The sequence below is a fragment of the Phalacrocorax aristotelis genome, chromosome 8 (assembly GCF_949628215.1).
Source record: "Phalacrocorax aristotelis chromosome 8, bGulAri2.1, whole genome shotgun sequence".
NCBI classification, from domain to species: Eukaryota; Metazoa; Chordata; class Aves; order Suliformes; family Phalacrocoracidae; genus Phalacrocorax; species Phalacrocorax aristotelis.
In genome coordinates this window covers 31,573,019-31,676,280 of record NC_134283.1, presented here as the reverse complement: position 1 = coordinate 31,676,280, position 103,262 = coordinate 31,573,019, and the positions used below count along the sequence as shown (strand labels likewise).

General features: G+C 42.0%; 1 protein-coding gene across 6 annotated transcripts; it reads left to right on the top strand.

The window, feature by feature from the left end:
* The first annotated feature begins 16,915 nt into the window (after positions 1 to 16,915).
* Positions 16,916 to 93,293, top strand: FBXW11 (F-box and WD repeat domain containing 11). 6 transcript variants are annotated; one of them, XM_075102219.1, is made up of 16 exons: positions 16,916 to 17,046; positions 25,706 to 25,785; positions 31,100 to 31,198; positions 34,011 to 34,112; positions 55,943 to 56,005; positions 57,113 to 57,338; positions 67,117 to 67,303; positions 68,131 to 68,221; positions 80,325 to 80,462; positions 81,066 to 81,184; positions 82,186 to 82,435; positions 83,580 to 83,698; positions 84,337 to 84,447; positions 85,458 to 85,536; positions 87,044 to 87,232; positions 90,795 to 93,293. In XM_075102219.1, the coding sequence occupies exons 4-15, from the start codon at positions 34,062 to 34,064 to the stop codon at positions 87,203 to 87,205; spliced, it is 1,596 nt and encodes a 531-aa protein (XP_074958320.1). In that variant the 5' UTR covers positions 16,916 to 17,046; positions 25,706 to 25,785; positions 31,100 to 31,198; positions 34,011 to 34,061; the 3' UTR covers positions 87,206 to 87,232; positions 90,795 to 93,293. The 6 variants fall into 6 exon arrangements, with proteins under 6 accessions (XP_074958320.1, XP_074958321.1, XP_074958323.1 ...); XM_075102220.1 differs by lacking the exon at positions 31,100 to 31,198; XM_075102222.1 differs by lacking the exon at positions 34,011 to 34,112.
* The last annotated feature ends 9,969 nt before the right edge of the window (positions 93,294 to 103,262 follow it).

Sequence of the window (103,262 nt, the reverse complement as noted above, 5' to 3'; positions counted from 1 at the left end):
ATGATGAGATGTTTCTGCTGGAACAGAAATAAAGAATGATACACAAAACCACTTTGCTGCATGTATCTCATGCTGTCTACAACCTCGGTATGCAAAACTGATCACCATTCAGTTTGTCGTGCAGACAAAAGCATCAAGCTGAGATCAGCAGAAAATATTAAAAAAAAAAAAAAATCCCATCTGTCAGAGCACATCACAGGAGAAACTATTGCTTGCAGAAGTCTACCCATGCAGTCTCAGCAGTTGGTGTAACCAGGCATGTGGATGTATATTGTCTTCAGAAAAATACAAATATTTCTCAGTTAACCCTGTACTGGCAGCAACAGCAAACCTGGTTTCTGCTTTTCAGTTTTGCATTCCAAGGGAAGATGGGGAGCAGTGAAGCCTGACTGCTGTGGAGGGATGCCCAAGAGCTGTCTAGTTCTGTGTCACAAACGCTCTGCACCAGACATGCTTGGAAGCTGTTTTTTCCTCACGTACTAATCATCTTGGCTGGTTCTCATGTCTCTTCCCCTTCACGTTCCAGTGAGAAAACACAAGGGTGTCTAGTCAGCAGAGCAGCCGCTGGAGCCGTGTGCTGGGGTCGCCTGTGTGCGCATCTGGCTCCCTCCAGCTGGCTGACTGCAAAGGTGCTTGCATCTGTAACTCCTTCACAGTTACAGAAAGAGGAGGCCACTGGAGAGAAACGTGGTGAAACTATTTTCTTCCTTATAGCTGCCAAAAAAAAGGTTGTTGGGTCCTTTTAACCCTTCAGAAAGCAGTTTCTGTCACAGGCTTGGTTTTGTCCTGCTTGCAGGGGTGCCATGTCAGCGTTTAGATTGTCTCATATTTCAAAGTGCTGATTCAGTTGTCCTTTTTCACATCAAATATTGCAGTGTGTTGAGTGGGTTCTGCCTAGTGTATAAGCACAATCATTGCCTTGCAGTGTTCTCATGCAGGAGACTTGACCACCTTTGGCTCTCTGAACTGCTACAACATGGAATTTGGGAGTTCAGTGGGGCCTAGTCCACGTGCTTTCAGACAGAAGTGATCAGAGGATGCAGGTTTGTATCTGAAAGCTAGGCAGGATGGTATTCCACTTGCCTGCTGTAGTGTGGGCTGAAAATAATTACTTCCTCAGAAGGGATATGATCTTGATTAGCTGGAATTAAGAGAATAAATAAAGTGTCGTTTCTAGTATGTCACATGGGTGTGCTTCTGTGCATCTCAGAGAGGTTTAAAGCATGCCCAGAGGGTCCTGTCCCTGTGCCGGTCCACACCTGGACTTGGAAGCTGCATGCTGCTGGGCATGCACCGCTGCAGCCGGCTGCGAGGAGGCTCGCAGGAGCGGTTGTAGCGGATGATCAGCTTCTGCTTGCTGTCTGAATGCGTTTATTTCTTGTGCCAAAGGGCTTCAGCTCTTCTAAATGTATCAACTGTGTGCCATATGCCCTTGGTAATTCCTGCTGAATTTTTATTTTATGTATAGTAAGTCCATACCACTCTTACTGCATTCCTGTTTGATTTTAAGTTGGCACCATATGCTCAGATACTCTGATAATGTTCTTTTTAAATACTACTTTTTGTATAGCTGTAATTAAAGACAGAATTTGCCCTTTATAACTTGTTATTTCGGGAGCTGGAGCCCGGCCTGCGCTGTTGTTGCTAGCAGGCTACAAATGCCATTGTCCTGGGAAGCCGAGCGCAGCCGGCGGCGCTGAAAGGCAGCTCTGGAATTTTACTTGGCTATTTTTAGTTGGTGGTGAAAAATTGCACTTCCAACACTTTTGAATCTTTGTCAGTGCTTAAATAAATCAAAGGGCAAATCCTGACTTCTTGCTAATGAGCAGGACGAGGAGGTGACCTTAAGAGGCTGTGGAGGCTGAGCTGGTGAAAAGGTGAGGTGTGGGTCGGCGGGAAGAGCTCCAGCTCTGCCCAGCTGGGTGCTGCCTTGCTTGGAAGGGGAAGGGGCTGCAAGGGCAGCCGTTACTATGCTGGGGTGGCTCCTGGTTCCTTTCTCTTCTCCCGGTGCCCCTTTCAGGGCAGGTTCCCCTCATTTCCCTCGGCTTCCCTGGGTCTCCTGTGTAGCTCCATGGTGGTGCTATTGGTGTAGGTCTGTTCTCTGTCGAGCCATGGTGGTGGCTACCCTGGACATGGCGGCTCTTCAAAAGCTGGGATCTGGAGGCAGGAGCTCCTGAAGGACGCTGTTTGTAAGTCTGGGGGGCTGAATATCAAGCTGGAATGTTTTCGATTATTCCCTTCAACCCCAACCACCTCCACAGCTGTAAGGCAAAACCAGCTTCTAACCTACAGTTTCTTCTTTCTAATGCTAGGGCAGGAGTTTCCTGAGAAGCTGCTTCATCTCTTTGGCCACCAAGTTTCCACGCTGGCACAAAGAACCTCATTCTCTGGCAATAGGATCCTCACAGCTGAATTTTCTTGTCTTGGTGTTCCCTGCCATGTGCTTGGAGAGCTCCAGGCTGCTGCTGCTTTGCTGCTTTCTTTCCCTGTGCTCTGACTCCAGGACTTGGTTTGAATGGGGAGACCTTTAACTAGGCTTCATTGTGGCTCCCATAGCCTCCAGTTACCCAAGAGCTGCTCTGCACATCGCTTAGGCTCCAACAGGTCCATGGAGGTAAGATGGTACTAAGGGCAATGGCTCCTGGAAGGAGAAGTGCAGTGACCCTGGCCATGTGCGGGCTGTGCAGCTGCCAGAAAATCACGGCCATCTCCAAGACACCCTGAAGTGTCCCCAGGGGAGGAGACCCACAGCTGGCTCCAGCCGGACTGACTGCCCATGCTGATGGGTGCTGCACAGCTGAGCACCCTGGGTGAGCCCGCAGCAGCGGGCTACCACAGCCAGTGTGCACTGCCTGTCTGCCAGCTCCTGCCCTGCCCTGCTCCTGGGGCTGGCAGCTGCTAGAGTTGGTGAGCTGGAGGGTGCTGCTGGATAGTAAAGCCCCAGCATCACAGTAGAGGATGCAGCACAGTGGGAGATGGTGTCGGGAGAAATCAGAGGTGGCGATGACTTGCTGTAGGACCACTGATCACCAACAGTGATCCCATTACACTCAGGATGCTGTGGTTCAGTCCGTCGTACCTGCTGTTGTCGGTGCTGAGGTTCCCCCACTCCCTTCAGCCCACCGAGCCTGGCTGCTCCTCTGGGGTTATCTGCCCCTTTTTGGGATTTGCCTGGGTTTGGAGTCAGGGCGCTGTTCTGAACATCTGTGTGTGGGGCCCTGTGCTGTGCTGGGAAGCAGCTGGGCCCCCGCAGCCCCACGGGAGGCTTGCCCTGCCCCTGGGCACAGTGCTGGGTAACCCCTGGGCACAGTGCCACAGACAGAGGAACTTCACCCACACTCACAAAATCCCTCTGGTTCTCTCTAGCTGATATCTTGGGAACTGCTTTCAGCCCAGTTTGCTGTAATTTAGTAGAAAAGTTCCTGAATGCTCCTGTGTTGCTGCTCGTGCTGCTCCTTGAAGCCCCCTGGGGAATGCTAAACACCGAATGATGTTTAACTATCTGATCTTGTAAAAGGAATTGCTCTTGCCAAATGTAACCTCATGCCTGCGCCTCTTGCTTGAGCATTTCTCCCCACGTGCAGCCACGTAAAAGCTCTGTCACATCTCCTCTCCATCTTTGTAGACTAAACAAGCCAGCTCCTTTGGTTCTTCCCTGGGGATCACGTTGCACCGCGAGTCTCTCCCCTGGCCGCACGCCTGCTCGAGCATTTCTCACTGCAAGGGGCTGGGCACAGGATCCAGCCAAGGCTGTGCAGGGCGCTCAGCTCACACACTTCTCAGCCACGGGTGGTTTTAGGATGGTGTTGGGGTTGCACAGGAGGACACTGACTCGGTGGACTGGTGTGCGGGAAGGACACGCAGAGTACAGACCTCGGGCCACAGACACTCCCAGTGCGGGGGATCCCGGTCATGGGGTCCCCAGCTGCTTTCTCGCTTCTGGTGCCTGGCTGAGATGGAGGAGCCTCCCTCCTGCACCTTCTTGCTTTTTTCCTGCTGATGTGGTGCCTCCAGCTGGGCACGGGGAGGCGATGCCACAGTCCTTATCGCTGGGTATTTTGTGGGTATCTGCCTTTCAGCGCAGCACATGGCTCCCACGGCTCCCAGGTTGCTCCTCCAGGCTGAGATCTGAGCTGTGCTCAGAGAAGCCGGAGCTGTTCAGATGCCTGGAAACATCCGTGGTTATGTTAGAAAAAGGCAATTTAGTAACCAAATGAGATCCTACAGGTCACAAACTAAATGCTGCCTCCAGAGAGCTGGGAGTATGCTCCCTGGCACTGTTGGAGGCTTTGGTGCCTTCCCAGGACCATTTGGCCCAAGACAGACCCAAACCCATGTATGCCAGCACCGAGCAGCCATCCCCCCAAGCCAGCCACGCTCTGGATATCGGCACCTACCATGAACTTTCAAATGCTGCTCCCTGAATTTGGAGCCCCTGCAAACCAGCTGCCTGGGCGGGGGGGCAGTCCATGTTCTGCAGCTTTCTCCACCACCCTCATCACCCCTTGTTCTGCAGGATGTGGGCATCCCTGTGGCTTTGGTGGACATCAATGGATTGAAGCCATTTGGGTCAGCAAGCAAGATGGGAAAAGTTTACTTAGAGATTGTCTCTGTTTAAAGAAAGGATTTTCGTATCTATTTAGTGATTTGCAAGGTTTGCTCAGTGCTTAGCTACACAGAGGTATCTGGAGTAGTCCATGGGACCCCCACCATGGGGGCAGGCAATGGGCACAGGCAGAGGGACCACTCCCGCTCCTGAGGCCAGTTTTCATTAAGAAAAAAACTCCAGTTCTACACTGCCCGCAAGGACCGCCCAAGGAAGCTCCCACTGACTCAGTGCCTGAGGAATGCGGCAGGTAGCCAGCTGAAAGGACAATGTTCATGCTTTGCATACAAGATAAAGCATGAGGACTTTGCTTGTGAAACACAAGCATCAGAGGTGTAGCAAGCAGTTGCCGTAAGCTGAAGTTGGCTGCCTTCACTCAAGCGCTGCTTGGGAGCCAAGAACATATTTCTGGAGGGTGGGGTGAGAAGGGAGGATGTTTTAAACCTGCATCACAGGTGGCAGCGGGCCCTCGGGACTGCGAGCTGCCAGGACACCTCATGTACCTCTGTGCTGGGGTTTTTGCTGTCATTCCCACTGTCTGTCACACAGCGAACGTGCCCTCTCTCTTCCTCACCCCTCTGCCTTTCTCCACGCTGACTTCTAGACTCCACTTAACCTGCTTATTTTGTATGCAGGGATGGATTTTGGGTGCATCTGTGGCCGAGTAAATCTTAAACGTCTCCTTCTGTGTCCTCTGTGCATCCTGGGTGTGACCGAGGTCTGTGCAGTTTTCCTGAGCACATTTAGGGATGGCAAAGACATGCTCTACAAATCCAGGGAGGACAGGGGACTGTCCTTCTGTAGGCACACCATTGCGTTTCTCTGTCGAGACAAGCCTTGCTGCACTTCAGCCTGGTTTGGTTTAATGCCTGGGTCATGCTTGTTTGCTAGAGCAGCTCCAGGAGGAGTGTCCCAAGGGCATAAGGAGGGCGCCGAGGCAGAACATGCGTGTGCCTATGGTGCAAGGAGTGTCAGAAGCCGCCCCCCAGTATTGGCTTGGAGCCACTCCAGCACATCGGGGGATGCTCCATGTGGAAAGGGCAGATCCCATGGGGCTGCTCTGATGGCTCATTAGTTTTCGTGTAACATCTTATTTATCTTGAGTATATCAGAGCTTATTCTTGGAGAATGCAGGGGGCTGGGTTCAAAAGACTGATACACGTGGGAGGTGAGTGGAGATGGTACCAGGGCCAGCTCTTCTGCTGTGAGCATAGCTGAGGGTAGTTTAAGTTAAATTAAACTTATTCTCCTGCCCTTTTCCGTGCTGAGGTGGAGATCCTCTCACTGCTGTGGTTTGAGAGGTGCCCATGTGCCACATCACCCACCATCTCATCCCCTGCAATACAAGCTACCAGGGATATCAAAGAGCTGCCGTAAGTATGTAAAAGTACACCTGAAACTCAGAACTGCTGTACCTAAGCCTCTGTCTGCAAAAAGCTGAATTTCCATTGGTTTCTGGCCAGAGGGAGGGTGTGGAGGTTTCCAGGGCTCTGCATTGCTGTAGCTCAGGGGGCTCCCAAGTGGGCTCCTGAAGCCCAGGCTGCACTGCCTGGGGCAGAAATCCAGTCTGCTGGGTGCCAACTGGGAAAGCAGGGTTTGGGGGGAACCCCAGGGCACTAAGTCCACACAGTTGCAACACATGATAAAAAATAACCTGAAAATAAATTCTGATTAAAACCAACAAAAGGGCTGGGGCTTTCCCTTTCACTTGCAAAACCAATGGGTGGTTTAATGCCTCACTGCCCCAGTACTGGGAATAAACAATTGCTTTTGTTCTCACTTTCTTGCTAACTGGTTAACTGAGCTGCTCGTAGTCTCTTGCTGTTTTGCTTAGGTAGGTGGATGTGCCTGAAGGGTGCTGCATTGTGAAGCAAGTCTGTTCATAGCTTTATTGTCATCTCCCAATTGATTATTGGCTCCATGAGGCTGTCTTACAGTTGGCAGGACACCAGCTTCCCAAATGTCACCTCCTCCTGTGCAGGACAGAGCCACCACTGCCTGCCTTCACCCACAGGAGCTACTTTCCTGCTCTTACAGTCAAAATTGTATTCTAAGTATGTTGTCTGCTCCCAGGCAGTCCATTGTCAACTCTTCTGTCTTGCTGATGGGTCTGTAAATTTAATTAAATACTGAGGACTGAGCTTTGCTGCATATTTGCCATATACAATCCACTTCTGGAGGGCAACAACCAGGTAACTGCGCAAACCTAAAGCAAAGCTGGGAGCACAGCGAGCTGCTGCTTGCCCTATGGTCTGGCACCTCTGCCGTTCCAGCAAGGAGAATTCATTACACTGGGGGTGAATATGGTCAAGTTCAAGCTGAGCCGAAACAAGCTGAAACCAAGAGAAGTCCTTTGGGTTTGTGGTCGGCTGATAGCAATGGCACTGCCGTATTTGGTGCGTGACAGGGCTGCATTGCAACCTGCCTCGGCACCAACAACTCCAGGCTGAGCTGCAGTAAAGAATGTTTGGTTCTGTTTTCAGATGTTGAAGTGACAGCAAAGTGGAGGGTGATGTGCCAGGCGAGGGATGAAGAAACCTTTTTGTCCCATCTGCAAACACAGGTGAGAGCCCTGGGAAGGCTGCAGAGCAAGGCTGGCTCGGAGGTTAAAGCAGGGATTTTGGTGCTGTTTTCTTTCTCTCCATCCAGCACAAGACGAAAATACATTTTAATTTCTTAAGCATCCAAAATATGCTGAAGGTGTCAAGAGAAAATAAAGACATTGCTGGAATAACCTGACAGCGTGTATACTGAGAGTGTTTGCGAGTACAGAAACAAATGTATTGCAGACATTCAAGGCAGGAAATAATTAATTAGAAGGGTGCATAGGGTTTGGGGTTGGTTTTGTTTTGTTTTTTTATATTGGGGCACCAGAGCTTTGAAACAGCATTTCAGTCACCCCAGGGTGTCTCTGAATGGTGCAGATAAGTCAGGAGAGAAGCTGGGCTGGGAGAAGATGGAGCAGGGGCCAAGGATCGCCATGGGGTGCCTGCCTGCCTGGGGCAGCCCCCCTGCCAAGGCCAATGGGGTTTCTGGCAGGGAAGGATGCATGCAGTGGGGCTGGGAGATGCTGAGCCACGTGATTCCCCATACCAAGCTCACACAAGGGGCTGCAGGTAACTCTGGCCTCGGAGGTGCTGTGCAGGGCAGCGCAGCTCCCACCCCAGAAGTGCAAGCAATTGTTTGAACAAAGTGAAATGTTGTCAAAAACCTCAGCTAAAGGGGTGCTACAGTATGTAATAGTCTCAGGACTGGGCAGCTCTGGTGAACCAGCTGGTTTCAAATACGGTTTATTAAAATTTGGGGTTGTATTCTTAATAATCAAAAACTGACAATGTCTAAACTACACCCAGTTTGCAAATATCCTTCTGAATTGTATGAGCTGACCTTTTTTTTTTTTGGTAGTTTTCATGTGACAGGAAATGTATTCCATTTTCAAGACCAGGTCCTGCCGTACAAGGCGGCTTTTATATTACTGGATTCACCTGCCTGTGTATGAAAAGAGCAATGATGTGCTGTTTTCTTACACCTGAGAATGGTTTCTGGGTTTTTTGGGAGACCTGAGGAGCGGTGCAACTTGTCTGACCTGGACGAGTAGAAGACAACAGGGTCTGTGGAGGAGTGTGAAGGAAAGCAGTGAACCTGCAGGATGCAGAGGGTCAGATGTTAAACCATGCTTTGGAATGGGATCTTCGGGCTTTCTGATCTTTGGACCACAAATCACGTCCAGCTTTATCATGTGGGATGTGTCAACTGAAGCAGCACAACGTGAGTGTTGCTGGAGAAGGTGAGCTGCAGCCATGAGTCTGTGCTGGTTTTGGCTGAGAAGGGGTTAATTCTCCTCACTGTGGGGGCCAGCTACCTTTCCAGCTTCCCGCGCTCTGCCGCGTGGCGGGGGGGGGGGGGGGCTGGGCGGGGCAGGGCCGTGGTGGGGGCGGCTGACCCCGACTGGCCAATGGCAGGTTCATTCCATACCATGTGACACCATGACCAGTATATTGAGGGGGGGCAGTGGCAGCGCGGGGGCGGCGCGGCGTCGGGTCGGCGGGCGGCGAGCGGCTGCGGCGCGTGCGGTTCGTTTCGGCGGTTCGTTCCCCCTCTCCCCTCCCTTCCCCCCTCCCCCGGGGCTTTGCGCCTCTCGTTGTTCCCCTTTACATTGCATTTCTACTGTTGTTTCTTTTAATTTTAATTATTAAACTGTTCTTATCCCAACCCACGAGCGTTACCCTTCTGATTCTCTCCCCCATCTACCGGTGGGGAGTGAGCGAGCGGCTGTGTGGGGCTGAGCTGCCGCTAAACCACGACAGTCTTTTTGGCGCCCAACGTGGGGCTCAAGGGTTGGAGATAACAACAGCTGCTGGTCACAGCACCATGTTGTCCTTTTTGCAGTTGGTGTTAAAAATCGGTGTTGGTTGTTTGAGTCTGCTGTGTTCTGCTGTGATTAGTAATGTTTTGCCTACAAGATTTGTTATACAAACACTCGTTTTCAGCTTTATCTGGTATTTGGGGTTTTTGCTGAAACCGTTACTGTACTTCGGATACCACCTTGTTGAGGCGATTAGCAATTATACCTCCTCCTCTGAGAGATTTTATATGGAGGAAATACAGAATAATACCTTTGCAACTTTGTTCTATGATGTCTGTGCCTTTGTTACAACAACGTTTTTGTATCTTGAACATCCTTGGGTGGTTAAGGTGCACTTATTGTTAGTTTTTGGGCATGTTGTTTTGGTTTTGACTAAGCAACTTAAGAATATCACCCAGAAATCTGCCCCGAGGCTTGATAGTTACGAGTGGCAGGGCATGTGGGATAGCATGGGCAAATACCTAGGGCAGTGGGCACCCCCAGTGTTTTGGAGTTTCACCCCCGAGCAAGTGCAGAATCCTAAAAAACTAGTAGAATATTTGGAGAAAGTATGTTGTTACGCTGGGAACTCCAGAGAGACACAGATAACTGCAACGTGCTGGGGTCTGGCCCATGCATACCGAGCCCTGCTCAACAGTATTCAGTGCCCCCAGGGGGAAGAGAATGTCTCTGGATTGAAATGCAAAGTGACTGGCACTGCAGACAATCCAGCCCTGACAACAGGCACTGCAGCCACTCAAACCCCCACAACAAGTACCGGAGCTAGCTCAGAAAATAAACCCGTACCAGTATCAGTTGCCCCCATACACAAGACGAAATATTGGAAGCGGACATCAACTCGTTTAGAACGGGATGATGGAGAACCAGGGCCATCGCGGGGAGAGGAGGGAGAAGTAATAAATGAAATAGAGGCCACCCGATCCCTGTCCTTAACTGAGTTGCGAGATATGCGAAAATATTATAGCCGTCGTTCAGGTGAGCACATTGTGACCTGGCTGCTCCGATGCTGGGATAATGGGGCCAGTAGCCTGGAACTAGAGGGAAAAGAAGCCAAACAATTGGGATCCCTTTCTGGGGAAGGGGGCGTTGACAAAGCAATTGGAAAAAAACCACAAGCCCTCAGCCTCTGGAGGCGACTCCTGTCTGGAGTGAAGGAAAGGTATCCCTTTAAAGAAGATGTTACATATCGCCCAGGAAAATGGACAACTATGGAGAAAGGCATCCAGTATCTAAGGGAATTAGCTGTGTTTGAGGTGATTTATGGTGACCTGGATGATCAACGGTCATCCAAAGATCCAGATGAAGCCGAGTGCACACGACCCATGTGGCGGAAGTTTGTACGGAGCGCACCATCTTCGCATGCAAACTCATTGGCAGTGATGTCCTGGAAAGATGACGAGACACCAACGGTGGCAGAGGTGATAGATAGACTCCGGGATTATGACACAAATATCTCTTCCTCGCTTGTCTCTGCTGTGGAGAAACTATCCCAAGAGGTCCAGCAACTCAAAGAAGATCTGTCCTACTCCCCACCTCGACAGAGCAGTGTCTCAGCTGTTAGGAATAAGCGTCCTTTGGCTCAAAGAAGGGGATACACCCCACGGGCCACCCTATGGTTCTACCTGCGTGACCACGGAGAGGACATGATGAGGTGGGATGGCAAGCCTACTTCAACCCTACAGGCACGAGTACATGAACTGCAAGGAAGAACAGTCACTCAGGGAGGCTCTTCCAGGAAAGCTGCTGCTCCAGTTTCCAGCGAGCAAGTCCCCAGACAGAGGAGTAGAAGCGCAGATTTTATTTCTAAGTGTAATAGAGGGACTCCTGATTCACATTTACAGGAAGTGAGTTGTGACTGCCATGATCAGGACTAGAGGAGCCCTGCCTCCAGCCGGGTGGAGGAAAGGGATAACCAGGCTTACTGGACTGTGTGGATCCGATGGCCTGGCTTTCTGATCTTTGGACCACAAATCACGTCCAGCTTTATCATGTGGGATGTGTCAACTGAAGCAGCACGTGAGTGTTGCTGGAGAAGGTGAGCTGCAGCCATGAGTCACAGAATCCAGGCACCGCAGCTGGCAGCCCTCTCACTGCCTGCACCTGCTTTTCCTCTTCCTTTCTCTCTTCCTTATCTCCAAATCTTTATCAAACGAACAAAGCCACAGGAAAGAAAAACTGGGGTGCTGGATTGGTCGGGAACGTGGGTCCCGACCAAGCCCTGTGCGCTCTGTGGGCATTGGGTGCCCCATCGCCCCACAGCAGCAGTGCTGCCTGTGCCATGAGCCCCATGTCCATGTCCTCGTGAGCCCCGTGGCCATGCGAGAAGCAGCCCTGGGACAGCCATGTGGGTTTTGCTGCTCCGTGTCCCGTGTAGTCCTATGGCAGGCGGCACCTCCTCCTTCACCCAAGGATGTGGGGGCTTTGCACTGATATTTTTTCTTCTTTATTTACAAATAGTGGTATTTTGAGCCCCACTCACTCCTAACCTTGTTATTTTCGGTGCCGTGGCAGAGCTGGATAAGGACTGGCTGCTTCCGTTTGGGTGGCGCCAGAGTTAGTGCATCTGTTACTGGGCAGGGGTAAGAATCCTTCTGAACCTGCTCAGGTTTTTTCCAGATCTTTAAAAAAATCATCAAACCTGGTGTCACCCAATTTTGGCTACAAAATATATCTCTGAAGGAAGAATAAATGTTTTCATACTTCAAGTGCAGTCATCCCTGCCTTAAGAAGAATGTTTATTTATATCTTATTCCTACCAGCTGTAAATTCAATAATTGTTTTTCCAGCAGGAGCATTTGAAATGTATCTGCCCTTGCTTTTCTTGGGCTGTAACTCGTTACTGGCCATTGAGTAACCTCTGATCCTTATCCAAACAGCCAAATAAATGATCATAAGATCCTAAGAGGAGGGTTTTAGTGAGTAGACTATGGTAGGCTGGGGATTTTGGGAAGGCATCTGAAGTTTGGGAAATGGATACACACGGAGCTGCCGGAGGATCTGAGCAGCGAGCTCCTGCCGGCTCCATAGCAAATCCCAGAGATTGTGTCGTTTTGCCACTGCCTGTCTCTCGTTTCTTTTTTTTTTTTTTTTTTCTTCACCTGTCTGCAGCCTTGCTGGATCCCAGTGGGACTGTCCTTGCCTGTGGGTACAGAGGAGCCTGTCTGCTAGGCACCCGGGCCGGTCACTTTTATCCTCGTCCTGTGGGTGTCTAACACCAAGGGGGGGCCCTGAAATAAGAGACAAGCTGACAGGATGACTGCCATCTGACTGGGCTATTTAAGGCCTAAAAAAATTGCAGAAGATTAAAACAGGCTTAGAAATAAATAACTTTATACAGAAAAGATTTGAGGAGAAAAAAATTGAGTTGTGTTCTAACTGGGAAATAGTTCTATGTTGTGTCAGTCCTAATATCCTCCCCAGGCACTTTGGGGTGCTGGTCCGTGCCAGCATGACCTGCAGACAGACCTGCCTGTATGGGAGGAGGGGTTGGAGGGGATTAGTGAGCAAATCCTCTGTGGGGCTGGGCAGGCTCTGGGGCCAGCCACATGGCTACCTGCTGGGCTCCCCCTGTGCCACCTGCCTGGTCCCGACGCAGTTTGCCCTCTCCATGTGTCTCTCCTGGAAAATATCTGTTGGAAGAGGAATCCGGTACATCACACAATGAATATAAGGAAATATGGCCTTAAAATGATTGCTGAGTTTCAGTATAGGTCCCAGCCCAGGGCTGATGGTTTGGGATGTGGCTGCCTCCCGGCACATCCCCAGCTCATTGGGGCAGCTTCTCGCCCTCTTGCAAAGCGGACATGGTGACTCGGATGCCTACAGCTTCTGGAGAAGTGCTGGTCTTGGGACCCACAGTACAAGCTTTCCAGGTTTTTTTTTAAACACACAATTACTTTTGCTTCATTATGGTGAGGATGAAATCAACCTCAATTAATTCTTGCCCCGTTGCACAATGTGGAGGTATCTCTGGTTTGTTGGTGCTGGTGCTTTCCCTCTTCCACTTCCCCCTTGTCCTCAGCCTCGCAGGAAAACTGGCAGAGCAAGTCCTCTTAGGCTGAAACTGCCCCACCACCCTGGTGTACTTCCACCTGAATAACATCATCGTGAGAGCTTAATGACCAGCTTTGTACCTACCTTGCTGCTGTGCAGATAGGTGACAGATCTGTCTGCAAAAGGTTGTGCTCACACGCACACAGAGGAGTTACTGATACAGCGTCAGTGTCAACCCGAATTCAGTGCACACACCCAGAGACGTGCTCCTCAAATTATTGCAGTCATGCAGTTCACATAGTCATGGGAATACAGTGCATGGCTTAATCAGAATCCAGTGGGTTTTTATCTCGGAATAAATTGATCAGAAACCTGATTTTTCATCCATCCCATTAGACCTTGCCTTAGACGCACCGCTCAGTCCTCACAAGTTCTTAAGTCATGAGTTGCTCAGAAACAATTTTACCTTAATTTACAGATATAAGGATCGATATCCCCTGCTCTTGCTCTTCTTGGTGTTCTGCACTAAAGCAAAAAATTTGATTTTTTTATAATGCTTAATTATTTTCAACACTCTTCTCTTTCATTTATATCTTAGAAATTGCTTTTTCCACACGATTAAAAGCAGATTACAGGAACTCAGGTTCCATCTGACAGCTTGTGCCAGTTTCAAAGACCGATGCCTGCTTCTGCAAATGTCTGTTGTTGCCATGCATTAATCATTCAGACTGTCAGAATGAGACCACAGATTTACTCTTTCTTCAAATAACTGGAGGAATTTTGCCCTTTTTTCTCTCTCTTCCCCACCCCCCTTTCCCCCTCCTTCCCTTTTTTTATCTTTTTCTATGTCCTGGGCACTCCTTTCCTTATTCATAAAACTAGCCTGACTGTACAGCTGTACTTTGGAAAGCGCCACATAAAATAGTATTGTGGTGGTTAGTGAATCTTTTCCCTGATTATATTTAGACTGACATGCTGATTTTTTACTTTGGTGTCACAAAGAATTATCTGCTGCCTTGTTTGATCTCTAGAGCAAACATCTGATTAGAGGGAGAGCAAAAGCAAGCTGGATTTTGTCCCACCTTGTTCTTGGTGACACCTTTGTGAGCTTGCTGAGGTCGGTGCCATTACACAACGTGAAGGACGGGGTATAATTTGACCTGTAAGTCCTTTGTTATAGGTCGTGATGTGAAGGAGGAGAGAATTCAGCTCAGCTGTCAGCCCGAGTGCCCAGGTTTGACGAGAAAAGTCATTGGATGTTTTTTCACATGGAAATGGAACATGTCTGACTAAGGGTCAGCAGGTGCTTGCACAGACCAAGCTGATATTAGCACTGGTGTGCGAGTTCAGGCTTTGTAGTCCCAGTTAGAGGGACTTTGGGGCAATGGCATGTTTGGCATTTGCTTTGTCCAGAACAAGGTAAATGTGGCAGCTTTCAGGATGCATCAAAGTTTTACCCCCAGACTCTGAGCAGCAGCAGTTGTTTGATGAGGAGGGAGACCTGCTACTCTTTCTTTACATTTTAAATGCTATGAAAAGAATGTAGACTTCACTATAAGTATTCTTTTAAGCATTTTCGAATGAATAAAATACATTCCTGCTGAGACAAATGTCCTGTAAAGCAGATGTGTTGTCAGTAAGAAAGGACTTTGTACCATCTCCATTTGTTCATATTCTGTTTCTTAACCATTTGGCAGAGATTTAAACAGGTAATGGGAAAAAATGCTTAGCGTGACGCTACCGAGTCCATTTTCTTTGCAAGCACAAGAGTCGCTAGTGCTGTGCTGTTACACCAGATTGCTGCTTATGACATTTTTGCTTCCAGTTGCCAATGCCTACAAATGCATTTGGTCCCTGCTGTGTCATCAGAGCACAGCCTGTGTGCCCTTGGTCACCCAAAGCACCTGAGCTTTCAGTGTTGCTGATGCTGTAATCCCACCTGATGCTCATTCCAGCTGGCTGCCGGCAGCCTAAGCCCACAGATGCTCTGTGCCTCTCCACGAGAGTGGTAGCAGAGTCTGGCGGCGTGCCACAGTCTGCCAGGAGGATACAGTCCCTGAAGGCTGAAAAAGCTGCTTGCTGTGAAGGGTTGAGATTAGCTAGATGGAAATGCCACCACCTTAGCCAAGTGTTTCCTCACAAGTATGGCACATTTCCTTTTCAAGCTTTTGTATTTGACCCTCTCTGTCTTCACCAAACAAGACCGAAAGTTTCCACTGGCAAGGACAATCTGTTTATTTTCCAACTGCTGTGCCTGCTGTTGGTCAGCATTCAGTAAATAACCCCATTTCAGTATAGCCCTGGTGGGTTGGATCTTCACATGGTATGGGGCTGGCCTGCTGAGCAGCTGGAGCAGCAAAGCAAGCAGAAATAGGTACTCCGCTTAAAAGCAGAGACTTCATTGCCTGACCAAGTGATGCCAGCAAGGCAAGTCCTGCGGCACCTGACTGGACAGAATGGGATTTGTTAAATAAAATTCTTTATTAAATAAACAGCGCAGCATGCAGAATCAGCACGTGATTCTGTGTATCGTAATGCTTTCCTAATTAAGCACGGTTTGCAGAAGCTGGCATTTTTCATGGGTTCTGTTTTCATTTCTTAATGCTACTTAAGGAGAAAAACACTAGGAAAAAAACATCACCTCTTGATAGTTTGGAAATTCTAAAAACCATCATGCTAACAAGTTTCTGTGTATTCACTGTTTTATGGGGAAAAAAGGTAAAACCAAAATAATGTTGGTGCTTTAGTTTGTTAAACAAATGAAGCCCCGTTCTCCCACTTCAGGTCCCTACAGACCAATTCAGACCACTGTCCCAGGCAGCGACGCCTCCTCCCGTTATGCGGTGGCCGTGCTGGAGCTCAGGCAGGGAGGTTTCCTATTTCCCAAGGTACCCAACTTGAGCTTCTCTTGGGTTTTTTAGCTGTCATTTGGGAGTCAGCAGGTAACACCCAGCTCTGCCACCAAGAAACTCAGTCAGAGGTGCTGTAACAGTTTGTGGCCAATAGCTACAAACCCAACCAAAGTACTGCTCTTCATGAAAACATTACCCTTTGTAGATCCTAATATAAATGTTACTGAGACATTGACTCGGTCGTGCAAATGTTGAGCTTCTCCTTCTTACCCAAGTGTTTCTAGTTTTTAATCAAGAAAACAGTCCTCAGCTGTGGCAGAACAACAAGCACCGATTTTCTCTCTGGGTGTGTCAGAAGGACGGTGAGATGCTTCGCAGCTGACTCAGGGGTTCTCCTAGGAGCTGGCCGCCCCAAGGTTTCGCCCTCCCTCGGTCTACGTACAAAAGTAGGAAAATGAAATAAAGCCAACTCTGGGTTCAGCACCAGGAAATTGAACCTGGCTGAGATAGCATGGATTCACTGCGAACGGGATGAAGTTGTGTATCGAAATCTGTGACTTGGCAGAGCCGGTCGGGATACCGGGAGGGCGGTGACGGACGTTGAGGTGGTGTGGCGGGAGCCGAGCGCGCGCTGGGCTCTCAGAGGCTCCGGCCCCCCGAGGTCCCGCACCGCACCCTGCGCCGCCCCCTCCTCCGCAAACAGGCGCCGCAAGAACGGGCCGACAGGCTCGCGTCAGTCGGCTCTGCGGCCGCGGAGAGCGCCCTCGCCCCCGGGGGCGCGCCAGGGGGTGACGCCGTCGTCCCCCGACCCCTTCCGCCCCCCCGCGGGGCCGGCCCTCCCCGTTCAGTCGGTCACCGCGGCCTCCCGGTGGCGGGAGACCTCCGCCGCTCCCAGCACACCCCGCGCAGAGCACCCCCGCAGCCGCCCCGCAGCCAATGGAGGCGCGGCGCCGCGGAGCACGCCGGCAGTTGTAGTCTGTTACTGAGAGATGGCGCGGCTGGAGGCGGGCGTTTCTCTTCTTCCGGGCGCCGTGACGTCCGGGAGGACGCAGCGTGCGTGCGTCGGCGCGTGCGTGTGCGCGGCGGGGGGCGGGCGAACGAGCGGCAGCGGCGGCGGCGGGGCCTGGCGGGCGCGGGGAGGCGGCGGGGGCGGGCGGGGCGCCGCGGCGGAGCTGCCCGCCGCTATGGAGCCCGACTCGGTCATCGAGGACAAGACCATCGAGCTGATGGTGAGTCACCCCCGCCTCCCGCCCAGCCCCCTCCCCGCCGACCCCCCGTCCGCCGGCAGGCCCCGCCGCCGCGCCCGGGCCTGCGGGGGCCGCCGCCACGCCGCGAAGGTGACTCTGGCGAAGCCGCCCTCGGCCCCGGGCCCGCCCCGCCGGCGGCGCCCCCGGCCCACGCCGCGCCCCGCTCCGCTCCTCCCGCCGCTCCCCCCCCCCCCCCCCCCCCCCCCAGCTGCCGGGCCTCCCCGCGCAGGCCGGGCCGCCGCGAGCCCTCTAGTTGCGTTAAAAAAAAAAAAGCCTCCCCCCCGCCCCGCCGCCGGCGGCCCCCCCTTTGCCCCCTACTGAAGGCAGAGCCGGTGCGGGAGGCATGGAAAATCGCGCTGGTGCGGGCACGCTGCATAAACCGAAACCGAAATGCCCCGCAGCACCCCGGCGGTGCGGGGCTTAGGCCCCGCCGCCTCCCCCCGGCTCCAGTCCCTTCTCTCCGGCCGGACCCCCCCGGTGGCCCCTGCGAGAGGCCGGCGGGCCGGGGCTCCCCGAGGCGGGGGGTTCTGCGTCCCAGCGTGAGGACGTGGGGCTCCTCCAGCAGCCCTGTCGCTCGGGTCGGTGCTGGGGGCAGCCCCCCTCCTCCCGCGGCAGCACCGGGCCGGAGCTGCGGTCCGGCAAACGCGGTGTTTCCTAACTAGACCTAATTGGCGTATTCGTTACACTCTCTAATTAATGCTTACGCCGCTAAATTCGCGTTAGTGGAGAGGCGGCTAGATGGAAGCAATAGAAAGGAGTTTGGGTTTTTTTTTTCAATACAAGCAAATCTTAGGTCTCTGTAGCCGTTAGGTCTCTGTATTAGGTGCCCCTAGTTTTAATTGCCTCTAGGGATGAATAAAATTTAGGAGCTGAGAGAGAACAATAATCAGTAAATATCTTCCCATTTATTTGTCATGGGTGTAACATGCTTTCACGTACAAAATTTCATGCAATACTGCAGAACTAAGTGGTAAAACACAAAAATTTGTTTTTAAGGCACTTCGAAGGTGAGCTGGGCTCAGTGGAGACATTAGATGGGAATTTTAGCCAGTAGAGTTCTTGCTAAGCTACCTGATCTGGAAAATACAAACTTTCTTTGAGTGTTTTCTGCTCTCAAGAAGCAGAAATTTAAAAAAAAAAAAACAAACCACACCAAAACCCAAAAAACCCCTTGCAATTCGTTCTGTATTTGTCTCTGATCACTGAGGCCAGGAGCTTAAAAGCTGTTCTTAGCAAGCCTCCTTCCCTGATCCCTATCGATTTGGTGATCTTGCACTGAAGCGTGGATGACATCAGAACTGTTTCCGTGTTAGTGGACTGCAGCATCGAGGATAAAGGCTGGGGGCAGCTGTGCGGGTATCCGTTTCAGGATGTATTTCCTACAGAAAAGATGTCTGCTAAATTTCTGAGGTCTAAAGTGAGTTCTAGTGGCTTTTTTTTTTCCTACCTGGAACAGAGAGTTACTAATACTCCTCAGCCTGGGGTTATGGGAGGTGCTAAAATAGCGTTTGAGGCTGGAAGGTATGCTTGCCTCGCTCAACTTTCCTGCTTGTCTTTTTGTAAATTCTTTCCCGTTTCAGAAGTCTCTTCTATTTGGGGCCAAATATGTTAGCAGGTGGGAGCAAATGTAGCCTTTGCTGATAACTGTTGTACCCTCTGTTTGCAGTCAGACCTGGGAAATGTGATAATCAGTGCAAACGTCGATGGGTTATTAAGATTTTTATTACGTAGTAGGAGGTTTAAGAAAGAATTTTCTCTTTCACAATAAATTAATAAATATAAAATTTTAATACGACAGGCAATTAATTCTGTAGCTTCCAGTACAAAATGGTACTCTAAAATGTAGTTGGTAGCTGAATTTAATTTCAACCTTAGGGAAAGCTTGCATAGAAACCCTTATGTTTGAGTGTAAATGTTTCACTAAAATCATTGAAAGTCATTCCTAAGTGAAGACATGGCTCGAAGGTTTTGCCTTCTTGTGTGTTGTGCAAGATAAGAATCTCTGGAAGGTTTGTTTAAATACACAAAGCAGAAGCTGTATTGACAGAGTCTTCAGTCAGTGATTTCAGTATTATATGCTAACTCTTGTATCGGCTGTTAATGCTGGTGGCAAACACCCCTAAGCCAGGGATCATCTTAGTGTGTCAGACTTAGTGGGGTGCTTTTCTTTTTAAGAATGTTATTGTTTACTAAAAGCAGGATGTTTTATGCCTCTCTTTGATACTGGAGATTGGTTTTGGTGTGCTTTGGGTACACGATCACTCCCCTCCAATGCCAAGGATGAATCTATAGTAAATACAGGAGCAAATGTATTATGCAAAGGTTCTGAGGAGCAAATACAGTATAATTCTGAGTGGCTGATAAACAGGAGATAATGTGTCAATGTGTTAATTGCATGGAAGTTTCAGAACATGATGTCCTAGCCCTCAACTGTGCCTTCACTGGATAGATCATTTGCATTTATTTAAAGAAAAATCAGTCACGGAAATAATACTGTTCTATTTTTAAAGCTGGAATCTAAGAAAAATATTTTAAGGTTTCAGAGTGACAACTTCCATTTGCTGTATAAAGTTTTAGCAAGTGTTCTGAAGTCGCTGTATCTTTTAGGGCAGCTTTAAGGCTTTACATGTCCTGTTCTAGTTTGTAAATTGTGTATCTAGTTGTTTTAATGGCGGTGAGCAATTGATTTTGTGATGACATTTCATGGCTTTCATTTGCAGATGGTATCTACCTCTACGGGCAAGATACCCACCCATTGCATAGAGGTGATTTCATGAGGCCTCAAAGTTTAACTTGGGTTGGCTGTGGGAGGTCCAGATTTGGGCTAACAATGGATCTGACGGCGTTGTTTTTGGTTTATATACCTTCGTACTTAGGCTGTCTCAGTTAAATGCTTTGCGTGAGTGGGCAAACTATTAGAAAATAAGTGGTAAGGAACTAATGCAGAACAGATGGAGGGCTAGCCAAAACGATTGAAAGGGCTCTTTCTTCCCCAGGTTTTGATTTTCTCTGTGAAATTAGATAACTGTAACCTCTTTGCTCTTTTAAAGAATCAAACTTTCCTCTTTTGTAAGGTGAAGGACCATCAACAATGCTTTGCGAAATAGGTTGGTGTTTTTTTACGAGCAGACTAAGTTCTGTGTACAATCTGTATTGTTCAGTTGAATCAAACCTGTATACGTATTTGTCTTCGATACCTGCTAAAAGCTTTGTCTTTCATTTTCTCAGAAATCTTAGCTGAACCATACTTTTGTTTTACCAGCAGACTTTCAGAGTTAGGGGGTAATTAGCTTCTCAATTTGTATTAAAATGTTTCTAAAAGGATACATAAGTGTGGCAAGTATGTTTTTCATACAGGTTAAAAAGTTGTGCGTTTATGGAGTGAACGACATGCAGCATAAGATGCAGATAGTATTAAAAAAAACAAAAAAAAAAAATCCCCCAAACCAGATCTATTACTCCCAGTCTGTTGTACCCACCAGACACCTATGGAACATGGTTACTGAAGCAGGAAGCTAACTGTGTGTAAATTCTCTCACTTACTGAGCTTTTATAATCATCTGCCTTTCCACTGTGTCCTTGATGCACGTGTTGTTCTCCAAACACAAATCCCCCTGCTGCAGAGTTGGCAGTTTAAATTCAATATAACACTGCTCCGTGGTAGTAACTGAAAGGGTTATGGAAAGACCATGCCTAGGAATAAAACCATCAAGCACTTGTTTACACTGAATTATCAATTCTATCTTAGTTATGTACATGGAAAAATATTCTTCCTGATATACTACCTTCACTGTCTAGAAAGTCTCTCGCTGTCTCTCATAAAAGTGTCCAGTGTTTAAGTGCCTCTGTAAATAATAAATGAAGAACTATAATTGAATATCTTGCCAAAAGTCTTTCAGTTTCTCCTGGCAGAACTTTGATTGTTCTTGTGAGCTGAAGGTCTTCAAATTCAAAAGGTAACAATCTCAGAATAAAGTATTTCACGTAGGCATGCCCTGCCAACAGCAACTTCTCTAAGTTGTGCCAGCAGTACCTGAAGTTCCTTGGGTTACTGCAACTGGAGATGGCTGTTCCCCCAGACTAACGCTTTACAGTGCAAAATAAATCTTAGCATTCTGTTTGGAAACTAAAATACAGCTGCTGTATGTATCTCAGGCTATAACGTTCTGGCTTTTTTCTTCCCTCTCTGTCTTAGTCATTGCAAGCGGAGCAGGCAGTTACATTTTTGTGATTTTTTTTTTTCCCATGTGTTCTTAGAGGACTCCTTCAAAAAGTCTACTTCTGTAGCAGTAGAGATACAGAGGGAATAGGCAATGATGATCTTTGCATCTGAAACAAAGGAGGTACTGTTCTAGCTAAAATGTGACTGGTTCTTCATCAAAGGCTGGGAGTAGATGGAGAGTTAGTAAGACATTTGTAAACCTGTGTGTAAACTAGTTGTGCTTTCTTCAGTAGGATAACAATCTACTTGCTTTGCAGTTATCTCTCTTTTCTATCTTCAGTAGCTAAATTAGAGAGCTGCATGTCAGATGTTTAAGCATGCAGTTGATGATGTGCTGGGTGGTTTCATGCATGGGGGGGAGGGAATGGCTAGAGCAGGTATGTAACAAGGTGGTGGTTAGGTGGTTGTTGGGAAGTCACAGATGATCCTTTGGGGCAGGGGAATGCAAGATCTGTGCTGCTGCTGCACAGGCTATCAGTGACAGTCACATTCTGGAGGGTGCCTGTAAGAGGCAGGATGCAAAAATAGAGAATAGATTGCTGTGACTTTGGCAGCAGTGCAGAAAATGGAAAGAAAGAGCTTAAGAAAATTAATTGGAGCAAGACAACCAAATTCAGAGCCAGCAGAGTGATGATGAAATGAGGGAAGTGGACAAAGAAGTGTGGAAAGCTGTATCTTTTCGGAAGGGTTTGATGGAACAATAGACTGAGAGGGGAAATGGGGTGGTGACGGGAAGAAGAATACAAAGATGCGGAAGAGGTTACAAAGTAAAAAAATTACCTGATCATTATGGCCACAGCCAACAGCTTATACAGGTAAAGGAAAACTGCAGGTGCTCCATTTGTAGGGAAAGTTCTGAAAATAAATTGCTTTTAGTTCTTAATAGAAAAATGTTAGTTTCTTGGGGAGACTAAATGCTGGTGTTTCACCAAAGGCTTTTTAAATCTCGTCCAAGATTCAGAGACTCTTTTTCGCCTCACAATGCAGTTAAATTTTCTAACGTTACTAAATTTTTCAACCTTTGCAGCAACGCTGAGAGAGTAAGATGCAGCAGAAAAGTTCCCTTTCTGCCTGAAACATGTGTACAGCTTCCTGTGCCTGCGAGCACTGCTGGGTAGTTTTCAGGGTGATGAGTTGCCTGTGAGCGCTGGCTTGGGACCGGGAGGTCCTGAATTGTGCTCATAAATCCAGTGTCCAGGTGTCGCTGTGGAATGAGATCCCATCTCTGTGGGCATGCTGGTATGTGCACCAGCTGTCCTCTCTGAAGTGTTATTGGGTTGCTCCTTTAAAAAGTTGTAAAGCATGTGTATGCCATTTCTGCATTTCAGACTGTGCTGACTGTATCCCTTAGGCAGAGTTGTTGAATGTTGCTAAAAATGTGGGTCACCCATAAGCATTGCAGTAGCATCTCAGCAAGACAAACTGCCTTGTTATGAATTGTAGCCTTAGAGAGACTTGGGAACGTTTCTTGAAGGATGGGTGTACCTTTTCATATCGTGTGTTTTCTAAAACACCTTCACTACCTGTTATATCAACTTGGATGGATGTCTTCTGATGCGTTACATTTTATTGCTGCGGAGTTGAGGTCACTGTTGCTTTGGCATTTTCAGTTTCATCTTCCTGTGCTGGTTTGACTGCTTGTGCAGCCGCGTGCAAAGTGAGATTGCTGATGGGTTTAAAATGAAATGGATGTTGCAGCAAATGTGCCAATGCGAGAAGAATGATGTGTGGGAGACAATAAGAGACCATGGTTATAAGAGGGCTGCTCTGTTACAAGTAATTCTTTTGTTGCAAGGGAGAAAATAAATTGAAGGCAAATGAGAATATTTAGAGTTGTTCAAACTAATGCTGATTAATAACAATACTTATGTTCTAGTTTTTTTTCTCTGGCACTGTCTTCTTTATACTAATGCCACTGTTTATGTTGTTCTATAATCTGATTTCTCGACTTGATTTTTTGTAGTATTGATAGTACTTAATTATTCACAGAAAATCCACTTTTTTTCTGGAAAATCCCTTCCTTCCCCAGTTTATCGGTGTGTTTATGACCTCAGTGGCGTGACATCTGACAGCCTACTCCATTTGCCTGTACTACTTCCACACATTTCCTGGTATGAGTAGTGCACAACCAAGACCAGATAATGAAAGATAACTCAATGCCTTTCGTATTTTAAGAACAAAAAACCACTGACTCTTTCTGGAAACTTAATTTGCTTATCATGCAGGCTGAATTTACAACGGGAGCGTTTGAAGGCGTGCTGTTTCTTTATGGCGTTGTTAATCCAGGTCCCCTCAGGACTTGCATCCCTCTACTTCTGCCCCAGGAAAAGAATGTTTTTATTGGGGATCAAAGAGTAGTTCAGCTTCCTGGACCCATTTTTTTGTAAAAATACAGGCAGAAATGTGTAAGATGTAGGTAGGTACCTGCTTGCCAGGAATAGGGACTGATATGCTTTCTGGTAAACTGGTAAAAAAAGCTTTTCAGATCAATCTTTAGTTGTGGCAATGCTACAAGATTTTGTTTTGTTCATTGACTTGGAGGAAAAACACAACTATATATTCAGTGTTACAAGTTGTGGGGCTGTGCTCTGAGTTTCATCCTGTTGAGGAGTTCATGAATACATTTTGTTCCAAAAGAAGTTCTGACAGCTGGCCTTCTTTGGCTTTTTGAGGCATTAGGATGCCTTGCATGATGATACCTTGCTGAAACCTTGTATCCTTTTCAGTCATGCCAATTTAAAGATTTCAGACAAAAATACATACAGCTTTTTGAAAACCTGTACTCAGAATCTGTTGCAAAATTTGAGGTACAATTACAGCTTGTATTTGATAGAGAATCTTTTAGGCTGTTTTATTTGGGCAGCAAAGGACTAGCCAGGGGAACTTTATATTCAGGCTGTCTCCATTCTACCAGTACTTCTCTAGACAAAAATCAGACCTGTGCTGTAACACTTGCAAAGACTTAAGGAATGCCTTCGTGGTGAAGTGCCTCTCCTTCCAACACCCTGCTGGCTCTGTTATGACTTAGCAAATCAGTACATTTATGTAATTTTGATAGCTGGCTTCTTACTGAGCTATGTTGTACTCTCAAAATTCTGAGTCATATGCCTTGACATCTTATCACTTTACTTGGCAGCCTTAAAAATCCTAGATTGGACACAATATCAGGCTCACAGAGCTGCTTTGTCCTTGAAATGTCATCATATAGTTGACTATTGCTTTACTAGTGGTAGAAAAGCAGAAAATCACCCCACGATGAAGGTGCTCCTTTCTTTGGGTAGCTCTGGGCAGTCAGGGACATGGCTGTCCTCATCAACAAAGCTTCTTGGCACAGCTGTGAACAGTGGCAGTTTCTCCCACCCTTCCCTGAGCTGCTGGTGCTTTGAGATGTGGGGCACAGTTGTGGAGGCTAAAGAATGCTTGGTTCAGAGCTCTGGACGGGTTGGAGAGCAGACGAAAGAGTGAGAGACAGCAGTAGCATACTCTTCTGTGGGTGTTGCAGCTTTATGTTCAAGAAGACATTGCTGTTGCTTCTGGCTGCTGTTAGGGGAAATTTTGTAGGCCATATCTCAAACTTTTTAAATATCTGACTGGAAGGTGCGCAGTCTGGGCCTTCTAGGGTACTCTTTCTGTTAGACATATAGTATAGGCTTTCTGCAGACTCAGTCTTCTCTTAAGTGTTATTGTTAAAGCTGCTTTAAATTAGTCACACTCTAAATGTACTGCTGAAAGTACTGGATGAAGGCCTTTTATCATCTTGCTCAGTAAGAGGTGACTTCTTGTCTTAGGAGTGGCATGTCTTGGCTTACTCTCTTCTAGTTTTAGATTGTTTTCCAGAGACACAGTGATACTGAAAATTCACTGAATTCTTTGCTGTCATTCAGATAAGTGTCTTGAAGAATCCATCTTTGTGCTGCAGATACGTAAGGCAAGTTGGATCATTCTGAGTCTGGAAACAGGGAAATAATCATTGCAATAAAATGCTTCAGAGCATGTATACGGCCAATTAGGAGAACTGTATTGGACTGTTTTGAGAACCTGTGTGTTACCATTCTGGCAGTTCACAGAGCAGGCGTGTGAGGTGTAAGCTGGTGGTTGAAGCCTTAGCATTGGCTTCGTTATTTGCCTTGTAGTTTCTTCTTCATCTTCCCTCATCTTTGCAAAGTGAGCTGTAGCCCCAAAACACTTGTGGATTGGGTGATTCAGGGCAGGGGAAAGAGCAGTTTCTTGTCTGTACAGCCATTTCTTTCTCTTAGATCCACCAATCCAATGACCCCACTAATGTAGTCATTACTGGACTGGTAAGGTGTCTAGGCTGCCTTGTCTCTCTAACAGCATTAGGAGTACGTAATTGGGATTTCGTTCAAGAAAGAAGTAGGTACACCAAGCTGAAGATGATTGGCTGCTCTCTTTTAACAGACAAGTCTGAGAAGGAAAACCCATTCGAATCCCCTTTCATTCTGGATTGGTGGATCTGAAGCCCAGAAACAAAGTTTCAGGTAAGAAGTCACCCTGTACTATATCTTGCTGCTTCTGCTTAGATGAGTTTGTCTGCAAATTCAGTATCTTGCTTTAACTGCTTAATGTCCCTCAAGTATTAGAACACACCAAGTTAGCTGCTGAGGTTAGAGTAAGAAATGGCATATTCAGTAAATCCATGTGCGCTTTATCAGGAAATCGCAGATCTAATCTGAAAAATGAACCTAGGAACATACAGTATGTACTTGCCTTCTGTGGAGCTGGAAAGCAGTATCTACAGGTACAGGGGCACTAAGCAAAACGTTTAAAAATCCTGTTTCTGACAGGGGAAAGCAGCCTTACCAATGACTTTGTTGAACTTCTCAGTTGAGTTTGGGAAAGTAATAGCTATCCACTCCGATTTCTAGCTACCTTCTCTGAGTTCATCAGAAATTTAGAGAACTCCTCTAGCTGTTTGTAGTACAAATTCCAGTAGCTTTATCCTCCTGAAGTGCCATTTAAAATTCTGTTGTGGGCAGCACTTGGAGTCAGCCTTTTAAATCCTTCATGAGATTTCAATGTTCTGTTCCTAGCTGTTTTCAAAGCATAGTTGATCCAGTTGTAAGGCATGGTTTTCAAGAGGAGCTTTAAAGTTATAGTGGGTTTATTTCAGAGTAGGGGAGTACGATTGTATTTTGAGTCACATTCATCTGAGATTTGGAAATGACTGCAAAAGGCTACAACATGCTATCTTAAAGATAGGTTTGGAAGGTGTTTGCATTACGAAGGAAAGCTGGGTCCCTGGCTGATAGGAAAATACAGTTGTGAGTTAAGTATCTGGTGTGAATGGGTGACCTGCACCTCTCCTAATACCCAGCTTTATTGTAAGTTAGTGCTTTAATGAACTTGGCAACTTATTTCTAAAGTTAGTATGAAGCAGTGTGCCTCACTTCTTTTTGATATTAATAGCAATAACACTAAGCTGCTTGAGTGTTCTCTTTTGTAGACACCTATTAAAGCGAATGTTAAGGCCTCAATATTTAATCTACTGTAGAAGAAACTCTTGTAGGTGCTGTTGATCTCATGTATTGTTCTAGCTCTGTGTTTGTTTTGCTGGTGTGATATTTTGTGCAAGAATTGTACTTGAATTTAATTGATTGATACATAATGAATTGTGCACAGGGTACTGTTGTTTTCTGGTTTGATTTATTGAGTACTTGAATTTTATTTGGTCAGGGTGGAGAAGTCTTGGGCATGCTTTTTAGTATAGTTGTTTAAAAAAAATCTGAGGGAAAATCTAAGGGAAATACTCATTAACCTTAGTCTGACACATTTCTTGCAGTCTCGTCTAATATCAAATTGAGTTTGTCCCACATGCCAGTCAGACTCACCTTGGAGTGAACACTGCAAAATAACATCTTCCTGTGGAATATTTGCTGTTCAGGGTGTGCCGCCTTCTAAAATGAGAGAATGGGGAGGCAGAAGTGAACTTGGCATCTTTAATGATGAAAACTGAAAAGAGGAAATAATTTAAAATACACTGAGGGGGCGAAAAAGAGGAAGCATAAATGTGTACTCCTGCTGATTAAGATCCCTGATGTTATGATATTTAATATTGCTTAGCCTTTTGAAACATGACAGTCCTATCAAAGGCAGTAGTAAAGCTAAGTTGAACTTGAGTGCAAGTATATGCAGATTGGAGGCTTAGTTCTTGCCCAGGTTTTAAATCTTATATTTCAAAAGTAAAATGTAAGTCAGCTATCAAAGGCTATGTAAATACTCCTCTGCAGCATTTGATGTACAAACCCTGACTGTGAAGCTAGCATTTCATTATGTACTGAGCCTAGATGTCATATGCATTTAAACTCTTCAAGTTCAAGTGCATGCTGCCTTGTGTATACTAGATTTTTAGATGGGGTTATTGTTTTCAGATTATGTTAGGCCTTGTCCTTGAAAACTTAACACAGAAAAGAGTCTAAGACAACTTTTAACATTTTAGACAAATTTCAGCCACATTTTTAAGTGTTTAACTTATTCACTCAAAGTTTCTACTATTGCAATTGGCAGTGCTAGCTCTCTTTTCACTGTTTCTCTTCTCTCCCCTCCCGTTATGATTTACTGTGAGCAGGTATGCTACTGTCTGTAGATGTCTAACACCTCTGTTCCTGCTGTGTAAGAGCATAGGAAAGCCATTTTTCTCCTGAAATGGCCATAGGATATGTTAATGCAGAAGGGAATATCACACTTCTGGAGTTTTGAAACCGCGGGAATTGGGATGCATGTACATGAAGGAAGCAAGGGTTAATTTAAATACTGTGTATTTTGGAAAATGTAGATGACTTCAGTTAACATTCAATGTGACTTAAGTAAACTTACTAGGATTTTCTTCCTAGTCTTTTATATCTTCCTGAAAATGAGATACTGCATCTCATGAGGCTTATTCTGATGAATAAATTATAATGGAGTAAGATTGTTGTTATATTCAAAGAAAGCGTTTAATCTTTTCTCCACTGAACCCATATTCCTTTTGTAGCATTCATTTTGTTGTAGCAAACACATACTTTGATCTTCAGGAGCAGAGTGGGACTGCGTTATCGATCACCCTTCTGTGAATTCATTGTCCTTTCTAGAAGAGCGGTGTGGTAATAAGGAGAATTTATCTGATAAATTATTTTCCCTTGTCTTGCTTTAAATTTCCTGATTCCTCACTTAGTATTTTTCCCCAAATGCAAGAAGCTTACGTGCAGATCCTGAACGGCTTTTGGAAGGTTGTAACATTGAATGGTTTTTATTTTGAATGGCAATCACGTAGCTGAACAGTTTTTTTTTCTAATGGAAGTGTGACTTTGCTACTGGTTACTTTTTTTTTTTAGAATGATCTGATAATAACAAAAGAATAATCAAAACCATTTCACAAGTCAAAATGAGTTTGCTACTCTGTGGACACTTACTTTTGAGAAATTAACTTTTGCATTTGTAGTTTGTCGAAGGGCAGAAATGCAAGAGTAAATTACATTTAAGACAACTTTCTTGACCTAAGAATGTAGCTGTTCTTAAATCAAAGCAGAATGCTTGAATACATATATAAAACTCCATGGATTTTGGAAATGTATGGTATGAATGGTACTCAAACAGCCTTCCAAATCAGACACTCAAGACTGGATGTGAGATTGCATTTTGGATGTGGAAAAGGTAGTGATGTGATGGCACCAATTCCAACAAACTTGTATGGAGCATGTGAATACACTGCATCTCTCAAGGGACAACTTGGTTTTGAAATGAAAATAGGAAGAGCACAAAGTACTACTGTTGGTCTGATGTAAATTGTTTCTTTGTTTTCAAATACCTCAGCAAAGATATTCAGTGTTGTGCCAAAATGTGCAGCGTAATGAATGTGCTATCATGCCAAGCCAGGCTGTCGCTTGTGGAACACGCGTATTTGTTACATGCATGCCCCCACACTTTATTTCCAATGAAGTATTCACACTTAAGACTATATTTTGACATTTTTACTTTTCCACCTCTTGCAAATATTCAGATGACTTGTACGGATACGTAGTTGGTTGAACACTGTTCTGCTTGTCACTGTTTTGAATATATCACTTAAGGTAAAAATACCAGGTAAGATCTGGATGATATCCCAGCTGGCAAAAAAGGTGATAGAGTTTGAGTAGTTGGCAACTATTCCCTGCCAAGTGTAAAATAATACTGAAGGCCTTTGAACAATGTTACAGCTTTATATATTTTTATATTTTATTGTGGTTAATGAAGGTTTTTGAGAAACTAAGACCTGAGCTTGATATTAAATTTGACTTGGGAACATACAGCTTTCATGAACAGTCATACTGTGTTTAAGTTTCCTTTTCAGAGTACCCCTTTTCGTAGCATTAAATCTGATCTACCAGGGGATGTGCCTGTCCTTCCCATCCATAGAGAGGGTTTTAAGTAACAGCAGTTACCCCATGGATTTATCAATATTAAGTGTTAATGGAAATAAAGATGTATCAGTTCTGTTGGTCCAGGCCTAGGTTAAAGTAAACTAAACAGTAAATTAGCAGTGTGGTATAGCATGTGAGTTTCTTGTAGCGAAAAACCTGAAGAGAATTCAGAATGAAGGTTGAAATTCTTTGGTTGTACCTTTTTTGCCAGTCTGAATCTCTGTTCGTAGCCCTGTGGACATCCAGAATATGAACTAACCATACTGAGGAGCTCGTTTGTTGTCATGAGAAAGTTGAAAAAAGCATTCCAGACCTTAGGATTTGCAAACTTGAAAGATGTGTTAGCTTCTTATGATGAATTTCATTTTGCAATAAACTGCATGAGAAAAAAGTTGTTGCAGGAGGAGTAAATTAATATAATTAGTCACGCTCCTTGAAAAAATGGAGTAAATTAGCTCCCTCATTTGTCTTACTGGATTTTTCTTTGAAATTCTGAAATACCTCCCCTTGCCAATCTTTTTTGGACTCTGTCTAGAAACTGATTTTCAAAGCCAAGGATATTTTTGCATTAAGAACAGTGTTTCCCAAACTGTAAACATACAAATAAATTTGATTCCTTAATTAACTTGTATAAATAAAATTCATGTGATGAAAAATTCTGAGGTCATAATTTTAATACTTTATAAAACTTCCAGCAGTAAGGCTTGGTTATGCATATGCTGTCATTTTTAGTTAGGACATTGCAGTATTTCCATCACTGGATATCAAAGGTATACTAGTTCCATCAGGAACACAGGCTATAGTCCGTATTCATTTCTTGAGCAATTTAGTGGGCTTTATAGGATAAATGGGGGAATTTTTTTTTTAAGGGGTAAGAAAGTGTGAGGATTTCTGTTTGAATGTAACTCTTAATTTCAAATGCATGGAAATGGAAGGTTTCTGGACAGTGCTTAAACAAAATAGCAACACTGTACACCAATGAGAAGTCCAAAGTGAATGAAAACTTTGGATTGTTCAGAGGCTGATAGACTTTTTTTTGGTGCCTCTACCCTAAATGTCATCACTTACAAAGTTGACTTATTGGAAGAACTCTGTGCATGCTTTACCATAAATATAAGAAGTTCTTAGCATCTGACCTGTAAAGATGTTGAAGCATATTCTTTTTTTTTACTGATATTACTGAGAATTTATAGTGTTGAATACAAATGCAAGCATTTGCACAGGCTTCTTAAATCTGAGATTTAAGATCAAAATCTAAATATTGAAATGTAATTCCTCAGGCTGGACCACCGAGGCAGCTCTTTGTGTGTAGCATTAAAACAAAGCATTAATAATAAAGCTAATGAATGAATTTTTTCAAACACAGGGCATCTAAAAGATCCAACGAGGGTTTCTCTATTTGTCTTTATTCTTTCAGCATCATTCACTCCTTGCCATGAAGCTGTAACCCCCTCTTTCATCTGCTAGCTCCTCCTCTGCAAGTAGTGCATTCAGATGAACACACAGCTATCTTAATGTGAGTTGCACTGCAAATTAGTTTGTTCCTTAAAATTTGAGTTTTGATTGGCCTTATCTTAACCTGTGTGGTTCTGGTCTTGATGCTGGTTTGTATGTACATTTAATATTATGACCAGTGTCATTTCCCCATTCCCAAACTGTATTAACTAGTGCTGCAGCTCCCTGGGAGCCTGATGAAAGGTGAGTGGAAAGTGGAGGCATAAGTTCAGGTTCTTGTTATGCAGAAATTAAATCTTTAGTCCACTATTATGTTTTTACTCATGACAGTTCCTATGCAAGCAGGGTCAAGAAATAACATGTCAATGAAACACACAAATATTTGCACATTACTGTTTTAGTGTGAAGTAGAATGCAATATTTAATTTGTAGTATTATGCAATGTCATTGCTACAGCTAAGTGTCCAGTGATTTTTATAAATCCTTTTATTCAGGGTTTTGTAATACTGAGAAACGTTTTTGTGTGCTTAAACTTGGCATGGAAATGGCCTCTGTGTCTAATGTATTTTGAAGTAAATTAAAAAATTCTTCCCAATTTACCCATGTTTCTCTTAAGTTCTTAATATTCAGCTTATTCAGCTAGAGTAGTTGCTAAAAGAAAACACAGTCTAATAACCTAAACCAGTGATTTTTAGCTTATAATTTGTGGATTCCTGTAGGTGTAGATTCATTATATGCAGAGTGTTGTAGATCTTATCTGAAAATCTTAGAGGAGAAATTTGTTGTGTTTCTTGATCAATGACTTCTGCTAAGTGATCTGAGCAGAACTAAAACTTTTACTGGGCTTGCATGTTAAAAATGCAAAAATTTATTTGGGCTTTAATAAACACCTGCAGTGGTGCACTGAATTTTAGTGTTTCAGAGCTGTGCCATTCAGGTATTGTGCCAAATAGGATTAAATAATGAAATAGATTAGAAAAGAAGTTTCTTGAATTATATATGCTTGTTTTGAAGCAGAGCTGTAAATGGTCTATATAAGATCCTGCATCTTTAATATCATGATCAGTGGGTTTGAACTGTACATCTTATCTTTAGAAATATAAAACAATCTTTTTTTTCGGTGTCTTGTTGAAATTAAGGTAGTTTCCCCAGCATCACTGGTTGACTATCTGAGAACTAAATTGGAAGTGTTTGTGTGAGGATCCGTCAAAGTAAATTATTGCAATGTAATTGTAGATATACAGGATTAATTACTTGATAGCTAAGTGAAAAATCACATTTCTCTAAATGGTAATAAGAAACTTTTAATAATAGAAAACTGATTTATTTTTATATTGCAGGAAGAATAATACAATAGTGCATAAATTTATTTTTACCTCTGTACGTAAGGTCTATGCACCCACTCATGACAGCTGTGTAATATAGGACATCCATATGGAACTGCAACCTTCCTGCTTGATAAGTGGAGAGAGAATTCCAGTGTATTTTGGTTATGCTAGTGTTGTTCTTCTGTTTTTGGTTTAATTTCTCTCCTTAGCATGGAGACGAAAATAGAGGCTTTCTTTTGTTTTATTAATAAGATATGAAATAAAAAAAAAAAGATTTTTTTAACCTCTTCAGGTGCTCTAGGCTCCCTGCTTCCCAGCACAGTAACCACTTTCCCTGAGCCTCCACCTCTGGTTATTCCACTTTAAACTTTGATCTGTGTGGGATTTTTGTTTTAAAGATTTAGTGTGTGTTATAACTAAATTGGAAGCCTGTGTGAGAAATAGTGAAAACTAAGTCTGTGCCAAATTTTAGAGCTGGGTTTGTGCACTCATTGATAGTGAGGAACTGAATCCTTTTCCCAACTTTATCTGATGGTAAAACAGTGTATGTACTATTATGTCCTTAAAAGGTATGGTGAAATAATACCATGGAGCTATAAAAGGTTTGGGGAGTCTGTCTCATTAAATTTCTCCAGCTTCAGAAAAGAAGCAAAAAGGATTTCCTACCTTTTCCTAACTACTAGTGTCAGCAATGTTGAGTCTGGTAGTTAAGCTTGGTTCTTTTTGGCTTGGGTGGTGGTATGAGTAATAAACATAGGGTATACTTTGGCTTTAGGATACCCTCAACTGATGATACAAATGTTTTTCCCCAATAACCCATTTAATCAGGGTACCATGCATATTGAGTAAGCAGAACTTGGTCTTGCAATTTGAACTTAGCTAGGTGTCATTCCTCTCTAAAAAGTACTTACATTTTTTGGTTGTCAGTGTCCCAGCACATAGACTGTAACCTCAGAAGTTAATGTCGGCTCTGCTGTTGGAATAAATAAGCACAAATTGTTTGAGAAAGTTGAGAAAGTACAGGGTGCCAAACCTTAATGACTGAAGCGCCTCCAGGTTGTATTCTAAAGACTTGTCACCCTAATGAAAAGCTCCTGTGCTTCTGTTCCCCAAGGGTGACTGCAGAGGCAAAAATCTCGCTAGCAACTATGTCCAGGCCGGTTTGCTGAGTAAAGCACCTTCCCCCACTGCAACAGAACTTCTGTCAGTAGCAACATGTGGATGCGTTGCTGAACTGATGGACCCAAACTGTAACAGCTCTGATACTGCTGGTAGTAAGTTGAAATGTTCAGCTGGGCACTAAAGGCAAGCGGTTGCAAATGAAGAAAATGAGCTCGTTATCCTTGATAGGACAGAGGGATGGATGGCTTATTTTCTGAAAAGGATCTTCAGTTGTTATTTTACCCTTGGCTGCTAACCTTGTGCTTAATGTAGAAATAACATAGATAAGTATCCACGTTAACATACTAATGAGTTGCCTGCCTTGAGTGATTTGTTGTGGCATCTAACTGCTTCTTCTCTTCCTTCCTTTTTGTCACCCTGCAGTGTTCTGTGCCAAGGTCTTTGTGGCTAGGCTGCTCCAACCTGGTAGAGAGCATGTGCGCACTGAGATGCCTGCAGAGCATGCCCAGTGTCAGATGTCTCCAGGTGCCTTTCTTCTTTCTTGTTGTAAATGTTATGCGTATGCTGTTGAGAGTTTTAACAAATGTTCAGGACTCTGTTTAATCAAATTGTTAAGTCTGCTAAATGTTTTTTGTGCATCCTTTTCTGAAATCTTCTACTTAACTGCATTGTAGGAGTGAATCTTAAGAGGGCTTTCTGTACAGTAGGCACTTGTGGGGGGGTGGTGAGCTTTTGTGTTTTATTGCCTGTTTACTGAAGTTGTGATATAAGTAGCATAGTTGTGCATGTTGCCTGCTACGTTTTGCTTTCTCATTGAATTAAAAAAATTAACATAATGAGCTTTGCCATTTCTTTTAAATTGCAGCGAACTGACTAGCCTGTAATATCTGTGTGATTTAATTTAGAAAGGATAAGCTTTTTATTTTCTAGTAAGTGTGATCCTGGTTATAGCCTTACATTACAGTCATTGCACATGTTTGAATGCAGAATAGTTAGCATGGAGTCTTGGAGCTCTTTAGGTTACTCTGTTAATTTAGCTTCTGAACTTTTAAAAAGTGAAGAACAAGGGATGGGGGCTTACTCTGCATAGAAGACCACTAAATCTCAAGTTCTCTGTTTTTCTTATAGTAAGCTGTTGAAGCTGAGCCTGCGTCATTTGTAGATGGGGGAATTGCTGCTGTTCCCTCACTGGTTTCGGAGGGATTGAAAACGATAAAAAGGGAGACTGATACCAGTTAACAATTTTGAGCTACCAGGATATTTACCTCGGAAAGAAAATTTAGAATATGTGGAGTAACTGTGTGGCAATTCCTGAAGTGTTTCTGAATGTAACATTTTTAGCAGAACATAACTATTATTTAATATTAGTATCTTTTATAACACAATAGCATTATTCAGTGTTTCAGTCTTTAATGTGCACAGAATGAATACTTAAAAGAAATTGTTTTTTGTGAATGAAAACTTTGAGGTCAGTCCATTTGAGTTCAGACACTGGAAAACATGAATGTCATGCCTTAGGGAGTAACCACGTGTTTTAAAACCTCTCCTCTTGCCTGCAAAACATGGCCACTTGAGTTCCAGCAAATTTGCATTTCAGAATTAAAAATTTATTCAAAACTTGTGTTAAAAGTACAAGAATGTTTTTCTGTTTGAATGCTTTGTTTCCAATTTTGAAATACTATTCAAGGGGGGGGAATCCCGTAACCAAGATAAATGTATAGATGGATAATACAATTTTATAGAAATGGGCACTGCATCATGGTCAAATAATAGTTACAGTAGATGCTTATTATCATGATAGTGCAAGTCACAGAGGCTTGGTGTGTGTCTTGGGAATATTTACAAGCTAGTTCTAATACAAGCTCTTCCTGCTCTTTCCCTGATCCTCAGCATTTACCCCCTCACTGGTAAAGTAAAATAAAACTCTTTTCAGTAGGAATTCTGATTTTTTTTTTCTCCTGAGACCTAACTTGTCAGTGGCCAAAGAGCATCTCAGAATTTTTCAGCAAGTGATCATAGTTGTTTTTAAGATAACAATGTTGGGAGTAGTTGCATGTAGCCTGGTGGGATGGCCCAGTAATCTTTTCAAGGTCTGTTAATGAGCCCTGGTGAGGGATATGAGCAGTGAGCTTGAAACAACTGCTGCTTTGTTGTTATGAGGCTGGTCTTTGGTGCAGACCTAGGGCTGCAATCCTACGCTTTCATGCTTAATTTTTTTTCCTCCTCTCTACCTGACTTCTGGATTTGTGACTATGCCTGATTGTATAAGAGAAATTTGAGAACTATTTCAGGATAGGAGCAGGTTTGCTGTTAACTTTTTTTTAAATGGTAGGTGTAGATCTTGGTTTCATGGACCTTGAGGCTTGGGGAGGGCTAGCTGCTGGACCCAGCATGAATTTCAAAAAGATGTGCATTTCTGCAAATAGCTGGTGTGGGAACTGCAGGGACTCCTTAATGATGAATCTGAGAACTTTGACTGCCCTGACCGAGGTTCTTATAAATCGGCTCTTTGGAAATTTCTTATCAGTTAGCACATTATAGCAAATGAACTGTTTCTTTCCCAACTGAACTTTCTGTTAACATTACAGAGAGAAAAATACATATATTTCATTGAAATAATAGTAAACCTGTTTATTGTGAACACTGTTTTTTCTGTCTGTTGCAGTATCTATCAGTAGGTTAGTTAACATAGTGGTTAACTATAAACTGAACAGGTGAAGGCTAAGGCCAGGTGGTAAACTAACTGATGTAGAATACATCGTATTACAAACTTCTATTGACAATATTGATTACATGACAAAATACAGAACAGTTTGTTCATGAACATACTGCTTTATACACAAGATTTTTTGCAAACCTGTTATCACACAGATGTGGTGTCATATATAATTAAGAACAACAGCTAATGCAGCTGTTATGTCAGGACATGCCACTTAGAAAAATTTCTCAAACCTGTCTTGTTTTCAGGAACTGCTACGGATCTGTCAGCTTTCATGAAATCCCCATTTGACGTACCAGTTAATTTGTGAAGGCTTTTTGCTCCATGTGCCTATAAGAATTTAACAATCCCAGAACATTTTTAACTATGTAATTGTAGCAGCTAATGGCAAACAAATTCTAGTAATAAAGTATATCACTGCAAGGACAACCACATTGTTCGAACTGGTGGGATTGCTTTGAAGCTGTCAGGATCTCAGTGTGTGGAAAGAAATAACTTTGTGTATCCAGCCTGTTGCTCTTCAGAAGCTGCTGAGGAGGGATTTCATCAGGGCGTTTGGCCCCTCGTGTGTTGCAGGGCTTGTGCTTTTCTGCTGCCTGCACCCTCCTGATGGGTTGTGTGGAGAATAAGAGGGATAGCTGTCCTATTTTTTTTTTAAAGTCTGCTTTTTGTAGAACTGCAACCAGGAATAAGAGGTTTTAAAACTTTCAGAAGCATCTGTGGGAGATATTTAAAACAAAAAACCCAAAAAGGTTCTCCTTTCAGGCGTGTGACTCAGTGATGCCTGAAGGGGAACTTGGAAGTGAAAGTGACACCAGCTGCTTTTCTCCATTTTTTTTTTTCACTTTTGCTACCATGACTTGCACTTCACTGTTTCCTGAGCTATAATCCCACATGTAAAGACAGGTAGGGCATGTAGATCAGGAGACCTTAGTTCTGTAGCACACATTCAGTTAGCATAATGATGATTAATAGGAAGTTTTAGAAGGGAAATATAGAAGCCCTTTGGTGATTCACAGAATTTGCCTGGGAGTTGTATCTGTTCTGTGTGTTGTATGTGTAATTAGTAAATAGACTGGGCAGTGGGGGGGAATCTAGTCTTAAATCTGGAGCCTTGTAGAATTTCTTCAGGAAGCTCTTATTCAGTCTTAGTACTTTTTCAAATGTTTAGGCTTCAAGAGTAATCTTCTGTCAGTCTGAAAGGAGAAAGCTGAGATTAGGTTTACTCTTGCCTTTGCATAATGTTGTTAGCAGTCATGAAACCGAAGTAGGCTTTTCTAAAATCAAGCTGTAACATTTAAGCAAATATCCTCTGATGCCAGTGGATTGGAGGTAGTGTTCCAATTCTCCGCACTTAGTCTGGTTTTGTATCCTGTGCATTTTCTTACACAATAAAATACCTTCATAGTTCCTGCAGTTTACTGGAGAAATATTTACTTTATGCATTCTGTGAGCTATTAGTGAATAGAGAAGAGAGATAACTCATATTAAAAAAAAATTTTACTCCCATTTGTGGTCCTTGAAGTTTGCTCTCATCTATTCTGATTTTCAGCATAATTAATATTATTTGGAAATAAAGTCCTTGGCAATTATTATCACTTGTTATTGTTGTATTGAAAAGCGTATATTAAATGCCAGTTCATAATACTTGAAACTAGTATAGATTATGAGGCATTATTTTTAACTAATATATTCAATAATGTTTTTGTACCAAGGAGCTTACCATTATAAACACACTTGAATTCAAATAGCTACTGTTTTCATCCTCTTTATGGATTTGACTGCAAGACTAAAAGCATGCTGGTCTCTTATTTAGGTGTTTAGATAAACTGGTTCTGTTACCAGCTGTGTAATGCAACCGTATGGATACATCAGCTTCCATAACTTAATCCTCATGAAGCATTGCAGTAGTTTTGAACATATTTTGTCACGCTGATTTGGGAAATAGCTCCAACAGCACTGTCATGCAAAGAGAAATATCCAGTGTTCTTAGTTCTGTAAGTAAACATCTCCAGTGTGAATTGAAGACTAATCATTAAGCAACAGCAGATAAATACTCAAGCATTGCTTTGAATTATTGCATCATGTAGGATTTGATGAAATAATGCTTGGGGAATAAATTATTAGATAGGTGTAATGAAATTAACCTAGTAACCAAATACTGCTCAACCCACTCTTTATTGTATTCAGTTATGCTTTTCCTTGACTTTTTTGAGATCATCGTATCTCTCAAAACTCTGCTTAGTTTTTCCTTGCTTATGTAGACCCACCCCAACATATTGGTTTTTTTCTATACCTTTCCATTTATTGTTCTTAAAATTTTCAGCCTAATTGTATTTAGCACCCTGCTCTTCCTTTTATATTCGCATGTGGGGTATATAGCTTGGAAGCTTTAACAGGGGACTGATGCACTACAGGAACAATAAACTTGTCACTTCCAGAGCTTCCAGCGTGAGAAGTGGACTTGTTCCTCCAGAGGTCAGATCTTAAAATTAACATAGGGCCTTTTTCAGACTTGAAGCTACCGCCTCCTCCCAGCCCATTCGCCTCATGGTCCGTAGGCTTGCGATAGTGCGCTTTGCTTTACCTGTCCTTTATCCTTGACTTCTGCACAATGGGATGTCCAGCTCTATAGGTTTTTCTTCATCTGCATTTTCATTCTTACACCACGTGTCCTGGTGATGGACAAGTAGTAGAAAGGTGACATTGGCTTAGTTCTTGCCAGTGTCGTTCCTGCTTATAGATTAAAACAGGAGTGTATTGATTTCCTCTCCATAACTGGAAGCTGTCTTCAAAAAAACGTGGTCTTAAAAGCCTTTTGAATTGGACTATTCATAATTTATTACTGTTCAGAAGAACTTACTATTTGCCGGTGGCATGTGGGGTTCTGGAGCATTAGGGTTTTAATATTTATTCCTTACAGTAGCATTCCCTGCAAAGGAAATTATTTCTTAGCAATAAGGAATCTCAGTGCTATCACAGCTGAGCTGGGGCACAAAGAAGGCAGTTTATCTTTCTATTTATTGATGAGATAAAATTTAGCATTGACTTTCTTAAGCTTCTGTTTGCTATTCTCTATTAATTTTGAGTTTCTGTTCATTGATGGTTCTATTCAGATTACCAGAAGAAAATACAACGGAAACTCTAGTTGGAAAAAATTGTATTTGAAAATGAAGTCCTGACTTACCGACGTGAAAACTCCAGCATTCTTTTTCATAGCAGTACTGTCATTTTCACAGTACAAATTCAGGCACACACATGAAACAGTATTCTTAAAACGTCAATGAGTGCAGTAGATGCATTCTGCTAAAACCTTTTCCTACAGTGCACGAAATCACAAGTCGGAAAATGATGAATAGCCTGTCGCTGTGTAGTCTGCATCCTTTTGAAAATTCTGTTGTTCTATGCGGCTGTTAAAATGAGTTGTCATAGCCAGACAACTGCTTTGCTTCTTCTGTCAAGTATTTGTAAATTACTTTGAACCTATTTGACATGCTTTCTGGTATTTTGCCTCAAAAGAGTGGGACTGTTACCATTTCTTTTTGGAAACAGTCCAACAGGTCCATTAAAAAGAAATACATATTTGATGCCTTTTCTTTGAAGGAACAGAGTGTTCTCTCCAGTATCTGAAATGTTTGTGCTTGTCCCTCTATTTTAAACAGATTTCTTCCTGAGATGGAAAGCTTTAAACCCAAGTATAGTATTGTAGAAGCTATTAAAGATATCTGTGCAGTAGGCCTGTTGCCATTTTGTGCAGTGAGATGGCCTGAATTGCCCAGTTTGTAGATGTTAAAATGTCCAGTTTCCATTCTGTAAAGCAGCAGTCCTTCCCAGTATTGTTGTTTCTTCTAGCTGAAGCTGGAGTCTCCTCTCAAAATTAATGGCAGTTTGGATTTTGTTTTCAGCAGTTTCTTATAATCTTGGTTGGTGGGTTTTTTGGTTTGTGTGGGTTGGTTGTTTTGGGGGGATTTTTTTTTAGTTCTCTATATGTGTGTGTTGCAGACTCTGAGGACTGATGTGACAGCTCAATTTAGTGTTGCTTGCATATATTACAACTGTTTTGCAAGTATTACCACATCTCATTTTACTTTTTTCCCCACTTTTTTTTCCTTCTCCCTCCCCTTCCTCCCCGCTCCAGTGTGTAGCTGTCCTGGTGGTCTCTGCCAGACCACACTGCAGTATCTCAGTGCACTTATTGTAGTGGAGTGCCCAAGACTGAGGCCAGTACTCCGGACGTGGTCTCAGGAGAGCCAAGTACAGCTCTCCCTGCAGTCTCTTTCAGTGACAGCATCTTGTTGCGGTGCTTCCTGATGGTGCAGCCACGGTTTGTTGCTAGGCCTAGACAGCAATAGTAAATAGTAAATGTAAAATGCAGGGACTGTTTTGGTTTGGTGAGTTTTTTTCTCCCCCACTAAGTATGATTTATTATCTGAAGGAAGGTGTGCGATAAGCACTTTTATCAGTCATCCTTTGTGTATTTGAGTGCTTTCAGTTTTATGACTTTATTAACTAAGCCTCTTCCTTCTCAGAGGCAAGAAGAGAGATCTTCTCTTTATTGGGTCAATTCATATTGTTTATTTTTAAGTAGAAGAGTGTGGTTACTTACTAGATTACTTTAAACTTCAGCCAGTGAGCTAGTGTTAAGCTACAAACCAGAGCTCTTCCTCTTTAGTTTCCTTAACTGAGGAGCAGAAGTGTGTTCCCTGATATCAGAAGACAAGCAAATGGACTAAATATCTGTAAGTTCTGGTTCCTGATTTTCTCCAGACATGACGCATATCAGTCACTTGTAGCTGACTATGGCTTCTGCCTATGGGGTCCGGCTGTGTTCATTCTGGTCTGTGGTAAGCGTGTGGCAAATGGCAGCTGCAGGCTGGGAGGCGAAAGGCAGGCTGCGAAACTGCTGTGCAAGCTGGGGTCATCTGCTGTGTCTTCTCCAGGGTGGGGCTGCTTGAGAGCTGCGAACTGCTAACCTTTCTGCTTGTGGGTAAAGAGTTTTGCTGGTTTAAACAACTTTGTATATACGAGCGCTGCTTTTTTTTTTTTGATTTCGGTGTTTTGAGCAGTTTTTAGAGAGCACTAAGGGTCATATTCTTTGTCCCCATGTGGCAAGCTTGCTTGAACAGAAGAGTGACTTCTTTCAGGAGCCTGGTTCTCTTTCTAAACAGCTTTTCAAGTTATTTCACCTGTGGCTGTTAGTTGGTGGGCAGTTCTCTCACCTTTATTGTTGCTTCAGAAGTTGCTGGTATTCAAAAGTCATTAATTTACTTAATCAGTAATCTCTACCATAGAGATTAGGAGGAAGTGGTGATGTGACTCCCTTTTGAGATATTTCACTAAGCTGCTGTCTGCTGCAGAAGGGACTTCTGAACGTAGGATAAGTAATGTGAGTTTAGAGATCTGGTCGTTATTCCTTTAGGTGACTTGCTAGCCTTCTGCTAGTGTTTCTCTTGTACCATTTAGTCCTCACAGTCTGTCGTCTCAGATTGGGAAGGATATGTCCCTAAGGAGGCGAGGACATTTCTTCATGATGGATTCATGTATCAACACAAGATACTAGGCCTTGCCTTAGTAAAGCCAGAGCCATTGCTGCAACAGATGAGCATAATTTCAAACATAAATTCATGTTCCTCAGAAAAGCTAAGCCAATCACACTAAGCTTAATATATTTCACAAGTAGTGGGCAGGAGCTGTTATTACTGATACCTCTTACAATGCATCTGCAGAAGACTGTGTCTTGGAGTGGAGAGATGTTGTTAGACACACCTTTGTGCTTATGCTTTCTCAACGTCCTTTGGAAAAGAGGACTTTTGCTGTCTGATTCTGTTATGGTGCAAAGAAATTTGCTTGGTCATGTGCCCTGCTCTCTGCCTGCCTTCTAGTAGTGCCACACTTAGGCTGGGAGGGAACAAAATCTTTCTTAGGAGAAGGAAATGCAAGGTAGTCTATTCCAGGTATATTTGGTATAGTCCTTTTCCTTGCAAGTATTTGGTCTATTTGCTACACAAGTTTTCAAGGAAACAGAAAATTATAATAAAATATTTCCTACCAAGATTGAAATTACATTTGTGCAGTGTCTTCATGCAGTACTGTCAGATTTCTTACCAGAAGTGTCACCGGCAGAAGGATCGGGTGCCTTGCTTGTGGAGAATTAAGCAGCAGTCTTGATATCAGTGTTAGTAATGATTTTACCAATATTAATATTTCCACTGTAAGAGTCGTCACCATAAGGACATCTATTCTTTCAGTGTGAAATGTTCCTGGGGTGCTTAACAGACAGGCCATTCCTAGGTTTCCCTGGGCCTCCTTTATTTGCAACTGATGAGTTGCCCTGTAGGCCTTCAAGGCTGTGGCATATGAGAGTCTTCACATAGGTGGTTTGGCTTTTGTGATCCTTTGAAATTGTGGTAGAAACCAAGTAAATCAAAGGAGGTGTCGGAGTCAAGGATAGGAGAGCTGTCTACAAACCCAACGGCAGGATTGAGCAAATTTTACCAATACCCATTTGTCAAGTATGGAAGAAGTGGTACAGCAGAGAAAGAAGAAACTATAATCAAAATCTCTTACTACTTAATATTTTTATGGCAAAAGTCATGTTTGCAAAGCACCACTGCAGAAAGTCTTGACTTTGTGGCACATTATGGTCTCCCAGTACTTTGGACAAGTGAATTTTACAGATACTTCAGAAGTTTTAATTGACTTTGCGCTAGAGAAATAACACAGGTTGTATTAATCCCAACCTTTTAACTTACTTTTTAAGCATTTAATTCTGTTCAGTGGCATTGCACTGGTGTTTTTAGAAACTCTCATCTGTTGAAGCTGAACTCTTCGCTTTTTAATTCTTACATGTTTTTTTTTTTTGCATTCCTGAAGTTCACACATAATTTTTAATGCAATTATTAAGCCGGGCCTTAGGCATGTACTTTGGATCATTTCTCATATGGTTTTTGTATTTGTTTTACTTTTTTGTAACCTTTTTAAAGAAATAAACTGCTAAATATTTACTATAAAGTATTTGAATTCAAACATCTTTGGGCATGTGTATGGACACTTGAGTTGTTTTCCCTTGTGTGTTGTAACTGATAAATGTTGAACATCGTTGTACTGAATGCATATAGGCCATTAAAGTTTAAATTTGGTAGAAAAAACTCCCAACACTAATGAATAAAAGTGGACTTAAGTTTTCACTGTGAGTTATTCAGTAGCTAATAATTAAAAGCCCTACTTGAAAAATCACTTAAGGAAGGATCAAGTGAGGATATCTTTAAAGTTGTATATATGATTGTAGAATTTGAATGCATACTTGAATTTTGAAAATTACAGTACTTTGTCTGCTTTTGAAGATGCTTGAACTAGAGAATTTATTCAAGGCATATAATACCAAAAAGATATTTAATGGTACAGGAGTCCATGTACAGTTCTGTACACTTAAGCTCAGGTTGTTAGAGCAAATGTAATCTGAAAATATCAAGCTTATATGTAAGTACGTGTTTTGGGAAAAATGGTAAGAATTAGGCCGAATGCCTTTGAGTTCAGTGCCAGAACAGTAAAAATGCAGGATGCCTGCTGCTAAATGATTGTTGTCACTTTACTGTAGAGACTTTTATATTGTCCTGCAGTATCTATTAAATTTTTTTGAGCCCTGCTAACATCAAAGTTATCCTTCAGTGCAGTTTGTTGGAAGCAAAAGCCCTTTCAGACTCTGAATTGGGCCACAGAAACCATAGCTGGCACTTTTGTATAATGCCATCCTTTTGTTCATAAGTAAAAGAAACATGTAGCAGTTTTCCTATTGAAGTGACATCAAACCCAACTGTCTTCAGGAAGTGAGATACGATTGCTGGCACGCTGTGGTGGTCACAGCTTTGGTTTCAAGGCTTCGTTGCACAATATGTTGGTTTCAGCTGTCCCCTGCCTTTTTGATCTGCTGCCCCGTACAACAGCTTGCCACCTTTCATTTACACCAGTACAAGATGGTGTTCTGTAACGTAAAGTCACTGATGTGATACAGAATAAAAATAATCTTCCTAAAAGAGGAACATGAGATGTTGGGCAACTGTTCCTCCCGTTCTCAAATCCTTTTCTGTAGAGTCTTATAATGATGTGTTTTTTTGTATTAATCAACTGTAACTTGAAGTTGTGGGGAGAAGGGGTGCTGGCCTTACAGGTCAGGAACATTTAGACATCCATTATATAAATAATGTGAAATCTAAATTATACAATTGCACATTCCTTTTAATACCTAGGTAAAATCAGCGCTTGAATGCAGAGTGTCTGGCTAACACTAGGTGAGGCTGAGTGGATATTTGAAAAAATGATTTGGGTATATTTTTACATCATGTATTACTGAAAGCTTCTTTCTTTAGCTGAAGTTAGTCCACAGCCTTTTTTGAGATAAAGCTTTCTCCAGGCTTTCGGTTGCTTGGATATCAGCAATTTCAAAACACAATGAAATTGTGTATAAGCAAAAGATTGTGTTTAGGAGAGTGAGTAATTGGGATTTCCTGAATAGTTGTGATGGACTGATAGTTTCATGAGTTGCCAAATCTGGACTACATTGCCATACATCTTTGGAGGAAAAAACTGAACTTAAAACAGCACTGGATTCTTTCTCGGAATAGCAGACTTGTTTTAGGCTTTAATTTTATTGACTATTTCATTGTAGTGGCTACTTCTTCTGTATTTCTTTTGTGTGCAAATACCTTCTCTTTTGCAAAAGACAAATACTGGAGGGTTACTGCAATTTTATTATTGCAGGCTCCTCAGTGTTTTTGAGTAACCTTTTTGTAACTTTTACAGAAAAATTTTGTATAGAAACTCTTCAAAATCGGTTAAGGCTTTGCTAATCCTTGGGGAAGAGCAAAAACCAAAGAAAGACTAAATTCTGATGTGGTTCTGTTGGCCAGGGGAAGTAAGGAGTGATATAGAAGATGAAGTGCCAGAATCTGGTCCTAGAAAAATTGGAGAAAATACATAGGTGTGCTTGGAGAAAAGTATTGAATGTTTAATTGAAGCTTATAGCTTCTTTTGAATCTCCAATCCTAGTATATTAGTATTTAATACCAGTGAATTTGTGGCTGTAGGCTTGTAGTTGTTTGCAGTTGCTTATTTTTAAATTATTCTTCAGTTATGTGCGCTTTGATATATGTGTGTGCTTAGCCATTTTTTTTCAGGCTGGAAGTGTGTGTCCTCTGCTTCTCTTCCCCTGGTCCATTTTATTGTTTTGCTCGAGGGTTAAAGGGCTGCAGATCTTTTCTAGATCTTAAGGGAAGAAAAAGGTAACAGGCACCAGTGCATGGGTTAAACAGTAGGGAATATGAGAAAAAAATTGATCGGATTTTGAAAAAATGGCTTAATGATCTTGGTCTTTAACTGGCTGCAGTGTCTGTATTTCTGAAGCCCATTAATGTCCTGATCTTCATACAGCTTTTTAGACACCTTTGTGCTGAGGGTTGTGCCTGTCTTCCGGCCAGCGTGTTGAGGTAACTAAATTTGGGCAGAGCTGGTTTCACATGGAACCAGCAGCAGAGATCTGAACCTAAATTTCCTCTGGGAATCTAGGAATAATCTTGAAGTATTTTAACTTGGCAGCAGGCAGCCAAGTTGCAAATGTAGTTAATCTTAACACAGGTTAATTTATTTTTGATGAATCTGAAGTAATCTAATTACTAGTTTAGCCTGAAATTTGCTTCTGAGATGTTACTTGTTATACCTTTAATCTGAAATACTGTTAACGGGCTTATTAATTGTGCAGGAAAGAGTGGTGTTTTCTGCCTTGTTTACCCATGAACACAGTGCAGAGAAAAATGTACAACTTACAGCTTTTGTACACAGCTGTGTTGTACAGCATGAAGTGTAATTTGAATTTTGCCTTGCGCCTGACTTAGGGTGTCCACCCAGTGCAAACACTTCTGGTAACGATACTCCATTTGAACTACTTGGCTTTTAGGAGGTGTGTGCAAGCTGGCTCAGGGCTTTGAAACTGAGTGCTAATGTAGAAATACATTGTTGCAGGGATGCATCCATTAGCTCTAAAATGTCTTGGCTGCTTATAGAGTCCTTGAAGTCAGCTGCTGTTTGTGTGCTTAAATTCCTTGGTTAAAGTGGTTCTGATGGATGTACTAATTTGAGCAGTCAGCAGTGAAATGCAACTTTCTAAAGAGTTTGTTTTCCTTTTACAAGTCCTATAAATGAATAGATGAGTGAATGTGAAGAGGTTTCTTTGCTCTGGAAGGAAGAAGCTCTTATAATCTTGAGCCAGTATTTGCCCCTCAAGTTTCATTTGTGGTGTTTTTTATATGGGAAATAAAAGCTAAAGGGGCTCTTTACTAGGTATTGAGACAGTTTCTAAGGTAGTAAATCCTGCTTAATGTTTCCATTATACCGAAAAAACCCCAATTTTGACATATCTAATCCTCCTAGCTTCCTAACAAAATCCAGTTATTTAGGGTAGCTTTTGGCATAGTTGTAGATGCAAATGGTCTGAACAAATCTGGAAGCTCTGAAAACTTGTTGCCTTTACTTCAGTAGTTCCAACAAGTTCACTGTATAGGTAACATGATTTGAAGTTTCCCTGGGGTTTAAATGTGCAGAGGAAAAACTGTTTGACTTAGTGATGCATTAAAATTAGACATGCAAATAGGTTCTACCTAAATAGGTTTATTTGGAAAATTAATTAGGTGAACCATTAGCAATATTGTTAGTGCAAAACCAATAATAGTAATTGTAGCTGAGAACTTGAGGGACCTTCTCTTAATTAAAAAAAACAAAAAGAAAACCAGCACCTTGCTCCTAGTGTCTGTGTACGTTTCTACAGCCAGTTTGTCGCAGCTGTATTTCTGATAATTCTGATGTAAACATTTTACTGTTAAAATTGTTATCTGCAGGCGGAAAGGATTTATCTTTTGGGATATCTGTACTCTAGAGTTGTGGAAGTTAATTCAGAAATGTTTTAGGAAGGCAATTGCAACCATTTGCAGTGATATCAATGATAAGCCTAATGAACACTTTAATATACCATTTAAGTATTGAGATTTTTCTGCTTTGGCAAGAAAGTGGATTACTAATGTACTGTACACATATAGTATCTGCCAAGAAAGGCTGAGTGACTGTATAGTTAAAGGCATGAACTGAGACAGCTGAAAAACAAGCCACACTTATAAGCTGAAAGTATAATTAAACCTCCTGTTAGGCTGGGGAAGGGCTGCAGAGTCCAGCTGGTTAGTAAATTAAGCCAGTTTTCATATGAAGTAAAACATGATCAGTAAGCCTCAGGTGGAGCATTGCAGCAAGACTTGCTAGCTGCCCTTACTGCTGGATGCTTTCACAACCTAAGTTTTTCTTTTACTATTATTATTATTATTATTATTGTTTCAAATTTTTTTCAACTACCAGCTTGATATGAGCAAGGAGACATTGTGAAAAATATAACAGCAAGGCTTAACGTAGCCCCCAAACCTTGCCTATCTGAATTTAAATCTGCATTTGCCATTTTTTTTTTTTTGGCAAGTCTGCATAAAACTAGTACGTTCTATTTTGAGGGACAGGTGAAGAGAAAGTGATTAAAAAAATACATATACACACACGTGAGGCTCAATTCAGCAAAACAGTTTGCATGATGTGCAAGTTTTGCAAGCCTTCACAGTTCAGTACTTGGAATGGTGCAGGGATGAGTCATCAAATTGCTATAATTACACAATTTAGTACTCATTGTCCTTGTAAATTCAACGTATTAATATAGGATGGATACAAGCAGTTTTTGATTACTGACTCTTTACTCCAGACACTCAGAAAATTAAATGGGTCTTCGGGTGTGTTTGAAACTGTTATGCAAGGACTATGTTAGACATGATCCCACAGTACCTGTTGAGGTAAGCCCGCCCCTAAGAAGTAACAAGCTATTACATATTTACAAAAAAAGAGGGGAAAAAACCAACAGAAACAACAAAAAACCCAACCCAAAAACAAAACAAAAAAACAACCCATGGATTGCTCAAATTGGCTGATGGATCAAAAACATCATCCCCATTTAATTCTAGTAACTATACCTGCTGCTGAAAACACCGGATGTTGCTTGATTTTTCTTTTTTCTAGTGATGTCTGTTTGCTGAGTGGAAATACATGCGTGCTTGAAAATAGCTGGTAACTCAGACAAAAGTAGCACATTATTACATTGTTGCATCCTAAATTGACTGCTAGTTTAATCAGTGAAATTTTTTTTAATGCTAATGTTTATGAGAATCTGTATTGCACTGTTTCTGAAGTTCTAAAAGCCAGCAGGGTGATTTTGCTCTTATGGTACTTACTTCATCAGCAGTTGTGCTTTGCAGGTTGGTGTATGAATTACCAAATTAACGGCTCTAGGGGGTAGTTTCAGACTGCAGTTTGTGCATGCAACTGCCTGTTAAAAGGATGTGCCATCACCAAAAGCTCTGTGATGAAGTTGGAGCCCTTGCTTAGCGTTTCGTAGAATTGGATCAGAAGAGTAATTCTGAACTGCTGATAATTTTCATGTGTAACTTCATTTTGAAAACAAGTTATGTAGTTTAGTCCTCTCGACACAGCCTACGCTGGTCTGACTTCTGAGACCAACTTCATGTTAAGTCAGATATACGGAATGTTAAGAGAATGCAGTTAGATATTTACAGAAGATCAGCAAATTATTTTGTAATGAGGTTAAGGTGAAGACTGATACGTGAGAAACAAGGTTAAAATAGTGGTACTAATTGCCAGTCATCAAAGCATTCGCGATTAATGAGAACCTGTTTAGTACCTGCTTGTATTCTTTTGAACCTGCAAAAATAACTGTTCTGGAACATTTAGGTGAAAAACTAGTTGAAATTTTCTTTGAGCAGAGAGGCAGGAGCAGGTGACTGTTGTTTTGGGGGGATTTACTGATCTGGACAAAACTTTCTTAACAGTAGAGTAGGCCTTTGAGAGGTGTCAAACTGGGTATGTATAAATATTAGGTGTCTTAAAAACATCACATCTACAACTTGTTGTCAAACTACAGTGTGTGTGTTTTTAGAGACTTTAAACACAAACTGGGTAACTGTCTGCTGGCACTGAATTTACGCTGTCTTCTTGTAAACTTCTTGATGGTTAGTTAGAGGCCAAATAAAAACTATGCCTTATTTTTGGTATGAGGGTTTTTTCTAATTTTGCCTTCAGCTGTTGGATCTTGGTATACTCTTTTAGTATTTCAAGTATATTTTTGTTTGAACTTCCAGCAATAACTACACTAAAATAAAACCTGGCAACTGGGAGAATAGCTAGCTACGTAAGAAATTATGCATATTGAGCTTAATTTGTGCAGATCCCTAGTGCTTACATAAATAGTTTAATTTAAGCTGAAACAAGCAGTTCCTAATACATATGTCAAATATAGACACATCCATGGTCAGCAGAGTTAACTTTCAAGTTAGAATTATAGAATACCTCACGTTGGTAGGGATCCATGAGGATTATCAAGTCTATCTCCCTGTTCCTTGCAGGACTACCTAACCTTGGAGTTTTGTTTTCAAAGTACTTTATAGTGTCACTGGACAGTAGATTGAGTTTATCTACCATCAAATATTTTCAAACTCTTTATTTGGAAATTAATTTGGCTGGGGGCTCTATTTTCTACTTTTCTCAAGGTTTTTTTTTTATTTTCCTGCATAAATGTATTATCTCACTAAGTTAAAAAAAAACTCCGATATTTTATCTTGTTACGTAGTTAATGGAGAAATAATGCAAGGAATAATTTTCTATAAGCAACATGAGTGAGGTTAAACCTGCAGCTAGAGGTATATTGTTGGTGGTCCTGTCTTCTTTGTGAAGCCAAACATATTTATTGCCCAGATTTGAATAACTGTCCATACCTTTTTATGCCTGCTCCTTTGATATGGCAATCTTTTATGGCATTCCTCTGCACGTAGCCTATGGCTATGGTTCTGAAGAAATTTTTTGAAGTGATGAATCTTTGCAGTGCTTAGTATTAGCACACTTTGTCAGTGACCACCTGTTTCTGACTTGGTGTTTGAAGCAATGTATTTTTATAGACTGGTGTATACAGATTTCTGAGGGCTGTGGGAAGTAAGGGATTTGGTCCTTGCTGTGAGAAGAGTTGATTCAAATCTTTTGCAGTTTAGGTTTGTGGTTCTCCAACTTTGTTCAGAGTTCGTGCTATGGTACATTGTTATTAAGAGTATCTTAGTTAAAAGAAGAATATCCCCTCTTATCCCTAATGAAGTATCAAGATGTTGTTAATAAACACTGTTTAACAGGCTCCTGGATTAGAAAATGGTGGCCATTATGCTCTAAGGAAAGGCTTGCATTCATTTTGAAATGCTTTAAACGATTCAGGGTTTTCTTGCTATATTAAAAGCAGGAAGCCATGAGGGACATGTGCTCATTGCTTTTTAGATGGTAAAGATGTTTACCCAGCCTTCTTCCTTACTGATGTGGTCCAGTTGTCACATAGGACAGTGGATTCCTCTCCTCCTCTGGGTGAACATGTAATTAATACCTTCAGCAATCCTTGTGCTGGGAGAGCTGGTTTCAGAAGGCAATTTGAGTATAGAGAGCTCAGGCTTAATCTGCTGTGTTTGACTTCAAGCTATCCAAGTATGTATTAGTTATATTTTATTGTTTCTTCAACTTCTCTAAAGTCAGATGTAGATGTGACTTGCTAAAGGAGGTCAGAGCATGTTCAGCTGAACTGTTTTGATTAGGTTTGCTTATTTTGTAATTTTAACTGAAATGTCCTGATATCTTTTCCAGGGAACAAGAATTTTCTCAAAAATTAAATTTTTGAAGTCTTGGCTTGATCTTTAAGTCAGGTCAGAATTACTGGTGTAGTCTCAAGGGTAGTGGGAAATAGGCGTTCTTGTTTTCTATCATATTCTCTTTCATTATGGCTGGAAATATAATAATTGAAGACAGGTGTTCTTTTTTCAAGGTAACACAGCTATTGTCCAGTTTTGTCCATCCATCCTTTGTATACTGACAATCCATTCTTTGGTAGGGAGAAGTGTTTCACTGAAGAAACATAGTGAAGTTGTCTGCTTTGCTGGATACTACTGCTGCTGCTTGTGTGTCTTGTCCCAGTTCCCAGGATTACTGCTATCTCTTTATAATTGCTGTCTCGATACTGGAACTAAAACTGGGTTAAAGAACAAAGCTGCACCATGCTGTTTCTCTTCAGAGTCAATTAAGTGACTAAAGGCACTCCCAAGTCCTGAAGCATGGTGGAAACCTGTTACCTGCCTGTAGCCAACACAAATCTGGTAGAAGTCTGGTTAGCCTGCACAGGTTTGGTAGATTTCTGCTAGGAAAGATACAGCTTTTTTTCATATATCTCATGAGTGAGATGAGCCTTGCAGGCTTAGTGCCATTCACCTGCAGAAATTTAGGTGCTTTTGCCCCTAATGCCACACAATGTGGAACTACTATGCTCGAGATGCCAGTTTTAGTTGCTACCAAGTATGTAACGATCTTAACTGAAACTGATTTATGAAGTTTTATAATACCTACAAAATTTTTTGCCTTTAGGCAAAGGTTCATGGTTGTTTTCACTGTGGAAGGTTTTCATAATCTCCAAGGAAATGAGCTTTATGTAATTACGCTGCTTGTCAGTACCTCTTTCTCCCCAAGTAACTTCTGAACCCGTTTGCCATGTTCATCTACATCTCATAGAAATCCCAAAGACTTGAGGTATTGTGGAGCAGAAAGACTAAAGAAACCTTGAAGTTGCTGCAGAACTAGGCAAGGAATATGGGATGCAAATCTTCAGGAAACAAGGTTTTAAAATTCTACAGCTTGTAGAGCAATTTGTAAATTTGACTGCTATTGCTGGTTACCATTACTAAAAATAGACAGAGGCTTTCTTCAGTGTAACTTTATTCAGCTGAGTTATAACAACTATAAGGCAATGGAAAACATCTATCCTTAGACCCATTGTTATCACTTTGCTGTTGCTGCCATTCCCAGTAAGGGAGGGAGAGCGCTTATTGCAGGCTGACTAATTAAGGAATGACAGCTGGTTGGAAATATCATTCTACTTTTGCAAGAGCTGTGAGCAACTTAACAAGAATTTCTGGAAAAAATGAACTTATAAACAGGATTAATTGACAATATTTAGAAGTTACACTTCCACTGTGAGAAGCTGTTAGGCTCTTGTGGTTGTGGCGGTAAAAAAAATCAAGCCTGTTCTTTGAGTCTTCAAGTGCAGGTCAGTCATATTGCAGGGGCTCACGGCCCTGCCAGAGTAACTGAATGAGAGGTCATTGTTTGCACCAGGTCTTGATGCTGTTCAGCAGCAGAGCTGCAGAGAAATGGAGTGTAGTCCATGTCCATGTTAAATCCACTTTAAAGCTGCTTGGGAAAACTGCAGAGGCGGCCAGCACAGTAGCTTTATGTAGAGGGTGGGTGGGGTAAACAATAAGGTACACATGGAGAGAAGAGAACAACCTGATGGAGGGAAGAGTTGAATTTGTAGATGCTTATCTTCCTTCTTGCACAAGAGCTTGGGGGCCTTCCGCGAGGGCTAGTGACACCAGCTGTTAGGAATTTTGAAATTACTCTTTTGCCAAGTGCTGTGGATGTACAGGACAGATTAGAGTTGTCTAATTGCTTCTTCCAGACACCAGGACAAGATCCACTGATCATCTTTTAGTCTTCAGTTAGTGGGCTTAAGTGCTTTAGAGACGCATTAGAGTCTGTGTACAATATGTAAAATTTGTTAAGTTATGGTGTATGTGATCTGGGGAATAACCCCAAAAGTTAAGTGTTTTAAGACAGAAGTAGAGAGAATTTATTAGGAAGAAAAGATATAATAGGGAAAAAAGCTATATATTTGGGAGTAGAAAGAACCCTCAAGCTCGAAAATATAGTAAGAAAACATGGAGTGAGTTTAGGATGGGAAAAGAGAAAAAGCAATAAACACACTGGTAGATACCATTAAATTAACGCAGCTACCTATTTCCCAATTAAATAGATAAATACAATGTTATTTCCAGCCTAAAACTCAATCCATGCAGTCTGCCCTCATATTCATGGCCCAGATGTTGAGAAGTCATGGAGCTATCTCTCAGCACCAGTACTGCCTGTGCCAGGTTGCCCATTTGTGGATCTGAGACATTGTCCTCTTAGCCAAGACTGTGCTCTGATACTTTGAAGGAAGAGGTACAAGTGGAGAGGGGTAGGAGAAATGCAGTTTTCCTACTTCTCCCTTGTATCAGTGGACATGCCAAACCTGTAGCATCTCCTTGAAGTCTGCTGCCTAGTTTTCTTTCTCTAGGCAGCAGCAGAGGCACAGTAGAATTGAGCAGGTGCACACTGAAGATAAAAACTTGCTCTGCAATCAATAGCCTAGTGTGGAAGTCTGATCACTTTGAAGTATGTGTGTTTGCACACTTTGCATTGCAGTGCTGCTCTGCTATAGCTTTATTATATGTTCCTAGAATGAAAAGATGTAACATTTAGGAGACAGTTCTTTGCTAACTCCCTGGGATATAGGCTATGATCTGAGACATTTCCCAATAAAAGAGTGGAAGAAAGCAATATCAGAGTCTCGCTGTGACTTAACAAAGGAAAGTTAAGTTGGGGCTAAATTGATGTAATGTGGGATTTCTGCCGAATATGCTGACCCAAGCCATCCATGTTTGATATTCTCCATGAGAGTTCCTGTTCCTTGCTCTTAGCTCACAGGATTGGTGCAAGTATTTATTGTTCTACTAAAAAAGAGGATGAGATGTTCCTTACTCATTTAAGCACATAGTAACTGAAAACAACATATCACTGTAATGAGTATTTATACACATTCAAATTTTAAAGTAAACTAAAAAACCCAACACCCAAACAACAACAAAAACGGAAACACCCAACAACCCCCCCGCAAAAAAAAAAAACCAAAACCAAAAAACTGTGTGTAATTCCCTGGAGCAATGTTTGCTGGCGTGGGCCAGTTGGGTACCAGTAAGTCTACAGCTGATCTGTGCTCCCTCTTGTGGCACTGTGCGGTGGGAGAGCATCATTTGCACATTTTTTGCAGATCAGTAACAGTACTGGTTATGAACAGTGTGTAGTTACGAATAACTGGAATGACTCTCAAAAGACTGTAATTTTGAAAATGTGGAAAGGGTAGTTTACTTTTCCAGCGTTACTGCTCTATGTAGTCCAGAAACACTAAAATACATGTATCTGTGGAGTAACACAAAACCTTTACTGCCTTTGTCCATGTTCGGATTCCTCACTAGCCGTGTCCTGGGCTTGTATTTGTCATTATCATGTGCATCATAACCAGATAGACTTGAGTTTTCCCATCACCCAGTGGACATAGTTTTCATAATGCAGTCTTTTGTCTGTGTTGCATGCTTTTTTATACCTAAGTGCAAGGCAGAAAAGGGTTCAGGGTAAACTTCAGACAAAGCGCTGTAGTCAGGTGGTGGAGGAAGGCTTGCCTGTCAGGGTAATACTGTTAATTTTTCAAGTTTTCTGGTTTTGGTTTGGTACATCCCTTACACAAGAAAGAGGAGATGAAGTGGTAAATGCTTTTGAGGTGGAATTGTGTTTTGAATGGGGGTTGAATGTAGTTGTTAAGGGGTTAATCCATAATCTATGATGGCAAGAGTAAAGGAATTGTGTGACTTATTCCATCATGTGTTTTACTTGAGTGCATTGTTCCTCTTTCTGCTGAGACAGCTGGTAGCGGGGAAGAAGGCTGAAATGAATACAGACAATGTTTTAAGACTTTCAGTTTTTCATGATAGCCCTCTGCCAGTTAGCCAGTGTCTCCTGGGTGTGAATGGCAGGGTGGACAGGGTTGGTGGGAAGCTAAATGAGCAGTAATTGTCTACGTGTGGGGTACCAGTGGGTAGGTGGAAATAGGTGGTAATGGTGGTAGGACAGCAAAAGGGAGTAGAAAATTAAAAAAGAAAAAGGGAAGAAATGAGTGAAAGATTTTGAAAAAGTGAGGTAAGCTCTAAAAGAAACATTTGCAGCTGAATGTTTATAGAAATTCTTACATCTTGTTCTTGAAGAAAAGCAAAGAAAACAGTAGGGAGAAGCAGTTATGATGTGGGGAAAGCACTGTAATTAAGTCAGGGTGAAGAAAGATGGTGAGTGCCAAGGGTTATAGGACACAGACTGTGGCAGTGAATTAGAGACGTTCTGCAGAGAACAGTCCCTCCTCCTTGTGGTGAGCTAGAGCTGGAAAAAAAAAAAATCATATTGTGTTGCATGTAAGTAGTGTATAGTGATTTTTTTTTTCTTCAACTAGACATATGCAATTTAACTTTGGCAGAAAGTGCTAGTTGATTACTTTGACACATTTAATTACTTTGGCTTGAGTAGGATGAAAGTGAATTTATTTCCCAGTGAGAAGAGCGTTGAAAGGCTACATGAAAACTTGTCAAAGGAAACTGAAGAGGGGTTGGGAGTTAACTTTACAGTAAATGAAATTGATAAATATGTCAGTTAAAAAGGGAATTTATTTACAATACCCAGGTTTTGTGGCCAGAAATATTTGATAATTCTGTTCACTGGGAAAATGAATTTTATCTGTTTAATTGATTTGCATTTTCATAATGCTTGTAGAGCAAGGAATTGCCATAGAATAAAAAATTGAAGTCATAATTCTTTTTTTTCTTCCTAGAACACGTCAGTAATGGAGGATCAGAATGAAGATGAGTCTCCAAAGAAAAATACCCTGTGGCAGGTAGGACTAACATTTGCATAGAAAGAGAGTTGGCATGTGTTTATATGTTCCTGCTTTTGAGAAACTTCCAAATCTTGCGTCTGCATAATCATCCTTGCATGTAGTTGACTGTATCATCCTAAAATTAGCTCAGCCTTCAAGTGAAGGATGACGCTGATGAATAACACTTGAGAAATTACTAGATCTTCTCAGATTTTGTAGTTTTTGCTGACCTTGAAGGGACAATTCTGCATCAAAGGATACTTGGGAATACAGTTCAACCTTTCTGAGCATGTGACTGTCATTGAAAAGGAAAAATTCAACACCTTCTCATGGCAAGAAGTTCTAACCAATTTGCTTTGAACAAGTTTGGGAATATTTCAGAGAGCTGGCAGTTGTTCCCCAGCAGGCATCTTGGTCTCCTGAAGGGCTCAGAAGAGCCTGGCATCAATTTTTGGTTCTATTGACTAATTAGCACTAAGTCCTGGGGTGGTGTTCTTGCAGCATCCTTAGTTGTATCTAAAGCTCCCAGGATTTTAAGGATGTTTTTATGTGGATGCCCCAAACATTAACATGAGCTGTTTTTCAAAAACAAACTGAGGCCTTGACATCGTGTAATGCTCAGTTTTCACTTATAGACAAGCAGCTCAAGGCTGACATTGAAGGTCTTGAATTTTTGTGTTAGAGTATAAGTACCTAACTTTGGTATGTCTCTAAATGTGCATTGTTTTAGCTGATGGAACCCATTTAAATCGTTTGTGGGGGCAGACTGCAGTATGCAGTAGAGGCAAACTGCAGTGTACAGCAGAAACCACTGGTTTAATCTGGAAAAGTTTGTTTTAAGAAGAATTAAATTCCTTGATGCTTAAATGGTAAGAGGTGTAAGGGAATTGAAGTCTTTCAGTGTAAGAAGTAACTTGCAATTATGAGCAAGGTCCTTTCATTCATCTTTATTTATGGAAGATGAAATTTGTATGGCATAACTCATAGCTTTAAGAATGTATTTTAGAATTTAATTCTGTTGATTATTTCTTTGCATCTTCTCACATTTTCTTCCTTGAGAATTCTTCTAAAGCTGTTCTTTTTCTTGTTTATATTTAAATACTGATATTCCTTTTCTAAAAACAGATAAGTAATGGAACTTCATCTGTGATTGTCTCAAGAAAAAGACCATCGGAAGGAAACTACGAAAAGGAAAAAGACTTGTGTATTAAATATTTTGACCAGTGGTCTGAATCAGATCAAGTTGAATTTGTGGAACACCTTATTTCACGAATGTGTCACTATCAGCATGGACATATTAACTCTTACTTGAAGCCCATGTTACAACGGGACTTCATCACTGCGTTACCAGGTAAATTAATCTCTCTCCTACAAGAGGTGCATTTATAAATACCTTTTTGTGTAATACTTCAGGTGTATGCAAACTTTTCAGAACATCCTCCAGTTTTAGATTGTCTTGTATAAATAAAGTGATGATTCCTAGTCAAAAGAAGTATAGGAGGGTAGCTGAAGTAATTCACTTCTGTGATTAATTGAATTGGCCACTGGATGCCAGTGTTGTTCCATGTAAAAGTAGTTGTGAGTAGCATATCCTGAAGAATAGTTTGTGTTTAAATTGGAACAGTTATAAAAGTGTTATCTCTGCAAGCCCTGGTCTAAATTCCTTTTTCATACAAAGTCTTTAGGTGTAGAAAATACTGTAGAGGTGTTTTTGTTTGTGAAGACTTTATTATATTTTAGTTTTGTTCTAAGTTTCCCAAATCTTAAAAAGCTGCCTGCTTAGATGAGTGAATCAAGTTTGTCTGGTCTTATTGCTGACTCAAGAGCAAAAGTGCTTGTGGATTTTTATTGTGTAATCAAGCCATTATTCCTTCCTTCAGTTGATCAGAACCTCTTCTGCCACTGATCAGTGTAAACCTGTATCAATAGTTTGATTGAGATCTGTTCTTACACTTGCTATGTGCAGTTCTTAAAAAAATATACAGAGCAGTAATAACTGGGTGTATAGAATCTTTAGCTTTCATTCTCCCGGTAAGTTGTATATATTTTTCCATTAATTTCTGGAAGGAATTATATCCCTGGACTTTTGCTGCTGGAGAAGTTGAATCGTTTGTTTATTTGAAAGGTAAACATGGACGTTGTTTCCAGAGTGGGAAATAAGCATGAAATAAATGATCAAAATGTTCTGTTTGCCGCTGTCAGTACAATAGCGCAGATTCACCCCTGCAGTGAGTGAGTAGTCTGTGGATGTTATCCCAAGAATTCCAAGACATGACAGCAAATGCCAAGGGCAGATGAGGAGGTGATACAAATCATAAAGGGAATCAGAAACCGGTAATTTTCTGAGCACAGGGACCACTGAAGTAAGGTTCCTTTAAAGGTTGGTCATATTACAAGCTCTGAAGCTTTTTTAGCCATTGGTGTGCTTAGGGTGGTCTCAAAAGTATGGACTTTCCTGGTATCTGGGACTGAATGCTGCTTGCATGCTATGGGCTTCTGTTCCCTGTAGTGCTGCTATGTTTTCACAAGATCTGGAGGAATTTAACTTTTGGAGGTGATGGGGGGATTTTGGCTCATCTGTCAAGCATGGTTGAAATGAACTTCTTAGTAGATGGGGAATGACGAATGTGGGGTAAGACACAGGAAGTTAACAAAATCTAATATATGCTCCATTTTCTTAAAAAACAGGCTTAAAAATGTGAAAGAGGTCTATGGAAGGGAGGGAGTGTCCTTTTCCCCCACATCTCAGTTTCATGGAAGTTATTTTATAGAAGACTTAACACATAAAAATGTGCCCCTCATTTTGACTGGAGAGCTGTCTCCTTTAGGTAGTGTGGCTTTCTGCCAGCTTGTTTTCAAAATATTGAATTTCGATTTCTCTAGGGCATATCTGGGACTAACTAAAAATAAAGTGAAATAGACAGTCATGGTCATCATATGCAAGTATGAGCTTCAATTATAATTTTATTTTGTTTGCTTTTATTTTATACCTCAGGGCTGATACCATGGAGATATACAGTTCTTTCATATGATATATTTATTCCTAAAAAGTTTTGGGGAGCTGCATAAGCTGACACTTATTTACATGACATTTGTACATTTAAAAATATATTTATAACTTTTGTTGCTTTTGAAGATGTAAATACTGGGGCCTGTTCCCATACTCAGCCTTTCCTAAAGCTAACGTGGTGTTTGAAAAATGTCTGTATAAATTTACGCAGGAAGTTAATCTGAGTTGATTGAGGTCAATCCCATGTTGGACTAACATCACATTAAAAGATAGCAATAAAGTACTACCTTTTAAAAGATAGTTTCACTTGTCTTAAAGAAGTGAAATTATTTTAAATGGAAATAGTTTCTGCTTGCTACTGTCCCTACTGAGTTGAACACCTGTGAGAATGCAGGAAAAATGGAAAAAGTTTGTATATGGCTTCACTTTGCTTCAGTGGAAAAAAAGTGATAATTCTGTTGTACTTCTCTGTCAAGTGGTACAGAATGTTTAGTCTGCAGTGCCTCTTCTTAAAAGTTGGGCTGTAGTCAGGGTCTTTACTACAAATCATGATCCTGGCGTGTGGCTAGCTGTATCAGCTACAGCTGTATGGTGTATAGTTGTATCAGCTATTGCGGCTCCCATTGATCATGTGGCTCAGAAGTCTATACTCATAATTTTTTCCACATCTGCCAACGGTGTTTCTTCTAGCTTGTCAAAAACAACTCTCAAAAGGCAGCAGTGTATAATGGACAGCATAATTGCAAGGATAACTTGTCACCTCTGTGCTTTTGATTCTCTTAATTATCTTTAAGATGTTAATATTACTTGCATGGTCTCATCCAAATTGTGCCCTTTCCTGAAATGAATTACAACTTTGACCCTTGAGTACTACCTTGTCACCCTTAAGAAAGTCCCTTCCATATCTGTTTTGTGTGTTAAAACCATAAGAGAACCATACTCTGTGTCAGGCAAGGAAAACTCTGCCAGGCTTCTTCTGAAATTTGTTTCTAAAATAATAAGTCTGTGCAGTTGTATGATCTAAGTGACTGCTTCATATCTAATGTTAGTCAGTTTTCTAGAGTTGACATCCCACATTTGGGTTTCATTTTCATACAAAGTGATATTTACACATGGAGCTTTGAAATCCCTGTGGATTTTAATTGTTTTAATTTATTATTGAAAGTCAACCAAACCTTCATCTGGTACCTATAATCAACAACAGCTGTAATTTTTCATCATTTCTGTAAGACTACAAATGCTCTTGTAGAAGCATAAGAGTTGGGAGTTTTTCTTTGAAAAGTGTATCAATAAATCCTAGATGCATTTTACTAAATAAAATTGATAGATTTTAGTATCTATTTCAGAGACTGTTTATAAAACTAAATGTTCGCTGTCTTTTAATGTAAAATAGGTATATGGAGCTATTTCAGGTCTTAATATGTCTTAAACTTAGTCCTACATGTTGTCTGAAATAATTATAGTGGGCCTGTCTAAGTATCTGTGCTTTGGACCTGTTCCTACTATGTTAATTAGGGTAAATATTTTACTTCATGTCTTACTCTAATGTGAACAATTTAAATCTGTGCAATTTTGCAAGCAGTAAAAATCTTAAGAATAGACTTGGCAAAGCAAAGCATGTGTGTATTTGTGCTCAGTATGCAACTTTCAAGGCTCTTTGTGTTCACAGAAGACGAGATGGCTGTATTTTAACATCAGAAAGCACTTGAGGTTTTGACTTTTAAAAATCTGTTTTTAACTGTGACCAGTGTTATACAGAATTTTGAAAATTATCCATGTTAATAAAGGGCTTCTGCCTAGTAATTAGCAGCTAATCCTTACAACTCAATGAAATATTGGCTTCATAATGAACAGGTTGTATGTGTTAAAAGTGTACAGTCCCAGACTGATGTGCATACGTGTGTGTTATCGCTGTTGTGGATATGTGGTAGCTGATTGCAGTTAGCTTTTATTGAAAACCTTGGTTTGGTTCACTTAAACATTAATGAGCGTTTGGTAGTAGGATTACACCACAAGCAAGAGTCTGAAAAAGCCTTGCGTTAGTGAAGTGAATAAAAACAAGCTGAGGCTTGTCACTTGCCTTTTGTCTCTCCAAACACTTGGTCTAATAGTTCCATGAAACATCCTTCGGCAGATAGGCAGTCAAGTCAGCTTTCTTGAGAAAAAATTCCTAACCTGTAGAAAACAGGAGTTACCTTAGGAAGGTAGATTTTCCTTGTGCTTTGAGTTCATGTGGACATTTACTCTACTTAGGAACTGTGTTCTAGCCCTGTCTCTGAATGCTTGGTATGTATGTTACAGTGAAACGATTTTCTTAAAAATTGGATTTTGAGAAGGAGCTGGGTCTTAGCCTGATACTCCTGAGTTCTGCACATGCCACAGAAAGGCACCAAACACATGGTAATACCCAGTCCTGTTTGCACCCTGGTGCACAGTCTCTGTCACACTGTTTCCCGAAGTGGAGGAGAGAGGCTTTGAGTCGGGATGCTGGGACCAGCTCTCTGGTGGCACGATGAGTTTTGTCTCTCTGAGGAAATGGCATTAATGACTCCTGGTGCCTCAGCAGCAGTTTGCTGGCTCTTCACCTCTGCTTCACATCGTCTTGTTGACAGCCAGAAATGGCAACATTGATCTCTCCAAGAAAGGCTTAATTTTTGGATGAATAGTTGGTGGTACCTTGGTTGTTTAGGTTGCATTTCTAGACTTTAAAGCATGAGAAGTGGCTTTGGATCTAGATTTCCACAACTGTTTTTCAGAGGATTGTTATGGCTCTTTCAAATGCACTTGGGTGAAAGACCGAACAATTGCAAAACGTTCCTTGTTTGTCATGTATCGGTTTTCTTAATCAGTCTCTGCAACTGCATTTAATCTGGAGAACTATATTTTTGAAGAATAGTTCTCTTTTCCTTATGAAATACTAAAAGGAATTGAACACTATATGCTGATGAATACACACGTTGTAGTACTCAGGCATCACATTCATTTCTAAATAGGAAATCGTAAAACCATGGATTTAAACGATCCTATGTCTACCTCATGCTAAAAGGTGTTAGGGTAGAAAGCAAGCCCTGGTTTGTGCTGTCTACCATCCTGACTGTGATCAAAATACTATTTTTTTATGGTCTCAAAATTGTTATCTAAATCAAAATCTTCTGAAACTACTTAAATGACATGTACATTTTAACTCGCACAAAAGATTTAAAATGCAACATAGGGATTTATAATAACGGAATATGCTGTATGCTGCATATGAAACTCCTTAAGTGTTTGTACTTGATTCAAAAACACTTGCCTGCTATTGAAAAACAAGTGATGCAGTAGTCCTAACTCTGAAAGGCATTTCAAGTTCCACTCTCAAGCTGACCTGTTCAGTGTCTTGTGAAAGATGATACAGGTCTTCTAGAATGAGGGGGGGGGAACCAAAACCACCCCCAACAAAAACACAGAGCTGTGCACTTGTTGAGTTCAAAGGATGCTGTGCAGTGTAGCCTTTTGATTAGGTTGGTTGTTGGTAACTTTACAGCTCCTTGGAGTTCTCATGTCTCTTTTGGGGGAGGATAATTATTTAGTTTGTTGCCAGGAGATGGCAGTAACAGATAAACTTTAAAAATACTACTTAGAGCATGAACATCATTTGACCATCTTTTATTTGTCTGTCACTTTCTCCCTTGGGAATTGCTCATTTCACATCTGACATGTTCATGATCTTTATTTCAAAAATTGCTCAAAACTGTAAGCAACATGTTAGCAATATATTCAAATGCCAGTGTGGCTACTTTGTCCGTAACCTTTCTTTAAGTATATGGTTGAAATAAGTGCAGAGTTATGGTTTGCTTAAATGCATTTAGCCAAATCGTTTTTCATTTCTCCCTTCCAAGAACGTTATTGTACACGTGTGATGATTGCTTTACAAAGTTATGCCAATTAAGCAAAAATGTACTTCTCGGCTTTGGAATGAGAAATGCACCAGGTAGATGGGTGGGTATCTGTTCAGCATGGATCCTGCTGTCCCATCTTTACAGTTACTAGAGATATAGTGGTGTTTTGACCAAAATGTGCCTGCTAAGGACAGCTGTTCCTTTGGCTGTACGACCAGTTCATTTGATGAACTTTGCATTGTTCATTTGCTCGTACACCTGCAATCTTTCACGTGCATGATTAAAGAATTTTACACTTTAAAAGTGCAGTCATTGATTTCCCTGTCATCAGTGTATCTTGTGCTACTGGCTTTTCTGGAACCCAGGCACAGCTGGAGAATGTTTTTCTTCTAACAAAGAGGAATTGAGGTCATCTGAAAAGGTTCGTTTGATGTGTGCCTCTGCTCTTCTGCCATGGCACCGCTGATTAAAAATGCCTTTCATGCAGAAAGGACAGGACAGCATCCTTGTATCTCTGGGAGAGCTGGAAGCCAAAAGTCAGTGCTCTTGTTGTTCTGCCACATTTTGCAAAAATACTGTTGGCGTTGGAGTGTCTGCATCTCTTTTTAATAATTTCTGGGTCTGCTGGTTTAACTGTAACCTTCTTCGGTTTACTCTTAGTTTCTTCTAACAACTTCTAAACTTTGCAGTTGTTCATTTCTATATTTAATTAGTAAGCTGGAAACACAGTAGCCTGATGCTGTTTGCACTGAATTATCATTTCTGTCACTTCTTAGCACAGCAGTTTCTTTCATTAATGATTGATTTGACTAAACATTCCTGTGTGAAATGAATATTAATATACCTTTATCCCTGAACTACAGTACACATGCAGGGAGGACAGTGAGCCCACTAACTTAGTACTCTGGAGAGGGAGAGGAGGGTGATCTAAGCTCAGATATTGTATAATGGCTATTGAAAGAAAAATGGTGCAGTGAAATGGGAGCCTTAAACACCTTTTATACAGGAATCTCAGTGTACTGCTCTACTAATACAGAGTTTGCAATTACGGTTTTTAATTGCCATATCCTCTGCACTGTTTGCTTTGGGAACTGCAATGCTTTATGTTGAAAATTCTTGCTCTTCAAAATGTAGCATGCTGGGAGCACATGTTAGAGGACTGTGTTGTATGATTGCAGCATTACGGATGTACTAGACAGTCACTTGCTCTGTATAGGTTGATCTTATGTTGTTGAACATGACTATTTTGTACTGAAGTCTAAAATAACTGTTTAATCTGTTTCTGCTAAAGCATGTGTGCCTTTTTGATCATAGCTGTAACCTTTGAAATCAGACAAATGCTCACTCAGCAGACCTGTTTGTTTTCTTTATTTTTATCTAGCTGTGTCCTCCACTTTGCACACTGAATGAGCTTGTCTTCTTGATACCCAAGGATTCATTATTTTAAACTCTCTAAAATGACCTTGCAATGATTATATTTTCCAGAAAAACCTTGAACTGTTTCAAATCACGTTAACATCACAGTAAGATAAATATATATCCTAAGTAAACAGTATTTAGAATCTCAAAGTTGTTATTTACTAGAAAGATCGAGATGTGGCAGACTGGAAATCACTTTCACAATGTATTTAAATGCCTTGGTATTTTCAAACTGCTGAAGTAGGAGATGGCATAGCTTAAAGCTGCTCTGAGACATGGCATTGTTAGGCGAGGATTTGCTGGTTTGGAAGTGGTTAGATTTGAGATCCACCAGTTATTTGGACCTTGTTACCTTTCAGTTGTTTGGTTACTTGTCAGTTATTTGAATCTGTTCTTATGACTGCTATTGGAAAACTTGTATAAACCCAGTTTACGTTGCAGGAGAGTTCACTGTTCTTTAAAGCCTTTTTGTAGTTCTATAAACTACATAGAAGAAATGAACAAAAGCTTTTCGCAACTACATGTATTGACTTCTCCTTTCTATTGCTGTTTGTTTTTTATGAAGGCCATGCTGAATTTAGCATGGAGTGGAAGGCTATATGAACACAACTTCTTAATTCTTTAAAAAATTAACAGTAGTTTCTTTGATTTTTCGGGACTATTTGAAGCCTAAAGTAGGCTGTCATGAGATAAAGTGGAAAATTAAAAAGGTCATCATCTCCTAGTTTGAAAGATTCTTTTCATGCCTGGCCAACTGGCATACGTTATTCACGAAAACTAAGTTATTCTAGATCTCTGATTTAGTGGCATTTTTGGGAAAGCAAAATTGCAGGCCCTTTGAAATAAATAACAGACTTAACAGTGATTCTTTTTTTTGGTGGGACTAATTACACTGTAGTTGGAATAAGAACAAGAAAAGTTTGACTGCTATTTTAAATTTAGTGCAAGTATATTATCTAAGTGGTTTTTATGTATGTAGCTTTACTCAACTACAATCATGTTTTCAAATCTAACACCTTCAGCAGGAGAGAAGATCTAGGCAAAGACCATAAGCAAATGCATGCAGTGTTGCTCCTCTTATGTCTTGATAGATCTGTGGTGGCAGCCTACTGGATTAATCATCTTTATTGATATATTCTTTCTTTCTATCTATCAGCTTCAGCTTGAGTGCCTAGCGCTTTAGGATAAGTATTAACTGATATTCATTAAATAATATGTCACAGCACATTACCTTACACAGACCTGGATCAATGGGCAGGGCCCCAGTTCTGGTATATTTAAACTTCTGCTGGAGAGTTGAGTGCATTGAATGTGTAAATCTAATCCTATAATGATATAAAAGGATCACAGGGGTTAATAAGCTGCTCCTGGTAGCTAGGATCTTCATGACGAAAGTCAGTGTTTCTCCAGTCCACTGATAACTGTTGCTTGTTTAGCTACAAAGCTTATGCTGCAGGTGCAGTTAGAGCATGAGAGTGGCCCAAGCAGATGTTGCTTCTGCAATGTCTAAATACCGCCAAAGGGCTTTCATCTGGAGTAATGTTGTTTTACTTGGGAGTTTTCTTGTGGTACATTGCTGAACTCATTCTCTGACCCAGTAAAGCTAATGTCAAATCAGCAGTACGCAAACTCACACGTCACTGTAGTGTGCCCCAAGGGTGGGAGAGCAGCAGATGCAGGAAAGATGCAAAGACAATATCTGTTCATATGGTTGTGGTAAATACATTGGGAAATCTTTTGTGCAGCTAAACTACATTTACTTTGCACTGGAATTTATGGTGCAGAAGCTGAGCTGTCACCTCTCATTATTTGAGAGTTGCTTGACTCCTGGTGATCTTGAGGTTTCTTCGCTGATTCTCATACTAAAAAACAATTGCATGCCTTGGCCCCCAAATAAATGCTATATTGAATGTTACTCTTGAACGATTTACTCAACTTGAAATTGTTTCAAAAAACTTGTCCCTCTTGAATTTTCTTCTAGCTAAAGGAAGCCTCAAACCCCCCAGTTTCTGGTAAAAGTCTTTCAGTAATAATTTCTCAAAGTATGGAGTCTAGTGATGGTGAACCATGAATGTGGGAATAACTGCCTTAGATGTTAAATCACTGTTTGCAATTAACGAATTACTGTCAGACTCATTCTCATTGATTTCCTCTTCCTGCACCAGGCTGCAAGGCACAGTGTCTCTGGCATATGCCAGCGTCTTGAACAAAATTCAGGAGCAGACTTGGCACTTGCAGATTGTAGAAAGAGCTTAAATAGAAAAAGAAGTCCTCGCATTTGATGCAAGAAAGTTTTTGCAGAATCTTTGCTCGTGCTGCTACTGGATATGTCTGCATTTGTTCCTGTGGAGTCTTGTCTTTTGCTAGGTTGAATTATCTATTCTTACACGTAAAGCAATAGTAAAATAATCAATAATTAATCGCTGCTGCTTAGTAAAGCATCTGCTTGAAGGTGATCATCTTGGATCATGTAGCCTGGTGCATTATGTGCTCAAAAAGTCCAGGATTCTGCACCCAGAAGCAGCAAAATGCTTTCTGCTGCTTGCATACGATGCTGAATTTTGATTTGTGCTCATTCTCACTCTGTGGAAATGGGAGACCCCAGTAGGCACACTGGACTACAAGAAGAATAAGGAGTTAGAGATGTTTTGGCGTACCTGTTTGGATTAATTTGTAACTGGTGTTTCTATGTATCGTAATTTAATTATTGTTTTGCTCCAGTGCCTTAAAGCTGTGTTGGCTTTCTCTGTACGTATTGCAAAACTTGTTTAGTAGTTTACTGTGAAGTGATTGACATTTTGATTGCCTTCATTTCTTTGTAGAGCAAGGCTTAGATCACATAGCAGAAAACATCCTTTCCTATCTTGATGCCAGATCACTCTGTGCAGCAGAGCTGGTATGTAAGGAATGGCAGAGAGTCATCTCTGAGGGAATGCTATGGAAAAAATTGATTGAAAGAATGGTACGCACAGATCCGCTATGGAAGGGACTGTCAGAAAGGAGGGGTTGGTAAGTACCTTGAAAAATAATTAAATTTACCTTTTACAGTGTTCTCCTTCACGAATTTCCCTAATCATGAGCTCTGCCAAAAAGTAAGTTTATAGTAAATTGGTATCACTGAGATCCTAACCTCTTCCCATGGATTAGTGGGGGTAACTATGGCGAAAGCTGTTGGCTCCTGTTTCTACTTTGGCTTTGTCTCCTGTCCTTTTTGTGCACCAGTGTCTTTTCAACACTTGCTTTCTTGCGGTAAGTCTGTCTGCAAATCTGTAGTTTCTGTTTTGCAGGGAGAACTGACATGTAGAAACAGCTCACAAAAAGAAGCAACAACATGTTTTGCGGGGCTTCTTGAGTGAAGTATTTCCAATTAAACTTTTTTTTTCCTAAAATGTAAAATAGCTGATTGGGCTACAGAAGCCCCTCTCAGAGAAACCATTTATATCTCTGGCAATGGAGGTTTTCTATCCTTACGAGTATCTGAAGACACAGGTTGTTCTGCTTTAGAAACCTTCTTTTCTGTGCTCTCTAGTGGTGTGCCTAAGAAAATGCAAGGCGTATTGTAAAGAGCAAGAGGACAACACCCTGCTGGCTAAAAGTCTTATGAAGCAGTGCACCCTAATTTGGAAAACCATAAGGACAACACCTGTTATCTGTTTAGTCTTTTAAATACAGCTGTCAAATTGTAAAGTCACAAGGATTGTAACGGCAATATGAAAATTTCTTACAAGTATTCTGTGAGAATGTGTCATAAGGTTTTGTTCTGTGCAGATTTTTAATTCCTTTAAAGTTTGGATTCTTTGTGGTAAATTGAAAAATATGTTTCTGGTTCTTTCTAGGGATCAGTACCTGTTTAAAAACAGACCAACAGATGGCCCCCCCAATTCATTTTACAGGTCCTTATACCCAAAGATAATACAGGATATAGAGGTATGTTTTCTGATATATAATATCTGGAGGAGAAATAATGTTGCATATTGTTAGTGTTTCAAAGATGGTGCATATTGGAGCAATGAAGCATATCATGTGTCTGTATCTTTACTACTTTGTGAGCTCTGGCTCTTCAGACAATGTAAAACGTACCCTCAGCAACTTACTGCCGCAGTACGTGCATTAATGTGTTACTCTTTGTTCGCACCATCTTTTTTGTGTTTAAAGATTTTTGGAATTCTTCTGGGACTATGGATTTCAATAAAATAGTTGTTTTAGGAAACTTACTACTCCAGGACAATTCCACGTACTGCTGAATGTTCTAGTACGTTGGTGATGCTCACTTAAGTGATCTGAGGGTTAACGCCTGAAACACCAATTATTTAAAACACTGCTGATTTAGTAACTTATTACTCCTAAAGCAGTTACTGTTGCAAACACATCTTTCTTCAGGGTATGGATTCTTTTTCCCCTTGAGTGGTTTGATAAGAACAAGCAGTCCTGCAATGATAAACACAGTAGGGCTATTGGTGGTAAAAAGACTGTAGAAATTACTTCTTTGATATAAAATTTTGCTTATCTTGTTTGAGTTACAAATTGGGCTTGCTCACTTTAAAATGTTTCTAATAAATCAGGATCATCTTGGTGTTCTGCCTACCAGCAGGCAATCTGTCTTGCTCAGTTTGCTGTGTACCCACCACAAAACTCTTAAGTTATACCACAGACTGTACTGGATTTATTTCAGCCATGTGATGGATGTGAAATTATTTTCTGAAATTCATTAGTGGGGAAACACATGTTTTGATGTTTAAGACAGATGTGAACTAATGGAATCATTCTGCTGTGGCAAATGTGAGTTTATGTTGCTCGGCAGTCAGTAAACAAAATTACTCAAAACTCTTACGCTATCTGTAAAATGTATCTGCTGGAAAACATAATCAAATTTTCAAATATTTGTTTATAACGCTTGCTATGCAATTTATAAACATTTAAAGATAAAGAATTAAGCATGAAATGCAGCCTAGTCAAAATAAGATCAGACTTGATATTTACTTGTGAGTTGAATGATACCTATTTTATTATTTGGAGGGAGATGTCTACTCTCCGTAAGGAATGACAGAGTGATATTGCAATCATTGCAAGCCCGTGAGATTAAGGAGAACTCTTAATGTGATGTTTTTTTTCCTTCCTGCAAAAATCAGGCGCTGTTCAGTAACAAAAATTGTCAGAAAGCAGTGTGAAAAGATGACCTTTGAAATGATGCAGAACAGTGAAGGTGGTATTATATAGCATTATTATGACCCAAATTTTTAGTTATTTTTCTGAAATTCATTTGTTTAGGTGTTAAGTGGAACATTAGTATAGGAATTACTGTTAGAAATAGGAGTGTTCCTTAGAGATGTTCTGAGGCTATTCAGCCTTTCGCCTGTCACAATCTGCTATTTAATACTTTCATTCTTTAGTTGCTGTAGACGTGCTAGTACAATGCACAGAAATGAAGCTCCTGAATTGGACAGTTTTTGCTAGGATAAAATAAGCAGGAAAAAACCCAAAACCCTCAGGCGTTGCTTGTTACTAATACATTAAATGTTAAATTTTTCTGTCTCTAAATATCTTGGAGCAGGAAATGAGTATGCCACTAAAAATATAGTAATGAACATGTTTCTTGAAAAACTAAATTTAATCGAGATGACAGTAAATATATGAAACCCTCAAATTAGGAGAAAAATTTGCACTGCACTGCCTGAAAAATAAGGACTTATATATTCAGTATGTACAGAAAATGCATCACTGTTTAGAAGTCAAGGAACACAGTTTTATAATATTCTTTTGAACCCTAACTTCCTTTCAGAGTTTCAACTAACAAATTTTTATTTTTCATTATGTAATGCTCAGGTGGATGATGTGATAAATGTAGAATATGCAGAGTAAGGGGTTATCTCGTGTCAAGCTTTGAGATGGAGCTGGAACGGTAGAATGTGCTATATGCCACTAGTACTTAAAAATAGTAACGTGAGTAATGAGCGTGGGAAAAGAGTTGTCATTTCTGCGGTGTATGAGGAGTAAACTGTAAGCTGTTGCCATAGTTTCTGCTCATGTTCCAAACTGGCTGGTGATACAGCTACTTTTAGATATGATTTCCGTAGTTTCTATCTAATGCTTATATAATTAATGATGTTAGATATTACTGGGGTATGTGGGAAACTCCTGTGTGTTTCAGACTCGGAGGGAGGCAAGTATAGAGAAGGAGAATCAGGGCTGTTCAGGGAAAACATCCTGTAGTTCTGTACATCCCATTCCATGTTTGTGTCTTTAAACCTATGAAAAAGCTTTGGTCGTTAGTGGTTGTCAATCACTTGGGGTAGAATTTAAGGTATTAAACCTAACCTCAGTGCTGTCCATGGCCTCTGGATACTGTGGTAGAGCAGTAAAGCTGAAAGGAGGCAGGACCTGTCTGCTGTGGGCTCTCGCCTATGAACTTCACTTCAGCAAAAGAAAGTGTAAGCCTCCGTTTGCCCAGATTCAGGAAACAAATGTGTCTTTGTCTGGTCTTCTAGAGTGGTGAAGTCTCTCTTTGAAAACTAATGGCTACTTCCAGAATCATCACTTCTCAGTTTATACAGCCAGCACATTTCTCACTCCTGGTTCTTCAAAATTGCTGAACTGGAGAGGGAAGGCAGAAGGATGGGGGTATTGTGCCACAACAGATTTTTCCCTGTTTACATATTTCCTTCGAGCCTTCTGAAATATTGCTGTTTTCCAGGTTTCCCACCTGGAGTGGGGTTAGTGTTTCTGCTAATAATCAAGGGTCCAATAATTCTTCCACTTCCAAAAGTCTAGTATAATTTTTCTAATAAATCGCCCTTTGCAGCACTTTTCGCAAATTGCTTCCCTAAAGGACTGTCGAAAGAAGCTTTTAACACTGTTTAAAAATGTGGATGGTGAGTAACAGTAACAACAAAACTGAGCTACAAGATGAGGAGCACTTCTTAACTTTTTCCTCCACTTATTCTGTTTTTAAGCCTAAAGTCATGCTTTCCCCCAGTTTCGTACTTATTCCGTTCCTTCATTTTTTTCAAAGCAATGTGCAGAAGCTCTTAAATAAGACTTTCATTTTAGCTGTGATGAAGAATTTTGTATCTCTGAATACCAAAATGTTTTTTCTTCAAATATTTTCCTGGACCTTTAATAAGATCTTCCTATTTCTGTCAGAGGGTCAGAGTTTAGGGAGCTAGCAATGAGCCAAGGGCTACCATATTAGCATTTATAAAATTATATAAGTATTTTTATAAGACAACTATCTTGTCCAAAGGACTTGAATTCTTAATACAGGAAAGTGTAACACAAAAATCTTGTCATTCAGTATTTTACCCGTGGAGCACAAAGATTAACCAAATTCTGCTAGACTGTTTCTAATGGTAAGAGCTATTAATTTACTGCAGCTGGTACTAAACTGGGTTGTGGGTTGAGATAAGCTCAAAGGAGAATGCGCTCTTTCCTTTGGATGGGCTGACAGAATTTGAAAAGTAATCCAAAACCTGAATTAACAATTGGAAGGAAAAATGAAGAATGCTAAACAGCAAATTTGAATTCTTTCCCTTGGGCTCTATTTGCATTTTGAGTCAAAAGTCCATGCAACCACAAAGTGCTGTTAGCTGCAAGGTAATACAGGCAATGATTTGGCAAAGTGAGGTTCCCTTGCCGCTCTGAAAATTTATTAGTGCCAATATCTGTTTATTTCATGCCAAACACATTTTAGGAACATAGTGTCACTTCTGAAATCATTGGATTTGAACATAAGAGGACACTTAGAGATCTGAAGTCAAATTCTTGGAAAGAGGTAGTTACTCTCCACCTCCACTGTGAAGCCAAATATTTAATCAGGTTTCATTTCACAAGAGGTGGTCCAGTAATTTTAAATGTCTCCAAGTCAGATGTTGAATTGCCAAGCTTCTTTAGGAGCTTTTTTTAAAAGGAAAACCTGATTTGGGGCTTATCCTAGAAAACTGAAGCTGGGTTTGCAAGACCTTGTTTATGGAGATGATCTGATTGGTGCGGCGGGGTATCCTCTGCCCAGGTGCAGTCCTGCAGTGTTGTGGGCAAGGTCAGCTCTTTAAATGGGACTGTGTTAATCGGCACATTGCCAGGATGGGAAGTTTTAATACTGCTGATTCCAGAACCTCGAGTCCCTGGGTTTTTTCCATATTATTTGTGAAGCTTGGCCAACTATTCTGTTTTCCCCCCTCAGGATTAGCACAAGTATCTATTTCTTGTGATGAGTTGAGAAGACCTATTTCATAAATGTTCCCCTTATCTTTAGGCGTATGGAAAGTGCCCATATCTTGTTTCCATGGAGACTTAGGACCACCTAATTAAAATGAGAATGATACGTGATTGTGCTGAAGACTTCTGGAGAATATGGCACAAGGCCGTCGGATAAACACCATGTGTTCTTCTGAATTTTGAGGAAGTTCGGATTTTAGGACTAAAACTGAAATGTTAAAGCCTTGGGAAAATTTGAAAAGGGGAAGAAGTCAGCTCTCACCCCGAGTCACTGCCAGCATTGGGAGAACTTTGTTTATAAAAGTTGCAGTGTATAATTTTTGAAGGAGTGGTTTTGTTTAGTACTGTTCTAATTATGATGCTGGAGAAATTTTATGTGCGTGTGCGTGAAGACTCTGGTCAGCATTATATGCCTACAAAATTTTTCAGCCAGTCTTTGAAATCTCTACTACTCAACAGACACTTACCAAAAGACATTTCTTAAAAATGAAACTGGCCAAGGAAAGGAGAGGCTTTTGAGCAGCAGGGACAAAGTTTTTGTGTGCGCAAGGCACGGGTTTCAGCCCTCGCGTCTGAAGAGGACAGAAGACTCCTGTCAGATTCCCCTAGCACAGGATAGATCCCTTGGCTTTTTTGTTTACTTTGCTCATGTCACACCTACTTTTTTCCACAAACAGGCATAAAAGGCTGCTGGTTTTCTCCTGCAGCTTTGAGAAGGGGGATTAATTGTTCATATTTGAGTACTTTGCCCTGATAGGGCCTGATAAATACCTGTGTAAAACTTTTTATGGTGTCATGCATAAACTAGTTATTGTCTCCAATGGAACTTAAAGGGTGCAATAATTTAGTTTTTCAGCAGCATTGTTCTTTGTCAGGTGTTGTGTATAGTCCAGGTGCATGTATCATTGAAGTGCCTCAGAGGACCTCTCTCCGTTCTCATTGCTGTTGGCTTTTGTTTTTAAGATTTCCTCTCCAGATAGCAGTACTTCTGTATCACTGTGGTCTAAGCAGGAGTCCACTTAAAGTTAGTGTATTTTGATGTTCCATCCGTAACATGAAAGCTTGATGTATTCCTGTCTGAGTGTGTTAGACCTAGTTGATTGAAGTTGGCAGAAATGGGGATCCTTTAAGAGACAACCATTGAGATCCATCCATGGGTGTTACTGTGATCACTGCAGCTGCAGAGATGAAAAAGGTTTTCTTCATCAGATGCTGTCCTTGGATCTCTTTTGGGATCTCATGCTTTGTAGCTGTGTTTGCAGAGGTGCTTGATAGAGAAGACAGACCTTTCAGGGAAGAGGGACTGCTTTGTTCAGCTGCATCCTCCTGTTGCAGATTCTCCTGAGCAGGAGTTGAGATGATTCTTTACTACCTCCCTGTGGAAACAGAACAACTGTACCTGTCAGATCAAAGATCTAGCATGGCATCCAGTACCCAATGCACTGGGCAAAGCACGGGGATATGATGCAGCTACGCTTCATTTATGTGGGAGTGATCAGAGTATCTTATTTCCTGCCTCATTTTCTGTCTCCCTCAACAAATCAGTCACTACCACCATCCCGGGCAGTAAGATAGTCCTAATGCTGAATTACTGTTCTTTAGGTCTGAAACTTCAGTATCTGATTTGCTTATGCTCTCTGGTGTATACACCATTTTGACACTTACAGAACATGCTGTCTTCTCTTCATGCTTTATAAAATGGTAAGTATTATTCTGTCAGCTTCCTCCCAAAGTGATTTCCTATGTTCCTTGTATGTCAGTGGCCTTCACTGCAGTTTCTGCAAGTCTTCTGCTTTTCTTCTGTAAGACATTAGGATACTCCACTGTCCAGATTTATCTCGCTCAGCATTGTAAGGTTGATCTGTTCTTTTTAAATGTGGCTTTAAAAAGGGTTCAGCAAAGCTGCAGCAAGACTCAGGAGTGGTTTTGCTTGGTGGACCTTTGAGCAGCTGCATATGTATTATATCAGTTGCATACAGAAGGAGACAATGTTTCATCAATTTATATTGTCCACATTGGATCTTATCTAAGCAGCTGTAAAAATTAAGAACTTAATTTTTAGGTCTCAAATTCTGCAAAAAAAAAAAAAAAATCACAATTGAATTGTAACACTTGATAGGAAAAGCTTCCCATTCCTGTTTCTCTAGAGTTGTTTAGATTTTTGTACTTCACTGTTTACGGCTTTTCTTCTGGTCTTAGAGTTCATACTAAAAGTGATGTTTTACCCCAAACTGATCTGAAGGCCTGTGTAGTGTTCAGATGTGGAGTGGTTCTCAGTAGTACACTCCTAGCTTTTTGGTCTTGCTTAAATTTCAGACTGTTCTTCAAAACATAGCCTGAGTATCCTGTGATTTTAATAAATCAAGCCAGAAGCCCACTTTCAGTTATTGGGGTTCCCCCCCTTGCTTTTGTTTTTGTGAAAGTGGGCCTTTTTTATTTTATTAAATAAAAACACACTGAACTTTAAATGCATACATATGTGTAAAAATCAGCGTACATTATGTGTTAGTGGGGTATAGTGAATTTGCATTTCTCTCTTTGTTAGTCTTGCTTCTGTGATCCTTCACAAAGGTGGCTTTTATTCTTACTTTACTCTCTGTTTGCATGAAATGAGGTAAATACCAAAAACCAGTTGATTGCTGTTTTAAATTAATCTTTGCTTAGGTTTACTTCCTTGCATTTGTTTACTATCTTACTGTTTACTACCTCTTCCCGTGTTACCTGGCAAGAATTTCTTCCATATAACTTTTAGTGTTCTTCTGGACTTTCACTTATCTTTAGTTGTGAATAATCTAAAGTATGAAGACTTCTTAGTAGTGGAAACATTATTTTGAGCAGTAGTGCCTATATTTTCAGATCTGCACTGTACAAATTTTAACTTAAACACTAAACAGGTCTTATATGAGGGACACGCTGTCATGCAGCTCCCAGTTGTATAGCTGCTGCATTCTACATTTCAAAGCATTTTGAGAGTAAAATCCAAATCTTGTCACCCTTCTGAGCCCTGTAATGTAGCATGAATCCTGTTGGTTCAGCTTTTTCATGGAATATGGTAAGAGAATTAATAGGGGAAGGCAATGTATGTAATGGTAAAAGTAGGATAGTAAATGGCAAGATGCAGTGGTGGATGGTTTGCAGCACTTGGTGTTCTCTCTTCTGACAGCAGTGCCAATGTATGTTCAAGATGTTGGTATGGACATCTGTATACCCTGCTGCTTTATTCCAAAGACATGTTTACTGGCTCAGGGGACAATATGCTCAAGCGTTAGAGAATGTGTAATTAGGTAAACTGGCCTTCTGCCAAAACTCTTCAGCTACTCCGTTGAGATGTAAGCTCTGTAGAGCTTGCTAACCACATAATTTTCTTGCTCATCGCTTCCATTATGCAGCTGGTCTGAGGAGGAGGTGTTTTATGAAGGGGATATTGGATGCACTGCAAGTACTTTTTCTGCCATACTGCTTTGGCACAGGGATTTCGTTGCTCTTCATGTACAGTACCTGTCCCAGTGCTGATCCAGTTCCTGTGGTCTTTAAGTTTTTAGCTGGCTTTGCTGCTACATGCCTACCACCAGCACTTAGCTCCTTAACAGTGGGTTTTGGAAGTGATGACACAAGAAAGGTGGTGGTGCTTTTTCCTTGCAGGGTTTTTATCCCTCTGCGGGCTGTTTTGGAAGGAGGCTTTGCTGCTGGCACATTTTGTCATCTGTTGCTGTGAGGCAGTCATCCCTGTGTGGTCAGAAATCTTGGGGTTTATGCTGTTGTGGTAATGACAGGAGAGCTAGCTCTCTGTGGATTTTTCTTGAGGACCAGTTCAAGTCTTTTAGGTAATAAGATCACATAGCCTTTCTTCTTCAGGCTGATACAGAGACTAAAAAAAGCTCTTTGGCCTTCACTAACAGCAACTTGGAGACCCAGCAGTGAATTCCAGGCTCAAGCTAGGGTCTAGGGAATCAGTATCCTTCAGGAGCTTGATGCTTCCCCCCAGTGGTTGTAGCATCTTCAAAGAGTCTGAGAGAGGAAAGACCCCAAAGATGCAGGGAGCCTGGTGCCATGGCCAAGCTGTCATTTTGTCTTTGCTTATCAAACCCTCTTTACTTCATAATGGATTAAATATTAAGCCCTCTCCACCTCAGTGACATAACGTCATTTGCTTTTGCCTTTCCTCTGCCAGAAGGAGGATTTTCCTTCTTCTCTTAGAAGAAAGCATTTGAAGAACAGTGGTTTGGATTTTACCTGCCCCTGGTGTAAATGCCTAATGCTTTAGGAGAAATCCCCATGTACATAAGAAATGGGTAGGTTCCTTTTTCTTTTTTCTGCCCCATTTGTCCTGCAAGAGAATTGTGCATTTGGAGGGAACAGAAACTCCTTGGTTTGTGGGATTAAGATAAACCCACTTACTCTGCAATAACATTCACAGGGATAAAAATGCAATTTTTAGCCAAGCGACTGAACACAGTGTACATTATCAATGGGGAAAAAAAAAACCCTGTTCCTAGCAGATTATCCTTAACACTTCTAGTGTATAGTAAATGTTCCAGCTATCATTCCAGATGAATTGTCTCTTTCTTTTTTTAACTGCAGCTTTGTACCAGTGAACATATTCTGGCATGGTCAAGGCTTGGCTATACCTCTGCATCTTGAGCTATTTTCTATCTGTACTTTTCTCTCTAAATGCCTTTTTTTATCCATTTATGCATTTCTTCAGCTGCCAAATGGCTCTCCTGCTGTGGCAGATGCTTTGGCTTCATGCTTGGTCTTTATCCCTTGTATGTCCAGATTTTGTTGGCTATACAGCATTTGTCAGCTACTTGCTGCTGTTGCTCTAGTGAGTTTTCGGAAAAGTGTGAGAGAATTTTTTTCTATGTGTGAGATCTAAGGAGATGGTGTTCTGCAACATCTTGCTTTTAATTGTGAAAACCAAGTTTAGAGGCAGTTATCTTGGAGACTGAGGGGGATCTGTAGAAAATACAGTAGTGGGTGTTGCGTGTGTTAGTATTAGGTCTGGTACCATAAATATGCAAATAAACCACGGGTCTCTTCAGCATTGACTCCCTGATGCTTGTAACAGTCCATAAAACACAGCAATGCCTCCCTCACCCCTTGTACACACATGCCTACCTACTCCGTGTATACACAGTTTAGTAAGATATCTCCTGGAAGGTGGTTGGAGATGAAGACTTTTACTAACTGCACTATCCAGTAACAACCAGAAATTTCCTATAGCTAGGAGCTTTAATGTGGTTGCCAGTATTGTATTAAACATGTTCTTTTTTAGAGGGTTCTCCAGGTTGCCCACCCACTCAGCTGTATTTAGTCATCTAAAATAATGTTATTTCTCTATACGTACACATCTGTTTTCACTCTATTGCCAATTGAAATGCTGCTGCATATTCTCTGTGTATTGTGGCTACTTTCCCAGCTTATTGAAAATTTACGCAGTGTAAGGGGATTTTACAAGTTCTCGAAAAACATGAAGTATTTTCCCACAGTAGCCACACCATATCATGTCTAAATGAAATGACATCTATTCACAGAATTAAAATGTGCACCTGCATATGACTGACTTATCATGCTTTCACAGAGATACAAAAAATTCTTTAGTTTCTTTTATTTGAAGCAAACATTTTCTTATGGGGAGCTTATTAAGCAGCTTCCGATAGTGAACTTCTAAGAATTAAGCCAGCTAGTGTCCTGAATGTCTGGTGAGAGTATGCTTTTACTGACTGCTGTTTTGTTTAGGAAACTGTTATAAGCAAAATTTCTGATTTGTGGTGTTCTGTAGCTATTGGTAATCACTGTCACAGGAAGCTGAAGAGTGAAAGTCCTCAAATAGAGTTTGAGCACTCAGCAGCTAGAGTAATCCGGCGTGCGTTATGTGCAGCTGCTTATTTCAGACCTTTCCAAGAGCATTGCTTTAGGGAAACTCTCCCTTAGACCTCATTCAACTCACTTAGTTGAATGTCTGAACATATGGTTTCTAAAACTATTTAAATTGGGTAACTGATCTGTCATGTTTTATCTCCTGTGTCTTCAGTGTTAGTACTGCATTTTTAAATACCTTGCCTTCAGATCTGTAATTATATTGGTTGATGCTATTAATGTCTAAAATCCTGTTTCTGAGGGTCACCTCTGTAGCAGCAAAGGAGATAAGGAGGTGCAGTTCTGCCCTCCTAGCACAGATGATAAATCTTGGGATAAAGCTTGAGAATTGCCTGTCGTTATTCCTCAAAACCTCCATCCTATGCTTTTAGCAAGTAGCATAATGAGCAGTGTGCTACCTTCGAGGCAAGAGTCCAAGGCTGAACCAGTGCAGTGTCACATTTGAACGTTTTAAGCCCAGTTCCCAGTCTGACAATCAGCAGTGCGCTAGCCGGCCAGAAAAGCTGATCCCTAACTGACAGATGACTTGCTATCTTAATTTCATTAACTTCCCCACCAAATTGGAAGAGAACGAGAGGGGATAAATAACTTGTCAGCATGCTCCTCTAGAAGCATCTCTTAGTGCTTGTGATTTAGACAAATTCCTGTGGCGCATCAGGTTTGTGTTACATTATGACTCTGTGTAATTCTCTCCAGATTGCATAATGGGAGACGATTGCAGGAGCAAATGCCTGGAAAACAAAGTGGTAGGTTAGTTTTCCCCTGGAGCAGACGTGTTTTCCTAGAATCGGGACATCATAGTAGCACTGCACTTTTGTCTTTAATAAGTGTTTCAGTTGTTCTCCGGTCTTGGAGGAGCTGTAGAGGTGCCTGCTATTGCTTTGAAAGTTAAGATTTGGTTATAAATACTTTTCCAAACAAAGTGACTGTCGATCAGCTACTCCCCAGGATTCCTTGCAGTATTTGGGGGGATCCCAGGGAAATAGCTAAATAAATGGCCTGTTCTGGTGCCTATACTGAAAGACAGAAAGCGTTCCAGCCTGTCTAGGTACTGCAGGTGTTGGCCTGCAGTTCTGTGCGTGGATTCTCTTATGATTGTTGTTACGAAGTTCCTATCCAAAATCCTGTATTTCTTTGAAACCAGTATTGGTTGTCTTGCTAGTAGTAAAGCTGATTAAAACAGGGAAATCATCCTGGTTCTGCCATGAAATAGTTTGCAGCTTTTAAAGGCGTGTCAGGTCTCTTTCCTTAAAATATCTCTCAGAACGAAAATACTGAGAATTATGCTTCCACAGATTTTAAGGGGGGGGAAAGTAAGTTTGGATTATTTGAAATCTTATTATCCCTGTTCAGTTTTATTTTTATCAGGCTTTAATGTGCTTAGAGGAGGCTTTCATATCTCAAAATCCCTTTCTAAGATGCATAACAACAGTTAATAGGTAAAATGGCTGGGTAGGGGAAGGAATGGGTAGGGGAAGGAAAGGTCCAAGAACTCCCATAAACCTCCCTGTTGGACTCAACAGCTCTGTAATGTTAGTTACTCAGGTGAGGCTGAACGTGCCACCATATGAGCTCCTGGTTTAATCTTTGCTGCTTATGTCAGATGGTCCTGTAAATATGCGGGGAACTGAATTATTATGAAATGTGTATCTCTAATGGCTCCTTTCGAAATTCTCATTAAGGTCGGTTGACTGTAATTTTCACCACTAAACCCAGCATTTGTCATGACAGATTATAAAAGTCCTAATTCTAATTCATTGTGTTCTGTGTATTTGGCGCAGGGGCTGGGGAGGGGAGAAAAGTTATATTTAAGTTTCACCTACTTCAAATTTAAGGGTGATGTATATGAAAGTGGAAAGATTGCTGTGTATATGTTGGAGTAGTCATGCTCAAGCATGCAGTGTTGTGCCTAACTCCTGATAGTTTCCTCTCTTGTTAGACTATAGAATCTAACTGGCGATGTGGGCGACATAATTTGCAAAGAATTCAGTGCCGCTCCGAAAACAGCAAAGGTGTCTACTGTTTACAGTATGATGATGAAAAGATTATCAGTGGCCTACGAGATAACTCCATTAAGGTAAACAGGGTTTTTTTTAGTCTTTTCCATAGAGGTAAACGGGTAATTCTGCCTTGGAAAGGTAGCTGGCTGCTTGTTGTTTCCGTGATGACTTTTCCTTTCTTCAGGGGACAATATTTATCTGTGCAGGGCTTATGAGGATGGAAATCTCTTCTGTAGCCATGCGAAGCTCTTGCCTGCACTTTGCTCTAGGAACTTTGAGGACTGCCAGCCAGGAGACTGATACTGCTGACTAAAAAGAAACGCTTGTGAAATCAGAGTTCACATAACATGAAGACTGCATTCACCACTGTCCTTAGTTGTGTCTCTTGTCATTGCTAGTAATTTGCTTTCATGCTAATAGAGGTTGCTTTCACACTGATAATCGGTGGCATTCCCTTTTGCAAAACAGGCTTTTATCTTTTTGTGATTTTTGGTTATTTCACTGTTCTGTCAAAAATTTGCATCAAGGAGACTTTCTTAAGCTAAAAGTGAGGACATATGCCTACTGTTTGGACAGGCTGACTGCCCATGGAAGTTTTTTTCCTTCCTTCTCTTTTTGGCAATGTTCAAGTCCTGGATCAGTGTTCTTGATAAGCCATTTATACTTCTTATTTTTAACAGATCTGGGATAAAACAAGCTTGGAATGTTTGAAGGTATTAACAGGACATACTGGCTCAGTTCTTTGTCTGCAGTATGATGAAAGAGTCATTGTAACTGGATCTTCAGATTCTACAGTGAGGTGAGTGTTAACTTTTTGCACTGGGCATATTTACAATAATCTGCAAATACCAGAAAACATCCCTAATGTGAATGTGATATATTATCACATTCAAGATGTTCACACTTGGCAAAGAAACACATTTATCAAATGTTTTTCCAAATCTCGGTCTCATTTTTTTAGTGTTAAGAATTTTGAAGGAACGTGACCTTTATGATTCAAGACATGTCCTGAGGTGGTAGAATGGCTGATAGCCAACTATACAATAATTTCCTCATTTAGGATTTGTTGTACTGCCTTCTGATATCTCTTAATTATGACTATTAAGGGTACTTGGTATATATGGAGCACTTGTCAGACAGCAATTTTAATGTTACTGAGTTTAAATTCTTGTATGAATTCCATGGCCAGTAGATGTCCAGCAGAGATGCTCAGATACGGTTCAGTGGAAGGGCCTTGTCTCCTGGTGTCTTGCGTTGGTATACCAGTGTCAATCTCTATAACACTTTTAAAAAATTAAGAATTGATCATAACACCCTTCAGGCAGTAGAAATTAAGTTGTGATTTTTCACTTTATGTAAGCTAGTAGGTAGCCCTGGAGGGTGTTACATCCCAGTTGCGACTGGCATGTGCTAAATCTGAATGGTGTAAAACTGAAAAAATCATATTGGATAATATTTGCTTTGGTCTGTTTCATCAGTTTATACATCATATGGGTTTTAGTCATCCTCAAGAGTTACAGAATTGTGGTCACTGTTAAGCAGCCCTTTCTCTTAGCAGTGGTCCCAGCTTAGGCATTTCCTGGCCTAATTGCTTGCTGCTGTTAATTGTTCCTTGTGAGTCTGAGATGCAAACAAGGATACTTTCCCAGGTGCTGTCCTCCTGCCTTCCCCAAGCCCTAAGGGGTGTTAAGCAACCAGAGCACTTCCCATTAGAGGCAGTAGCAGACATGCGCATATTTATACTTTATACCGTGCATAGACATCATCCTTCCTTTGGAATAAAATTCTTTTCTTCTGCAGAGTTTGGGATGTAAATACAGGTGAAGTTCTGAATACACTGATTCATCACAATGAGGCAGTGCTTCATTTGAGGTTCAGTAACGGCTTAATGGTAACATGCTCAAAGGACAGATCAATTGCTGTTTGGGATATGGCATCACCTACTGACATCACCCTGCGTCGTGTCTTAGTTGGCCATCGTGCTGCCGTTAATGTGGTAGACTTCGATGACAAGTATATTGTGTCAGCGTCAGGTGACAGGACCATTAAAGTAAGTTGGCAGAGCTCTGATCTAGGTCTGCATGCCTACCAAGCCAGAAAAGCTTCTGAGTATTATTCAACTCTGAATAGCCAAGCGGTTCTGTGCCTTTTTCTTTACCACTCGGTGCGCTGCTTCCTCTCGCTAGCTGTTAATGTCTTTATATGCATAACTAGGCTAGTAACATTTTTGTGGCTTCTGTCGTACAATTGCAAAAAAGTAAAGCCCATTTGCTGTTTGAACTCTGGTTTCAAGATCAGCTTGTTTGTTAAATGTGGCACTTCTTGTGACTTTTTCCAAGTGTTATTTTTTATTTCAACCGGCAGTCCTGTTCCAGACGTGAAATTTATCAGTAGTTGCCTTTCCTCACCACACCTTCCCAGCAGCTCAGCCAGGCTTTGCCATGTTTGAAGAATTAAGAGGCTCTATTTGGAGGCTATTACATATGAGAAGATTTGAGTTACCCAGAGTGTATTAATATAACAAAGGCATTTCCATCCTTCCCTCTAGAACCAGAACTACCTTAGACTATGCCAAAAAGATCTTGGCAGTTTAATGTTCGAATATCTGCCAAAGATCCCACTGCACTCTGTTGGAAAATGAGCCACTGGGTACTCTACATTACAGTTTCAATTACAGTTCATTAAAAATGGGCAAAGTTGATTGAATAATTCGTTAAGAAAGAGGCAACCATGAAACTTCTATAGGCCATGGTTTGGGCCTTCCCTTGCTAGTAGATTGCTAGCACTTTGGTAAAAAAATGTGGGGTGTTTGTGTATGGGATAACTTCCACTTTTAAAAATGGTTGCTAACTTAGCAAGATTCAGATGTAATCAAGTTTTTGAAATCATTTGGGGCAGTCTCTACCACTTGAAAATATTTTATATACACTCCTACCTAACTTTTCTCATTGACTTGGTGTGTAATAGCAATGCCCGTGGCTCTTGTCACTGCTAGGTCCCCGTAGCACCATTACTCCACTAATGCCAGGTACCCGCTCTTTGCCCATAAAAATATGATGTGAGTTTTCATTCCCACTGTCCAGCAAAGGTTAGCTTCAGACCTCTTCTGGTTATGAATTTGTAATGCCTTCCATTGAAATTCTAAAACCTTGTTTGGGCATAATTCTCAGAGGAGCGTTTATCCTGTTTCACAGGTCTGGAGTACAAGTACATGTGAGTTTGTTCGTACTCTAAATGGGCACAAGCGTGGCATTGCATGCCTCCAGTACAGGGATCGACTAGTTGTCAGTGGATCTTCAGACAATACCATTAGGTGGGTACCCACGAGCTGCGATCGGTATGTAGCAGTGTACACTTGCATGCATGAAAATAGGATTTCCCTGACCTTTGGTGCTGTCCTGCACTGCCGCGTGTGCAGAACATCCTTGGTATGTCTTGCTATTGGAGCAGATGATGTATGAATGAAACTTAACTCAGTGTGAGAGTAAACATATCACGTACCTGTGAAAAAGCGGGACACTGAGGTTTATGTCAGAGATAGGCAAAACTTCTTATCTATTGCTGTGGTTTATCACCTTGTCTTCTGCTTGGAGGGATGAGAAAGATGTTGGTCACAGGTTTTCTTAATTAGTTTCTGAACCTCTAATCGTTGGTATATGCAGAATAGGAAAAAAGCGTATTAAAGTTTCGCAAGATAACTTCACATGTATCCCACCTTTACTTGTATGTAACTTTGAATGACTAAATTAATTTTTATATACTGCAGCTGCAACACAAACTTATCTATGAATTGCATGCAAGGAACAGCTCATGGTTCTCATGCCCTTTTAAGCAAATTATGTGATACCTCCCATAGAAAACCGTTCAGTAACATGCTTAAGTCACTGCATGTGAGGCTAAGGGACAGTGCTGAACCTGAAATACTCAGGCCTTTTCCTCTGTTCTCTTAAGGCTATGGGACATTGAATGCGGTGCCTGTTTAAGAGTATTAGAAGGCCATGAAGAACTGGTTCGATGCATCAGGTTCGACAATAAGAGGATTGTTAGTGGAGCCTATGATGGGTATGTTTTTGAAGGCCATTTTAAAAAAAATTGCCTTTTTAGCAAAGCATCTTCTGAAAGCCATTGAGCCTTGTGTTCTCTTGTGTAAGGGTTCTCTTCTGATTTGACTAATGGATCAGTATTTACCTGAGCGGCTTCTGCTTGAGCATTTCAACACAGCCAGCTGCAGTTTTAAGTAGCCAATAAACTGCTTTTCTGGTGCTCCTTAGCATGCTCCTAAATTGTGTTATCACTCATAGAAAGTAAAGTTTTGTTTGGCTAAAGTGACATTCCTTTGTTTCTTCCCTCAGGAATTGCTCCTTACCTGGTCCTGTGTGCTTTTACAGTAGTTTAGGCTTTCTATTTTTAGAAGACAGCAGCACTGAAAATGTTTGTGAACATAAATATATCCTGTGGGGCTCTTGGAAGTCTCTAGTGACCACTTCTGTTGGGTTGAGGGCAGGAGTCCCACTGTTAGTGCTTCTGACTTGCTCAGTGTTTTCATTGTGTAGTGTGTTCAGGACAGCTAACATCCATGTCTAATTTAATTTCTCCATTTCTTTTGCTGCCTGATTTGTACTTCAAGTGAACAGCAGAGTTACTGAAAACAGTTCTTGAACTGTGTCTCTAGCCTTTTTTGGGGGGTTTTAGTGTCTCACTGGGGTTGGCAGTCCCAGCTTAATTCCCAGTGGTACTTTGCACCTCACCAGTAGTGCGGTAAGCTTTCGAGATCTTCTGCAGTTCCAAAATGGCTTGTGCACACACAGTCAATTTGTCTTTCATATAACCAACCCGCTTGGTTCGTCACAAAGACATCAGCTGTGTTTGGTGCTAAAAACAAATATAAAACTATCTGAGTTTTACGAGATTTAGTGTTAGTATTTTAGTGAAGATAGATTCTAACATTTTCCTTGATCCTGATGAACTAGCTGTAGGGAAAATCTGGCATACTTCTCATTGCTTTAGATGTTTCTTCTATGCTTATACTTGAAACAATGCTTTCATAATGACCTTCTTGTTTTACTTTATAGCAAAATTAAAGTTTGGGACTTGCAAGCTGCTCTTGACCCTCGTGCCCCAGCAAGTACATTATGCTTGCGTACGTTAGTGGTATGTAAAATTAATTCATTTAGACTTATCTGAAATATTTTATTTGTAATAAAATGCCTCTTACATTATAGTGGGATAGGGGAAAAACTCAGGATGTCCTGTAAAGCCTAGGCTGCTGCTTATTCTAAGAATAAAGAAAAAAATTATATATTGTTATATCCTGAATGATTTGGTCTGAGCTTAAAAGAAAGATAAAGTTTTTCTAGTTTGAGATTCTTGGATACTCCTAAAAAAAAAAATCAGCATGACACTGTATCAAATAATTCTAGTTAATGGCGTGTTTCCCTAATACTGTTGTAGCCTCTTGTTAAAATGAGGGGAGGAATCTCGTGAGCCTTTCCCAAAGCTTTCTCCTAACCGTTTAGTTTGGAAGGATGAGATGTGAAGAGGGAGGGGAGGTTGGCTTGAAAGGATTACCACAGGAACTCTGATCACTTCAGTGGACTATCATATTTAAGACTGCTGCTTCAGTTATATTTCTCTCTGTAGTGTGGGTTTTTGTTTATGACAGTAGACTTAATTAAAAATAAATTGGGGAAATGAGGTCATTGTTCTTTTGACTGAAATGTGCATGAAACTTTACTTCAGGAGTCAGTTTGACAAGCTAGTAGCGACCCAAAGTTGCTGTCTGTATGTGATGGTAACTGGCTTATTGTGCTTGGCCTTTCCAACACCTAAAGTGCTTCCATGGCCAGATAAGTTTCTAGTTTTTCTTTCTTTTCTGCATCGAGGTGAGATTTAATTAACCTTTTATTCCATATGAATGCAGGGTATTTAGTTTTACTGAAAGTTGTTTCTTTCCCTTCTGTGTGGGTATATGGTAGCTCAGATTATATCTTGGGGATCAGTCTGACAGCTCCTGTTAGTTCTGTAATGAAGGTAGTGTGCTCCTTTTAAATTTATTAAAAATGGGTAAGCAGGATGAAGAGGAGAACCTTTTCTGGGCCTCTTAGTGCCATTTTGAGATTTCTTGAAAGAGCTGACGGAGCACGTACTCGTCCACCTCTCTTATGGCAGCATTTGAACACTGTCTGTCTTGACCAGTAAGGGAGCCATAATGGTCCTTTCAGCAGCGTCTCCTAGATGAAGCTGTGATGTGGTGTCCTAGGGCTGTACAAAAAAGGAGTTAGCAGCAGTGTTGAATGCAAATCTTGTGTAGGAGAGAGAAGGAGCCCTGGCAGACTGTCAGTGCCAGCCAATCTTCTAAATTGCTGCTGCTTGACTGATAGGTTGCTTTTGTCTTTAATCTCAGCCTCTATGGCTGGGCCCTCCAGGGGAGGCTCAGGGTTTACAAGCACTGGATTTGGAAGCCATGTATTTTGGAGAAAAAAAGTTACATACAAAATCAGCTTTTCTTAAATTTGAGTGTAATTATAAGTAAGAGTTTCTTAGTCAGCTTGCCAGAGTTTGAGTACACCATCCTGTGTCCAGATACATGTGTGAGTACAAATGAAATGAAATGTTATTGTCGTCTTGCCTCGCTAAGCTGATTTCGTATTGCTCACAGGAACATTCAGGACGTGTCTTTAGACTCCAGTTTGATGAATTTCAGATCATTAGTAGTTCCCATGATGATACAATTCTGATTTGGGATTTCTTAAATGTGCCACCCAGTGCCCAGAATGAGACCCGCTCTCCATCTAGAACGTACACTTACATCTCCAGATAACAGTCTGCACTTTACTGCCCTCCGAAGGTAGGTCTTCCTCTTTTTATTGGATGTATTATGGATATCTGAAATTATCACACTGTCTGCAGCTTGGCTTAGTCAAAACAAGCTGGTGTTTTCCTTAAGAAAGTAAAACCTATTTATGCCACTTCTTTCATGTTTAATGTTTGTACGGTCATGCTTCAGCTTACAAAACTTGTCATGTCATGTTACCGTATCCCCTCCTATAATCCCTCCCATTTGTAATTGGATACTTCAGGTATTTTATATTATTAAGCATTCACAACATTCTTGGAAATGGAGGAGACTTGGTGTATTGCACAAGTCTTCCAAATATCCTGTGAAATCAGCACCTGTTAAGAGTTCTTGATGCGTCTGCTCATGACTTGAATCTTTATAATGAACATTTACTAGAGATGTAATGCATCTTTAGTAAACTGAACGCAATTGGGCAAACGCTCATCAGAAACGAGCAGTTCTGAGGTAACCACAAATAGTATGGAAAGCTTTCAGAACTAAAAATTACATTGCGTGAGGCAGCACAACAGCTCAGAGCTGTCAGAAATGGTGCACATGAAATTTTAGCTATTTTGTTTCCATTTTTCTGCAAGCCAGCTTCATACAGTTCTTGAAGCACGGTGGGTAAAAAGCTCTGCTGTAGATCTGTTTGTTACAACAGTGGATTCTTTTCCTTATGTCATCTATGTTGCTGCCAACAATTGCACTTCAAACTATAAATAGGTGTGAATGCTGGGATGTGGAAACACAGAAATTGCCTTACCAAAGCAGAGCAGTCACCCCTTTCTCCAGTGCCCCGTCTCTGCCAGTGCTGAGACTGGATGCTTCCAAGGAAGTGGAGACACCGCAGCAAGAGGAGTTAGGAGTAACATTGCCCCAACAGGAAGGATTTGTTTTATTTGAAGTAGGTGATTAGTGGTTTGCTTAAACTTTGTGGGAAAATCTTCCCGTCTTTTTGTAAGCATGGATTCTCATTATCTATCTGTATATGTGTATCCCTGCTGTGGCCAGAAGTTCCTAAGTTCTTTCCGGTCCTTCCGTAGGATCTCTGCTTCTGGCTAGGAAATACCTTCCCTTGTGAAGACACACTTTGCTTCTTTGAGATGCCGATTCTTAAAAATTAGGCATGCTTATGGGTGAAAGAAGACTCAGGAAAGCGTTGGCTGCCTTTCCTACTTACTGAACTCCTACTCATTTAAAAAAAAAACCCAAGATAATGTCCTCTCTGGATATGACACTTGGATCTGTTGGATCGTTACGTTTCACAGAGGGTCAAAGCAAAAAGCTGGCCATTGCTGGACTGAGTTCCCTGTCATTCTAAATCTGTAATTACTTAATATAATGATTAAGGAAGAAGTCTTGTGCTGTGATGGTGATGTGTAGAATCAGGAGTTAATGGAACTTTCCCTTAAAACCACATTTTAAGAACACTGCTGCAAGGGTAGTTTAGTAAAACTCATGGGCTTTCTTATCCTGCCTGCAGTAGGACAACAGAAATCTGAAAAGGCTAAACTGTTAAACTTAATGTTTATGTACAGTGTGGGGATGTAGCTAAAGACACAACTTTCTGGGAGGTAAATCCTGAAACTACCCAAAGAGCCAGGGCCTCCAGCACTGCTGTGACTTCCACTTCAGAATGATTTTGATTGATCCATAATGATGTACTTGTATCCTTGCTGGGGAAAGCTTGGTGCTGTCACTGATGGTAGCATCCTTAGGGACTTTGTCCTGCTCCTTTTAAGACAGAGATACTGCTGTTGGCTTCTGTACCTCCTGGGTCCATACTTAGGTGAACTTCAGCTGTGGAAACTCCAAGGCTTGTTGAAGTTGAATGGTTTTCCCTCTCTAATGGAAAACTTTTCTCCTTTCTGAATAATTCTTTTTTTTTTCCCCTTCTTTTTTGTCTTGCCTTTTCATACATATAGAATAGGCTGCATGAGTAGATGACAATAGTTTTAGGAACAACCTCCATCTATCTTCCAGTTCATACATCAGTACTTTCTTCTGTTAACTTACAAGATAATTTGAGATTGACAATTTTTTGTTGTTGTTTTTGTTTAAAAAAAAATACAGAAGCATATTTGGCAAGCTTCTTGTATCAGTTTTGATTCATGGAAAAGCTAGACGTAGCAGGCCTTAAGCAAAAAAGAAATTAGGAGTTGAATAAAATTTATATCCATTCGCTTGACCAGCAATCTGCTGGTGTCTTACCTTCCTCTCTTGCCACGTGCAGCCCACAAGACCCTCTGTCATTGAGGTTTGTCAGTGAAATATGCCTTTGGCAGTGTGTTCTTCCATTCAAATTCTGCATACTTGACAGTTTTGCACAGCTTATGTCTGACTTGTCCCATGATGCGCAACTGAAACCACGCGGACCTCCATATCGTGGGAGTTGTTGGTGTTGGTAGTGACAGTCCCTTAATAATTATTTCCTATATAGGAGATACTGTGATGTCATTTTTGACAGGTTTGTCTGACTTCAGAATCCAAAAAATGTAAATCTACATAGAATATGGTCAAACAGCTAATATTTCATTATGACATTTAATAAAATAGTTTTATATGCTTTCAAACATTATAGTTTTCGGAATTTTGAAGCAGCCCTGTATGCTTTTTTACATGGCTTGCAATGTTATGCCTCTTCAAAGTGGATCATTTTTGACAGTCCTGGCAGTTGGCTGCGAGGGTTTTATTGCTTTCTGTTGAATTCCTGTTGTTTATTGTAACATGATAAAAATTGTTACCATATGATAGTCTAATATTCTTAGATTAAGCACTAGGGCTTGGGCTGGGGGAAGGGTAGTCAAGGGGAAGCGCCTAAAGATGTTTTAACCTTTCATGGGAATTTCATATCAGAAGAGGGTAGTTCTCCATAGTCCATAAAAATGATTTTTGGGAAGTGGCAGGTAAAATCAAAGTTCAGATTTAATGACACTAAGAATTTGCACTGGCTCCAAGCAAATAAGGGAGTCATGTGGCTGGAAAAGGTAACGGAAGTATAAAACTACTTGAGTATTTTATCTATTTCCTTAAACTCATGTATTAAAGCAACTGAACTGTGTATCCTGTGCAAAGCTTGCTCCTGTGCAGTGTGGAGGAGAAAGGAACATTTTCTTGCAGTTGTATGGAGGTCACTGTTTCGGTAAATAGTGTTCAGCAAGACTAGCTGGTGGTTCACCTGTGGTCCCCAAGAGGGTTGTGGATTCTCACTACATGTAAAAAAACTGCCAAGCTATAGCTGAGACCCAAGGGACTAGTGCCTTTGAGAATCTTGCTCTTCAACTGAATTCAGAGCACATGCCACAGCAAAGGCAATGTCCTCTGGAGGTGCATCTCTCCTTGAAGGCAAGACTTCTAGCACAGAGGGAAGTATTTAAGGGCGAGCAGCCCCTTAATGTATTTAATTGTCGCAGATGTGTCGCATAAGCCTTACTCCTTGCAGGTGTTTTGCCCTTTTATTTCAGCCTGGAGTGCAAAAGATGGTGTGGGCCTAATCTCCTCCAGATGTCTCCAGATGTTGCTTTTTGATTTGTATCTTCTGTCAGTTCAGCTTGTCTTTCCTCTTTTGCAGGGTTTCACAGTCTTGAACTACTGGATTTTTGGCTACTACATGCCTGAAGATGTTGATTGACAGCTAAAGTCAGAATTGGTTCTATATGCTGTGTAGATGCAAAGCAGCACAATTCTATATCTAAATTTCTTAGTCTTTCCTGCTCTCAGTGGTCGTCTTTGAATTTACTACAAATTCACTGACTTCGAGTAGACGAATTTCCGAAGCCTGTCGTTCCCTGCAATGAGAAATCCAAAGCTTCACATGTAAATTGTCCGTAGAAACTGAACTCCGATGGCTTGTTTTTCAGAAATAAATCAGCAGTCAAGAAAGGACTTGGCCTAATTTATATTGCTTTGCACTTTTGTCTGACTTTAAAGAAAAAACATTCTCCAACGAAATTTGGGTGCCAAACACATACCCAGAATGTACAGAGCTTTGCTTTCAAAGTCACCGTTGTCCTTTAGACTTAACCCTCATGACAGATTCAGAGCCTGGTTTTTTTTGATAGGATTGTACGCTGGACTCAGAAATATTTCTGAATTGCTCAGTAATATTTTTGGATTACAGTTTACTCGTTTCCGCACCAATAAATTCTTTTAAATTAAAGATTACCTGTAATTCAGGCTAGGTTATCTAAACTAGTTGTATAGCACTGTCTTTTCCTTTTAACTGTGCTCTGTACTACAGCCGTCCTACGCTTCCTAATGTTTGGTATACTAAAACCTTTCCATGTGTGCTTGCCTCATTTCAAATACTGTATAAGCATGTAGATATAATGTACATAACTGTAACCTCCGGGTGCTAGGAGTCAGGATTTCCTGACACTACACACTAATACAAAACGTGGTAGCACTTGGCAGCAGGATGTTCTAGCTACTGGCACTGTAGGGGTTAATATGAGTTACCTGGACATTGTCTCTGCAAAAGGAGGTTTTCAGTATTCCTTAGGATTTTTTTTAATGGGAACTACATATTTTAAAATGTAATTTCTGAACTTTTTAAAAATTAAAAAATGTTTAATTTATGTTCTGTATCTTATATTTTTGTGCCGCAGTATTTACAGAAGTCTTTCTTTTAACACCAGTAGGTCCTCACAAATGCCTGTTGATGTCCTTTAGCATTAGTTTGGCTGCTCAGTGGAGAAGGTGCCATGGGCCAAAGTGAAATTTATTTATGTTTGATTTGTAACACTTCCTTACGGCGGTGTGGAGTGGAGGTCCCTTCAAGTCAAAGCTCCGGTTACCATGCTGATTACCATGCTGTTTTTCTTTTCCACAGCTATCAGCTGTGACCGTACTGCGACGTCCTGGTCATGGTTCCTCTTCGTTAGCATGCTTTTATTGGGAAGTCTCAGTTTTTTCTTCTTATGTTGTCATAGTCTCTCCTCTAATTTATGTGGTCATGTAAACGCTACAGCATTTTTCTTATGTCAGAATAAGACATGGATAAATGCAAACATGAATATTTTATCTGCATTAAGCGTGTGTGACCACGGCTGTCGGTGGCTTTTCTTTAATGCTTCTGTGGAGCTCAGCGTGAAATCTGCCTGTTTTCCGGGAGGAGATGCGTGCTAGCACAGAAATGCATTGTTATTCCTTTGATTGTTTGTACGTCGTGTGTTTTTTGTCCTCTGGCAGCACTTTCTTGGGTTTGCATTTTTCCCTTTTACAGTTAGAAAGGTTAGGGGACATCCGACTGCTGAGGGATCGCCCCGCGTTACCGGCGGAACGGCTGCAGTTCGACGCGCCGCTTCAGAGAAAGCGTGTGTCGAGGCGTTACCAGACTGTTACAGAAGTGCGACTTGAGGTTTTCTCCTCCTCACCCTTCGCATTGAGAGAGGTGTTGGGATCAGTGCTTAAGTTAAGCTCCCATTTACATGTTACTATAACAATATTTATTTCATCGACATGACCGAATGTGATGAAGTACAGGAGATTAAAAACACTCTCCTAAGCGTCCATAAGATCCCTCTTTGGTAAACTTGACAGTAGTTCGTGAAAGTGTCTTACTTTACCCTTCTCATCTAATAGCTTTAATATTAAACTGTTTAAAAAGGAAAACCTGTCGCGGCCCTGAAGAAAAAGGTATTTGTTTCTGAAGAACGGAGTCCTTTTTTTAAATGCATGTGTAAGATTTAAATTCATGTTTTCCCTTGGGAGATACTGGTATTTGAACATGCGGTCTGAACTTCTTCGTGCTTTGTGTAACACAGCAGTGGACTTTTGTGATTGGCACCCAAGGAACTTGACTCCTGGGATTAATGGTAGTGATCCTGGCTGCACTCTGGACTTTGTTTTGCTAACCAGAATTGAGCAACTGTACATTACTGCTATATTAATGTTTCAAAGCACTGGGATAGTCTAATTCTAACTTGTAATTATGTTTGCCAATTATATGTTTGGAAAGTTGGTGTATGAACAGCTTCTTGAAACTGTTAAATTGTACAGATATTGTTCATGATCTAAAGCTTTGTACTGTGGAATGTGCTTAATAAAAAAAAAAACAAAAACCACAAAACGTTTGAACTTAAGTTGTCAAATGAATGGATAAGCAACGTCACCCAACGAGACGTCGGTGTTCCGCGTGAGTTAGTGCAAGCTCAGCGCGCAGTTACGCTGACCCAGAGCTCGTGTTGGTAAGAGTTCCGTCTGGGAGGCGTTGGGCGCTGGTGCAGTGGTGCTAAGCCCATGGGTGCCTTTCCCCGGCCCTTCTGCAGCGCCCAGCGTGAGGCACCTGGCTACTGGGCCAAAGCATTTCGAGTCCAAAACGCGTCTGCAGTGGCCCCGCTGCGTGCTTTGGCCTGGGTGCGTGCCGTTCCGAGACGGGTTTTTACCCGTCCGTTGTTATAGTGCGCACTGTGGGAGGATGCGGTGAAAAACAGAGCTGAGCTTGTTCACCCATGCCAGAGGAACTTACCTCCTCTGCTTTGCCGCAGCACTTGTGTCACACATCAGCAGAAACATTGCAAGAAGAATTTTTTCCTTAGCAAGAATGCAGATAGAATTTTTAAAGTGTTACTCATTTCCTTGGCTGCTAAAGCAATCTGTGTTCATGCCATGAGCCCAGTGCAGAGAACGGGTCTTCTGGTGCTAGCTCTGTCTCAAGAAGAACTTTTCCTTGGGTTTCCTTTACCTAATGTGCAGTGACTAGTGAGAATAAGTGATCAAAGTTCTTGCCTCTGCCCTCTATGCCCTGATCTTCTGTTATTAGTATTATTTGTGAGAAGTTTGCTTTTAAACAATTTGAGAAGTTGCCGCTGTGTGGTTAATGAGTTCCTCCAGTTCATTTCTGAATGGTCAGACCAGGAAGTGAGTGATCGTGCAGATCCTCTGCTGCTCCCTCATGCCACTGGCAGAAGGGGAGCGGCCAGCAGCTTGCTGGCTCATCAAGGTCCAGGTATACGGGCAGTGGGAGGTGAAAATCTCGTTAAATCATCGTGCTTGAGCCGACTCGGTGTGCCAACCGTGGGGCTCACCAGCGACCTTCTGAAAGCGTTGGTTTTGGTAAGGTGTATGTTGGAAGCACTAACCTGAAATGTGCTCTAAACTCTGTGCTAAGAATATGAACAAAGTTCTGGCTAAGTACTGGCAAATGCAGCCTTCAGCATGTCTATCTAATACAGATTACTTTTTATTCTTTTTGGCCTGCTCTGACGCTTACTGGATAATTTTCAAAGCAACTTTGCTGCTGCTCAGGTTGTAGCTGCGCTCCAGTAAGAGGAAAGCAAGTAAAATCTCATGTATTTTCTGTTGGAAGTGCTTTGAAAAAAGCAAAGCCTCACTGAACTATTTAAATGGGTTGTGAATGTCTTGCTGAACATTGTTATTCAAATAAGCCATAAAAGCTCTGTGACACATTGGCTAAAATCTGGAGTATAAGCTTTGAGGTCAAACTTTAAAATTCATTGTTATCTGGGTGGCCTTTGGTTTTGGTTATTTTGTTGGGTTTTTCCCTTGCAGTTGTAACCTATCTAAGTCATCTGTTAATTCCCACTGGAGAACTTCATAGTGAAGTTGCGAGGCACCTCTCTGCCGGGTGCTCCCACCCCTCCTGCCGTGGTCTGGGGCCCCTTTGGGCTCTACCCGAGGGTTGGGAGCGATAATGCTGTCCCAGCCGTGACATCTCTGTGCTGCTGTGAAACACCCCGTGAGCGTGCGGGCCAGGGGGGCGGATCAGGGCCCACCTGGCCTTGGTTAAGGAGAGGCCATGGGGTGTTCTTAGGTTGCGAGGTACAAGGGAGCCCTGGCCGTCAACTGCACAGTGGGCTGGGCTTTACCCCGCCTGTTGCCTTACGGCGGTGCAGCAGCACAGGGCTTCGCTGTGTCTTGTTACCTGATGCTCTCGGGGTTGGGGAGCGGGGGGACCCTGGGCTGCTCTTGGTCCTAACTGCTGACCGCTTTCAGTAACCGGGCAATGGGGAAGGGTGTGTGCTTAGAAGGGGGTGCGTGTGAGGTCCCTCAGTGCCCCATCTTGTGTGGGGAGCAATGTTTTTATCAGCTAGTTGTGTCACTGCCCTGATTTGCGCTGCGTGTTAGTTTACTTTCTGCACAGCGGTGGGTTTGCTTGCTTCGGCACGGCTGTGGGCATTGTTTGTAAAAAGGATTGGAGAGGACAAGTGCTCAACAAAAAACAAGTTATTTTCATGCGATTCTTTTAAAACTCTCATCTGGAGGCAGGCTGCAGTGGGCTGGGCTGTTGGAATTGAGCTGTGACTCTCTGGCAAAATGGTTTGGTGTCGGTGGCTCCCCTGGCTCTGGTTTTCCCACCGGAGCACAGATCTCCAGCCTCACCTGTTGCCCTAAGGAGGCGGCTACTCGTCTGCCACTGCTAGGTTTGGTTGCTATCACGTGGCAGTGCGTGCAGGGAAGTCACTCTTGGCTCTTCCACTGTGGCAGCCCTGTGAGGTAACAGATTCACAGCAGACCTGCTGCCTGGAGAAAGGCTCCCCCTGAACTGGATTCAGCTCAGCCTGGGCTGGCTTGGAGGCTGGGGCTGTGTTGATAAGCCTAATTTGGTACCAAGGCACATTAGTCACATTAGTCAATGGGAAGCGCGACTGAAAGGGGGTGGTGGGAGGGAGAGCAGCAGGATGTGCGTTCGTGGCCTGAGCAGATGTTTGGGCCTGATATTACAAACTGAGTTTGTTTGACTTTGCTGAACCTCTCCCCCACTGCAGCATGTCTTTTCTTCCCAGATGCCTACTCTTCATTTACCTCTGCTTCTTACTGTTTTCAGAAGCTTGCTTGTTTGTTTGTTTTTTTTCCTTCTGAGCAGCTGTGAGATGGAGAAGACCCAAGTGGGGAGCGAGAGCAGGGCTGCTGGAGCTGTGGGAAGGAGGGTTGCGGGGTCCCCACGGGAACCTTGCAAAGGCAGGATAACTAGCCGGGACCAGCGGGCGCAGGGAGCACTGAGCTGAGGAGGAACACCTTGCCTTCCTGTCCTGTGTGAGTCTGGTCATGTTTCTGTGGAGGCTGATTGTGCCCAGCCTCCTGCTGTGGGGCAGCACCTGCCAGAGAGGGCAGTGATTACAGGGAGTGGGTTTCAGGTGTTTGCTCTTGCCTGGCTGCGGAGGCTGCCCAACATAGCCTTGCAGCTCATGCTGGCAGGCACCAAACCTCTTTGCTATGCTGGAACTGGGAGTTTTTAATCTGTGTGAAGATAACAGGCCTGTTCTGACGTCTTTCCAGTTCTCCACGTAAGCTGGAGGGTAAGTAACACATGTTTCTGGGACGGATCTTTCTGTCTACGTATGTGTGATCAGCTCTTTAAGCTGCAGCTTACAACAGACAAGGTACAAGGTACGATCTTGGCTTGAATAGTGTAAGGACAGCCATAAGTCATAACAAAGTTTTGCTAAATACTTAAAACACTGTTAGAGTGAATGATTTCCTCTAAGGGTAACTGTTTGCCAAGCTCTGCACCCTGTCCTGTTTACTGCCTGGAGCTCTGGTGCTCTCTCAGCCAGGCTGGGCGGCTGGACCTACTCTCTGTGGGCTCAGCCCAGCATCTGTGTGATGCCTCCTTTCTCCCTTCTTGAGATGTTTTACTCCGTGTTGCCTCAGTTGCCATTGCTGTGGCTTTTATGCTACAGCAGGATAGCACATGTGGCACCGAGTGACAGCTGTGCAAATGCCGCTTCTAACAGAGCAGGAATTGATTGTCAGCAGCGAGGTGACTCTGGAAGCATTTGCCTGATTATTAATAACTATTTCGAAGGGCCTGTCATCTCATGGGCTGAATTAAGGAAGCACGTAGAATGAGTTGTTGGCCTTTCTTCCCAAAGCTTTACAGCGAAGTGTGCAGACACTATGCAGGGAGCATTACAAAACCTTCCTGTGCCAAAAGCATTGGCGGATCTTACTCCTCTACCATTCAGGGGAGGAGGGACGAGCCTGCTTGCTCTAGGGCTGGAAGTGCCCTGGTGAGAGCAAAATGATTTGGGTCAGGGTAAAGCAAACTTCCTTCAGTGTGCAGAGGTGAACCACCCTTGGAGCTCTGCTGTGTGTGGGTGCAGTGTGCTTTAAGTGTACCTGTAACAGCAAACTCCCCAGGCAGGGCTTTGGTGTCTCATTTCTCACTTGTTCCTATTTTTGAGCTCATGCATTCATGGTTTTGCTGGTTTAAGTCCGCTCTGCGGGTTGAAGGGCTGCAACTTTCAGAGCCCAGGGGTTGGTGTGTGTCAAGGCAGCCACTTGGGCAGAGCTTGGGAGAGGCTGGGGGGATTGGAAATGGTCCCCCCAGCTGTCCCTGCCTTCCCGGGCAGGCAGAGCAGGAGCTGAGCCAGGCAACTGCTGAGTTTGAGGCCAGTCTGAGGGATTTTCAGGTTTCATACTGCTGTTTGTGGCAATGAAGGCTCAACGCTGTGAGCTGGCTGGGTGTCGGGGAAGAGCACTGAGCACCAGTGCCCCATGCCTGTGCCTCCCTTGGAGCACCTGGGGGCTGCATGGCACTGTGTAGGGGTGCTCTTGGTCTGCTGTGGCTCTGTACCTCCAGACACATGCCGGGCCATGCATTGCAGAGGCCATGTGCCATTGGGTGCTCTGGTCTTAGAGAGATCAGAAAATGACAGATGATAAATGAAAAGATAACAGCAAACCAGGTCCCTACTGAAGAGAACAGGTGCTGAGCAGAGCTGTCGGTCCCTCTGCCGAGGACAGGACGTGGCACTGAAACCCCAGCAAGTGGCACAGAAGTGTTTTGGGGAGTGCGATGGGATGTGGTGGGTGACCTCCAAAAGCCATGGCTGAACGTGGCCCAGCTCCTGGAAAGGAATCTCAGATCTGTTACTTGTACAGGGTGTATGAGGAAAGCTTTAGAAACTGTTCTGGGGATCAGGTGGAAGCAATCATGGAGGCGCTCAGGGCCAGCAGCGTGCTGTGAAGGGGAAGGAGGTGGCAGCATGTGGCCCCTCCTACCCACACCCACAAACCAGAGCTGCTGCGGACAAAATGTTGTTTTACCCTCAACCCCTTCATGACTGAGGCGGTGTGTGGCTGTTGGCTAGTAACTAGGACCTAAAAGGGCCAGGGAATAGCGACAGGAAGGGTAGTGCTGAGTGCTTGCACCCTTGTGATGTGCTCTGAGGGCCCAGGAAGCTATAGGGGACCAGGACCTGTGACCGGCTGCTTCTGTAGCACTCTGGTCCAGCAAAGGCTTTGGTATCCCTGTGCTTTGAGATGGTTTCCAAGGGTTGGTGCTCCCTGCCAGTTGCATGGGGCTGTTAATTGTGTCAGGGACCATCTTGTCCTGGCCCCTTTCCCCATCCCCATGGCAGGAGCTTTTCTGCTGCTTTTCCAAAGGATGTTCCTTTTGTCCCCATGGGCTGGGGTTTCCCTCTATTCTCCTGAGCTCCTTCAGCCCTGAAATCCACCCTGCCTGTGCCCTCATCCCAGCGAATTGCCACCTCCCCCCTCAGCGCGCTCTCATACCTTTGAACAGCAAAATTATGGGCTGAGCTCTGCCACAGCCTGCTGGAGAGGGCAGCATGGCTGTGCATCTTTAGCTGCCACTGCACAGAGATTGTGGGTCCCTGCACTTGGCACCCACCACCCCACCTGGGCCCAAGGGGTGGGTGCTGCCAGCTCTGCCTGTGCCCCTGCCCGTAGGAGGCAGCCGCTGCTCTCCCCTTGCAAGAGCTGCTCGGCTGCACTGTGGAGCCTTTGCTTGCACAAGTCAAAAGCCTCCATGAGGATCGGAAACAGCAACTTTACCTTCTGGAGAAGTGCGAGGGGTGTATATTTTTGGAGGTTTATTCTTGGTACTGGCTGGAAAGGCTCCACAAACAGCAGCAGCCGCGTGTGCCAAGAGGAGAAGATGGATGGGGGCGAGTGCCCACTCCGGGACATGTTTCCCCTCTGGATGTGGAGAACAAGCTGCAAAATGTTCCCGCTACATGTTTATGGATCTGCTGCACAGGCGGATGTTGCTTGGCTCTGGCACGCTCGTGCGAGGTGTGTCAGTGCAGGAACGGCTTCCCTTGCATCCGGCAGCACAAATGGGGCAGCTGCACTGCCACATGCCAGAAACTGCCCCAGCCTCTGCTAGCCAGGGTGGTGAGGCAGCCCCTGGCTGGGTAGCCCTTTTTTCATCTGGAGATAGGTCTCAGTAGAAACAGCTTTCCTTGTCTGAGATTTAAAGAACTGCAATTTCATCTTTTCCTTGGCACAGGCCAGTGCAAATAAAGTAAGATGCATTTGCACCTCTTGACAATTTTTTTCTGCAGTTGAAAATTTTGTATTTTCTTTTCCTTCTTTTTTTGCCTTGAAGGAGCCCTTTGAAGGTTTTATTTTTAATTTCCAAGCACAACATGCTCAGAAGGAAAGCTTGCGTTTTTTTCTGTAAGCCTTCCACCAAGAGCAGCTGGCATTTCCATGTCGGAGGAGTGGGTGAGCTGGGCACCAGGGGCTTTGGCTTTGCCAGATGAGCCTCTCAACCAGGCAGGCAATGGGCAAAGAGGTGGTGTCTGCCTTTTGGCCGAAGAAGATCACGTGGTGCCTGCAGAGCCACCTCGGTAGCAAATGCTGCTCCTGAGCTGGCACATCCCTCCAGCAGAGCCTCTGCTGAAAGGAAAGGTGCCTCTTCTACAGCCAAATCCCTGCCTTGAAGAGAAGAGACCAAAGGTAAACTGACATACCAGGCTTCTGCATCCAAATCTGACAGTGCTTGGGGCATGCAGAGCAGGGGAGGGCTCTGCTTCTCCCCGCTGCTGGCAGCTCACAGCTCTGGCTGCACAGCCACTGTTTGCCCAGTGTCACATACAGCACAGCCTGTGATGACCCAGTGATTACTAAGACATGTCCTCACCTGATCTGGGGATAACCCTGAAGTCTTGCTAGAACAGAGCTGTGAACAAAAAAGAGGAGCGTTGTGCTTGGCCATGGTGTGTTTTTCCAGGTTATCTCTCCTACTCCCGTCAGTTTTAACTTGTTTATGTTCAATTAAGTGCACTTAATTTCACCTTGAATTGTGGGTTTCTTGTTAGAAACGTGAGCATCTCCAGAGCACCTCTGGAAAGCAGGTATTGAGCTGCAGGATGCACAGCGCTCAGCCAAGTGCCCTGGGCTTTTCCCAGGTGGTGGTCGGTCCTAGGTCAGATGGAGCCTCATCAGACTCAAGGTGTTGGGATGCTCTGACCAGCAGCCCTTAAACAGTAGCAGGAGCTTTGCAGGACTCAAATGGGGCTGGCTGCCGGCTTCCCCCAACTCTCAATGGCAAGGCACGCCTGCTCTAATTTAGGAATCAGTGAGCAGTCCATTGTGCCAGTTCATTAAACCTTGCAAATGGGAATGTTTTTAAAGGAATAGTGTGTTCATGATTCAATAAAAAAAAAAAGGAAAAAGAAAAAGGCTAGAGTAATTTAGTCTTTTAAGGTTTCACAAGCAGTTCAGTCCCTTAGGGTTTCATGAGCATGAGTACTTCTTTATTTTTCAAATGAGTGAGCTGGTATTCACAAGAGGTAGGAAAGAAGCTGCTGTGAACACTCATGCTTTGCTTTTTAATGACAGAACAGCCTGTTTAACAGTCCCACTTGGCTGTTAGTTTTGTGGTGCAATTTCTTTGGGGAGGGCTGTGGTAAGCAGCCACGAGGCTTGTTCCCCTCTCTAGCTCTCGGGGGAGTGAATCCCTGGAGCGGTTACTCCCCAGCAAGCAGCTGCTGGGGCTTGGACTGGGAGCTTTAAAGGGATTTGCCTCTGACCTGTCCGTTGCTTTCTCTGGGAAGGGGCTGATGCATGCTGCGGCGGTCACCTGGCTCTCAGCTGGAGAACCTGATCTGTTGGTTTGGGCTCCATCTTACCTGCGTCTATGTGGAGATGCTCCTCCACTTACCTCCTGACCCTTCCTCTGCTCCCCGCAATGCTCACTTGTTTCCTGCAGGTGAAGAGTAATAGGGACAAAAGGTCACAAAAGGATTCAAAATTTTATCTTCTGGGGTTCTTTTTTGCATTGTGTTTTAGTAGCTTTACTGAAATTAATCTGTTTTTAAGGAAGTTAACTTACGGCAAATACGTTTCTCTAACATGGTTGGTGAAATCCTCATGTATTTTGTAAAAAACCCCAAGCAAACAAAAACCAAACAAAAGCTGTAGAGAGATTTCAGAATTTGAGTCTTTCAGCTGAAAGGAAATCCCTGGACTGCTGCAGCCGGTGCCTTCATGTAACTCTTTATGCTGCACCTTTCAGCCCAGTCTTGAGAGAGGCCATTTCCCATGGGAGCCACCTGCTCCACATGGAAAGCAAGTTACAGGACTGAGTTCTCAGTGCTTTTCCGAAAGAATGAGTCCAGATTCATGCCTTCAGCATCTGTATTTTTACAGCACCAGCCACACTATCCCATTGGATCAAGATCAAGTTCCTTAGTCCTTATTTTCAAGGTGTGTCATGGTCTGAGCTATGGATTTCTGACAGCCAAAAGCTTCCAGCCTGAATTAAACAATACCGCATCACTGGCAGTGTGGGTGGGTAGGGCATGTCCATGCAGGACATGGGCGTTCCTCTGCATGGCACCAAGCGCCTGGGGGATGTCCAGGAGCAGAGGGGTGTTAATAGACACTGCTCTGCCCCTCCTGAGTGCCACAGGGAGCCTCAGGACCAACTTGCCCTAAAGAAAGAGCATAGGAATAACACAAAAAAATAAACTCAGGAAAGATCCTCTTTTCCACCCCACCCCAACAGCACTTTTCCTAAAAATCCCAGGCCAGACCCAATCTACAAGAATGCAGCCCTCCCTCAAACATGCTGCTCCACTGGCAGAGGTGGAGAGAAAAAGCACCATGTGCCAGACACAAGCCGTGTTGCTCTGAGCTCCACTGAAACAGGCTGTCATCATCGCTGTGGTTTAAAACCCACCCTTGGGGATGCTAAAATTGTGTTTTGGTTGCTCTGTCTTGGCTTGATGGGTTTTTCTTGTGATCCAGGCCCAGCCTGCTGAGCAAACTGCTGTGCTCTGTGTCAATGGCAGGTTTTATGTCCGCTCTGTGCGGTGTCGGACCCCGTGTTCCTGCAGCCTCCCTGTGCCACTGCTCTGGAGCAGAGCACTTATTGGCTTTTCCAAGCTCCAGCTTTTCCCTGGATACTTTAAAAGCATTTGTGCTATGCTCTGTGGTACTGAAATAGGATGCAAGTCAGTTGTTAATCACTTACATACCAGGATAAAATGCTGTTATGGGAGGCAAAGGCTTAACAGTAGTGCTAGACACTTTTTGTTTTCCAATACAACTGGAATTCAGGACATAAGATGACAAAAATCAGCACTAATTACACAAATCTATCACTAACATCCTCTTTGAAGACCTAGTCAGGAATGAGTCTGGGTACTGTAGTGGGATGAAGGCCTTAATTGAATCTAGATGTCTCTTAGATGTTTGAGCTCACTGAGTTTCCCTGGGTGTTTCCACTATCAGTATGTATGTGGTATGTACCCACCGAAAGATGTTAGTACTGGCTGAAATAGTTAATTTTTATCCTTAGAAGATTTTCCTTCCATTTTAGCATTTAGATTTTTTTTTAATTATTCTAAACAGTAATTTAACAAGTCAAAATTACAACTGAACGAAAGAGAGATTCCACAGAATTTTCAATGTGGTTTATGCAGCTCTGCACAAAATAATTGGATGTATCCAATAAGGCATTAGAAAGAACCACTTTCTGTCTTCTCTTTGATAATGACCTAACGCTGCTCCACTGCCTTGCCTGAGCACCATCAGCGCTGTGGGAACAGTATTTAGTTACGGCTGCATCTGGAAAAGTTTGGAGTCCGACCACCCTCTCTCCCCGTATCGTCTTTCCTACTGTCTGATCGCGGCTGTAAACCTGGAGCAGCCCTCGTGGTCGGGTAATACAGCCGTGTCAGAGGAATGCAGGTTGTTCTTGTCTGTGGGATTTCTGGTATCAGCACAATGAAGCCTCTTGCCAGCAGATGAACCCGATGGTCTTGCAGGTCTTTCCTGTCTAAACACAACGTCTCTGATGAGTTTTGCATGTGTCTGC

What these genes read in the sequence shown, in the direction of transcription:
- FBXW11 (XM_075102217.1), top strand. Translation starts at nt 17,002, where the DNA reads ATGGAGCCCGACTCGGTCATCGAGGACAAGACCATCGAGCTGATG. An exon ending in ACAAGACCATCGAGCTGATG is followed by an intron (nt 17,047 to 34,010) that starts GTGAGTCACCCC and finishes GTCACCCTGCAG; the next exon opens with TGTTCTGTGCCAAGGTCTTT. An exon ending in TACGAGATAACTCCATTAAG is followed by an intron (nt 80,463 to 81,065) that starts GTAAACAGGGTT and finishes TATTTTTAACAG; the next exon opens with ATCTGGGATAAAACAAGCTT.